The 124,032-nt window shown below is 39.7% G+C and overlaps 2 protein-coding genes across 2 annotated transcripts in view; both read right to left on the minus strand.

Moving 5' to 3' along the window:
- Window positions 1–10,595, minus strand: part of EPB42 (erythrocyte membrane protein band 4.2) — a 28,472-nt gene extending 17,877 nt beyond the window's left edge. The window contains exons 1-3 of the mRNA XM_001364569.3: window positions 10,386–10,595; window positions 1,957–2,142; window positions 933–1,166 (exon numbers count right to left, since the gene is read on the minus strand). Coding sequence (XP_001364606.1) covers window positions 933–1,166; window positions 1,957–2,142; window positions 10,386–10,395 — 430 coding nt within the window. The 5' untranslated portion in view covers window positions 10,396–10,595. The remainder of the gene's footprint in view (window positions 1–932; window positions 1,167–1,956; window positions 2,143–10,385) is intronic.
- Window positions 10,596–30,879: 20,284 nt separating this feature from the next.
- TGM5 (transglutaminase 5) lies at window positions 30,880–118,795 on the minus strand. Its single transcript, XM_007472435.2, has 13 exons — window positions 118,654–118,795; window positions 98,106–98,285; window positions 97,749–97,994; window positions 92,402–92,520; window positions 89,399–89,527; window positions 86,831–87,008; window positions 50,016–50,154; window positions 48,506–48,609; window positions 45,214–45,453; window positions 38,978–39,331; window positions 36,278–36,438; window positions 34,007–34,140; window positions 30,880–33,484 (listed from the first exon to the last, which is right to left on the minus strand). Exons 1-13 carry the CDS (start codon window positions 118,661–118,663, stop codon window positions 33,331–33,333), a joined length of 2,148 nt encoding a protein of 715 aa, XP_007472497.1. The 5' UTR covers window positions 118,664–118,795; the 3' UTR covers window positions 30,880–33,330.
- Window positions 118,796–124,032: the final 5,237 nt, after the last annotated feature.

Below are 124,032 nucleotides of genomic sequence, written 5' to 3' on the forward strand. Positions count from 1 at the left end.
GCAGAAGGGTGGTAAGGGCTGGGCAATGGGGGTTAAGTGACTTGCCCAGGGTCACACAGCTGGGACGTGTCTGAGGCCAGATTTTAACCCAGAACTTTCCATCTCTAGGCCTGGCTCTCAATCCACTGAGCTACCCAGCTGCCCCCTTATTCTGCTTATTTTGTATATATTTGTTTACCTCTCTTTAACAGAATATACATTTTTGGGGGGCAGGGATTAGGAAGGAAGGAAAGAAGTTTTTATTAAATGTGCCAGGCACTAGGCACATAGTTTACAAATATTATCTCATTTTTATTGTTGCAAGAACCCTGAGAAGTAAATGTTATGATTATCTCCATTTTACCATTGAGAAACTAAGGTAGATAGAGGGTAAGTGACTTGCCCAAGTTCACAAAGGTAATAAATATCAAAGACTAGGTCAGAACTCGGGCCTTCCTGACTCCAAGTCCCGCGCTGTGCCATCGATTTCATTTTTTCTTTTTACAACCCTAGTGCTCTATACAACTTCTGGAGCATCATAGGTACTAAATAAATTCTTGTTAATTGATTGATTGAATAAGGAATCATTAAAGGCCTGCACAAATTCACTGTCAATCATACCTAGGTTTGCACTTTTCAGTTCTTGCACAGTTTTGCAAATTGCCAACCTTTCCATCCTTTATCACAAGCCAAAGTTGTATTTCCCTTGCATTTTCCTGGGGAGGAAAATGCTTCTATTCTCTGAATGGTTTTGTCCCTGGTTGATTGATTGATTGATTGATTGAATGAGTGGTTACTAAAGCCAAAGTAGCATTTCCCCAAATTTTCCAGGTCTTCCTGAATCCAGGTCCAAAGCTCTATCTATTGGGTCATCTAGTTGCCTATACACTAGACCCAGGTCCTCTGGGTCCATATTCTTCTCCAGCGAGCTGGTGCCCTAGGATAGAACTTACCTTGTGCCCAGGGATTAAAAAGTAGCGTGAAGTGGCCCAGGAGGTACTGAGTCCTTCGAGAGACCCGAAGCAGGAGGGAGTAGTGGCCAATGATGGCGTCAGCAGGTGTGGTCACCGAGATGGTCCACGTTTGGAAATCTCTCTCTTCTATTGCTGCACTCCACCATTTAGGGTTCCCTAGGCTGGTGATGGGGAATTTGAGCTTGGTCCTGTTTGTCTTGGAAGGCTCTTCCCCTGAAGCGACACAAAGGAATCACTCGGGCACTTGGTACCTTTGCTGATAACAAGTTGCTGGTGTGAGTGCAAATTAGTGGGGATGTGAGGTATAGAGAGATGTGTGTAAGTACCTGAGGCTGGATTTGAACTCAAGTTCTCCTACTACCTAGTTTAGGAATCTTTCTTCATCCCCTTTTCCTCACCCCCCAAACCCTTATCCCCAACCTTAATCCATTCCTTGGTTTGCTTTTTCCTTTAATCCAGGAAAATTGAATTTAGTATTTAATAAGTATAGTCAGGGTTCAGAGAATCTCACAGGGTACTAGTGGGACTAGCCATGAAAGCAGAGGAAAAAAGGGATGTGGGATGGAACTTCCAAATTCCCTTAATCTGAATTGTCCTTCCCTTTGCCCCCAACTGAAAGCTGGGTTCCTTGTCTCTATAAATTATATCCCTTGGACATCTCCCCCCCATAGTGGTCTGGCATCGATGATTTGGACCAATCTGCTCGTTGGAGGACGTCTAATCCTGGATGCAATTGTGACTTTACCTTTTAGTGCTCTGCCACATAGGGAAGGAAAGGGAAAGGAACAAGTACTCATTAAGTACCCACTACGAGCTAAGAACATTACGTGACTTATTCTGGTTCACACAGCTAGTATCTAAGGCTAGATTTGAACTCAGATCTTCCTCAATACAGACCCAGTGCTCCATCCACCGTGCCAACAGGTGACTCTAAAGAGACAAAAAAGGGCAATATTTCCCACCCACCTGGGAAGTGTGTCCATCCTCTGCCACAGTTACCCACCTGTTTGAGCCACAAGGGAGACCTTCTTTAAAACCTGGAAGAATCCTCGAACCGGTGGTCGGAAGTGCAGGGTGATGGTGAAGGGCTGTCCTCTGCGGACAATGAGGCGCCTGGAACTGATGCCCGTGGTGTGATGTTCTTCATGGTTTCTGGCTATCTGCAAGTCGCAGCTCTGGATATATAGGGCTATTGGAGGGAAATGAAATTGTGAGGTTTGAGCCAGTGTCTTAGATCAAGAAGTGGACTCGTTCTAGGTGTTGCCAATCTTTTCTGACCACGGTCCTAAAACCTACAATCTGCAGACTCTGGGATCCTCGAACCAGGGATCTGCAGCCTCTCTCATCACTAAAATTAATTCTTCCTTCCTTCCTTCCTTCCTTCCTTCCTTCCTTCCTTCCTTCCTTCCTTCCTTCCTTCCTTCCTTCCTTCCTTCCTTCCTTCCTTCCTTCCTTCCTTCCTTCCTTCCTTCCTTCCTTCCTTCCTTCCTTCCTTCCTTCCTTCCTTCCTTCCTTCCTTCCTCCCTCCCTCCCTTCCTTCCTTCCTTCCTTCCTTCCTTCCTTCCTTCCTTCCTTCCTTCCTTCCTTCCTTCCTTCCTTCCTTCCTTCCTTCCTTCCTTCCTTCCTTCCTTCCTTCCTTCCTTCCTTCCTTCCTTCCTTCCTTCCTTCCTTCCTTCCTTCCATCTTGGAGTCAACAAGGCAGAAGAGTGGTAAGGGCTAGGCAATGGGGGTCAAGCGACTTGTCCAGGGTCACACAGCAAGGAGTGTCTGAGGTCAAATTTGAACCTAGGACCTCCCGTCTCTAGACCTGGCTCTCAATCCACTGAGCTACCCAGCTGCCCCCCCAAATTTTTATTTCTATTGACCCAGAACCTCAGAGTTTTGTAGACCATAAGAGAGCCTTAGAGATCCCTTTCTGGAGGAAGAAACCAAAGGGTGAACAAGTGATTTAATTCAAGGGAGGGAAGGGACAAGAATTTGTTAAGCATCTACTATGTCATTGTGTTGAGAACTTCACAAAACTTTTCTCATTTGATCCTAATGACAGGCAGATATTGTTATCCCCATTTTGCTACTGGGGAAACCAAGGCAAATGGAAATTAAGTGATTATACAATTAGTAAATGTCTAAAGCTATATTTGAACTTAAGTCTTTCCAATTCTGGGCTTAGAGTTCTAGCCACTGTGCCATCTTTGTGCCTTTTTCTTAAATGCACAAAGAGGGGAAGCTGGATGGCTCAGTGGATTGAGAGGCAGACCCAGAGATGGGAAGTCCTGGGTTCAAATCTTGCCTCAAACACTTCCTAGTTGTGTGACCCTGGGCAAGTCACTTAACTCCAATTGCCTAGCCTTTACCATTCTTCTACCTCGGAACTGGTACTTAATATAGATTCTAAGACAGAAATTAAGGGTTTAAAAAAAAAAGATTTCATTTTTCTCATCTGTAAAATGATATATCTGGACAATATGTCCTCTAAGGTCTATTCTATTTCTAAATCCTTTAATTCTATGGATGAGATCACCAGGGGAGAAGATTCGGAGATAGAAAAGAGAAAAACTCAGCAAATCCACAAAGAGAGTAATGGGAGATTAGCTGATGTTAGAAAGTTTGTTGTTGTTTCCTTCAGGGAATAGTTGTTTTAAATATCTGAAATAATCAGCTTTTTGATGAGAAAGCAGGTGGTATTTGCTTATTCATCTTTTGCATTTATCTAATTGATCCTGCCATAGCTAGGGTCTGGCTAATGGCCTGGATAGTGGATCTTTTTTAAAAAATTAACCTTCTGTCTTAGAATCAATACGGTGTATTGGTCCCAAGGCAGAAGAGTGGTAAGGACTAGGCAATGAGGGTTAAGTGACTTGCCCAGGGTCACACAGATAGGAAGTTTCTGAGGTGTCATTTGATTTGAACCCAGGACCTCCTGGCTCTAGAGCTGGCTCTCAGTCCACTGAGTCACCCAGCTGCCCCCTGGATAGTGGATTTTACCAGGCCACTTTAGATTTACTTGATGGCAAATCTTTGGGCCACACAGAGACTCTTATGCTACATGTAGGGGAATGGCCTATCCAATAGATACAAGGTGAGTTGTTTTTTTTTTTAATAGAACTATGGAGGTGGGAAGAGAAAATAAGTACTTGCTAATGGGAAAAAAAATTAAATTAAAAAAATCAAGAGCTCTCTTAATTTAAACTGGCATCTTTCTCAATTCCCAGAGTGGCAAGTAGGGGTGAAAAAGGTAGAGATTAAGAAAGGGAAGAGGAATCATTTTATTTTTTCTATCATTTTCTTTCCTTTTCTTCTCTCTCCTTTTCTTATTGATGGTATAGCTGATGAAAGAAGAGGCCCATAAATTTAATGGTGACATCAAATTTAGGAGAGTGGCTAATATCTTCGAGAACTAGCTTCAAGTTCAAATATGACCTTGCCAAGTTGGAGAGTTCAAGATGAAAGTGGAGTGCCAGTGCCAGATAATTCACTTAAGTAGAAAAAACAAATTATACAAATGCAAGATTGGGCAGGAGTGACTTTGTGGGAGTCTTGCCTGAGAGAGAACCAGAGGTCTGAAAATCTTGGCAGCTGTATTGATTCAGCAATGGCTTAAAATTAGGGATTTTTATCACTATTACCTAATAAGATAATATTTATAAAATGCTTTACAGAGTTTCTGGCACATAGTAGGTGCTTAATAAATATTTATTCCTTCCCTCCCCTTCTACTCCCAGAATAATGAGAGGAGGTGGGGAACTGGCTTCTCTTAGGTAAGTAATTAGGATCCTCTACCTAAGGTAGACATTGTAATGAACATACTCATGGCATCTGAGAAGTCCAGAGGCCACAGATCACGGGGTAATTGAGGTCATTAATCCATCAAAGAATATTTAGTAATCGCCCACAATATGCCAGGTACTGTACTAGGGTCTGGTTATACAAAGTACACAAATTAAACAGAATCTTCCTTTAAAGAGCTTTCAATTTACCAAAAGGAAACAGCTAGCAGATTCCATTATGTCCCTGTCCCCAGCTTGTCTACACTAGAAACTTTGATGGACTTCCAACCACAAGGAAACAACAAGGTCATATATAAATAGATGCAAAATCTATGCAAACTGCAGATAAGGCAGGAGGAAGGTACAAATAACCTTCTATTTAGGAGGCACCTTTTAAGCTGAGCTTAGAAAGAAGCGAGGGATTAATATTTTTTATGGATTTTTATTGGTATCTTTTATTTTTACTTTGTCTAGACAATCCCCTGTATACCTCTGCCATCCTTCATGACAAATTTACTTTTAAAAAGGAAAAAGGGAAAACAAATTCAGCAAAATTGATCAATGCACCAAAAAATTCTGAAATTAAATACAGTGTTCCCCACCAAGGACAGTGACTTTTGCATAGAAGGGGGAAACACCTTCCTGTGTCTCTTCTTTGGGGCCAAATTTGTTCTTTATTCTTTCACATGTAGTGGTCATTCTTTCCATTTATATTGTTGTCATTTTATATTTAATTTTCTTTGCTCTGCCAATGTCACTTTGCATCAGGTCATGTAAGGTTTTCCATTCTTTTCTAATGTTTTTATGTTCATCAATTCTTCCATCTTATTCATGTGCCAAAATTTTGTTTGACCATTTCCCAAACCAATGGACATCTATTTGTTTCTAAGGGCTTGAGTACCACAAAAAATACTACTAGGAATTTTTTGTGCTATTATAAATATTTTGTTGTACATGGAGACTGCTTTTTGTTAATGATTTCCTAAGAATATAAGTCTAGTAGTGAAGTTTCTGGGTCAATGGATGTAGATATTTTCATGGCTTTATTTGCATAATTCTAAATTGTTTTCTAGAATTGTGGCTAAAAACTTTTTTTTTATCAATCCACCATTCCACCAACAATGTATGTCTCCACACAGCCCATGTAATAATATCTACTATACCCATTTTTTGTTATCTACCAATTTGCTGGATATGAATTCAAACCTCAGGGTTGTTTTGAGGTACATTCTTCTGATTAGTGTTTTTAAAGCATTCTCGTTAATAGTTTGCATTTCTTTTGAGAACTGTTTATATTCTTCCACCACTCTACTGGGGAAAAACTTTTGGTTTTACATATTTCTGTTTGTTTGGTTTTTTAAAATATAACTTAGCTATCAGATCTTAGTTAGAGATATTTAATTCTAAGAATTCCCTTCCCCCCAGCATAAAAGGAAGTTAGAGATTCCAACAGGCATAAATGAGGAGGAAGTATATACAGGAGATGTAAAGCACTTTTGCAAACCTTAACGTGCTATATAAATACTAATTATTATTATTAGGTTCTGGTCACCAGGTCTTAAGTTTAGTGATGACCGTACTGCTGATTTCAAGTAATGCTTATAGAGCAATATAAAGGATTGCTGGAAGTGTTTAATAATCTGCTTTCCAGAAATTAAAAAAAAGTAGGCATTTATATTTTTAAGTCTATTCTGCATTATTCAACCTTTCTTAAGTCTAGACAATCAACAAAATAATAAACAAGCCATAATTTGTATTGATTGCTGATTTCTGAGTTGCAAATGCTCACACTGAATAATTTAATAATCAGCTGATTAGAAATTATTTCAGTATACCCCTGAGGACATTCTAGGAATGGAGGCTAGCCTATGCAAAAGTATGGAGGTAACAATGAAATAGCATATGTAACACACATCAAGAAGGCCAATTTGGAAAAATCATTGAGTTAACAAAAGAAGGGGAAAAGTTTGACCTGCAACTCTCAAGTAAGTACTTGGCTTCTCTTTTGAGAACATTAAGAGCTAGAAAGAAAGAAAGAAAGAAAGAAAGAAAGAAAGAAAGAAAGAAAGAAAGAAAGAAAGAAAGAAAGAAAGAAAGAAAGAAAGAAAGAAAGAGAGGAAGAAAGGGGGAGATACAGAGAGACAGAGAGAGAGAGAGAGAGAGAGAGAGAGAGAGAGAGAGAGAGAGAGAGAGAGAGAGAGAGAGTACTGGCAATCCTTTCAAAGCTAGTGTTCCCAACTCTCTAGAATTGTCTTCCCCCAAGTTTTGGATCACATTCTCTTCTCTTTCCCTTGGAAATTTTATTCACTGCTACTGTTTCAACTAGTATTCCTTCAGAGATGACTCTCAGATCGTCTCCAACTCTACCTCTCTTTTGAACTCCATGAAACTGAACAGATGAAGAATGTCGATTGTTGCCACACTGTTCTGACACCCATTGATCTGGGATATCTTAGAAAGATATTGCAAATAGATCATGGGTTAGGTGTAGAACTGAGCAGAAGGAAGCAAATAGACCATGGATATCTTTTGGAAAATTATACACATTCACTGGTCCCAGGGTTCCCTGTTCTAAATCCAGGATTCTTTCCTCTATACCATATTGTCTGAGGACCAGACTTGCTCAGTTGGGATGGCTCATCTTAAGAGTAGCCACTACCAAGAAATGATGATGATGATGATGATTTTGATTTTGGTTATGGCAGCTCACAAAGTCATATTCTTTATGAGAGTGGAGAGACTGTGATCTTTATCTATGTAGGGATTACCCACACCAACAAAATCACTAATTCTTGAAGAATTTATGAAAGAATTAGCTGGTGGGATGGGACTAATAATAATCTAAAAGACTATTATGTTAGATCAAAATTTCAGACAGTCAATAAACATTTACTAAGTGCCAATTATATGCCAGGGTAACTTTGTAGCTCAGTGAATAGAATGCTGAGCCTGGAGTCAGGAAGACTGGAGTTCAAAATTTGGTCTTACAGGTGTAACCCTGGGTAGGTTGCTTAGCCCTATTTGCCTCAGTTTCCTCATCTATAAAATGAGCTAGAAAAGGAAATGGAGAACCACTCTAGTATCTTTGCCAAGAAAACCCGCTAAAACCCTAAAAGGGGTCAAAAAGAGTTAGACATGACTGAAATGACTATACAATAACTATATGCCAAATTCTGTGTTAAGCTTTAGGGCTGCAAAAAAGAGGCAAAAGACAGTTCATGTCCCTCAGGAGTTCATAATCTACTGAGAGAAACAACAAACAAACAAATATATACTGACAAATGGTATACAGACTAAAAAGGAAATAATTTAAAAAGGAAAGGCATTAGAATCAAGAGGTTTGTCATCTGTGAGAGGGGGTAAAGAAGGGAGGGAGGGAGACCATTTATATCTCACAATTTTGGAAAATGTATATTGAAAATTGCTATTACATGTAATCGGGGAAATAAAATGTCTTTGAATAAAACAAAAGAATCAAGAGGTGAGAAGATGGGAAAAGAAGTCAGGGAAGCCAGTGGGTAGAGAGAAGGCAGAGCTCTCGAGTCTTAGAAAGTGCCCAGAGCCAAGAGATGGAATATTTTGTTTATGGAGCAGCCAGGAGTCCAGAGATTGAAGAGGACATTTTGGGGGGAAGGTGAGGGAAACTTGAAGGGTGGGGGACCAGATTGCATAAGGGTTTTGTATGAAGGTTTTCACTATGGAATTCATCTGTTGGCATTTGTGCTTGTTGGCAAAATTTAAAGATTGGACAACCTGGCATTTGCAAATTACACATTTTGGAGAAGCAGCCTTAAGTGGTGGATAGAGAGATTGGCTTTGGAGGAAAGACAGCTTAGTTCTGCTATATGTGACTAGCTAAATCCCTAAATCTTTCTTCATTCCTAGTAATTTTCTTCCTTGCTTGCTTACTTGCTTCCTTCCTTCCTTTCTTTCTTTAACCCTCACCCTCTGTTTTCGAATCAATGCTAAGTATCAATTCCAAGGCAGAAGAGCAGTAAGGGCTGGGTAATTGGGGTTAAGTGATTTACCCAGGGTCATATAGCTAAGAAGTATCTGACTCCAGTTTTGAACCCAGGACCTCCTATCTCCAGGCCTGGCTCTCTAGCCAGTGAGTCACCTAACTGCTCCTACTCCTAGGAATTTTCTGAAACTACAAGTTATAGACTGGTTATGCAGATATACAGGTGGAGTGCTTTTCCACATTAGGACTTCCTTACATCAATGATATAGCTTCAGATCCTCCAACTCCCCCCTCAAAGTCTCAAATAAAATACAAATATATATGTTTAGAAAAAGGTCATTTAAAAACATATCCCTTGGAGCAGTTAGGCAATACAGTGGATAGAGGACCAGGCCTGGGGTCAGGAGGACCTGGGTTCAAATTTGGTCTCAGACACTGCCTGGCTGTGGAACCCTGGGTAAGTCACTTAGCCCCTATGGTATAGCCCTTGCCTCTCTTCTGTCTTTGAATTGATACTAAGACAGAAGTTGAGTTAAAAAAAAAAAAGAAAAGCATCCCACATTGCCCCCCCCTGCTAGGTTTCTACTTTGCTCTTCTATTCAAAATGAGATGAATATGAGAGCCAGGCCTAGAGATGGGAAGTCTTAGGTTCAAATCTGGCCTCAGACACTTCCTAGCTGTGTGACCCTGGGCAAGTCACTTGACCCCCATTGCCTAGCCCTTATCACTCTTCTGCCTTGGAACCAATACACAATATTGATTCTAAGACAGAAGGTATGGTTAAAAAAATATGAGATGAATAAATAGTAATAAGGAAGGATAAAACAAAGAAAGAGCATTATGAATATCAATTTAAAACTTTTAAATAAAATCCTAGCAAAAAGATTATAGCAGTATCACCAAAAAAGTATTCACTATGATCAAGTTAGATTTATGCCAGAAAAACAAATATAGTTCAAAATCAGGAAAATGATGAATACAACTAATCATATCCAATTATCATATTAAATATAATTAATCATATTAAATTAATCACACAATTAATGCAATTAATCATATTAAAATTAATAGAACTAATCATATTAAAAAACAGAAATAGCATGATGAATCAAGATAATTTTGAATTTATGCAATGTCATTTAAAAAATCCTTACCTTCTGTTTTAGAATCAACAGTAAGTATTTTTTCTAAGGAAGAAGAGCAGAAAGGGCTAGGTGTTCAAGATTTAGTGACTTGCCCAGGGTCACACAGCTAGGATGTATCTCATATCAGATTTGAACCCAGGTCCTCCTAATTGCAGGCCTGGCTCTCTATCCGCTGAGCCACCTAGTTGCCCATTTGTTAGTTAGTTTTGTTTTGTTTTTCCCTTTTAGGCATTAATCTCATGGTGAAATGCCTTCCAACAAAAAGTCCAGGTAAATACCTATAATGTCAGAGCACTCTCTGGACAGAGTTTCCATGGCAGGAGATCATTACTATATATTTATTTACTCCTTATCCCTCTAACCTCCAGAAGGATAAAGATACCTGGTTTATTTATTCATAGACCCATAGGTTCATATTTAATTACTTAAGTGGTTTTGACTCTTGACAAATGAGGTTGAGAAATTCACTTCCTAATTCCATCACTAACATCAATGCCTTTAATTCTAATGATAACTTCCCATGTACAGAAAGACAGGATAGACTGCATATCCAGCTTACCTTGTCCCATGTCTTGATGTTCCTATTCTCTACTCAACTGTATGAGGAAGCTCTCTGGTTCTCAGACTATTGTTTCTGGACTGACACTTTGAATCTGTTTCCCAAGTTGATGGTTGAAAGGATGGGCTTTAAGAACCTGTGAATAGCAATGGCTCATTTCCACTTTCCCTCTTGGGGCCCCACACAGGCTCCATCTCTTCTGCTCCCTCCCCTTTGGTTATCTTACTGACCTGTCCTCTGAAGATGACCCATTTTTCTCTTATCTTTGGACTCCATACTGTTTGGGTTGGGTGTGTTCTTAATAGGCTAGGGAAGAGAGCTATAAACTTTCTTGGCCTTGGACAAATATCACTCAACCTTTCTAGGCAGCTGCCCCTACAGTTGTCACATTGCTTTAGGTACAATGGGAATAAAAAGCCTGGAGAAAGAGAAATCTCAAGGCATTTCCATTTACAAGGATCAGGAAAAACTCTGAACATGAGCACAAAGTTTTTCAATGTCTGTCCTTCTACTTTTTGGCTAAGTCTGTCTGAAAAAGATATTGCTTAGTCATTTTGGTTGTGTCTGACTCTTAGTCACCCCTTCTTGGGAGTTCTCTTGACAAAGATACTGGAGTAGTTGGCCATTTCCTTCTCCAGCCCATTTGGCAGATAAGGAAACTGAGGCAAACTGGGTTAAGTGACTTGCCTAGAATCATACAGCTAGTAAGTATCTGAGGGTGGATTTGAACTCAGGGGGATGAGACTTCCTGATTCCAAGTCCAGTGTTCTATCCATTCTGCCACCTAGCCGCCCTAGTTTAAGATTAATTGAAAGACCAAAGGTGATAAGATTCATTTTGAAAATAAATATATCAGGAACTTCATTTCCCTTCCTTCTTCTGCTTTCTTTGGGTATAGATTAATTCCTAGAGAAGTCTTGGTTCTACTATTCTTCCACAGGCAGGTCAGGGGATTTTAAATCCTCCTCCAGTACATAGATAAAAAGTGCCACGGTCTCCTGTATTTGAGAGATGAGTGTGAAGGAACTGGAATACTTTCTCAATGGAAAGTACCAAAGTGTATGGGAAACACACTGCATGGGAGCTGAAGAAAGAACTACCTTACAGTGTGAAGTTGTTTTGTCCCAACCCAGTGTGGGTGATGGAGACTGGCTAGAAGGTGAGAAGGATAAAGTATGCTTCTAAATCCTTGGTACATTTTTGCATGAGCAAAGGAGGAACACCAGGGAGGAACTACAAAATGGAGAGGGTACCCTATTTCACTTGAACTGTGATATTGCAGTGAGAACAAAAACTGAAATACTACTGTCTGCCATATTGAACTGGAACTTTCTCTAGGACAAGGGCTATGTTACTACCTGCTGGGAAGAGTCCAAAACTGCAGGCAGGAGGATGGAGTTCCTGATAGTTTCGGGGATTATTGGCCATCCAAATTGTGCAAAGATCTGCATAGGTTTTACATTGAGAAATTCCCAGAAGCTGTGGTTGGTATGGGCACCACCTACAACATGATCATAAATGACTGAGGCTTGTCTAGATCACCAGGAAAGTTTTACTCATTAGTAGATGCCCATGTTTTTCATGAGCTCTGATAAGAGATCTATTTGTTTTCTTTGACCTGTGAATAAACTTTCCCTCCTTGGGTTTTATGAGGCTGGTGCTGCCAAGAAGTGTTGGTGGCAACACCTGAGTGTTGTTACAGGGTGAAGTTCTCAGATTTTCCAGGTCAGGTATATGATTCAAGGAAGTGAGAAGTGTCAGGCAGGGCACTCTGACATCAAGTTTCCAACTCAGTGAGTTCAAAGATGCTTAGCTTTGAATCTTCTGCCTTAGAAGACTCTACTGTTCTGAGAGTTATGCACATTCTTTAGTGTGTCTTTTTGCTTAATTATCTAAAGAAAAAGCGAGGTTGAGGGTGGGGAGGGGGAGGATCCTTCACCTTTCAAATGGACAAAGAAAAAAGCCATAAGCAATTTTTTTCTTATATTTCATTGATGTTCAGTCATGTCTGTCTTCATGACCCTGAGGACTATAGTACATCAATACTGTCCAGGAGATTTTCTTGGTAAAGATATTAGAATGGTTTGCCATTTCCTTCTCTAGTGAATGGAGGTAAACAAGGTTAAGTGACTTGCCAGGATCATCACTAGTAAGCTTCTGAGATCAGGATTTGAACTCAGGTCTTCCTGACTCTAAGTCTAGCTGAATCACTTAGCTGCTTCCATAATTTGCCTTGTTGTTGGTCATGTTGTACCCCTAGAAACTCAGGCAAACTATTATCAGGGAAATTCCTTTGCTCTCTTATACCCTCTGATTCCCAACCCAAAACATCTGACCCTGAGAGGATTATCCTCCTTTGGTTGTCCCATTGATTTGAGATGGACAAAGAGACACACCTCATCCATCTGTCCTCCAAATCATGAGAAGCACCCCCATATCTTCAGACAAATCTCCTCCCCAATCCTTGCCCCAGTCATGTCCTCACTGCTGTAAAAGAATATAAAAATCCCAGAATTGAGGCATTCTGGGAGCAACCCTACAGGTTGCTCCACTCATGCTATCTTGCTGTCCTGAGGAGCAGCAGCTCTTCCACCCATGCTGTTCCACCTAGGAGGCAGGCTTCCACCTATGCTGCCTCCTGGTCAGATTCAATATTACTTTCCAAATTAATAAATTTCTCTTTATTTTTAAGACAAGTTTCAGAGTCTTGTATTCTTGCAAAAGGTATCCTACCTGAACCCCAGGGGTTCACCTCTGAACCCCACAACAATGTCATTCAGTCACTTATGACTCTATATAACCTCTTAGACTTTTGTTAATGGGGTTTTCTTGGCAAAGACACTAGATTTGTTTGCTATTTCCTTCTTCAATGTGTCCCTATTTTACAGCTATGGAGGGCAGCTGGGTGGCTCAGTGGATTGAGAACAGACCTAGACACAGGAGGTCCTGGGTTCAAATTGTGAATCTTGAAATTTCTCAGACTTGTGAATGTTAAAAGATTCTCAGACTGTACCTTAGAACATTTGGTTAAGACCATTCCCCATTTTAAACAATGAAGCTACTTGGATCTAAAATGTGAGAACTCTACTTAAGATCAGAAATGGGAAGACCTCGACTCCACCCCTACTTAAGACTGCTTGAGGGGAGAAAACTCCTTGCTGAACAATGGAAAGTACTTAAATCCATACTTAAGCCATGCCTATTTTTAGAAAGGGGTGCTAAGTACCTATAAAGGTCAGGCAACTTGTGAACTTACAAGGAGCAAAGAGGTGAAAACTTACTCAGAGCTTTCCTGATGTGAATTACTCAGAAGTCTTAGTCTACCCAGAAAAGGTGAGAGCAAGATGTGAATTAAGAAGGTGATAACAAAATGGGAATTAAGAATGCCAGACCTTTGGAAAACATCTACTGTGATTGGTAGATGTAAGGACTTAGGGGAGGTGACATAGGAGAAATTGCCCGTTAAAAGGAGATGAAAAACTCTCTCTGGATACAGTCAGCCAGGAAAGGCTGCCTTGAAGGATCTCTCTCGAGACAGTCTGAAACATTCAGATTGAGGATTGAGCTGGTGAAAGCAGCTGAGATGGAGCTGGCCCGGTGTCACTAGATTCCTTGCTTGGACAGATCTTGGGGTGAGTGAGAAAGACTGACTGATCTCTCTCTTAAGACTCAGGTCTAGGCCATATTGGCTTAAGGCCCTTCAACTTTATTCCTTTCTTACTCTTTCTCTCTTTAATTCTTCATTGTATTATTAATTAAAACTCTCTATAAACCCAGTTGACTTGGGTATATTCATAATTGGGAATATTTCCATGGCGACCACCTTATATTTGATTTAAAAACAAAACACTGTAGTGAAAACATATTTCCTGCGGTCACAAATTTACTCATCCACTCTTATATCTACTACAATTTATATCTTCCACTATTTTAACTCACTACAGTTTATGATCTCAACCATTTTAACTATTACAGTTTATGGCATTAACTCTTTTAAATGCCACAAAATCTGGCCTCAGATACTTTGTAGCTGGGTGACCTTGGGCAAGTCACTTAACCCCCATTGCCTAGCCCTTACCATTCTTCTGCCTTAGAACCACACACAGTATTGATCCTAAGAGGGAAGGTAAGGATTAAAAACAAAAACCAAAGAGTCTATTTTGCACATATGGAGCTGAGAAATACGGGTTAAGTAATTTGCCTAGGGTCACACTGCTAATAAATGTCTAAGACTGAATTTGAACTCAGATCTTCTTCAAATAGTCTGGGTGCTCTATCCACCCAGCTACTCCTATACTTTGTTTTACCTTTTCCCTAGGAGTAGATCTGACCATATCACTCCCTACTCAATCAAATCCTGGAGCCCATTTCCTCTAGGCAAAAAAGATAAACTCCTCTGTTTAGCTTTAAAGTCATTACACAATTTTGCCCCAACCTATCCATTTAGCTTCATTGGACATCATTCACCCTCCTGCACATGCTGATCCACAAGAATCCTTTTTCTTGCTGCTCCTCACACTGCATTTCCCATCTTTGACTTTGACCTGTGGTCTCAAATACCTAGAATTCATTCTCCCTTTAAGAGCTTCTGCCTCTTTGTTTCCTCTGCACTTAGCACAGTGTCTGGCACATAGTAGGTGCTTAAATGTTTATTGACTGACTATTTAATAGCTTCCCTCTTTTTAAGGTGAAGCTCAAGCACTGTCTTCTGCAATAAGCCTTTCCTGATTTCCCCAACTCCTGATATCTTCTAGTTCCAAATTTCCTGTTATTTAATTGCCCTGTATAGCTAGATGGCACAGTGTATAGAGTGTTAGACCTGGAGTCAGGAAAGTATAAATTTAAATCTGGCCCCAGACATTAACTGTGTTACCCTGGGAAAGTCACTTTACTCTGTTTGCCTCAGTTTCCTCATCTGGAAAATGACCTGGAGAAGGAAATGGCAAACCACTTTAGTATTTTTGCCAAAAGAACCCCAAATTGGGTCATGAAGATGACGAGTTGTTTTATGAAAACTTCAGCTTTGTCCTAGGCTGAACAATCAATGTTCAAGTACCCAATGATCTTAGCCTAGATAGTAGTACCCTTTTGTCTTAGAATGTTCTCACATTGTATCGGGGCCTCTTCCAGGTGGTCCAGCTCCTGGCTGACATCTTACTTCCCTTATAAGCCGATCAGTTGTCCTTCCTTTCCCTTATTCCCACAGTGTAGATAAGACCAAGTCCCTCAATTCTTTGGAAATTGCCAAGATAGAGATATGCCCAATCCTTCATTTTCCAGGAGACAATGTTCCCAGAATCCCAGAGCTTGGCTCTGTGTGGTGTTGTGTATGTGTATGACTCTGTGTCTCCCTTGTTCTGAGTAAAGACTCGTTCTTTGTTACTACTTTAGTGGTTCTAAGCTCTTCAAGGTTGACAAAGAGTAGGATACAAGTGACTCAGCCATCTTGGGTATATGTACTTGTCTTTTCCATGAAAATATTATTCTCTTGTACCTCCAATCTCTAGGGTATAGTGCCAAGCCCACAGTAGCTGTATAATAAATGTTTATTGATAGATTCCCATAATTTTTTTTGTACTTCAAGTCTTTTCCTTCCTCTTTATTTTCACTGCCACTATAATAAAACCAGATTTTATTACCACCCACTTAGAATATTGAAATAACTTTTTTTTTTTTGGTGGGGAATAAGGAACGAGAGAAAGAGGAGGCAGAGAGAGAGGAGGGCAGAGAAAGGGGAAGAGGAAGGAGAAAGGGAAGGGCAAGGGACTGAAAGGACTTCCTAACAGTTTTCTTTTTCCCACTATCTGTCCTTCTCCTTTGCCAGAATCATCTTTCTTATGGATTTGATCTTTTCATTCTTCTGCCAAGAAATTTTAAATAACTCCCCATTTGTTCTTAAGGAAAGTTCAGAACCCACTACTTGACATTCGAAGTCCTCCACAACCTGCCACCACCTAGCTTTCTAGACTTATCACATATTTTTTCCCTTTCAGATACCCTATGTTCTAGCCATATTGGACACTCTTCACCCTGTGCCTATGAACTCCCCCCCTCTGTAACCAAATGAATCAGGAACTTCCTGGTGACTGTACTTGTCTTTTCCCTTTATAGTCTTCACTTGCTATGTTCCTGCCTAATTTTTTTTAAACCCTTATAGTCTGCCTTAGAATCAATACTTAATATCAGTTCCAAGGCAGAAGAACAGTAAGGGCTAGGCAACTGAGATTAAATGACTTGTCCAGGATCACACAGCTAGGAAGTATCTGAGACCAGATATGAACCCAGGACTTAGAGTTTCTAGGCTTGACTCTCAATCCACTAAGCCACCTAGCTACCCTGTGCCTGCCTATTTTCAAAAGTGCAGTTCAAGTGTCACATACTCCATGAAGCCTTCCCTGATCTCCCTGGTAGTAATCATCCACATTAGACCTCCGAAAGCACTTGGTTTTACAACTCATTAATAAACTTAACATGTAATATTGCATGCTATATTTAAAGGATGCTGGAACCAGCTCAAACTAACTAGTGAAAGTCAATTGTTAAATTTTCAATGTAAATATTTACACCTTGGAAATCAGCAAATAGTGCTAGACTTATTGTTGTGATGATTGTCTAGTCTTAGGAAAGTGGTGGAGAAAAAGTTAATGATTCATATTAAACTTAAAAGTGTTTGGGGGATATATTGGCTTTTTTTTTTTCAAGAGCAGCCATTAGACATTAACTAGTCCAACCTTAGTTATAGTTTGCCTTGTTGTCATCTTCCACTTTTACTAGATTGTGAACTAGTTGAGGGCAGAGAACTATGTTGTATTCTGAAGCTGCTAACTTTTTTGAGATTAACAGTAAAGTCAACAGGGCAGCTCAGCAGCTAGAAAGCCAAGTCTAGAGATGGGAAGTCTTGAGTTCAAATATGACCTCAGACATTTCCTAACAGTGTGACCCTGGGCAAGTCTTACCTCTCTTCTGCCTTGGAACTGATACTTTGTATTGATTCTAAGACAGAAGGTAAGGGTTTAAAAAAACAACAATAACCAATAAAGACAACCATGGTCACAAGTAACATATATTTTCCATTCTTATGTAACATCAGTGGAGATGGAGCTGTCATGGTGGTCATTTAGGAAAATGTATGTAGATTCTAAGTTTCACTTCACACCTATCAAATTGATAAAGATGACAAAGAAGGAAAATGGCAATTGTTGGCAGAGCTGTGGAATGGCAGGCACATTAATATACCATTGGCAAAGCTATAGAATAGTATAATCATACCAGAAATAATTTTGGAACTTTGCTGCAAAATTCTCTAAATTGTACATACCCTTTGAATCAATGATGCCACTCCTAGGCATATACCCCAAAGAAGTCAAGGACAAAGGGAAAGGACCCATATGCACAACAACATATATAGCAGCATTTTTTATGTTAGAAAAGAATTGGAAACAAAGAGGGTGACCATCAGTGCAGCAGTGACTGGACAAATCACTGATTTGTCCAGTTAATGAGATATTATTGCACCATAAGAAATGATTAATATACTGGGTTCAGAAAAACCTTGGAAGATATGCATGAACTACGCAATGTGAAGAGGGAAGAGCCAGGAGAAAAATGTATATGGTTGGAGCACAATAGTGTAAAGAAAACAAATTGGAAAGACTTAACTGCTTATCAAAGTGATGATCAGTCATGGCTCCAGAAAATCAATAAGAAGATACATTTACTTCCTCTTAATAGAAGGGTAATGGACAACAAGTGCAGAATAGAATATACATTTTCAGACATGTCCAAAGTATTGATATTTTACCTGACAAAACTCCAAAGTTCTGATTAAGACAGTGACTAATCATGATTTGAAAGGACTTATGAATACTGCCCATTTCTTTGCAGAAAGGTGCAGTAATAGATATGCTGAAAGAACAGTATATGTATTTTACAGATATAATGATATATTTGTTTACTTGTTAATCTATTCATTCATCAATTGACTATATTTATTGGGAAGGGACTCAGGAAGGAAGGAATGAAGGAAGAATGTATTCAAGGTTTGTGTATTAGGGTCTAGGGAGTGCCACTCTCCTATTTCCACTCTACCCTATTCAATGATATATACCAACTTAAAAAAAACAGAAGAATTGGTACAAGGACACTTTTAGGGTCTCTCTAAAAAACTTTGATATTGATTGTGAGACATGGCAGACACTGGCACAGGACCACCCAGCATGGCTTGCCTCATCAAGGAACACATTGTGTGCTCCATCAGCAAAGCAGAATTAATCACAGTAGCACACATTTAGAGATATCTCCATTCTAAATGTTCCCCTGGACTATTTGTGCCCAACCTGTGGTAGAGCCTTTTGAATTTGTATTGTATTGATCAGTAACATCATGTTATGGGCCTCTTTGAGTATGAAGGATGAACAATAACATATTTATTTGTCCCTTTTTTTGTTAAAAGGCAGGGTTTCTATTTGGGCATGAGAAGCAAGTTAAAGGGCAATGAGACTAATGCAAAAAAAAAAGGAAAAAAGAGCATCAACAGAACATTTAAAAATATGCAAAAGAGAGTAGAAGAAAGTTTAGAAAGGGAAACAAACAGGGTAGTTTTGTTAATATTTAGTATGCACTTAAAAAAAACAAAGTTCATGATTTCATCTTCAGCCTTCATTGTTGTTCTTCATTTATTGAAATGGTCACATTGGGTGATTTTTTTTCAGTTCATAATAAAAAAGAAAAAATGTAAAATAAATGTGTATAATAGGTTGATCAGAAATGAACTTGATCTTTCAATAGGTAAGTCTTTGGGCAGGACTTTAACCTCATCAACAAAGAATTACTTGGCTGGGATCATCTTGGATCTTTGGGGACAAATTAGTTGGCTTGCATTATTTGTTGAAGACACTCTTTCGTGCTAGGACAATTAAAAAAAAGGGTCAGGAGTAGAGTCAGTCTTTCTTTTCTTCTATTCCCCTGCTTTTCCCCTTATCAGAGAAATCCAGAGTTTAGTACAGCTAAGAACCCTAGAGACTAGAGAGTGGATTATAATCCCTTGGAATCAACTGAACAGAAGTGCAATTGCCCTCAGGGGACCTACTAATTATCCCTTCTACTCATCTTGTTGTTGTTGATCATCTTTCATTTTTGAAGAGGACCAATGACATCATGATGAGTGAAGTCTTGGCTTACTCACAAATTGAATTTCAGTGAGATAGAGTTGCACAAAGTCATCAGCCTTATTCTCTTCCATTCATCGAAATCCAGTGGCAAGACAAAAGTCAGGATGATTGGCGATGCCCTGGGATATAGCAGATAAATATGGCTTCTTCCATGTCTGACCAAGCTTTTTAAGGGATCCATAATGTCTGCTTTAGCTGTTTTCATAGCTATTGGAACAAATTGTTCTCATCCATCCTCTACCCATATACCCTTAGACATGATGATCTTTATTGGCCCAAGAGATGGCATCAGTCAAATCAGTGATGGAGAATCTAGAGTTCTTAGACTTGAAATTATGGTCTCTGAATTCCTGCACCCAGCCAACCAGCCAACCAGCCAGAAAGACGAAAGACAACGACAGAGAGAGGAGACAGAGAGAGGAGACAGAGAGAGAGAGAGAGAGAGAGAGAGAGAGAGAGAGAGAGAGAGAGAGAGAGAGAGAGAGAGAGAGAGAGAGAGACAAAAGGAGAGAACTAGAGAAGAAGAGAAGGAGAAAGACAGAGAGAGGTGGGCAGTGCCAACTCCTTGGAGGGAAGCAGCTTGCACACCTGGTTCCCAGAGCTGGAATAGCATCAAGGGAAAAGAGTAAGAGACGTCGACTTTGGCTTTCACTCTAACTGTGAATTTTTGAACAGTGAAGTTCTGATGGGAAAGAAGTTGTTTCTCTAGAAACACCAACTTTGTTTTCCTTTTACAGAGTACAAATCTTCAGATAATGCCAATCGATTAATCAGCCAAACCATCAAGAAACATTTATTAAACACTTACTTTATGCCAGGTACTCTGCCAAGCCTTAGACATACAGAGAAAAGTAAAAGACAGATCCTGCTCTCATAGAGTATACATAATGGGGGAAACAACATGTAAATAAGTAGGCACATAGGCACATAGGTTGGACCTGTGGTTTTATTCTTGCCTAAAGTTCCCAGTGAGGAACTTCTACCAATGTAAAGTGATAATCTTCTCCAAAATTTAACAGCTTAGAAGATAATTGTCTGGAGCAGTGTTTTTCAAACTTTTTTTTTTTTTAATTTTAGACCCTCTTTACATTCTTCAGAATTGAGGACCCCACTTTTCCAAGAGACTTTATGTGAATTTTTGTTGTTTGGTCATTTCAGTCATGTATGACTTTAACCTCATTTGGGGTTTTCTTGGCAAGGACACTGAAATGGTTTGCCATTTTCTTCTCCAGCACATTTTATAGATGAGGAAAGTGAGGCAAAGAGAGTTAAGTGACACCCCAGGGTCAAACAACTAGTGTCTGAGGAGAGATTTGAACTTAGGACTTCCTAACTCCAAGCCCAGTTTTCTACCCTATGTGCCACCTAGCTTCTCTATGGGAACTATATCATCAGTATTTACTGTATTAGAAATTAAAATGCTTTGGAATTGTTATGAAAAATGATTTTACCTTAAGGACCTCTGAGTCTTGGGGACCCTCGTCTAGTTTGGGAATCACTAGGCTAGACTTAGGGCTGTAGACTCTAGAGTATCAGAAGTTTAAAGAATTTATTCAGTCATACTGTAAGGGGATGTCAGAGACTATACTTGAACCCAGGTGGTTATGGTTCTAAAGACTGCTCTCTATTTATGTTGCCTTTTTAATGGGTCCATGCAAGATAAATACAGAGAAATGGAAGGTCACTTTTGAGGAGAATGCCATGAAACTGGAGGACTATATGAATTCCTGGAAGGATTCACTGAAATGACTCACTGAAATGTCATATGGGATTGTCTCTCTTGTTGTTGTGTTTCACTGTTTGTGACCCCTTTTGGGGTTTTCTAGGCAGAGATACTAAAGTGGTTGTCCATTTTCTTCTCTAATGAATTAAGGCAAATAGATGTTAAGTGGCTTGCCCAGGATCTTACAGTTAAGTGTCTAAGACTGGATTTTGAACTCAGGTCTTCCTGACCCTGTACCTACCATTCTATCCACTGAGCCACTGAGCTGTCTAGCAACTCCAAATTCATATCTCTTCCAAAGGAAGTATAAAACATAGGTTGGAACTAGGGAACTCCAGAGAATCTTGGGGGAAAGGTGAGGCTCACCAGAGAGCAAGAGAATTGTATCAATGATTTATGGACTATTCTACATTTTTCTGTGAGGTGAAATAAAAGCTATTTTGTGCCCCATATGCATTGTTGTCAAATGCTTCTAAAAGAGTTGGAGACAGGAACAGCTGACCTGAATTGAAATTCAGGTCTAGAAATGAGAGGTCCTGGGTTCGAATGTGAATTCAGACACTTCCTAGTTGTGTGTCTCTGGGCAAGTCACTTAACCCCCATTGCCTAGCCCTTATCATTCTTCTGCCTTGGAACCAACACACAATATTGATTCCAAGACCGAAGGTAAGGATTAAAAAAAGTCTATGAACTGACCTCTTAGCTTTCAAGTAATTGTGTAAGGGAGATAAGATGAGAGTAAGGTGAAAGCAGTTTAGAAAGATAGATTGAGAGGATAGATTATGCAAGGCTTTGAATGTCAAGCAGAATTTGTAACTTATCCTAGTAGCAATAAGGAGCCTCTGAAGACCATATTAAAAGATGTTTAAATTAAAGAAAGGCAAATAAATAAGAAAAGATAATGTTGGAAGGGTTGTGGAAAAGCAGGGAGTCCTAATACATTGTTGGTGGAACTGTAGATTGGTACAAACATTTCAGAAACTTTTCAATTCTAGATCCTATGAAATCATAACTTACCCTTCAAAACCTACTTCTTTGTCTTATTTCCCTATTCTATCACCACTCTTCCAGTCAACAAATCTTAAAACCTCAGTTTTCCTTCTTCATTCATTTATGTCCAATCATTTGCTTAATTTTCATCTAAAAAGTGTCTCTTTCTATTCATCCCCTCCAGCTTTGCTCTTACTGCCTGATTAGTTAGCCTCTCATTATCTTTTTGTGTACCGTGTAACCTCAAGTTGGCCCCCAGTTTCCTATGATAGCCCCTCTCCAGGACACACCCAAATCTGCCAGACATGAATCATCTCTCCCATAAATCAAATTTTACTTGGAGAACAGTGTGTCCTTTAGAAAGATATTTTCTTTCTTTTTTTAAACCCTTATCTTCTGTCTTAGAATTGATACTAAGGGAGCAGCTGGGGTAGCTAGCTCAGTGGATTGATAGCCAGACCTAGAGACAAGACAGTATTAATTGTAAGACAGAAAGTAAGGGTTAAAAAAAGAATCAATACTAAGTATTAGTTCTAAGGCAGAAGAAAGGTATGGGCTAGACAATGGGGGTTAAGTTACTTGTCCAGGATCACATAGCTAGGAAGTGTCTGAGGCTAGATTTGAAGGGAAGATATTACTTTCTAAGACCACAAGTGCATTTAGTATGCAAAGATGCATTAATATGTTAATAGATTAATACATTTATCTTTATATGCATTTTAATAGAGGCTTCTGGCAGACTTACTACCTTAAATCCAAAGAATGACTTTAAGGAAACCTTGAAAACTTCTAGAATTTTTAGCAATTTTAGAAGAGTTACATTTAGTCAGAACTTAACTGTGTTTCTGAAAACAAACTATGTAGGTAGGCATCTACATAGCTTATCCATAGTGTTGACTTTGAGGCTAAATTTTTTAAAAAATGGAAAGATCTAAATGAAATTATGAAGAGCAAAGCAAGCAGAACCAAAAGAACAATACATGCCAGAGAAATGTTTCAAGACCAACTGTGAATGTCCATCTCCAGAAAAAGAACTGATAAATAGAAAGACATGATATAGTTTCATATATAACTATATCAACCTAAAACTATATCGTACAGGCTTCTATTTCCATTCTGTACTTTAAAATGTATACATATATATAATTTTTTTGGTCAAATCATGCCTTCTCTCAAGCAAGGAGGGGAAGGAGGGAGATACATGAGAAATTTAATGTAGCAAACAAACAAATAAATTTAAATGGAAATTTAAAAAAAAATAAAATTAACTCTGTAGACAAGACAATAAGTCCTAATAGGTTTGGGACACACACTGGATTTAGAATTAGTCAAGGAGTCCTAGGGAGTGGCACTTGCCATAAAGGGTAACTTTCAAACCAATTGTCTGTCTAAAGTGTGCCTAATCACAGGGTTTTCTTAAACCATTTTCCATGACTAATGTCACACAGTAATTGAAGAACAGAGTAATTGTAAGGTGCTCCCAGCTCCCCCCAACTCCTAGATGAGGGATATTGCCTTTCATAATTCAGCATTAGTGTCACTCCCACCACACCCTCTTCATTCACCAACCTCTTTGCAATCAACCCTTTGTTTTATGATGATGAAAATGCTTAACAGGTGTGTTTATTTAATATATATCTTCAATGTCTTTGTCACCAATGATGTTGTCAGCTCCTGGAGGGCAGGGCCTGGGCCTATTTATGAATAGTGCCAGGCACAGCACCCTTGTGGTGCTTAGCATGTTGCCTGGCACATAGTAGGTTCTAAATAATTGCTTATTCCTTTCCTTTATGGTGGAAAAAATACTATGAGATCTTTGCTTTAGTACTTACTAGTTGCTTTTCTTGGGCAAATAATAAGATCACAAATTTAGAGTTGTAAAGGACCTCAGAGGTCATCTAATCCAACCTATTCTTTTTTTTTTTTGCAATAAACAAACAACTATTTTCTCTCTTCCTGTCCCTTCTTCTCTGGCCCATTGGGAAAAAGAATGAAAGAAAAAGAAAACCCTTGTAACACATTTGCATTGTCAAGCAAGACAAATTCCTACTTTGGTCAAGTCCAAGAATGTCTGTTTCATTCAGTATTTTGAGTCCATCACTTCCTGGGTAGTAGCCCTGATCACTGGTCCTCTGGAATCACGGTTGGTAACTGCATTGATCAGAGTTCTTAGGTCTTTTCAAGTTGCTCATCTTTACAATTTTGTTGCTGTATATATTATTTTCCTGGTTCAACTTATTTCACTCTGCATTAGTTGCTATATCTTTTTCTATCTGAAACTATCACATCATTTCTTATGGATCAGCAGTATTTCATTACATTCATGTATTGGGGAATATGAAGGGTGCAAGGAGGACTAACAGCTCTGTGGTGAGGGCTTGCTGAGCCCTTTTCAGGGTTGTTCATCTGACTCTGGTGCTCACTTTTCACTTAGTTCTCATCTGTGGCTCCAAGAAGCTGTAGCATGGGCAGGGTGGAAAACATCTTGGCAGACAGGCTAGACCAGATTGGAGCTAATTGACAGGCTTCCAACCTGTCAGTGATTTAGGGGATTGTCTGCTGCAAGAATGTGCAGATTTCCCCTGGCACAATGGGCAGATGAGAACAGTTTGTTCCAGTGGCCATGAAGGAGGCTGAGTACTTTGGAGCTTGGTCAGAATCAAAGACACCAGGGTCATCCATTGCATCCAGGGCCACCACCAGTCATCTTCACTTTTGTCTCACTACTGGAGTTGGACTTCTCTGGAAGAAAGAGTAAGACTGATGGCTTTGCAAAACTCTGCCTCATTTAAATCCAAATTACACACGAGTGAAAAGACATGACCCCGGGTTGTCATTGATCCTCTTCGAAAACAGAGGGTGAACAAAACATTCACATGTCATAATTTTCTCAGTTATTCCCTAGTTGATGGACATTCCTTTCATTTCTCTCTCCTTGCCACTACAAGAAGACTGCTAAAATATTTTAATCTGTATGGGTCCTTTTCTTCTTTCTTTGATCTTTTTGGGATAAAGGCTCTCTAGACCTAGTAGTATTGTTGGGGCAGAAGGTTTGCACAGTTTAGTGACTTTTGGGATCTGAATGACTGGAACAATCCATAACTCCACCAACAGAGCACTGATGTGCCTATTTTACCAGAGCCCTTCCAGCATTCATTGTTTTTGGTTTTTTAAATAACTTTGCCACTCTGATGGTCATGAGGTAGAACCTCAGTCTTTTAAATATGTCTCTAATAGTTATTTGCAACTTTTTTCTTCATATTAATGAATCCCTTATTATTATTATTATTATTTTAAACCCTTACCTTAAACCTTAGAATCAGAGAAGAGTGGTAAAGGCTAGGCAAAGGTGGTTAAGTGACTTGCCCAGGGTCACACAGCTAGGAAGTATCTCAGGCCAGATTTAAACTTAGGGCCTTCTATCTCTGGGCCTGGCTTTCAGTTCACTGAGCCACCTAGTTGCCCCTAATGCATTCTTTTTTAGAGATGATGAAAATAAGAATCATAGAGGCGATGTGACTTATTTGATGTTGTTTAGGTGGTAGCTGATAGGGGCAACATTTGACCTTGGTTTTTTTGGGACAAAACCCAGACTCTTTCCACTGACACTCTGCCTCTAAATTATTTAACCTTTCTTGGCCTTACGTTCCTCATTTGTAATATGAGACTAGATGACCTCTAATGTCTCTGGCAACTCTAACAGTTCATGATTTTAATTAGACACTAAATGCTTTTAATGGATTTCTCCATTAGTGGCAATGCAATGACCCTGAACAGCTTGGAGGAACCTACGAGAAAAACCACTATCCACACCAAGAGGAAACACTGCGGGAGTAAAAACACTGAAGAAAAACAACTGCTTGACTACATGGGTCGAAGGGATGTGGTCAGGGATGTAGATTCTAAATTAACATCCTAGTGTGAACAACAGCATGGAAACAGGTTCTGATCAAGGACACAAGTAATACCCAATGAAATTGGAAAGAGAGGGTGGAGGGGAGGGAGGGAAATAATGTGATTATTGTAACCAAGGAATAATGTTCTAAATTGACTAAATAAATGTATTCAAATGGGAAAAAATGCTTTTAATGATTTGGCATAATGATTGCAGTTGCTATATATCCCACACTGTGAATAGAACTTGAACTAGCTGTTGATCAGATCCAATAGAAAAATCTGAGAATATTTCAGTCTGTAACAAAATTTGGATCAAACTTTAATATTTAGTTGGTTGATCACCCTGACTCAGAAGTTCCATGCCCTGGAGAGCACAATGTAGGTAGCAATTTTGGAAATTTAAGTGAAGGGATAATGTTAGGACTATCTCCTTTCCTACCACTCTCTTATCCATCCAGTGCTTTATGCTAAGAATAAATATAAAGATATTTTAGTGTATAAGACCCTAACTAGCAAGAATGTATCTGATGAGTTGCCTTAAAACACCTTTAGGGTCAAGATTATGATTTACAGCAGCGGTTCTCAACCTGTGGGTCACGACCCCGGTGGGGGTCGAATGACCAAAACAGTGGTCGCCTAAAGCCATCGGAAAATACATATTTCTGATGGCTTTAGCCGCTGAGAAATCATGCTACTTTACAGCAAGATCTCAGAAAGAACGGGGACCCTGCTGCCCACACATTGTACTAATATCAGTTACCTATTAGCAGCCCTCCCCCTATGAGGGGCGATGGATTTACCCTGTTGCCTGGAGACCTGACTCAAACAGAGACCAAGAGAGAGCACCCTTGCACTAGCTCTGGAGGGGTTAAGAAAGTCCTGGAGTGGATAATGGAGCCGAGTAACCCCAGCAAAGTGAAGCCTCAGCTAGAGCTGGAGGGAGATGACAGGAAGTAGAAGGCAGCGTCTATGGATCCCCTCTCCAGGCAGGACTTACCTCCCGTCCCAGAGCTCAGACTGCCTCCTGCTGGATTAATATTTTTCAACATATAATTAAATATTGTTTTTGTGATTAATCACTTTAAATTCCAAATCATAACTGTAGCAAAATTACAGTTTTGAAGTAGCCACCAAAATAATTTTTTGGTTTGGGGTCACCGCAACATGAGGAACTGTATTGCGGGGTCATGGCATTAGAAAGGTTGAGAACCACTGATTTACAGCAATCTTCTTCACTGGTTTCAAATTAAATCTTTATTTGAAATTTTTACCTAAATTCCATTTGGCCCATTACTTCTCAATCTGCTCCAAATTCTGCCACACTACTTTCATCACCTCTACCTTCCACCCACTGGTAACCTGGACTCTAATCTCTAAGTCCCTCTGCTATGGGGATTTTAGCAGTTATCTTTCTAGGTTCCAAGTCTTCATGTCCTGCTCTCTCAATGTTATGCCTCTGAAATTCCGTCTCTACTTTTACTGCTCAGCACCCCACCAGGTTCCCAATTCCAGGCCTGGCACTCTATCCATTGAGCTCCCCACCTAATTGCCCTGTCCTTTTTATATATTCTCTGCCCACAGGAGTATGTAAGGTCTTTGAGCTTATGGTACAGTACAGCTAGATGGTAGAATAGTGGTAAGAGTATGGTAGTCAGGAAACCTTGAATTCAAATATTGCCTCAGATATTTATTAGCTCTTTGACCCTGGGCAAGTCACTTAAATTTCCTCAGCCTCAGTTTCCTCATCTGTAAAAGAGCACTTATAGCACTTATCTCCTAGGATTGTTGTAAGGATCAAGTGAGATAATAAAGATATATTAAGGTGTTTCAAATTTTGCTTTAGTATTTCTTAAAGTTCTACATAAATGCTAGCTATTATCAGTTTTGGGAGCAGAGATTTTTTTTCTTAATTTCTTATTTGTTTATATATGTTTCCTTACACTTAGTAGTTTGCTTGTCACATAGTAGATACTTAAGGAATGTTTTTTTTCTCTTTCTCTGTTTCTCTCCTATCTATCTGTCCATTCATCTATCTGTCTATCTGTGCATTATCGATAGATATTATGTCAAGGAAGTTTATCCCCTCGCCATCCTGAGGAGCTTTACCTGTCTATCAAACATTCCTGACATACCACAGTTGCACCAGGTTTTGCATCAGTCAATGTTCTGTACACCAATAAAAGTCAAGGTATGGGGAGAATTGAGAGAGAATTGGGGGAGAACCGAGAAAAGAACAGAGGAGGCAGGTGAGGGGGGAAGGAGAGAAGAGACATGTAGGCTAGGGGCCACATGGTCAGGTTACTTAGGAATGATTGTCTACACTTCCAATAAACTTTATAAAATATATATCTGGGTAGAAATATTATTTTTAATTCTTACAATATCTATGGCATACAACTCCTAGCAATTGATCTAAAGACAATTGAATCATGCCTGTGCACCCCCTGACTATTGCCTTTGCCAGTGGCAGCACCTTAACAAAGGGGAACAGATCTAAAAGTGAGCTCAATGTGCAGAAAAACAGCCTAGGCTGGATTTCAATCCACAGAACCATCATCACTTGCTTACTTTCTTTTGTCAGGTGATACTGACAAACATTCGGGGGTCCCCGAAGGGGTGAGGAGAATGACACATGTCAGGAGAGCCAATGAAGCTGGTAGCAAGCAGAGGCAAGGTTTATTGATTACAGCTGGTATTTTATAGAGAAAGTGACATAGGCTAAGCTATTAGGTAAGCCTTTTGCAGGGACATGGTTAGTAATGATTTACAATCTTAGTACAATGACTTAGTTTACTTCACCGAAGCTTAGACAGAGTTTTCTATAGGATAATAATTCAATATGTCAGTGTGTGACCATCTAACCACATTTCTCACAGAATTCCGGCATCAGTAATTTCTTGGAAGAATATACAGCATTTGGGGAGAGAGGGGTTGAGTTCTCATGCAGAGGAGCAAGCTTATGTGTCTGACTGTTTCTAAGCTCTGGCTTCCCAGAGACCTTGCAAACCGGGGTTCACTCTCACTACTGGGGGCTACAACCTTCTATCTTAGAATCAATACCATGTAATGATTCTAAGGCAGAAGAGCAATGAGGGCTAGACAATGGGGGTTAAGTGACTTGTCCAGGGTCACCCAGCTAGGAAGTGTCTGAGGCCAGATTTGAACCCAAGATCTCCTATCTCTAGGCCTATCAATCCACTGAGCTACCTAGCTGCTAACTATCCCCCCCATCCCTTGCTTACTATCTTGATGCAATCATCCAGCAAAAAATTTCACTTTGCATCTGCTGCCTTGCCCAATTTTCAATAATACTCCCCAGTGTCTTCTCCCCCAACCCACTCTCCCTCTCTACATTTGTATGCTGTCTTCCCTTTAAGATTGCATGGTCTTCAAGGGCAGGGGATGGCTCCCCCCCCCCCCTTAAACCCTTACCTTCTGTCTTAGAATCAATACTGTGTATTGGTTCCAAGGCATAAGAGCATAAGGGCTAGGCAATAGGGGTTAAATGACTTGCCCAGGGTCACACCATTAGAAATGTCCGAGATCATATTTGAACCTAGGACCTCCGATCTCTAGGCCTGGCTCTCCATCCACTGGACTACCCAGCTGCGGGTTGGCCTTCTTTTTAACTGTATCCCTTAGAACAGTGCCTGGGACACAGGAAATACTTAGTAAATATTTATTGTATTCTTGATTAACAATGTATTCATTAAGGGACCACTATGTGCCAGAAGTCCTGGGGAAACAGATAAAAGTGAAACAATGGCCATGCTCCAGGAGCTTGCATGCAGTTCTTGGGCTCAGTAGCAACCCAAGATGACTTCTCCCTTCTCCTTTGCTCCATCCCCCAACCACCACAATGCTGACAGGAGAACCAGGAGAACCAGTACTGCAGGCACCACTCTCACACTGCATTGCAGTTTCCAGCAGCCTCCTCTAAACATACATACCTTGGATATCCCACACAGCATCAAGTGTGGTTTGACTTTCCGACAAACTCGAGTCTATCCCACTGGGAGGACAGAGATTCTTATTTTGGTTTAGTGGCATGATTTTAATTCTCCATCAAGTTTACCTTGGGCTCAGGGGGCTCAGATGAGAAGATAAGCCCTTGTGGCCAAGCAGCTTGTAAGAGACACTGACAGTGAGACTAAGTTGTTGGGTCAAAGGATAAGTTGTTACTTCAGTCCGGTCTGATTCTTCATGACCGCTTTGTTGGGGTTTTTTGGCAAAGATACTGGAATGATTTGCCATTTCTTTCTCCAGCTCATTTTAGAGATGAGGAAACTGAGGCAAACAGGGTGATCATTTGCCCAGTGACTTGTCACATACCTAGTAAGTGTCTGAGGCTGGATTTGAACTCATGAAGATGAGTCTTCCTGATTCCAAGTCCAGTATTTTATCTACTGTGCTACCTCAGAAGATAAAGACCATAACGCCTAGTCCTCTGCAATCACCAAACTGTCTGAACAATGGTGGCCTTTTTAATCTCTGGAATCTTTAAATATCCTGGAAGAACTAATACTCTTCAGTTTTTCTGGGTTGTTCCTACGGGGTTTCATAGAACAAGGCTGTAGAGGTCTGATTAAAGGAACTGGAGGAGAGAAAACTTCGATCATAAAAAAATAATCATATATATATATATATGTATATATATATATATATATATATATATATATATATATATATATAAAACACATTTGTTTAGACCTTATGATGTGCTGAGTATCTTATAACTTGTGTACCAGAGCAGCTAGGCAGCACAGTTGATAGAGAGAGCCAGGATCTGACCTCAGACACTTCCTAGCTGGGTAAGTCACTTAACTCCCACTGCCTAGTCCTTACTGCTCTTCTGCCTTTGAACCGATACTTCTTGATTCTAAAGCAGAAGGCAAAGGTTTTCTTTTAATTAATAAATGAACATTATACCATTTTATCCTTGTGATAACCCTAGAAGGTAGTTTCCATTATTACTTCCATTTTAGTGCTAAGGAAACTGAGGCAGACAGAAGTGAAGTGACTTGCTTAGTGTCACACAGATAGTGAGGCTGACTTTGAACTCAAGTCTGTCCTGACTTGAGGTCTAGAGCTCCACTTACTGAGCCACCTATCTGCTTCATCTGATCCTTGTAGCTGATCCTTTATAAATTTAGAGCTGGGAGGAACTTTGAGGTCATGCAGTCTAGCCCTCTCATTTTCCAGAGTTGGAAACTAAGACCCAAAGAGATGAAATGATTTGCCCAAACTATATCATACAGACAGGAAGTAGTAAAGCTAGCATTCAAACTCAAAAGTTCTCTTAGTTCCAGGACTCTTTCCACTGAACCACATCTACATCAAACACCTGAATGGTTGTCATGGGGAAAAGGAAATCTGTTTATTCTGCTTGGGTCCTAGAGAGAGGGTTCTTTACCTTATTTGTGTCATGTACTCTTTTGGCAGTCTGGTGAAGTCCTTCCTAGATTAATGTTTTTAAATGAATAAAATAAAATAAGATTACAATGGAAATTGATTAAATTGAAATTTATCAAGATATATTTTTAAAAACTAAGTTCATGGTTATGAAGAAATCCTGCTGTAGCAAATATAAGTTGGAAATTATATAGGGAGGCTGGCTTTGGCTTGGTATGAGACCAAATTTCCCAACAATCAGGATTATCTAAAAGGTAGCCTTGGGAACAGGAGGCATCCTGTCCCTGAATGACTCTTAGCAGGAGACTGAGTAACCATCACCATTGGTTGGATACTGTAGAGGGGATGGATTTGATTCTTTGTTTCTATTACACTCCTTCCCTTGGACTACGGGGAGGAAGAAGTGAGTGATAGAGAGAAACTTCTTTAGGTATAGTACTGTCAATGTTGGGACGTTGTCCATTGAGATGATAGGCAATCTTTAAGATGAATTATAGGCAGCTTGAGGGTCCAGTGGATGGGGTGCTGGGCCTCGAGTCAGGAAGTCTCTGAGTTCAAATCAGGCTTCAGACACTTACTAGATGTGTGACCCTGGGCAAGTCCTTTGCCCTGTTTTCCTCAGTTTTCTCATCTGTAAAATGAGCTAGAGAAGGAAATTACTAACAATTCCAATATCTAGGGGGCAGCTAGGTGGCTCAGTAGATGGAGTACCAGGCCTGGTGTTGGGAGAACCTGGGTTCAAATCTGACCTCAGATATTTCCTGGCTCTGTAACCCTGAGCAAGTTACTTACCCGTGTTTGCCTAGGCCCTGCCCCTTTGCCTTACTTAGAGTCATTACTAAATGAGAGATCATAAGAATGCCATTATGGGGGAATACCCAAGACTCTGGGGAAAGGATGGGCTGCTCCTAAAACCATCTTTCCTAGGATCTTGATTTTCCATCACAGCCTCTACTATTTTCCTTTCTTCCCCTAGTCAGGATTTCCTTCTAACTAACACCAGTTAGTGCCAGGGTTATAAACAGAGCAGCCCAGGGTAGTTTGCCACTCTGCTCCTCTGATGAGTGTCCCATTGGGTCTACTTAAGAACCTAAGTGAGTGGCAGGGCCAATTTATGACTAAGATTTTAATTTCAATTTAGTGGCATTCTGCTAATTTTCTATCACCTGTACCTTGGGTTTAGAGAGCTGAAACAAGAAGGTGGTCCTGGAAACAAAGCAACATATGATGGGGAGCTGCAAAAGTTTTAATGTGGTTTTCAGTTCTTAGTGTATCAACACTTTGGGGACACCGTGTTTAAGAGGTGCCATCTGAAAGGCGACTAGTCACAAAGGACAGAGGAGATGAATTGGGAGTGGCTAGGGTAGAGAACACAGGAATAATACAATAATAATGAAGTGTATTGTTCAGGGAGACAAGTGCAAATGGCAAAGCTGCTCAGGTCCTCTTATTTCCCAGTTGGCCACCAGGCAGCCAAATCCCAATGAAGTCCCAGCTGGCCTTTCTTCTCAGACCTGGGTGCAGAACACTCTTGGAAGAGTTGTGACACAAGCAGGAAGAGCCTTCAGACAGACAGATGTACAAATGGCAAAGTGAGAAGCCCAGAGTCTGTATTCCCCTCTGGCTGCTCATCCAAGTGCCAACAGAAGAGCCCCTGGTGTTTGTTGGGAATGGTGATGGTCAATTGTTGAATGTAACTTCTGTGACACCGAAGAGATATACATCAGAGATACACAGCTCCTCCACAGAGGGCTTATAATCCAGGGGAGACATTTACGTTCCTGTATCCTTTGATATCCTTAAATCTGTCACTCTTCAAATTGGCTTGGATCTGCCGCTGGCCACTCTTGAAGGGGACAGTTTTAATAGTGACGCTGGCCTTACTTTGAGGTTTGAGGATTCCGATACTAAGGCAAAGAGTGGAAAAAATTAGTAAAAGCCTCTTCAGTCTGATTCCCTCTTTTCCTTTTTGATGTTTTACTGGTGCTACTTTAAAAAATAATAATGCCACTGTTGTGTCTTAAGGATTCCCTTTCCCTCCCCACACAAATAAATACAGTCTAGCAAAGCAAAGGAACTTCTTGGCCATGGCTAGATAAACCGAGTTAAGTGACTTGCCAGGTCTGGTGTTCTGTCCACTATGCTACCCAGCTGCCCTCAATCTCATCTTTCTTTATGCACTCAGAGTCCCCACCCTGAGAACCACATTCTCTAGAACAGAGGATAGTAGGATTTGACTGATAACATGTATAACCCAGTGAAATTGCTTGTCAACTCCAGGAGGGGGGCGCGAAGAGGGGAGGGAGACAAGAATCTTGTAACCGTGGAAAAAAATTTAAAAAAGAAAACAGAGGATAGAACTGAGCTTTGGTGTTGGTACTGGAAATACCTGCCTCTAGCCCAGGGGACTGGGGACTCCCTTCACTTACATGATCTTGTACTGTTTCTTGAACAGGCCACTGCCTTCCACAGTCAGCACACAATCTCCTACCTCCTCCCAGAGAGGATTTTGAAATATCACTTGCATGGTAAGTAGCTGCCCCACAATGGCTTCTCCCAGAACCTGAACAAAGAAACCAAAATGGTAATTTCAGGAGAGGTTGGGGGAAAAAGGAAGACATCTGAAGGTCTCACTATCCAGTTTGTTTCCTGCAGAGATGGGATTCACAGACAAAAAAGTTCAGAGTACAGGAAATGGTTCCTGAAATCAGAGGATTTCACTTGGATCTTTCTACCACCACATAAGGGCATATCCAGGTGGGAAATGATCAGAAGGGCCACAAAGACATTAGCATTTAATTTGAACAGCTGTCAATTTTCAAGTTAAATTCCGGCTTTGCTTTTTGTTGGACTGTGAGGTTTAGTAAAGAGAACTTTCTGTCCTAATAAAGATCAGGGGAGTCTCTGTCATTATCCAGTGTGGTCACTGGAGTGTCTCATGGGGTACCAAGAAGTGCAATGACTTCCCATGGTCACATGGCTAAAATATGGCAGAAATAAAAGCTAAAACGAGGCCTTCCTAATTCCAAAGCTAATCTGATGGAGGTGGGCAGTGGGCAGTTAGGGGCAGTAATAGAAACAAGACACTCATGTTCTGAGATCTTGTAGTTCTCACTAATTAGCATTAGTTAAACATAAACTGGAAAATCTGTAGTTTAAGCATGAGTCAAGCAGAAATTGCAGAATTCGTATTATTAATCAGGGAGCCATTTTATATTGTTAATCATTTGTATTGGATCTGTAAATGTTCTGTACTGGCTATCAGCCTTGGGCTGTTTGGTATTATTAATTGCTCATATTGTTCTGTATTTACCTTAGTTCTGAACTACTAGGCATTATTAAGTAGCAAGAGTGGCCATCTGTACTGTATACCCATCCCATGTCCTCTTTGGGGAGGGAATTTCAGAAGGGTATCAAGGTGCAAATCCTGATCCACAGAAGTAGAGCTGCTACTCCACTCCTGGAGAGCTCCTATTCCACCAGCTCTGGGACTACTCCAGTAGCTGCAGGGCTATTCCATCAGCCCTTAGGCTACTCTATTAGTCCCAAGACTATCCAGTTAGCCCCCAGACTATTCAGTCAGTTATTAGACTATTATCCTATTTAAAAACCTCTTCTTTGAATAAAATTGTTTCTTACTCCTGGATTGAGTGGAATTTGAGCCTCCTATTCTTGGGGTGAAACCCTGCTATGAACTATGTGCTTTCCCACAATTTCTCTATCTACCACAGCAGAATGATTCTGTAGCAAGCACCTTTTCTTGGTTCCTTGGATTCGCTTTCCTTCCTCCCTTCCTTCCTTCCTTCCTTCCTTCCTTCCTTCCTTCCTTCCTTCCTTCCTTCCTTCCTTCCTTCCTTCCTTCCTTCCTTCCTTCCTTCCTTCCTTCCTTCCTTCCTTCCTTCCTTCCTTCCTTCCTTCCTCCCTCCCTTCCTTCCTTCCTTCCTTCCTTCCTTCCTTCCTTCCTTCCTTCCTTCCTTCCTTCCTTCCTTCCTTCCTTCCTTCCTTCCTTCCTTCCTTCCTTCCTTCTTTCCTTTTCTTTATCTCTTTTTCTATTTCCAGTTCATACTTAAATTGTTGTTTGTCCATGTCCAAGTCATTGTGACCCAATTTGAGATTTTCTTAGCAAAGATACTAGAGTCTCCTGCTCATTTGACAGATGACGGAACTAAGACAAACTAAGATAAAAAGTGACTTGCTCAGGGTCACAGAGCTACTAAGCTACTGAGACCAGATTTAAACTTAGGAAGATGTGTCTTTCTGATTCCATGGCACTCTATCCACTGTGCCACTTAGTTGTCCATCATTTCCTTAAGTCTAAATAATCTACAAATTATCTACTGATGCGTAGCATTTGTTGACTTCTGAGGTGTAAATACTTTGAAAATTTAACAATCAGCTCTTAAGAATTAAAGCTGGCCTAGTCACCCTTGCTTATATATGTGTATATATATACATATATGTTGTTTTTCTTGCCAGAAAGTAAACCCTTTGAGAGAAAAGACAAATTTGTTTTTGTCCTTGTATCCCCAGCCTATCTCCAGGGTAGGTGCTTAATCACTGGACTGATTATAACTAAGGCGAGTAGGATATGGATAGGCTCTCCTCCCAAGCAGGGAAATGTCTGCTCTCCCTTGGGTAGGCTCTCCCCTCTCTACCTCTCTGTCCCAAAATGTGTGCAGTTTTGTCAGGCCTTTCCCTACATTAATCACGATGCTTGGGAGTTCCAAGGTGATGATCTTGTCAATGAGGAATCTCTCTGAGCTGTTCTTCTCTTCTCCCAGGGCACTGATCCGGATCTGCTTGTCTGGTGACAGAAACTCGCTGTACTGGGAATAGGGAATTATGCAGGGTAACGTCTTTGCTGAGGAGAAAGAAGACAAGAGTATTGTGAGAGCATCCTAGAGCCTGTATAGGGCCAGGGATGAATTTCCTCAGAGGACAGAGAAGTATTTTCCAGTGGGCCTCTTTTTCTGGAAATGTGAATTCTATATTCAGGGAATCCTTTCTAGAATGGGCAAGAGTAGCAGCATCTCTGGGGATAGGGGACTCCCCTGGTTAGGTCCTTTTATTTAAAAAACCCTTTCCTCCAAAATCAATACTAAATATTGGTTCCAAGGTAGAAGAACGGTAAGGGCTAGGCAATTGGGGTCACACAGCTAGGAAGTGTCTGAGGCCACATTTGAACCCAGGAATGCTCATTTCTAGATCTTGCTCTCTATCCACTGAGCTACCCAGCTGCCCCTACAGTTAAATTCTGTGAGCCTGACAATGTACCATCTCACAGACACTTGCAGAAATCATCCAGGTCTGGAAATCTGTGGGGATAACCTTTTCTATTTTCCAGAGGGTGTGAACCAAATAGTATAAGCTGCCAAATGCCCTGGCATAACTAAAATTTTCTCAGTTGGGTTTGGATAATAAGCTTAGAGCTAAAAGGGACCTTAGGGGGTCATCTAGTCTTAACCTCTTTACTTTTTTCTACATATTATATAAATTATAATAATTCTATTCTGTTGTGGTACTTTTTGTTAAGTTATATTATTCTCAATACCTTGATAAGTTACCTTTTGTTATGTTGTTAAATGACATGTTATTAAGTTATATTATAACCTAATATAATAAGATATGATTTAACATATGGTAGGACCTCATTTTACACAAACTCACTACATGCTAATTCAGGTACATGAAACTGACAATTAAAAAAAAGGCAGAAAAATACATAAGATAAACATTTTAAATGACTAAATTCATCCCATTTTTCCAAGAAGCATAAAGTCTTGTAGCAGTTCTCCCAATCGTGCGCATTATCACTCGGAGAAGCATTCATGTGAGTCATTATATTGTTTTGCACCCCAAACTGTATTAGTTTGTCAAGAAAATTTTCACTTATAACAAATAATGTCTACATCAGAGCGGTGCTTCCCTTTGTTCCATTAATGCTATTTCATTATTAATAATGGCCTCAAAGTACAAGATTGGTGATGCTGGTAGCTCTGACAAGCCTAAGAAAAGTTATAAAGTGCCTCGGTATGTTTATATGAGAAATACTTACTAAATAATGGGGGTTGCTACTATGTATGATTTTTGATTTATGCAAAGGGTCTTGGAACATATTGATCATGTAAAATGAGGTCATGCTGTAATATCACATAATATTAAAATGAGCACTTTTTTGAAACTGGGTCTCCCCATCTCACCCAGGCTAGAAGTACAGTGGTCGCTCAAGGACCCAATCCCACCACTACTTGGCCTTTGCCATTTCCAGTTCTGGTTGGGTTACCAGGTGCTTCCTTTTTGGGGGAAGCTCATTATCTTGGCATTGGGCTTAGTATGGTCACCTGATTGGCCTAGCAAGAGGTATTTGGGTAAACATTTGACAAAAAAGGGATTTTAAAATGGCAGCATTCTTCTGTCTCAGAATTAATTTTTTTTATTTTTATTATTATTTTTTTAAACCCTTACCTTCCATCTTGGAGTCAATATGGGGGTTAAGTGACTTGCCCAGGGTCACACAGCTGGGAAGTGGGAATCCAGATTCGAACCTAGGACCTCCTGTCTCTAGGTTTCTCAATCCACTGAGCCACCCAGCTGCCCCAGAATTAATTTTTTAAAAAACCCTTACCTTCCATTTGAATCCAGGACCTCCCATCTCTAGGCTTGGCTCTCCATCCACTGAACCACCCAGCGGTCCCCTGTCTTAGATTTGATGTTAAGTCAGGAGGTAAGGGTTTAAAAAAGGGGTGGGTGGGTAACTAAATAGCAGAGTGGATAGAGCACCAGGCCTGGAGCTGGGGAGATCTGGGTTTCACTCTGGCCTCAGACATTTTCTCCCTATGCTACCCTGGGCAAGTCACTTAACTCTGACAACCTAACCCTTGCAGCAATTATGTCTTAGAACTGAAACTACGACAGAAGATACAGGTTTAAAAAAATGTGTAGAGGATACTTCTAAGTTTAATCTTCACTAGGAGCATTTCCCCATCACTTTCTTAGATCTCGACAATCAACAAGACAAGAAATCAAGACCTGATATGTAGTGCTTGCCAATTTCTAAGGTATAAACGCTGAAGATTTAATAATCAGCTTAATCAGCTCTTGAGGTAGCAGACCTGACTGAACTTCCTTAGTTTAATCTGTCTACCAGGCTCAGCCTCCAGGGGAGCTGGGATGGCCAATTTGTGCCACCATGCCCCACCTCCCTTCTCATTTTACTGATGAGGGAAACTGAGGCCCGGAGACATAAGGGACTCAGCCCAGTCTGAGCCGAGCTTCTGATGCTCCAAATCCTACAATCTCTCCCCTCGAAATGCTTAGCAGCCACCCAGCACGATGCCTTTGGTGTTTGATAAACGCTTGTTGAGTAGAATTGAACTGAATTTGGCCTTGCACACACATACCTTCGCTGGGCATTAGAGTGATGAATGCCGTGTCTTGCCAGAAAACATTCAGGGGGCTGCCGTCATGGAGCATGGACTGAGCGCTCAGGTTCACCTTAAGGGCTTTGAACTGAGGAGCCAAGTTGAACGTCTGTAGAACAAAGTTTATGTCCAGACCCAGGTAGGCAGGCTGGGTCAGCTTGAGTTTCAGGCTCACAGCCTGTGGAGGGGTAGGAGAATTGTGGCCTAGGGGTCCGCCTCCCCTTGTTGACAGGGGCCCTGCAGGCTGGGAACTGGCTCTGGGATGCTCTGGGTATCCTCTTGGCTGCAGTTTCTGAAGAGCTTTCATATATCTCTCTCGCTCCATGGGTGAGCCTAGATCAGAAAAGAACAAGGACCAGAGATGTAGACTGGGGAAATAATCTGATATTAATGGGGGGGGGGGTGAGGCTGCTCCCACCCCCAGTACCAGAAACATCTCTTCTGAGGTTATTAAAGTACAGGATGACTTTAAAAGAACCGAGCACTCTGCAAAAACTAGTGCTCATTAACTAGACTATGTCTGAATATGTAATAGGCTCCAAACCGTAGAGTTACCCATAACCTTTCTTTATTCTCTAGTTCTTTCACAAATTGGCTTTGACTACACGTTAATTTGGCAGCTTGGTGGTGTAGGGGAGAGAACAATGGGCCGAGAGCCAGAAAGACTCTTCTTCCTGAGTTCAAATCTGGCTGCAGACACTTATTAACTAGTGTGACCCTGAGCAAATCACTTATCCCTGTTTGTCTCAGTTTCCTCATCTGTCAAGTGAACTGGAGAAGGAAATGGCAAGCCACTCCAGTATCTTTGCCAAGAAAACACCAATTAAGGTCATGAAAAATAGCTAATCAACAATGACAAAACAACTCATTTATCATGAAATAGCCTAGTTACTAAAATATGAAAAATTACATTTTTGAAAGTGTTTCTTTTTAAATCATCATTTTGTACATTATAATATCATAGATACAGAATTAGAAGGTACCGCAGAGGTAGGGGTACTAGTAAATATTTAACAAGCAGCTTTCCAGAAAAAAAAAGATATATGACATACTTTGACGTTTCATCTGCAATATTCACATTTTCTCCATTATTCTCAAATCTAGATAGTTAATAAAATAATAAACCAAGAGTCTTGGCTTAAGACATTTTTTAATTTCTGAGGTATAAATAAATGTTCACACTGAATATTTAACAATCTAACAGGCTCTCAGGAGTCTGGTAGGAGTTGGCTCCAGCACAACCCTGCTCAGAAGTCATTGAGTCCAACCCCTTCATTTTTCGGATGAGGACACATAGCATAGAATGGTAGATTTAGGCTGGGCCTCACAACTGGAAGGGATTTTAGAGGCAATTCAGTCCATTCCTCTCATTTAATAGAAGCAGAAATGGGGGCCCGGAGAAGGCAAGTAAGTTGGCCAAGATTACACAGATCAGAATAAAAATCAAAAATGGGATCTGAATCATCCAAGTCCCATCAGCTCTAGAACCAAGACTTATCCTACCATATATCACATTGCTTTCTTTCCAACTTACTAGCTATCTCACTGATGTTAATTGTTGACCCTTTTACAAGCAGCTGAGTTAGCCAAAGGATCTAATGACCCCAGAAATCAATTATTTTAAAAGTATAAAATAACCATTGAAAATTCAGGAGAAACTTAGTCTCTGAGGCTTCAAAAGGCTCAGGCATGATGACAGACTGTTCAGATTTACATTAGGGCTGGCAGAGAACAATCTCAACACTCCTTTGTTGGAATTTTTACTAGAATCCCCACCTCCACCCCTATATCCTCTCCCATATTTTGTGGAGTAAAAATGGGATAAGAACACATAGGAGAAACATGTGTACAGACAAACATTATCCTTAGTTTCCTAATCCTGGAGTAGTTCAGAATCACAGAATTTCAGAGCTGGAAAATGATACTGGTCTCCTTGCTGCTCTTTATACAAAAGATAATCCATCTCTACTCTGGGTAATTTTTCTCTCTTTTTAAAATTCGTACTTTTTGTCTTAGAAGCAAGTATTTAAGTATTGGTTCCAAGGCAGAAGAGGAGTAAGGGCTAGGCAATTGGAGTTAAGTGACTTGTTCAGGGTCACTCAGCTAGGAAATATCTGAGTCCAGATTTGAAACTCAGGGCATTTTCACTGGTTCTCCTCCATGCCTTGAATGTTCTTTTTCCTCATCTCTAACCTTCAGGCTTCTCTGGCTTCCTTCAAGTCCCAGCTAAAGTCCCACCTTTTACAAGAAGCCTTTCCCAGTCTCCTTTATTCTCAAATCTCCTCTCTGTGATCATTTGATCATCTCCAATTTATTCTATACGCATCTTGTTCCTATATAGTTGTTTGTGTGTTGCCATTCGACTGTGAGCAACTTGAAGACAGGGACTGTTTTTTGCTTTTTTGCCTTTCTTTGTAAATTCAGCTCTTAGTACTGTGTCTGGTGTGTAGTAGATGCTGGATATATGCTTAATGACTTGATTTCCATGGCTAACTAGTCCTAGATTTTAATTTAGTGACTTGTCCAAGGAGGAAATCATCAGATGAAGGGTTTGAAGAATTTCAGACCAGTGTCTTTTGTACCATGCCGCCTAATCCATACCAGAGGAAGACCCCCCCCTCCCCCCGTAGCATTCCCATAAAATGAACCTTTGCTAGAAGACCTCTAGTGAAGGAGGACTCCCTCCTCAACCTCCTGAGAGAAACCATTCCTCTTTTCTTAGTTGTTCATTTGTTTCAGTTGTCTGACTCATTGCGATCCCATTTGGGGTTTTCTTGGCAAGTTACTGGAGTGGTTTGCCATTTCCTTCTCCAGCTCATTTGATAGCTGAGGAAACTGAAGCCAACAAGGTTAAGTGATTTGCCCAAGGTTACACAGTTAGGAAGGGTCATAGACAGGATTTGAACTTAGGTCTTACTGACTCCAGGCCCTCTGTCCACTGCCCTACCTATCTGCTCCATACCACTTTTGGATAACTAATTGCCAGGAAGTTCTTCCTTCTATAAAGGTAAAATTGACTTCTTTGCATCCCTTACCCATTGCTTTAAACTCTACCCTCTGAGGTCAAACAGAATAAGTCTAATCCCTTATTAAAGAACATCCTTCTTACTGAAAATAGCTCTTAATCTCTTTTGTGAGACTTTTCTTTCCCAGGCTAACCATCCTTCCTTCTTCCAGCTGGTCCTCATTCAATGTGATATTCTCTACATCATCTTTCTCTTACCAAAGTCCTTGCCCAACTGCAGTGCCCAGAACTGTACATTATGGCACATCATATTCCAGATATTGTCTACTCAAGTCTGCAGGGCTATCTTCTCCTTATTTTTGGAAGCTACGCCTCTCCATTCAGCCTAAAATCTCATTAGTTTATTTTTCTGCCACAGGAGATACACTACTGGCTCCTATTGAGATTAAAGCCCACTAAAACTCCCAAATCTTTTTCAGACAAAGTATTGCCTAAGCATGTCTTCTTTTTAAATTTTATTTATTATTATTATTTTATTTTTAAAAATATTTTTCTATGTTTACATGATTCATTTTTCCCCCTCCCCTTTTCCCTCTCCTCCTCCCAGAGTCAATAAGCAATTCCACTGGGTTGTACAAATGTTATCACTTGATACCTCTTTCCACATTATTCATTTTTACCATAGATCTGAAACCCCAAGTCATATATCCGTATATATAAACATATGTAAACGAGTGATAAGTCATTAATTTTTCTTTTGCATTTTATAACAATCCGGCCAGCAATTGTTATATAATTTTCCTTTGTGGGTTATAGCTTGAGAAGGAGAAGGGAGCCTGAGAAAAATGGGTGATAAATGAAGACTCAAAGACAAGTTAATTGATATGGGGAGCAGCACTAGATTCTTATAATATTTTCCTTTGAAAATTAATTAAAGGAAAATATGAGAAATAAGAGAACACGTGGAAGTAAGAATTCCGAGATAGATAGCATGTGGACAAGGAAAGATAAAGAGAGATAGAAGGAAGAACTCCAAGGTTGCAGGAATCAAGAGAGAGAGTAGCGCCCCTCACCCCAGCATTTATTGTGGATTGAGAGGTGATCAATGAATATGTAACATAGCAAGTAGGTCGTAACATTGGTTGAATAGACAATGACAAGATCAGAGGAGGTGGAGATTCACCTGACATGCGCTTTTCAAAGGAATGTGTTTTGACAAGGTGAGGACTAAGCCTTTGTGGCTTAGGCTCAGGAATTCTCCTGCCCTTAAAACTGTCTATACATTGATCATTAACTGATCTGATCAAGTATCTAATACATCAACCATACTTCCCAGATGCCAACATGCCTGGTATGCTACACATTTCTACTCCCATAGTTCTTTCTCTCAATGTGGACAGGATTCTTTCTCCTAAGTCCTTCAGGAAAAGTTCTGGATCATTGCATTCTACTAGTCCATTACATTGGATAGTTCCACAATGTTTCACTTTCAGTGTATAATGTTCTCTTGGTTCTGATCATTTCACTCTGCATCAGTTCTTGGAGGTCTTACCAGTTCATATAGAAATCCTCCAGTTCATCACTCCTTACAGCCTAAGCATGTCTTCTTGTCTTGTACTAGTAAAGTTGGCCTTTGGAATCCAAGTATGAGAGTGTATCTTTATCCCTATTGATTCTGTCCCTGACTCCATCATTCAATGTATTAGCTTTTCTATGTTATCTGAAAAGCCAATACACCTGCTGCCTATTCCTTTGTCCTATTCCTGAGCCCAGGCTATCAGACCAAACCATATGAAGACTCAGAGGGATTTACTACAGTCTGAAGCAGCCCAGGAGTTGAGGTCCAAATCCAAGTCCTCTGAGGTTTAGAAGGTTTCCAGAGTTGTTGAGGCTTACACTAAAGGGGTAGAAGATAGTGGGTACTTTAGGTTTTTGCTAGACTAGGTTTGGGGTGGTCCTAGGGGACATAGACTAAACAGAACTCGGAGGCCCACCCTGCAATATACCAACCTCTCAGTTTAGCACTATAGTCCTTAAAATTTTGTTGGAAGTCAAGAAGAGAAATGACCTTGATCTTAATGGCTCCTATTGGTGGCTCCTTCCTGTCTGAATTGAGCAGTTTATCTGAATGGGTTTTGGCCATTTAGAAGAGCAGTGGTCAATTTGGGAGGCTACCTGTCTGATCTGACCTTCCAGATACTTTCAAGGTTTCCAATGACATGAGGGAATCAAAATAGTAAATCATTTAGTTACTTGGCATCTCCTATGCAAGCTTAATTTTTAGCTGAGAGGAAGAAGTAAGAGATTTGTATATTCTTGGCTAAATGCCTTGGAATATAAATTGGCTTCAACTCCATTTCAAAATGCTATATTGGGGAGGGGATGGGTGGATAGAGAAGGAGCCAATGTGAAACAATAGAAAAATCAGAGGACCTCGGTTCAAATTCCACTGTTGATGCTTACTATGACCTTGGACAAGACACTTAACCCCCCTTGCACCTCAGTTTCCCCCTTTGGAAAATGAGAGAATTGAACTAAATGACTTCTAAGGTCCCTTCCATGTTTAAGTCTTTGATTCCATGAACTTCATAAGATAGAAACATTCTTCAGTTCTTTTTTTTTAAGTAAAAACAACAACAACAACAACAAAACACCTTCTGTCTTAAAATCAATACTAAGTATCAATTCTAAGGCAGTAAAGAGGTAATGGCTAGGCAATTAGGGTTAAGTAACTTGTGCAAGGTCATACAGGTACTAAGTGTCTGAGGCTGGATTTGAATTCAAGAAGATGAGGTTTTTTATTTCTAAAAGTGCTCTATCCACTGTGCCACCTCGCTCCCCTCAACTTTGAAATATTGTGATATAAATACTCCTCACATATATTGACAAAGGGAAAGAGAGTCCCAGCACCAATACCAGATATTACAATTACACTGCCTCTCATCCCCAGTCTCTCCCCTGCACTAAGTCCATTCACTCCCATATATTTTTGTACATCTCCACAAATGGACATGTTGGAGCCAAGACATTCAATCACCTTCTCATTACCTTGTATGTACCTTCTCATTATGAGTGTAGTCAACAATCACCAACTGACACTCTTTTCAGCTGTTTCCCAAAGTCATCACTAATTCATGGCACCAGGTACTTACTGCCTATACGTACTCCTTTCCATTTCCGTGAGAAACAACATCTTGTTCTCTGACCTTCTAACCCAAGTACTTTAAGTGATTGTGAGTTTGGGTGGTACCTTCTTGATACTTGTAGTTCTCAGTAATGTCATCTCTGTCATCGCTCTGGATGCTCTTAGTACTGATAAAATTGCCAACCGAATTGGTGTAACGGTGAAGTTTCTGCTCCTTTCCACCATAGACAAGCCAGGACACACAGTCAGCATTCACCATAGAAAAGGCAAAAGCTGTGTCATATTTCAGCTCCACCTCTCCTTCTTTAATGGCTCTGACTGAGGCAGGCCCACAGCAGTAGACACCTAGAGACGGGCAGAAGGCAAACTATTATAAGGAGTCATTTCTGATGAGTGGAAGAAACAAGATTGAGAACACACACATGGTGACCTCAAGAATATCAGCAAAGGCAACTCCAAAAAAATAACAAAATTCCAGTTAAGTGCAATGATGATCATTGGTGACAAATGATGCTAAAATATACTAACTTCTTGGAATCAAGATAGTGGAACACAAGTTTGTTGTTCAGTAATTTTCAGTTGTGCCCAACTCTTCATGATCCCATTTGGGGTTGTCTTGGCAAAGACACTGGAGTAGTTTTCCATTTCCTTCTCTGGATCATTTTACAGATAAGGAAACTGAGGCCTATAGGGCAAAGTGACTTGTCCAGGGTCACACATGTGGTAAGTATTTGAGGCCATATTGAAACTCACTCCAGGTCTAGCACTTTGTCCTTTGTAAGGAATGCTAAATACTTCATTAATCACAGTTGTTGTACTGATTAGTTTTGCATAACTTTTTTTTTTCTATTAAAAGGAACACAGCAATACTGCATTTGAGTCTGTATGCCAAAGAGATCAAAGATAGAAGAAGGTATTCGTACAAAAATATTTTTAATAGTTTTTTCTGTAATGGCAAAGAATTGGAAACTGAAAGGGATGTCCATCAATTGGGGAATGATGAATAAGTTGTGGGATGTGGTTGTAATGGAAAACTGTTGTACCTCTAAAAGAGAGAAGGAGAGAAAGGGTTGAGAGAATGAGAGGGGAGAAGAGATTGATTTTCCCCTCTCTTTCCCTTGGTGAAGACAACCTGAGTTTGTCTCCCCAAGGGACAGAATATGTCTCCTCAGAGAATGGGGTTGGGAGGTGGAGGTTAAGGACTGGAGGAGAGGGCTTTAGGGAAATGATCCAATGCCTCCCTTCTTGATCTTAGCTATTGTTGAGAGGCAGGATAGATTTTCCTGCCTCTGGATCCTCCCATCACCCCAACCACCACTTTTCCCTTTAAGATCTGAGTTCACTCCTCAGCCCTGGTCTTGAGCTAGTCCTCCCCTTTGGGGAGAAGTATGGTTCTCCCCAAATCTTCAGTCCCCTTCTTTGGTGTCAGAAAATAGTCAGACTTGATCTAATTAATAACACTTTTCTTTTTTTAAACCCTTACCTTCCATCTTGGAATCAATACTATGTATTGGTTCCAAGGCAGAAGAGTGGTAAGGGCTAGGCAATGGGAGTTAAGTGACTTGCCCAAGGGTCACACAGCTGGGAAGTGTCTGAGGTCAGATTTGAACCCAGGACCTCCTGTTTCTAGGGCTGACTCTCAATCCACTGAGCCACTCAGCTGCCCCCCTAACTAATAGCACTTTAATAGAGAACCACACAGGGAAGGGAAATTGAAAGTGGGTAGTAGGAGTCCCTAGGGACTGGCAGACTTACCCCCCCCCCCAATCTCAAGGGTCCAGGCCCTCAGCCTTGACCCCTCTTCTGGTCAGCTGCTGGTTGTCCCCACTCTTGAGCTAATTTGATTAAACTGCTGGAGTTCAGGACAAATTGGGGATAGAGAGGTGGAGAAAATCCTTGGAGAGGATTTTCTCAGTAGATGGCTTCTTTCAAAGTCCAATCTACAATGTTTGAGATGAGTAAAAGACTTTCAGGGATCACTAGGGTAGCAGTTGGTGTCCAGAGAGAGATCTCCAGCCTCCGAGATCCTCTTGTCAGGCTCTCAGCTGAAGGAGTGAGAATTGAAATGGCAGTTTCTGAGTTCCCCTCAGTCTCTGTTCTTTTCCTGGAATCCTGGGTCTCTTCCTTTCTGCCCCTCCCCTGTGTAGGCTGCTTCTTGCTTTATTGGATCAGATTTCCTTCTTTTGCATCTTCCTTTCTTTTGCAAATTCTTCTCTTACAACTTATAAGAAATGATGAACAGCATGAGTTCAGAAAAACCTTTAGAGACTTATAGGAACTGATGCAAAGTGAAGTGTGTAGAGTCAGGAGAAAAGGAGTCAAGCCTATTTCAGCAGACAAGATCTTGGCTTGGTCATAGCGAATATACTGATTTCTACAAAAATATTCTTTAAGGGTCTTCAAAGAACTCATTTTTTCTTTTTCTTCTTTTTAAAAAAAAATAACTAAATACCATTATATTGCTTTGTTTACTCTTCTCTTCCTTATGAGGTGATCTCTCCAGAGTAGTAGGTTGGAAAGGAGGATCTTTTTTATTCAGCTCAAATTGTAAGTGCTCCTCAGCTTTAATTATGTTCATTATTTTTTTGGGGGGGTCACAAATACAGTAACAAATATTTTACAACAACCAACTGTGAAGGACTAAACTATTATCAGCAAAATGAGGTTCCAAGATAACCATGAGGGACTCATGATAAACACACACACACACACACACACACACACACACACACACACACACACACACACAAATCCACTGTCAAAGAAGGAACTATTGTAATCTGCTTGAAGATCAAAGTATGGCATCCTTTGCTTTATTTCCTTCATGATTTTTAAATTGTATTTGTGATATGAATCTTCATTTATAACATGGGGAATACAAAATATGTATTGCATGAAAGCACTGCTATAACCTATATCAGACTGTTTATCACCTGGAGAGGGAAGAAGAGAGGGAGAGAATCTGAATTGCAAAATGTCAGAAAACAATTGTCAAAAATTGTTTCTACATATAATTGAAAAAAATTAATTAAAAAAAGGATGGGAAATATGTGATTGGCAAGTGTGTTGTAAAAACCAAAATGGATTAAAATATTAAAAATAAAAGACTCTTCCCTTCCATCTTAGAATCAATACTGTATATCGGTCCAAGGCAGAAGAATGGTAAGGGCTAGGCAATGGGGGTTAAGTGACTTGCCCAGGGTCACACAGCTAGGAAGTGTCTGAGACCAGATTTAAACCTAGGACCTGTCTCTAGGTCTGGCTTTCAATCCACTGAGCTACCCAGCTGACCCTAGATTAAATATTTTTTTAAAAAGAAAAGTAAACAAATCTGGGAAGAGAATATTGGCAGCATTTATCTGTCTGCTTGTAATAGCTTTCTTCTGGAAAACATTACCATTGCTTGTCTCTTGAGGAGTGGCATCTAGCAACTGCCAACCTCCATATCCTGGGGGGAGATCTTTGCGACTCATCCAGCATTCATTCCACACATGGAAATTCCTAAGAGAGAAGCCAGTAAAGTCATTGTTAGACTAAGGCAAAAAAAGGTTAAGTTCCTCAGAGGTCCCCCAAACCCTTTGAAGCAATAGGTCCACATGCACAGGGAACTGGGCCTGGAATCAGAAAAACTGGCTTCAGGTTCCATCCCAGAGACATCTTAGCTGTATGACCCTGGGCCAGACACTATGCCACTGTTTCTTTATCTGGAAAAATGGAGATTTTGTCTCCTGTTCATAGCACTTACGTCCCAAGGTTGTTGTGAGGATAAAAAGGAGATATTTGTAAAGTGCTTTACAAACCTTAAAGTGGACAAAAATGTTAACTATTGGAGGCAGCTAGATGGCTCAGTGGATGGAGAGCCAGATTTAGAGATAGGAGGTCCTCCTTTCAAATCTGGGAATCCAACATTCCCTAGCTGTGTGACCCTGGGCAAGTCACTTAACCTCCACTGCTTAGCCCTTAACCACTCTTCTGCTTTAGAACTGCACAGTAATGATTCTAAGACAGAAAGTAAGGATTAAATTTTTAAAAAACATTCTAACTATTATTATTATTATCCTCCTATAATCTCCAACATTGGTTTTAGTAGTGGTGAAATCATTTCCTTAGTGAAAACCATCATTTGCCAACCAGAAAGTTTTAATAGTAACTAGAAACACGGGGTTTTCGTCTTTCCAAAGGGCTCCTTTTTTCCCCACGTTCAGAAGTTTCTCTTAGAAAGACTTCTGCCCAGTGTTATTGATGAGAAGAAGTAGGACTTTCGGCCCTGAAGATGCTGTGGCCACTGCCCTAGTCTCAATGTTTTGATGGAGAGATTTGGGAGGATGCAACATCTGACCTCGTGGCAAGGAGCTTTCCCCCCCCTTTTTTACACCCTTACCTCCCGCCTTAGAATCAATGCTATGTATTGGTTCCAAGGCAGAAGAGTGCTAGTAAGGGCTAGGCAATGGGGGTCAAGTGATTTGAGAAGTAAGGCGCTTTTAAAGAGTGAAGTATCTAAGTTCCTTATTGCTTCTGCAACTATTAGGGATGGGACCTAAGTGTGTGTATGTGTGCGTGTGGGGGAGTCAAGAGGGGAGGATCAAAAACTGTTGTTTTCTTCAGTCGTGTTCAACTCTTCATGATCTCATTAGGGGTTTTCTGGGCAAAGATACTGGAGTGGCTTGCCATTTCCTTCTCCAGCTCATTTCACAGATGAGGAAATTGAGGTGAACAGGGTTAAGTGACTTGCCCAGGGTCACATGGTTAATAAGTATCTGAGGTCAGATTTGAACTCCAGAAGATGAGTTTTCCTGACTTTGGGCCCAACACTCTCTCCATTACATCACCTAGCTGCCCTGATCATAAATACAGTCCTACAACAAACTGAGGAAAGGTCTTCTATAGAGTTTAAGTGAAACTCTCACCATACAGTGTCCTTCTTCTTATTCTCCAAGATCCTGCCAGTGTTGTCAAAATACTCATCAATAATCAAATTTCCGTCTGTGTCATGCCCTGAATCAAAGTTGGTGATGACACGAGTGGGGATCCCCAGGCACCTCATCACTGTAGAAGGGATAGTAAAATTCAACAGACAAGTTCAATAAACATTTATTAAGTGATTACTGTGTATAAAGCATAATGCTAGAGCTTGGGAAAGATACAAAGTTTGGATGTCACACAGTATTTGCCCTGATGGAACTTATAGTCTTCCAGGGAGTCAAGACACTAACATGGATAAGTATAATATACAGTATTGCAGAATAAGTGCATCAGAGAGCTACATTAGAGAGCTTTCAAGCTTTAAAGTAAAGTGTTAGGAGAAGAGAAATCAGGGAAAGCTTTACTTTAGTAAAGGCAGCTAGATAGCACAGTAGATAGAGCACTGGCTTCTCAGAAAGACCCGAGTTCCAATCTAGCTTCAAACACTAACTAGCTGTATTGTTGTGGGAGAAACGCATCCAAGTTTGTGTCGGGGTCTTGCCCCAAGAATGGGAGACTCAAACTCCATTCAGTCCAGAAGTAAGAAAAGAATTTTATTTGAAGAAGAAGAGGTTTAAGGTGGTATAATAGCCTAATAGCTGGTAGAATAGTTTAGGGAAGTGAGGGTAAACCTGTGGCCTGGGTGCCAAAGATGACATGCAGAGCACTCTCTGTGGGCATGTGGCCACCCCTCACCCCTCCACCCCCACCCCCAAAGTTCATTAATAGAAAGGCAGAGGGACTCGGGGGAGCTGCTCCCCTCCCCTTCTCCATCATGTCTGATGACATTTTTTCACACACCCCACCCCTCTGCACAGCAGCCAATGGGAGAGCACAGGGGTTAAGGTGGGTGACTCACAGGCAGGAGAGCTAAGGGGGAGCAGAGTGCTCCAGCTACTCCCCTCCCCCTCTCTACACTCCCTGAGGACATTCCTCACTTCACCCACCCCTCTGCCCAGCAGCCCAATAGGAATGCCTCCTCCTTCCCCTATGTGGAGTAAGCTCCCCCCTTCCCCCCATGGGGGGCAGGCACGGCACTCAGTCTGGGGGGGTGGGGTGAGGGTGGGATCTAGCACTCTGTCTCTAAAAGGTTCACCATCACTAGTCTTAGGGCTAATGGATAAACCCAGGAGCTAGTAGAGTAGCCTCTCTGGAGCTGATAGAATTGCAGCTCTCCAGATGTGGAGAGAAGAGCATGAAAGAGCAGCTCCACCCTCTTTGTTATCCGGGTTGGCAAATTTATTAGAGTTTGGGGACTCATCATCTCCTGAAAACCCTGGAGAACGAGATGATCAAATTCAGATGGAGGTGTGTGTGGGGGTTTGACATGTATGTCCTAGGGAATAAGGAGCATACACAGGTTTGGGGGATTCTTCTGGAATGCCAGAGTCCCCAGTGAGCAGGTCCCATGTTCCTCCATTGTCCACCTTGTCATCATTTGTCATTGTGGGAGAGGTCCCGCTGCCCTTCTGGAATGAGAAGATGGGGCAGGGGATGTGGTACATTGCAGGACCACTATAGGTAATTGTATCTTACAGTTCTGAGCCAAAATATATATAGAACAATATAACTAATTAATAAAACAGATGAGGCACAATGCTGATGGCCCACTATAGTATACTACTGAACCAGTACTAATGATTAATGCTTGCAGTTTATGTTTGACTAATGCTGCAGTTTATGTTTGACTAGTGAGAAAATGCAAGATTTCAGAGTATGGGGGTCTTGTTCCTATTACTGTCCATTGACTGTCTCTATCGGTATGATCCTGGGCAAGTCACTTAACTGTTGTTTGCCTCGGTTTCCCCAAAAGTAAAATTTGGATAATAACAGCACTTATCTCACCCCTGGATTGTGAAGACCAAATGAAATCATATTTGTAAAGTGCTTAATGCAGTATCTGGCATATCTGAGGCACTATATTAATGCTTATCCCTTTCTCTCTCCAGTAAGACCCTGGAATTATAGGAAACTCACAGCTCAGGACCAGAGCCCTGAAAGAATCTTACTTTATGGTCTATTCTTACACTCCTTTCTCTAGGACACACATGTCAAAGTGCTTAGCACAGTGCGTGGCATATAGTAGGTGCTTTTTAAATGCTTATTCTGCCCCCCCCTCCCCCATTGTAAGCAGTTATGCAAACAAGGTTGCTGACTAGTCAGCTAGAAAAGATAAAACTATTGCTCTCTTAGAAGAAAGGAGAACTGGGCCAGTCTGACATGTAACCTAGATTTTGGGAGAATAGATTTCAAGGGGTACAGTGGAAAGCATCAAGAGGATCCAATGGACTGAAATCATTTAGGGGAAGTCAGTGCAGAGGAATGAGAAACTCTCAAGAATTAATTTCTGAAGACACAAAGGGAAACAATTCTCATTAGGAGGAAGAAAGGAAGAGACTAATTTCACTGCCAAAAGGATTTCTCCAACCAATTTAGATTTCAAACAGATTTCAAATTAGATTTCATATTCACAAGATGGAAACAGGGTATGACCTTGTAAGAAGAGTGTTTGGAGGACAAAAGCTCAGAATGACCTGAACCTTAGAACCATATAAAGCCTTTTTGGTTTATTTTATAAGGTAGAGGAAATTCTTCCTCTCACCTTCCCTTTCTTCCTCCCTCCCTCCCTCCCTCCCTCCCTCCCTCCCTCCCTCCCTCCCTCCCTCCCTCCCTTCCTTCCTTCCTTCCTTCCTTCCTTCCTTCCTTCCTTCCTTCCTTCCTTCCTTCCTTCCTTCCTTCCTTCCTTCCTTCCTTCCTTCCTTCCTTCCTTCCTTCCTTCCTTCCTTCCTTCCTTCCTCCCCCCCCCCCAAGAGCAAGTGGCTACTAGACTGCCTAAGGAGGAAAAAGCAAAGGGAAGAGAAATGAAGGTGATCAGTGGATTGTTTGTGAATGGCTCCTGAACTTTTAGGATAGGCAAGATTAGGATACTTAAGACTCAAAAAACAAACCAAGACAAAATATCATTGTGCTTCAATTTTATAATTTTACAAATGAGGAAACCGAGGCCCAGAGAGATGAAAGATTTTGCCCAAGGTTACACAGATATTCAAGTGACAGAGCCAGGACCTGAACCCAGACCCTCTGATTCCATATCTAAATTTTTTCACTTTTGATTGTTGCTATTGTTGTTGAGTCCTGTCTGACACTTCCTAACCCTATTTGGCATTTTCTTGGGAAAGATACTAAAGTGGTTTGCCATTTCCTTCCCCATCTCATTTTTACATAGTGAAGTGACTTGCCCAGGGTCACATAGTTAATAAGTATTTGAGGTTTCAGATTTGAACTCATAAAGATGAGTCTTCCTCTGATTCTAAGCTTAGCTCTCTAGCTATTGTGCCACCTAGTTGCCTGTTTCTTCTTATACTGTTTTATAAAAGTTGCCACCAAGCTAGCTCCTGATGGAGGAAGGGAGCAGGACACAGACAGCCTGAGGTGGTAATCAAATTATCCAGTTTTAATAGTCAGGTCCTCCTCCCTTGGACTTGACTCTGAGTGAGAGGAAAGATGGGAACAAAGGAGTAGCAATCAGTGTGGCAGGTCTGGGCAGAACCAAAGACTTGAGGTGGCTGGGGCAGAGTCTAAGCTGCCAGGTGAGTGAAGGGGGAGGGGGGAGAAGATGCAGGTGGAGCCAAGGAGAAGATGCTGCCAGTACATGAGGCCCTGAGCCTGGAGATCCTTGCCAGGCAAGAGAAGGGCGGATTCCCAGCCTGCCATCAGTGAATATTTGGAAAGGGCAAAGTCAGAGGGATGCGTGAGACACTCATAACCTAGAAAATCAATCTGTCAACAACACAGATCTCTCTAATATTCCTGTTGCTTCAGGCATATTTTTGGGAAAAGGGAAAGGAGGACCTCCTGAGAATTCTTCCCTGATTTTATGGATGGCTGCTTGAAGTTCCAGTGATGGTATCAGCATTCATTTAATGCTCTTAGTGGATATCATCTCTAGAGGTCAGGGAGGCTTCCTGTTGTAAGCCGGTAAAGAGGCATCATGGAAAGATGGTTGGTTTGGGAGTCAGAGGTTATAATAAACTAGTGTTTATGACATTTAAAGATTTACAAAGTGTTTTACAAATAAGATCTCATTGAATCCTTTGAATAACCCTAAGAGGTAATAGGTGCTAACACCACCCCCCTTTTACAGATGAAATTGAGATAAATTAAATGACTTGCCCAGGGCCACAAAGATATTAATGTCTGAGGAAGAATTTGAACTCAGATCTTCCTGACTCTAGTCTCAGCAGCACTCCATCTACTGTACCACCTAGATTTCTCCTTATCCTGTACAAAATACTTGAAAAAACAAGAACAAAAAAAACCTGTCTGTCTTAGTAACAACTCTAAGACAAAAGGGCAAGAGCTAGGTAAATAGGCTTAAGTGACTTGCCCTGAGCCTCAGTTTTCTTCATCTGTTTAGTGGAGATAATAGTAATTCTGCTATATCATAAGGCTTTGGGGAGGATAAAGGTCAGGGCATGTTTACATTTGTGAATGTTTCTGGTCTTACCCCTAACATAGGGTCCAAGTATTTAGAGCTGGGAGGGACTTTAGAGATGACCTAAATTAACTCATTCAGATTACAATAAGGAAACTGAGGCAGAAAAGGTGAATAACCTGCCTCACTTCACATAGGTAGTAAGTAACGGAGTAGAATTTGAACCCAGGTTTTCTGACAAAATATTGTGCTTTTATTGCTGGATCTCTTCCATCATGTCATTTCTCTGATTAGGAATCTGTTATGGTGGCACAGTGGATGGTGTACAGGGCCTGGAGGAAGACCTGAGTTCAAATTTAGCCTTAAACACATACTGACTCTGACCCTGTTTCTCCAGTTTCCTCATCTAGAAAATGAACTGGAGAAGGAAATGGCAAACCACTCCAATATCTCTGAAAAGAAAACCCCAAATGGGATCACAAAGAATCAGACATGATTGAAATGACTGAACAATAACAACAAATACAAGTCATCAGGCATACATAAATTACATCCCACATATAAAGAGATGAAAAACAGGTGGAATTTAAAACTACTGAGGGAGCTAGGAGATACAGTAGATAGAGTGTTGAGCCTGTAGTGAGGGGAGAAAGATCTGAGTTCAAATCCAGTGTCAGTCATTTACTAGCTCTGTGTCTCTGGGCAAGTCACTTAACTTTTGTTTGCCTCAATCCACTGGAGAAGGAAATGGAAAACTACTCAAAAATTTTTGCCAGGAAAATCCTATGAACAATATTGGTGTACCATATGGTACCTGGAGTCATGAAGAGTTGGATGTGATTAAATGTCACAGTGGAAAGATAATTGGACTTAGATTCTAAGCCTGGCTTTGCATGACACTGGGCATGTCAAATGAGAGAGGTGGATATAATAACCGCTGACATCCCTTATAAACCTATGGTCCTATCATGGCCCTGAACCTCAGTTTCCTTATCAGTAAAATGGGGATAGAGTTGTGGGAATCAAGTGAAATGATATTTGTAAAATTCTTAATTAAACCCTTTAAGGTTTACAAATGTAAGTTATTATTATAATTATCAACCTTTTATAGGAAAAGATTGGCTTTAACAGAGTTCTTTAACAGAGGTCTACATTTATAGACAAATATAATTGCCTGGCAAGCAGGCTTTATAGCCTGGTATAATGGAAAGAATGCTGCCCTTTGAAGCCTGGTTCTAGCACTAGTTTTGTGACCTTGGAGAATTCACATGACTTACCCAAGTCTCAGTTTCATTATCTGTAAAATGAGGTGATGATGATACTTGCAATATGGAGTTGTATGAAGAGGGAACTTTGTAAACCTTAAAGCACTATTTAAATATACCTAGAGATTGCATAACTGCTGGACTTGTGCATCACAAATTGAGGGGCATCAAATCCTTCTGGTATCAGTGATTAGAATTCTAGGTATTGGAGCAGCCAAGTAGCCCAGTGGATAGCGTACCAGACCTGGAGCCAAGAGGACCTGGGTTTAAATTTGGCCTCAGATACTTACTGGCTGCGTGACCCCGAGCAAGCCACTTAAGCCTGATTGCTTAGCCCTTGCTGCTCTTCTGTCTTGGAATTGATACTAAGACAGAAGGTAAGGGTTGTAAAAACAAAAGAATTCTAAGTATAGTCCCTGGAAAGGAATAATCAATCTGTAGCGGGCTTACTTAGAAAATTGTAAACCTTAAAATTTCTTAGACTTATAAATGTTGGAAATTTCACCATTGGGAAATTTCATACTTGAAAAATTTCCTATTGATAGTGGGTCTTGGCTATTGGAATGTGAACCCCATTGGCATGGGAGGTTCCTCCTCCTCCCTTCTTAAGATTACTTTAGGACAGAAACCTTTTGCTAAACAATGGAAAGGTCTTTGATCTATGCTTAAGCATAGAACAGGAATTTCTTTGAGTCATGATTGATTTTAGAATTGATACAATGGAGATACTTGGAATGACAGAACCAAGTCTTGGAAATTGCAATCTCCACCCTACTCAGTCCTAACAGGATTTAGGAAGGGCTGCAGCATAGATCAAAATTTAATTATTCCAATCTCTACCCTACTCAGGGTAACAGGATTTAGGAAGGGCTGTAGCAAAAGATCAAGATTTAATTATTTGAGAATATGACCTCCAACAGACATGTGCAAAGCCACAGACCTCTGGGCGGTCCTGGGTTAAGCTAGAGCCACCATTGGCACAGGGAAAATGATGGTCAGTGATTGGTAGATGTGAGAACTGAGGGGAGGGAACTTGGATGGTTTCCTTAAAGATAGAGGGGTCTGAGGACTGAGGTGTGGTTGGAGAGTTTTGGCTCTGAGTGGTTGGAGAGGTGCTCTGAGAAGCTTGCTCTGAAGGAAGCTGAAGGTGGGGGCCTCTGAGACTGTTTCTCCATTTTGGTCACGTGAGTAATAGGGACTGATCTCTTTTCTTTGCCCCCACTATCTAAGGGCTTGGGCCTTTTGGCCCAGCCTAAACAGAAGGGGTATTTAAGCCCTATTCCCTTCTCTCCCCTTTCTCTCTCCCTCTCTCTCTCACTCTCTCTAATTCCTTTCTTCCTCCTGTTTGTAATTAAACTCTATAAAAGGTTGACGGCTGACTTGAGTTTTCATTTAGGAATTACATAGCTGAATTCCTTGGCGACCTTAAATTAATATATATCAGTCTTTTAAAGTGATTTCCTTGTCACAAAATCCAATCTTAAATATGAGAGTTCTCTAGGAGGAGATGGAGGAGATATACTGAAAAATATGGATAATGTAAAAATGAAAGATACCGTTTGAAAAAAGAGATGGCATGTGCTGTGAGAAATGATGACTGCAATGAATGGAGGGAATCATAGGAAGACTTATATGTACTGATGCAAAGTGAAGTAGAGTCAAGAAAGCAATATACACAATGACCACAAAAACGTAAGTGAAAAGAATCAACCCTACAAAACAAGGGAAAGGGAATTAAAAAAATATATATATATAGAATAAACTTGGTCCTGAAGAAAAAATGTAGGAAGATGCCTCTCCTCTTCCTCTCTGTAGAAGTATTAGTGGGGAAGAGGGCTCCACAGGTGTGGAACATTGCATCATACTGTCACATTTTTTCAATGTGACTAGTTTTGCTTATATTTTCCCTATTTTCTCTTTTCTTTCTTTCTTAAAAAAAAAACTACTCTTATTTCTGTCTTAGAAGCAATACTATGTATTAGTACTAAGGCAGAAGAGTGTTAAAGATTAGGCAATAGGGGATTAAATAACTTGCCCAGGGTCACACAGCCACAAAGTATATGAGTTCACATTTGAACCCAGGTCCTCCTGTCTCCAGGCATGGGTCTCTATCCACTGAGCCACCTAACTGCCCCTTCCTTCCTTCCTTCCTTCCTTCCTTCCTTCCTTCCTTCCTTCCTTCCTTCCTTCCTTCCTTCCTTCCTTCCTTCCTTCCTTCCTTCCTTCCTTCCTTCCTTCCTTCCTTCCTTCCTTCCTTCCTCCCTCCTTTCCTCCCTCCCTTCCTTCCTTCCTCCCTCCTTTCCTCCCTCCCTTCCTTCCTTCCTTCCTCCCTCCCTCCCTCCCTCCCTCCCTCCCTCCCTCCCTTCCTTCCTTCCTTCCTTCCTTCCTTCCTCCCTCCCTCCCTCCCTTCCTTCCTTCCTTCCTTCCTTCCTTCCTTCCTTCCTTCCTTCCTTCCTTCCTTCCTTCCTTCCTTCCTTCCTTCCTTCCTTCCTTCCTTCCTTCCTTCCTTCCTTCCTTCCTTCCTTCCTTCCTCCCTCCCTCCCTGCCTTCCTTCCTTCCTTCCTTCCTTCCTTCCTTCCTTCCTTCCTTCCTTCCTTCCTTCCTTCCTCCCTTCCTCCCTGTTGAAATATCTCTTTAAAGATAACTTTCAGGAGCAGCTAGGTAGCTTAGTGAATGGAAAAACAAGGCTGGAAATGGGAGGGTAGGTCCTGGGTTAAAATATGGCCTCAGACACTTCCTAGATGAGTGACCCTGGGCAAGTCACTTAACCCCCATTGCCTAGTCCTTACCATTCTTCTGCCTTAGAACCAACACTAAGTATTGATTCTAAGATAGAAGGTAAGGGCTATTTAGAAAAAGATGACTTTCAAAAACATTACCCAGGCGATACCATAAGCAAATTAGGGGAGCATGGAATACTTTACCTAACACATTTATGGATAAGGAGTGAATTTAGGACAAACTAGGGAAAGAGAGCATTATAAATTGTAAAATGGATAATTTTGATTATATTAAAGAGGTTTTGTACAAGCAAAACAAATGCAACCATTAAAAGGAAAGCAGAAAGCTGGGAATTTTTTTCTACAGCAAGTATTTCTGACAGAGGGCCAATTTCTTAAATATACAGAATATGAAGTCAAATTTATAAAAATAAAAGTCATTCTTCAATTGACAAATGGTCAAAGGGTGTGAACGAGCAGTTTTTAAATGAGGAAATCAAAGCCATCTATAGTCATATAAAAATGTTCTAAATCACTCTAAAAACAAACAAGTCCTTAGAACTGAAACTAAGTGTTGATTCGAAGGCAGAAGAGTGGTAATGGTTAGGCAAACAGGGTGAAGTGAGTTGCCCAGGATCACACACAGCTAGGAAGTGTCTAAAGTCAAATTTGAATCCAGATAGCTCCTGACTCCAGACCTGGTGTGCTATCCACTGAGCCACCCAGCTGCTCCTCTCCTAAATTTCTAAATGATATTTTCTGGACACATTCAGATTTTTCTATAGCTCATCTATTATTATACTCTCTATTTTGCTTTAAGGATATCCTTCTGACTTGATATATAGAATCTTAAAGACCAAATTACAAGGAAGCAAATCATTAAAACTGGAAGACTCAAATTCATAGAAATTTCAGACTGGAATAGTTTATGTGTTAGATGGCAGCCTATCGTGTCCTGACAGCCTGATTTTCTTATCCAATGTACACTCAGATGCCTCAGGGAAGTGTAAACAAAGGTCTGTAGCTCCAAACCTGGGATCAGGTGACTCCAGTGTTAGAGAAGTCCCTAAGTTTATGGGTGTGTGGAGGATAGGTGAAATCAAACAAATAAACAACAACCCACACTTCTATAGAATTCTTGGGTTTGCTTTCCTCATCCAATGAAACTGAGCTTCAGAGAGGTGTCTTGTCAGGGCTCCACAGCTAGTAATTGAGTATTAAAATGGAGCTCCCTTCATTCCAAACCCAAATTACTACAGGTTAGGCCATTCTGCCCAAGGGTAAATTGGGAAAGAGAAAAGTTGTTTTCAGTGGGTCTGCTCTTCATGACCCTGTTTGGTGCTCTCTTGGCAGAAGTATTGGACTGGCTTGCCATTTCTACTCCAGCTCATTTGATAGATGAGGAAATTGAGGCAAACCAGGTTAAATGACTTGGTCACATAGCTAGGAGGTCTGTCACATTTGCATTCAGAAAGATGAATCTTCCTGGCTTTGAACCTGGCACTCTCTCCACTGCTCCACCTTGGTGGAGCTGCTAAAATGAAAGGATAAAAAGTAAAGATTCCAGAACCAACAAAATATTATAATCTTGAATACAATATAAAGTAGGAATAGCCAGGCTGGTTTATTCTGCGACTCAGATTATGTTATAATAAGATTTGCCATTCACTGTCTAGCCCTAATTTTCCTTCCTTCCTTCCTTCCTTCCTTCCTTCCTTCCTTCCTTCCCTCTTTCCTTCCTTCCTTCCTTCCTTCTTCCCTTCCTCCCTCCCTTCCTCCCTCCCTCCCTCCCTCCCTCCTTCCTTCCTTCCTTCCTTCCTTCCTTCCTTCCTTCCTTCCTTCCTTCCTTCCTTCCTTCCTTCCTTCCTTCCTTCCTTCCTTCCTTCCTTCCTTCCTTCCTTCCTTCCTTCCTTCCTTCCTGTCTTTCTTTTTTTAATTTAAACTTTTATCTTCCATTTTAGAATCAATACTGTGTATTGGTTCCAAGGCAGAAAAAAGTAAGGGCTAGCCAGTGGGGGTTAAGTGTTTGCCCAAGATCACACAGCTAGGAAATATCTGAGGTCAAATTTGAACCCATGACCTCTCCTCTTCATGCCTGGTTCTCAATCTACTGAGCTACCTAGTTGCCCCCCACCCCCATCCATAAATTTTCAACCAAGTAAACTTTTGTTTCTCTTAACAATGAGACTTCAAATTTATTAGAGAAGTCACTGAGGGGACTTCTGGGTAAACATGGCTGCAATCTTGATGCAAATCACTTCCTCTCCCTGGCACCAAACAAAATAGACTACCTCAAAAGAGCATAAAAATTATCTTTGGAAGAATGGAGGGACTCTCCAGTACTCCACAGAAATGAAGGTACGTGGGGTTTGAACATTGCCACACTATAAGAAGGAGGAAAATCTTGCACAAAAACATGAACTGAGCTGGCCTTCCCCCTCCTCCCCCATGGAACCAGAGTAGGGGATCAGAGCACTCACTGGGACAGCGAGTGAGTGAAGAACGTCTCTGTCTGGGGGGGGGCACACTAGGGTCCTTGGGATCTAAAGACTGCTAGGGAATGACCTTTTAGGGTGGTTTCATGGGAGAACCCTGCGCACTGCAGAGCACGCAGATCACGGGGCCCCTGAAAACTGAACAGTGTGGAGTTTCAAGAATCTATAAAAACTGCCTAAGGCCAAAGAGCTGGCCCTCAATGTAGTGAGGGGGTTGGGGCATGCCAGGCTCCCTGGAAACTGACAGGGACTATAAGAGATCCACCCCTCAAAGCGGTTTTACAGGAGATTCCTGTACACCGGTGAGAAGAGACCACAGAGCACAGGGGTGGGCACGCTAACAAACCGTGAAGGCTGGGAAGAACTAGTCTGAGGCAACCTAAATCCACAGAAAACCCACCCATATCACCCAGACCTCGGACCAAAAAAGGAAAGGGGAAAAAAACACCGAAGGGATGGCTCACACGGCCCAAAATCAAGCCTCCAAGAAGAAAGGGAAAAAAGTGACTATTGAAAACTTTTATGGTGGGAATACCCAAGGAAAAGAAGAGAAAGAGGATGAAATTCAAACAAAATCAAAACATGCCCCCCCAAAATGGAAACTATCCACAAGCTCTGGAAGAACTCAAATTGGAGCTTATCCAAAACATGGAAACCTACTGGCAAGAAAAATGGGGAAAAATTCAGAAAGAGGTCAGCAGCCTGACAGACAAGACCTCACAATTGGAGAAAGAGCTGGAAGCCTCTAACAGAAGGGTAGACCAAGCTGAAAAGCAAAACTAGTCCCTAAAGACCAGAATTAAGCAACTGGAAGACAGTGATCTTGCAAAACAGCAAGAATTAATAAAGCAAAGCCAAAAAATTAATGAATTAGAAAAAAAAAACATAAAATATCTCCCTGACAAGGTGACAGACCAGGAAAACAGAGGAAGGAGAGACAACTTGATAATCTTTGGTCTGCCCCCAAAACCAGAGATAAACAAAAACCTCGATGTCATACTACAGGAAATTATAGAAGAGAATTGCCCCAATGTTCTCGAGCAAGGGGGCAAAATAGAAATAGAAAGGGTTCATAGAACACCCTCTATACTAAATCCCCAAAAGACAACCCCCAGGAATGTAATCTCCAAATTCAAGAGCTTCCAAGCTAAGGAGAAAATCTTATAAGAAGCCAAGAAGAGGAGCTTCAGATATAGAGGAACCCCCATAAGGATCACACATGACTTAGCAGCAACACGCTAAGAGACCGCAAAGCATGGAACATGATATTTAGAAAGGCAAGAGAGCTGTGTCTCCAACCAAGAATCAACTACCCATCAAAACTGACTATATACTTCCAGGGGAAAGTATGGGCATTCAACAAAATAGAAGATTTCCAAGTATTTGCTAAGAAAAGACCAGAACTTAGTGGAAAATTTGACATCCAATCGCAGAGAGCAATAGAAACATGAAAAGGTAAATATGAAAGAAAGGAAAAAGGAGAAAAATCTTATCTTTTTCTTTAAGTCAAACTCTATTCTATAAGGACTACATTTATATCAAATTATATATATTAATATGTGGGGAAAATATAATGTGTAACTATCAAAACTTGTATGCATCATAAGAGTAGTTAGAAGAATCATGCATAGGGAAAGATTGGGGCATCAAGACAATTTGGTGAAAGGGGGGAAAGAAAGAAAAAGGGTGTGGGGGATCATTGATGATACTAAGATTTACTTCAAAAAATAGAGGGGGAAAAACTAAATAGAATAATTTTTCCCACACAAAGATACACATGGGAAGGGGAGGGGAAGAATTCTCATATGAGAAGGAGAGGAAGAGAGCACGAGGTGGTATTACTTAAACCTTACTCTCAGTGAAATCAACTCTGAGAGAGGGAAGAACATCTAGATACATTGGAATCCTGAATTCTATCTTATCCAACAGGGTAAGAGAGAAGGGAAAATTAAGAAGAGGATGGGGGGAAGAAGTATAAAATGGGAGGAAAGAAGAAGGGGGAGGTGAAGGGAACAAAAAAGGGAGGGGCCAGAAAGGGAAGCATATCAAGGGAGGGGACTAGGGGGACTGATATAAACTAAATCACTGGTTTAAAAGGTTATAGCTAAAGAAGAAAGGTAAGAATTAGGAGAGGATATCAAAATGCCAGGGAATCCACAAGTGACAATCATAACTTTGAATGTGAATGGGATGAAATCACCCATAAAACATAGACAAATAGCAGATTGGATTAGAACCCCAAACCTTACCATGTGTTGTCTTCAAGAAATACATATGAGGCGGGTTGATACTCACAAGGTTAGAATTAAAGGATGAAGTAAGACCTTTTGGGCCTCAACTGATAGAAAGAAGGCAGGAATTGTAATCATGATATCTGACATAGCCAAAGAAAAAATAAACCTGGTTAAAAGGGATAGGGAAGGTAAATATATTCTGTTAAAAGGGACTTTAGACAATGAGGAATTATCACTAATCAACATGTATGCACCAAATGGTATAGCACCCAAATTTCTAATGGAGAAACTAGGATAATTGAAGGAAGAAATAGACAGTAAAACCATATTAGTGGGAGACTTGAACCAACCACTATCAATTTCAAATAAATCAAACCAAAAAATAAATAAGAAAGAGGTAAAAGAGGTAAATGAAATCTTAGAAAAATTAGAGTTAATAGACATATGGAGAAAAATAAATAGGGACAAAAAGGAATACACCTTCTTCGCAGCACCACATGGCACATTCACAAAGATAGATCATACACTAGGTCACAGAAACATGGCATACAAATGCAGAAAAGCAGAAATAATAAATGCAACCTTTTCAGATTATAAGGCAATAAAAATAATGATCAGTAAGGGTACATAGAGCCAAATCAAAAATTAATTGGAAATTAAATAATATGATACTCCAAAATCAGTTAGTTAGAGAATAAATCATAGAAACAATTAATAATTTCATTGAGGAAAATGACAATGGTGAGACATCCTTTCAAACCTTAAGGGATGCAGCCAAAGCAGTACTCAGAGGAAAATTCATATCCCTGAGTGCATATATTAACAAATTAGGTAAGGCAGAGATCAATGAATTGGAAATGCAAATCAAAAAACTTGAAAGCTAACAAATTAAAAACTCCCAGAAGAAAACCAAACTAGAGATCCTAAAAATTAAGGGAGAAATTAATAAAATCAAAAATGATAGAACTATTAAACTAATAAATAAGACTAGAAGCTGGTACTTTGAAAAAACAAACAAAATAGACAAATTACTGGTCAATCTAATTTAAAAAAGGAAAGAAGAAAAGCAAATTAAAAGCATCAAAGATGAAAAGGGGGACATCACCTCCGATGAAGAGGAAATTAAGGCAATCATTAAAAGCTACTTTGCCCAACTATATGGCAATAAATATACCAACCTAGGTGATATGGATGAATATTTACAAAAATATAAATTGCCTAGACTAACAGAAGAAGAAATAGAATTCTTAAATAATCCCACATCAGAAAAAGAAATCCAACAAGCCATCAAAGAACTTCCTAAGAAAAAAATCCCCAGGGCCTGATGGATTCACCAGTGAATTCTATTAAACATTCAAAAAACAGCTAATCCCAATACTATACAAACTATTTGACATAATAAGCAAAGAGGGAGTTCTACCAAATTCCTTTAATGACACAAACATGGTACTGATTCCAAAACCAGGCAGGTCAAAAACAGAGAAAGATAATTATAGACCAATCTCCCTAATGAATATAGATGCAAAAATCTTAAATAGGATACTAGCAAAAAGACTCCAGCAAGTGATCAGGAGGGTCATCCACTATGATCAAGTAGGATTTATACCAGGGATGTAGGGCTAGTTCAATATTAGGAAAACTATCCACATAATTGACCATATCAACAAACAAACAGACAAAAATCACATGATTATCTCAATAGATGCAGAAAAAGCCTTTTTTTATTTGATAAAATTAAATTATTTTGATAAAATACAGCACCCATTCCTACTAAAAACACTAGAAAGCATAGGAAGAGAAGGGTCATTCCTAAAAATAATAAACAGTATATATTTAAAACCATCAACCAACATCATCTGCAATGGGGATAAACTAGATGCATTCCCAATAAGATCAGGAGTGAAACAAGGATGCCCATTATCACCTCTATTATTTAACATTGTACTAGAAACACTAGCAGTAGCAATTAGAGAAGCAAAAGAAATTGAAGGCATTAAAATAGGCAAGGAGGAGACCAAGTTATTGCTCTTTGTGGATGATATGATGGTGTACTTAAAGAATCCTAGAGAATCAACACCAAAAAGCTAGCCAAAATAATTAACAACTTTAGCAAAGTTGCAGGTTACAAAATAAACCCACATAAGTCAGCAGCATTTCTATATATTTCCAACACAGCTCAGCGGCAAGAATTAGAAAGAGAAATCCCATTCAAAATCACCTTAGACAAAATAAAATACTTAGGAATTGTGAATCTTAAAATTTTTCAGACTTGTGAATGTTAAAAATTCTCAGACTCTACCTTTGAACATTTGGTTAAGACCATTCCCCAATTTAAACAATGAAAGTACTTGATCAGGAATGTGAGAACTTTACATTACTTCACCCATAGTTAGGCATACTTTAGGGGAAGATAAAGTTGTGAACTCCTTACTGAACAATGAAAAGTACTTAACTCATACTTATAGTGAGGCATAAGCCCTTAAGCTAAGTCTATTTTTAGATCTAATACAAAAAGGTGCTAAGTACCTATAAAGGTCAGGCAACTTGCAAACTTGCAAGGGGCAAAGAGGTGTGAACTTACTCAGAAGTTTTAGTCTACCCAGAGAAGTTGAGAACTAAAGAAGGTGTGAATTAAGAATGGTCAGTACTGTGAAAATGTCAACTGTGATTGGTAGATGTGAGAACTTAGGTGAGGTGACATAGGAGAAAATTCTCTTTAAAAGGAGGTCAGAAAAGGCCTCTGGGTAAGTCAGCTTACCAAAGCTGAATTGGAGGGCTTGGTGGCTGAACTTAGTTGAGCTGAGGAGCTGAACTGGTGGGTCTCTCTGAACACTAAAATCTTGCTTGGGACAAATCTTGTGGTGAGTGGATTAAAGACTGACTGATCTCTCTCTTAAGGCTTAAGCCTAAGATGGCCTAGGCTGGCCTAGCCCTTTTCTCATTATTTCCTCTTACTCTCTCTCCCCCTTTCAGTAATTCCTTAATTTGTATTAATTAAATTCTCCATAAAACCCAGCTGACTTGAGTATTTCATATTTGGGAATTTTTCCCATGGCAACCACTTTTAATATAAAATCAAGACACTGTCTTGAAACCATATTTTTGCAGTCACAGTTTAAGGCAACCACTCTTTTAACTGTTACAGAATCTATCTCCTGAGACAAACATAGGAACTATATGAACACAACTACAAAACACTCTCCACACAACTAAAACTAGACTTGAGCAATTGGAAAAATATTAACTGCTCATGGGTAGGATGAGCCAATATAATAAAAATGACCATCCTACCCAAGCTTATTTATCTATTTAGTGCTATACCCATTGAACTTCCAAAATTTTTTTACTGACTTAGAAAAAAACATAACAAAGTTCATTTGGAAGAACAAAGGGTCAAGGATATCCAGGGAAATAATGAAAAAAAATACAAAGGAAGGTGGCCTTGCAGTCCCAGATCTCAAACTCTATTATAAAGCAGTGATCATCAAAACAATCTGGTACTGGCTAAGAGACAGAAAGGAGGATCAGTGGAATAGACTTGGGGTAAGTGACCCCAGTAAGACAGTATTTGACAAACCCAAAGAGCCCAGCTTCTGGGACAAAAACCCATTATTTCACAAAAGCTGCTGGGAAAACTGGAAAACAGTATGGGAGAGATTATGTTTGGTTTAACACCACACACCCTACACCAAGATAAACTCAGAATGGGTGAACAACTTGAATATAAAGAAGGAAACTATAAGTTTTTAGGTGAGCATAGAATAGTATACATGTCAGACCTGTGGGAAGGGAAAGACTTTAAAACCAAGCAAGACATAGAAAGTGTCACAAAATGTAAAATAAACAATTTTGATTACATCAAATTTAAAAGTTTTTGTACAAACAAAACCAATGTAACCAAATTGAGAAGGGAAGCAACAAATTGGGAAACAATTTTCATAACAAAATCCTCTGACAAAGGTTTAATTACTCAAATTTATAAAGAGCTAAATCAATTGTATAAAAAAATCAAGCCATTCTCCAACTGATAAATGGGCAAGGGACATGAACAGGCAGTTTTCAGCCAAAGAAATCAAAACTATTAATAAGCACATGAAAAAGTGCTCTAAATCTCTTATAATCAGAGAGATGCAAATCAAAATAACTCTGAGGTATCACCTCACACCTAGCAGACTGGCTAATATGACAGCAAAGGAAAGTAATGAATGCTGGAGGGGATGTGGCAAAATCAGGACATTAATTCATTGCTGGTGGAGTTGTGAATTGATCCAACCATTCTGGAGGGCAATTTGGAACTATGCCCAAAGGGCGATAAAAGACTGTGTGCCCTTTGATCCAGCCATAGCACTGCTGGGCTTGTACTCCAAAGAGATAATAAGGGAAAAGACATGTACAAGAATATTCATAGCTGTGCTCTTTGTGGTGGCCAAAAATTGGAAAATGAGGGGATGCCCTTCAATTGGAGAATGGCTGAACAAATTGTGGTATATCTTGGTGATGGAATACTATTGTGTTCAAAGGAATAATAAAGTGGAGGAATTCCATGGAGATTGGAACAACCTCCAGGAAGTGATGCAGAGTGAAAGGAGCAGAACCAGGAAAACATTGTATACAGAGACTGAAACACTGTGGTACAAGAGAACGTAATGGACTTCTCCATTAGTGTCAGTACAATGTCCCTGAACTTTCTGCAGGGACCTAGGAGAAAAAACACCATCCATAAGCAAAGGACAAATTGTGGGAGTAAAAACACCGAAGAAAAGCAACTATTTGACTACAGGGATTGAAGGGACATGAATGAGGAGAGACTCTAAATGAACACCCTAATACAAATACCAACAACACGGAAATGGGTTTGAATCAAGGACACATGTGATACCCTGTGGAATCGTGCATTGGCTAGGGGAGGGGTGGTGAAAGGGGAGGAGGAAAAGAAAAGGATCTTTGTTTCCAAGGAATATTGTTTGAAAATGACCAAATAAAATAATGTTTAAATTGGGGGGGAAAAAGAGAAGTCACTGAGGAAATAGGATTTGATTTACAAGGGTTTTTTAGACAATTTTGCTGGATTAACAGCCAACAAATATATGTATATGTATATATATATATGCATATATATATGCATAAAACACTTGCTAGAATGATAATGGGGTAGTTTGGTGGCACAGTCATGAAGACTCATTGTCCTGAGCTCAAATATAACCTCAGACACTTCCTAGCTGTGTGACCCTGGGCAAGTCACTTTACCCTGTTTGCATCAGTTTCCTCATCTGTCAAATGAATGGAAAAGGAAATAGCAAACCATTCCAGTATCATTGCCAAGAAAACTCCAAAAGGAGTCACAAAGTCATACACAACTGAAAAATACTGAACAACAACAGCAACAAATGATAATAGCAAACCTTTATATAAGGTTTTCAAAGCCCTTTACATATAAGATCTTTCATTTGATCCCCCTGGCCTTCACAGACTACCTGTGAGGTAGGTGCTATTATTTTCTTCACTTCAGTAATGAGGAATTGGGACATCACTTGCCCAGAGTTCTATAGTGTTATATTTAAAATAGTTGTCTGCCATAAACTGTGGCAGTTAAAAGAGTTAAGGGTATAAACTGTAGTGAGTAAAACAGTGGAAGATAGATATAAGAGTGGGTGAGTAAATTTGACCACAGAAAATATGTTTCACTACAGTGTCTTGGTTTTAAATCAAATATAAGGTGGTCACCAGGGAAATATTTCCAATTATGAATATACCCAAGTCAACTGGGTTTTATAGAGAATTTAATTAATAATACAATGAGGAATTAAAGAAAAAAGAGAAAGAGAGAAAAAGGAAATAAGTATGAAGGAGCCAATATGGCCTAGACCTGAGTCTTAAGAGAGAGAGATCAGTAAGTCAGTCTTTTATCACTCACCACAAGGTCTGTCTAAGCAAGGATTCTAGTGACAGTCTCCTCAGAGAGAGTTCCAGCCAGAGTCCTCCTCAAAGAGCCTTCCAACCAGAGACTGTTTCAAAGGGCCTCTCTCAAGAGCCTCCAGAGGGACAGAGTCCCCTCAGAGGAGCTCCAGCGAGACCTCCTTAGAGATTGTCCTCCAAGAGCTTCCCTTCTTCAGAGCCTCTCTCAAGAGATCCTCCAAAAGGATTCTTCAAGCGATCCTCATAAGAGCTTCTGCTTTTTCTTATATAGGGGATTTTCTCCTATGTTACCTCCCCTAAGTCCTTACATCTACCAATCACAGTAGATGTTTTCCAAAGGACAACCCATTCTAAAAAACACTGCTGGGTCGACTAATCCCTTTAGTAAGTTTGTACCAGAAAAAACTTCTGAATAAGTTTTCACCTCTTTGCTCCTGGCAAGTTTACAAGTTGCCTGACCTTTAATAGGTACTTAGCACCCCATTGTATTAATTCTAAAAATAGGCATGGCTTAAAGAACTTTTTGCCTCATTATAAGTATAGGTTTAAGTACTTTCATTGTTCGGCAAGGAGTTTTCTCCCCTAAAGCAGTCTTAAGTATGGGTGGAGTAGTGGTCCTCCCATTTCTGATCCAAGTAGAGTTCTCACTGTCAAAATGGGGAATGTTCCCAGTAGGGAATTGTTCCAATGGAGAATTCCCCAATGTGGACATTTTTAACATTCACAAGTCTGAGAAATTTCAAGATTTACAATAGATAGTATTTGTCTGAGACAGAATTCAAACTCAAGACTCTCTAACCCCAAAGATAACCTCCTAAATGATTAGATACATCCACCTCACCACCTAGCTGTTCTCAAAGTGATTAATTGATAGCAGCTATTAGAGTTAGAACAATTGGTCACTTTAGAGACAATAAGGGCAGCTAGGATAGCTAAGGACAGTGGATAGAGAGCCACAATATGATATCATCGAGGGATTAGATTTATTCTGTACAGTTCCATAGAATAGAAGTAGAACCAGGGTAGAAATGTAATGAGGATGGTAAGCCAAAGAAATACCATCGATGAGATCCGTTTTTATTATTTTTAAATTTTTAAACCCTTACTTTATGTCTTAGTAAAAACTCTAAGACAGAAGGGTAAAGGCTAGGCAAATGGGGTTAAGTGACTTGCCTAGGATCACACAGCTAGGAAATGTCTGACGCCAGACTGGAAATGAGGTCTTCTTGACTTCATGCTTGGGGCTCTATCCATTGTGATACCCAGCTATATTTGTACCTGGCATTTGACAAAGTCTTTCCTAATATTGATAGCATTTCATAATCTTGTAGGTAAGATTGGGCTGTGACCTGAATAATAGTATAGATAGATAGGATCAGAACTAGTCAAATACTCAGACACGCAAAGTAGTGACTAATGAATGGACCAGATCTAAAGACAGGTGATTAATGTGGAAGGAAGTATCTGGTAGAGTGTCAGGAGTTCTATCCTCATCCCTAGTCTGTCCAACATATCACTTACTTTTATTAAGGCATAGATAACCTGCTGGTTAAATTTTTAAATGACAGGAAGCTAGGAGAGAAAGATATGATATTTAATGACAGAAGCAGGATCCAACAATATCTTAACAACCTGGATCCAATAAGAGCTAATTTAATAGCTCCTGAACTTGGCAGCAGAAAATTAGTTGTCAAGATGTAGGTAATATATGTCAAGCACATGATATGGTTGATAAGCTGCTGCAACCATAACTTTTCTCCATCTTTCCTATTTTGGTTCTGAAAATTGAAATCAAATCACTACTACTAAAATGTTCCTCCTTGGTCGCCACCTCCCATCTGTGTTGTCTTCCCCTGATAAGAATGTAAACTACTTTGAAGGTGGGGATTGTCTCACTTGTTTGTATATATATATATATCCCTTGCATTTAACACAATGCCTGGCAAAAGTAAGTGCTTATTAATTTGTTGTTGTTGTTTCATTCATTGACAAAACCCCAAAACTCCTAAAACTAAAATTAAAATCCTAATACCAAAGCTTAAATTTATCATAAAATGTGGAACAATGAAGTGAATAAAATACTCTAGAAATGTGTCACATTTTAGTTATCAGAGGCAATGACAAGTGCCTAATGGGATGACCAGGATGGCAATAAACATACAAACTATGTGATAGGAGAATAGCTTGAAAAATGAGAGAGCTGGAGCTTGGGAAAGGGGAATCTACATTTGTACAGCATCTACTACATATCAAGCACTGTGCCAAGTATTGCATTTATTATATCATTTGATCCTCATAGCAATCATGCAAGGTAGGTTATATTATTATTGCCATTTGACAGTTGAAGAAACTGAGCAAAATGGGGAGCTAATAAGTGTCCAATATTTGATCTGAAATCAGGTCTTCCTGGCTCCAAGCCCAGCTCTCGATAAATGATTTCCTTGCTATTTATGGAAGGCTCAATGGGGATGTGACAGTAATCTTCAGATTTTTTAAGCAATCCCTTGTGGAATAAGGGGCAGGTAGGGGGTTTAATGGATAGAGAACTGGGCCCGGAGACAGGAAGACTCATCTTCCTGAATTCAAATAGGTTCTCAGATACTTACTAGCTAAGTGACCCTGGGCAAGTCATTTAACCCTCTTTGCCTGAGTTTCCTCATCTGGAAAATGAGCTGGAGAAGTAAATGGCAAACTACTCTAGTATCTTTCCCAAGAAAACTCCAAATAGGGTCACAGTCAGATGCGATTCAAAAGAATAATTGAAACTTATGGAAGAGGTGTTAGATTAGTTATTTGGTCCTGAAGGACAGAACTCATATTTAATTATAGAAGTTATTAGAAGAGTAATTTTAGTTAAATTTGAGGGAAAATGTCCATCAATCAGCAAAAACAATATGGGCTGTTTTAGGGGGATCCCGAGTTCCGTATCCTTGGACAGTTTGTAACACAAATAACATGACCACTTGTAAGAATTGTTGTAGAAGGGATGCATGCTTCTGGTTGGGGTTAAACTCTAAGGTCTCTCTCAATTCTATGACTATAGAATAATTTACCCTGTTGCCTCAGTTTCCTCATCTGTAAAAGGAGCTAGAGAAAGAAATAGCAAAACACTACAATATCTTTTGCCAAGAAAACCCCAAATGGGGTCATGAAGAGTAAGATACAACTGAAAAATGACTGACCAAAAACATAAAAGTGATTCTGGGATCAACTAGGTGGCTCAATGGATAGAGAACCAGGACTAGAAATGGGAGGTCCTAAATTCAAATTTATACTCAGATAATTCCTTGCTGTGTAACTCTGGGCAAGTCACTTAACCCCAATTGCTTATCCCTTATTGCTTTTCTGCCTTTGAACTGATACTCAGTATCAATTTTAAAATAGAAGGTAAGGGTTTTTTTTAAGTAATTCTTGAAGTTATAATGAGACAGAATTTATTTCACTATATGAAAGAACTTCCACTCAAATAGAAATGTCTATAAATTGGATGGGGTATCTCATAAGGTAATGATATGCTGTCACTGAAAATGTTCAAGCAGAAACTAGATAGCTATTTAGGAATGTTGAGAAATCATCTAATATAACCTTCTCATTTTCTAGACAAGGAAACAAGTCTAAAGGAGGAAAGTCATTTACCCAATGTAACAAAGAGAGTATATATTAGAGGAGATTCCTGCTATGGGTGGAAAGCTGAACTAGTTGATCTAATGGGAGACGGTATGATATAGTAGAAAGAATGCTGGGTTTGGATTCCTAAGATCTACGAATGATACGTGACTTGCTCTTTCTGGGCTTTAGTGTATTTGTAAAATGAGAAAAATTGACTAGCTGATCTTTAGGACTAGAATTCTAAGATTCAAGGGTTTCTAAAGACCCCTTTAAACTTGTAGGGTCATATAAGAAGTCTCTGGTACATTAGGGAATGAAAGAATCAGGAGACATCTAAGCCCCCTAAATGACCCATGACAATAAATGACAGCAAGCACTTTGGCTAGGGGTTTGCTCTGAAGGAAAGATTGGGCAGGATGCTTTGGAGGCCAGAAAAAGCAAATGCTAATAAAAGCCCTGCCTTTAGCTGGTATACCGTCCTGGCAAGTCAACTGCACAGTAGTTTTGAAATGTGGGAAATTAGTGAGACTTCAAGTGCCGGAGGCCATCATACCCTTACTTGCTGACAAGGTCATGGTCTGAGGAAATGAGGTCTGCAAAGCAGACCCTAGAATGAGGGCCCCTGCTGATCCCCCTTTGTGTCTTCTCTTCCCATATTTTCCCCACTAATGGACTTGTTATGATTATTATTCTCTCCCCAATACAGAAGAAATAATATGTGAGCAAATACTTATAGGATCAATAAATATATGCCCTACTTTAAGTCTCCTAGGTTATTATCCAGAAAAAATTGCAATTATAGAATCAAAGCCCAAAGATTACTGCTCATGACCTCTCCTTTCTCAAGCACAAGACATGACGCTCCAAGGACTTCCTTCCAGCTGTTTGCTCTGTTGCCTTCCTCAAATCATCTTCCATTTATTTCTCAGTATATAAACACTGGCCAAAAGCTTGAGTACTATAATGAATCTTTTCCTACAGTTATCACACTCCAATGAATTTGTTCAAACAGAAGCCAAGCAGCATTGCTAGGCACTTCAAAGTAACACAAGAAAAACAGAACTTGTAAATTGAGGAAAATCCCCAAACCGGTCTGCTTTAGATACGAAGAGGTTTTGTTGTTGATCTCCCAAACAATTGTGATTGATAGTGAAAGCTGACCAGAAGCACAATGATCCTCTCAGCAGGTCAAGGGGCACTAACCTACAAATGGCTTTTTTCACATTAATCATATAGATCACAGAGTGTTGTAGAAACCTAGTAAATGATCACAGAATTCTTTGTTGTAGTAACATCACAAGAGTGTTGTTTGGGTGATTTGATAATATCCAATCAAATTGTAGAATGTCACATATGTAGAAGATTGATTGTGTGTCAAAGAAACATGTATCTAAAAACCTATCTAGTAAATGAACCATGGTATTATGGCAGAGCACCGTGTGTGATGCCTGCATACGTGGGTTGAATGCAGTGTGTTTCACCTCCTTATTCCAACTGTAAAGTCACATCTGGGCAGAGAGACCTGGGATCTTCAGAGAGGCCACTGGATGGACCTCTATATTCAAGTAATACTAAACTCAAGAAATTTGAGAACAAAATAACTTGAGTGAATTTTATGCAAGGTCAAATTCTTTCTCCACAAAGCAATTTGATAAATTATGATAACATGTGGCTATCAGGAAGAGTTTTCAGAAGCATAAGAGATCATTGATACCCCCTTCTCTTTATTCCCAAAGAACAAAAAAGTCCTAGTGAGTTCACAAAACAGAGAGAAATGTAGACTTGTCCCCTGGGCTCATCTGACCCTCTCATGTAGCAAAGGTTCAAATGAGATATTTATAAAGTGCTTAGCACAATGCCTGGCACAGAGTAAATGCTTAATAAATTCTTGTTCCCTTCCCCTTTAACTCCCATTCCCCTGTTTGGAGATGAACTTGGTGGGTCTAGATGATGGTATCTTAATCTAGTGGAAAAGACACAAGAATTGGAGTCGGAGGACTTAGATTCAAATCTCAACTACCTGTGTGACCTTGGACAAGTCACTTCAACTCACTGGATGGTTACCACATCTGTAAAATAAGAGGATTGAATACTAAAATCACAATCTAAAATCTAAAACCCTAATACCTAAAATCTCTTCCAGCTCTGTCTATGATCTTACAAAATGTCCAGGTAAAATCAAGTGTGGCCAGAAATAGAGAGAGCTTCTAGTTAGATGGGGACCAGACTAGACACTTAGTCTGATGGGTGGCATGTGGGATTTTATTTTTCCTTCCTTATCTCTGTTTTTTAGAATTCTTAGCTTTCCTCAAGGATCATCTCAAGGTCTACTACATTCTGTGGGAACCTTTCCCTGATCTTCCTTCCAGCTGTCAGCTCTGTTGCCTTTCTCAAATCATCTTCCATTTATTTCTCTGTGTATAGATTGTGGCACCCAGGGCAGAATGAACATTCTCCAAGGGCATTTTTGGTTTTATATCATTGGTGTTTTACACTGGTAGAATGTCCTCATTCAAAACTGCACATTGTACCATCTCACCCCCCTATTCAATTAACTCCAATGGCTCCCAATCATATCTAGGATCAAACATAAACTTCTATCAAACATAAACATATTCTTTCTTGGCTTCAGTGTATTTGTAAAATGAAGAAAATTGACTAGTTGATTTTCAGGACTAAAATTCTAATTAGTGGTCCCTAACTATTTTCCAGTCACCTCAGTTGCTCTTTTTCAAATATTGTTCAATCCAGTGACATTGGCCACTTCCTGTTCCTTGTACACAATGTTCCATCCATGGTTGTCCTCTATACCTGGAATTATCTTGATATTCATCTCCTTAAATGGCTTCCTTCCTGTCCCAGCTACTGTTGTTGGTCCTTTTTTTTTTTTAAGAGGACCAATTACATCATGAGGGTGATTCTTGACTTGCCTATGAATTGGATTGAAGTGAGGCGGAATTTTACGAAGGCAAGTCTCACTCTCTCTTCCAAAGTCATCCAAGTCCAGTGGCAAAACAAAAATCGAGATGACTGGTGATGACCTAGATTACTGTGGATGACCTTGGCTTCTTTGATGTCTGACCAAGCTCTGTGGGCTCCACAGAACCTTCTTGGTTAGCCTTTATGGCTACTTGCATGCTTGAGGTAGATAACCCTCCAAATCACTGTTAGTTACCCTTTGTTACCTAGTTTCTGAATCCCCCTTAATGCTAATGCTTTCCCTCTACTGATGATGTTCAATTGATCTTGAATGCACATACTTTGTATGTTGTCTCCTTCATTAGACTGTGAGCTTCTTCTGAACAGGCACTAGGTTTTTTGGTCTTCTTTTGCATCCTCATTGCTTAGTACAGTGATTGCCAAATAGTAGACACAAGAAATGCTTATTGATTGACAGATTAAAATTTTCAATGCCAATGGAATTACATTTCTAGTTAAAAAAAGGGGTGGGGGAGCTAGACTAGGTCACCTTTAAAGGTTCCTCCCAACTCTAAATCTGATCTTACTCAACTTGGTAGGAGGGGCAAGGGTCTCTTCTGTTTCTAGGAGTAAAACTGAGCTTCCCTCATCACTTTCACCTTTTCTAAGCCTCTGTGAGGAAAAAAGTATTATATATTTGTTTTTTTTTCTTACCTTCGGTTAGAATTGGTACTAAATATTGGTTCTAAAGAATAGTAAGGGCTAAGCAATTGGGGTGAAGTGACTTGCCCAGAGTCACACATCAAGGACATGTCTGAATCCAGATTTGAACCCAGGATCTCTCATCTCTAGATATAGCTATCTATCCACTGAGTTATCTAGCTGCCTCAAGAAAAAAGTGTCTATATATACATATATGTATTTGCATATAGACACATAAATTTTTAATTAGACCTCTGATTTCATCTATGTAGAAAGCTAAAAAATGAGGATTTCCATGGCCTATTCAGATCAGGACCTTCTCTGGAACTTAAGAGTCTTAGAGAACTGTGCAGGGCACTGGGAGGTTGTGACTTGCCAGTATGTGTCAGAGACATATTTGATTTGGGGCATGGACTTTCCTACCTCTGAGGCAAGCTCTCTATTTCTTACATCATACCGTTGAACTCTCTCTCCCTGTCAGTCTGTCTCTGCATGTATATATTAAATATATCTATAACAGATAAAATCCATTAACACATATATGTGACTATGTACACAGTCGCTTCAAGAACACTGTATTTAGACTGAAGAGTAGGCAGAGTCAGGCCACGTGGGATTAAAAAAAAAACACCAAAAAATTCTTTTGCCTCTGAGGTTTATCCTCATAAACATTTTAACTGGGCTATAAAATTTGCATGTTTTCCCTTCACTGACACCACCCACTTCTCATCACTCAGGCTCAGGCACCCATTTTCCTTCTAAATCCACACCCAGCCTAGCCAGGTTCCCTCTCTAGTCTTCCCCTGGATGTGAGGTTACCTGCATTCTTCCTGATCAGGTTAGCCCTGTCAACTTACCAGTCAGCCAGTCTCCTGGGTGATTCATACCATCTAGTTCATCAAATCCTCATCTCAGTGATTTAGGAAATTAATCAGGCCATTTTTCCCATCTCCCCATTCTCAGGGTTCCCTCTCTTTATGTTTTCCAAGTCCAAGATACTAAGATGAGGTGAGAGACTGTTTTTTCTTCTCCTAAGCAGTAGACTTGAGATTTCCCCATCACTAATCCCTGGCAAAGCCAGTCCCCATGGGTGAAGTCAGTACTACCCTTCTCTTGTGGATCTGGACTCTTTTCTGGATCTGGAGGCTCAGAGAGAGTTCATACTTTTTTAGTGGCAGTGGGAGAGTGAGCAGCTGACTCTGCAAAGGACAGAAGAATGAATGTAGTTTTGTTCAGTAGTTTTTCAGTCATGTCTTAATCTTCATGGGTTTTTTGTTTTTGTTCTTGTTTTTGTTTTTTTTTGGCAAAGATACTGGAATGGTTTGCCATTTCCTTCTCCATAATATTTTGCAGCTGAGAAAACTGAGGCAAATGAGGTTAAATGACTTGCTCAGGATCACACAGCTAGTAAGAATCTGAGGCTAGATTTGAATGCATGAAGATAAGTCTTCCCAAATCTAGACCTGGCATCTTATCTCCCCCATCACCTAGCTGTCCCTAAACATAATTAAATCACAGGAAAAAAGGAATGAAGAAGAGCGTTGCCCAAGGGAGCCCCATACTTTGGACTACCTGGAAAGAATGATGCTGTTGTGGGACAAGCAGAGGACCAGGAAAAAGAAAGACTGGAAGTAGACTCCTAGATCTATCACTTTCTACCCATGGGACTTATATAGCCTATCTGAACCTCAGTTTCTCCATGTATAAAATGAGGATAATCATATTTGACCTATTTATGTTATAGGGTTGTTGTGGGGAAAATGAAAAGATCATTGAACTTGGAGTTCATTCAGACATTGAGTTTGAATCACAATTTTGATATTTATTGCCCATGTGGGATCCTTAAACAACTTACTTACCCCTTTCTAGGCCTTAGTTTCCCACTTGTAAAATGAAATTTTGATTGGATCAGTTATGTCAAATTAAAATAGAAATGGAGAAAGTGAATTCATGTGTAAAGATCCCCACCAGCTGAATACTGACTTAGTTTTGAAATATAATTTTATCTATGTTTTATTGTATTTTTATTATTTTGTTAAACAGTTTCCAATTACATTTTAATCTGCTTAACTGCTGCACATGGGTGTATTTGACATTTCTGGACTAGATGACCTCTAAGTTCCTTCCCAAGTGTTTTGCTATTTTTGTAGTCCAAATTTGGATGGGGAAGATTCGCCACCTCAAAAATATATTAATTTGTGTGCTGACCTGGCTAAGTCAAGTATTGATAGGAGAGAGCCCAGGATTCATGATATAGTTCTGTTTGTTCCTTTGTCAGACAGCCAGAGAGATAACTTTCTGGCTGAACCCAAGATCAGAGACACTGATCAATGGGCAGAGAGTCTATGTTGCTATTGACTACTAAGGGTATTTAGTGCAATAGAAAGGCAGTAGAAGGAGACAGATAACTGTTGATAATATAATGGAGGAAATTTTTCAGACTCAGGAAGAAAGATCTCCAGTGTATGGCTTCATTCGCCCAATATTCTTGCTCAAGCTTCTGTCCTACCTTCATCTCTCTAGCACTGTGTCACTGAAAGAAGGTTGAACTTAGGAGTCAATACATGTCGGTTTTTTCAGTCTGAGTTTTGAAATTTACTAGCTGTATGACTGTGAAGTCAATCTCTGAGCCTCAGTTTTCTCATTTGCTGAATGGAGATGATACTTGAACTGATATCTCACAAAGTTGTTATAAGGAAATTACTTTGTGAACCATGTGATGTTCTCTATAGATGTTCATTTGTGTATGATTCTTAACTCATGATTCCATTTGGGGTCTTCTTGACAAGGATCCTGGAATGGTTTATCAATTCCTTCTCTGATGGATCCTTTTGTCAGGCAATCAGAAATGTGGTGAAGGAGAGAAAATGGGGATAAAGAAGGCTAAAGCAAAGGCTGGAAAAGCAAAGACTCCAGAACTGTCAATCAAGATGAACATTCTATTTGGAATGAGGACTGAGGTAAGACAGTTAAGAAGAGGAGGCAAACTGAAAAATTTGGGTCTCGACCTGAGGCAGAGTCAAGATGGTGGAGTAGAAGCAGCAAAAGTTCAGACCTCTGAACACCCTTCCTTACAAATTATAAACTAAATGCTCCTGGGGGACTGAAAATCAAACTTAACAACAAGACAGTGCCAAGGAACCCTCCTGCTGGACTTAATTCAAAAGGTACACCCCTCCCAAAATCCAGAATTCAAGAACACTTGGGTTTAAGAGGAAGGCAGAAGGAAGGTCCCAGGACCCCTCCCCCCCCCACACACACTTAGAGTGCTAAGCCTCCAGTGGCAGCGGGAACCTCTAGGCAGGCAAAGGTGCTGGTCTGGAGGGTACACCTTGCAGGCAGGGCTGTGCCAGGCTCAGAGCATTGAACACAGGCAATGGGGGAGGAGCTAGAGAGGGAGCGCAGAGCGGGCAGCCTGGTCACAGTGGAGGAGACCCTCCATATTGCTCCAGCCTTCCAGGAGGTTTTGACCTCAGAGCACATGCAGCCCAACCCAGCTGAACTTAATCCCATCAAAAGTCTTCAGAGGTCAGAGAAGCTCAAGCTCCAACACCCCTCCCTCACAGACTGTTGGACTTTAATCCAATCAAAAGCCTCCAGAGGACAGGGAAGCTCAAACTCCAAAACCCCTCCCCCACAGACTGCACAGAGAGGTTTCCTGACAAAGCTCCAAGAAGGGAGACTGTCAGAAAACTCCAAAACCAAAAAAAGTGAGAGGACCAAGAGCATAGACAAATACGGGGAGTAAAGAAGGAGTAAATATGAGCAAACAACAGAAAAAGAAAAAAGAAATTACAATTGACAGCTTCTATACAGGCAACAAACAAAGAGCAAACAGAACAGAGGAGGAGGGATCATCAAACAATAAATCAGGAATCCCAGCAAATTGGATACAGACTTTGGAAGAACTCAAAATGAAATTCAAAACACAATTAAGAGAGGCTGAACACAATTGGAAAAAGAACTTAAAAACTAAGATGTCATCTAGAAACAGAAAATAGTGTCTTAAAAGCCAAAATCAACCAGTTTGAAAATGAGGCAAAGGAGATGAAAGATGAGGCAAAGGAGATGATAGATGAGGTAAAGAGAATGAAAGATGGCCTCCAAAGAAAATCAGACCAGAAGGAGAAGGATGACCAAAAAGCCAGGGATGAAATCCAGTTTTTAAGATCCAGAATACAAGAATTGGAATTAAGTGACCTCACAAGGCAGCAGGACACCATAAAAAAAAACCAAAAGAATGAAAAAATTGAGGAAAATATAAAGCATCTCATTTACAAAACAGAAGATTTAGAAAATCATTCGAGGAGAGACAATTTAAGAATCATTGGTCTACCAGAAGAACATGACAAAAGAAAAAGCCTGGACATAATGCTACAGGAAATTATCCAAGAATACTGTCCTGATATTCTAGAACAAGAGGGGAAAGTAGAGATTGAAAGAATCCACAGATCACCTCCTGTACTTAATCCCCAACTGACAACACCCAGGAATGTTATAGCCAAATTCAAGAACTATCAGATCAAAGAAAAAAATATTACAAGCTGCCAAGAAGAAGTTATTCAGATACCATGGAACCACAGTGAGGATAAAACAGGATCTGGCTGCATCTACACTGAAGGACTGAAAGGCATGGAATATGATATTCCAGAAAGCAAGGGAACTAGGTCTACAACCAAGAAGCAACTACCCAGCAAAACTGACTATATTTTTACAGGGGAAAGTATGATCATTCAACAAAATAGAAGAATTCCAATAATTTGTAAAGAAAAGACCAGACCTGAACAGAAAATTTGATGCCCAAGCACAGAACTCAAGAGAATCATCAAAAGGTAATTAAAAAAGAGGGAAAAAAGAAAAACAAAACAAAACACCTTTTTTAAAGAGACTCAATAAGTTAAAATATGTATCCCTATAAGAAAAGAGGTCATTGGTAACTCTTAAAAATTGTTATAATCACCTGGGCAGCTAGAAGAATTATAGTTAGAGGGAACAGTGACAAACTATATAGGATCAAATGACAAGACATAAATAGGTATATAGATATATGTATGCATAAATACATATACATGTGTGTATATATGTATATATGTATATATATACAACTAGAGCTAAAAAAGAGGTTAATACTAAAAGAAATGGGAAAAGAAAAAAAGGGGGTAAATTTATAAAGAAGCTCATGGTGGGAGATGGGAGAACATCAATACAATGGAAGGGTAAAGAGGTTGGAGATAGGAAATACTCAACTCTTACATACATTGAAATTGACCCAAAGAGGGAAGAAAAATCCAATCCATTGGGGCAGAGAATAGATTTGTGCCCTATAGGGGAGTAGAAGGGTAACAAATGGACTGGTGGGGAGGGAAGCAGTGCAAGGGAGGGAGAGGGTGGGGGGGTAGTTTAAAAAAGACTGCAAAGAAAATAAGGGGGGATAAAATGGAGGGGGGTAGAAAGTAAAGTAAAATAAGGGTGGGAACTAGGGAGACTGACTAAAAACAAACATTGGTGTAGAAGGAAATAGTGAAAGAAGAAAAGGCAGGAACAGGAGTAGAAATCAAAATTCTGGGAAATACACAGCTGGTAATCATAATTCTGAATGTGAATGGAATGAACTCACCCATAAAATGCAAGCGAATAGCAGCATAGCAGCATGGATTAGAATCCAAAACCCTACCATGTTCTGTCTACAAGAAACACACATGAGGAAGGTAGATATGCATAGGGTGAAAATAAGAGGATGGAGCCAAATCTATTGGGCATCAACTGATAAAAAAGAAGGCAGGGGTCTTAATCATGAAATCTAAGCAAGCCAAAGTAAAAATAGATCTACTTAAAAGATAAAAGATAGGGAAGGTAATTACATCCTGATAAAAGGCAGTATAGACAATGAGGAAATATCAGTACTCAACATGTATGCAACAAATGGCATAGCATCCAAATTTCTAAAGGAGAAACTAGTGGAGCTCAAGTATGAAATAGATAGAAAAACTATACTAGCGGGAGACCTGAACCTTCCTCTATCCGAACTAGATAAATCAAACCAAAAAATAAATAAGAAAGAGGTAAGAGAAGTGAATGAAATCTTAGAAAAATTAGAGTTAGTAGATATGTGGAGAAAAATAAATAGGGACAAAAAGGAATATACCTTCTTTTCAGCAGCACATGGTACATTCACAAAAATTGACCATGTATTAGGGCATAAAAACATTGCAAATAAATGTAAAAGAGCAGAAATAATACAACCTTCTTAGATCACAAAGCAATGAAAATAATAATTAGTAAGGGTACATGGAGAGGTAAATAAAAAATTAATTGGAAATTAAACAATACAATTCTCAAAAAATGGTTAAAGAACAAATCATAGAAACAATTAATAATTTCATTGAAGAAAATGACAATGATGAGACATCCTTTCAAAACCTATGCGATGCAGCCAGAGCAGTACTCAGGGGGAAATTTATATGCTTGAGTTCATGTATTAACAAATTGGGGAGGGCAGAGGTCAATGAATTGGACATGCAAATAAAAAACTAGAAAGTGAACAAATTAAAAATCCTCAGATGAAAACTAAATTAGAGATCCTAAAAATCAAAAGAGAAATTAATAAAATTGAAAGTCAAAGAACTATTGACTTAATAAATAAGATTAGAAGCTGCTACTTTGAAAAAAACAAATAAAATAGACAAAGTACTGGTCAGTCTAATTAAAAAAGGAAAGAAGAAAACCAAATTGACAGTATCCAAGATGAAAAGGGAGACCTCACCTCTAATGAAGAGGAAATTAAGACAACCATTAAAAACTATTATGCCCAATTATAAGGCAACAAATATGGCAATCTAGGTGATATGGATGAATACTTACAAAAATCTAAATTGCCTAGACTAACAGAGGAAGAAACAGATTACCTAAACAACCCCATATCAGAAAAAGAAATTGAACAAGCCATCAAAGAACTCCCAAGAAAAAATCCCAGGTCCAGATGGATTCGCAAATGAATTCTATCAAACTTTCAAAGAACAACTAATCCCAATATTATACAAACTATTTGACAGAATAAGCAAAGAAGGAGTTCTACCAAATTCATTTTACGACACAAACATGTTACTGATCCCAAAGCCAGGCAGGTCAAAAACAGAGACAGAAAACTATAGACCAATCTCCTTAATAGATATAGATGCAAAAATCTTAAATAGGATACTAGCAAAAAGACTCCAGCAAGCCATCACAAGGTTTATTCACTATGACCAGGTAGGATTCATACCAGAAATGCAAGGATGGTTCAATATTAGGAAAACCATCCACATAATTGACCATATTAAAAAGTAGACCGACAAAAATCACATGATTATCTCAATAGATACAGAAAAAGCCTTTGATAAAATACAACACCCATTCTTATTAAAAACACTAGAAAGTATAGGAATAGAAGGGTCTTTCCTAAAAATAATAAACAGTATATATCTAAAACCATCAGCAAACATCATCTGCAACGGGGATAAACTAGAAGCCTTCCCAATAAGATCAGGAGTGAAACAAGGATGCCCATTATCACCTCCATTATTTAATATTGTACTAGAAACACTAGCAGTAGCAATTAGAGAAGAAAAAGAAATTGAAGGTATTAAAATAGGCAATGAGGAGACTAAGCTATCACTCTTTGCAGATGATATTATGGTCTACTTAAAGAATCCTAGAGAATCAACCAAAAAACTAGTTGAAATAATCAACAACTTTAGCAAAGTTGCAGGATACAAAATAAACCCGCATAAGTCATCAGCATTTCTATATGTCTCCAATCCATTTCAGCAGCAAGAATTAGAAAGAGGAATTCCATTTAAAATCACCTTAGACAAAATAAAATACTTAGGAATCTATCTGCTGAGACAAACACAGGAACTATATGAACATAACTACAAAACACTCTCCACATAATTAAAACTAGATTTAAACAATTGGAAAAACACTGATTGCTCATGGGTAGGATGAGCTAACATAATAAAAATGACAATCCTGACCAAATTAATTTACTTATTTAGTGCCATACCCATGGAACTACCAAAAACTTTTTTACTGAATTAGAAAAACCATAACAAAGTTCATTTGGGAAGAACAAAGGATCAAGGATATCCAGGGAAATCATGAAAAAAATGCAAAGGAAGGAGGCCTTGCAGTCCCAGATCTCAAATTATACTATAAACAGTGGTTATCAAAACAATTTGGTACTGGCTAAGAGACAGAAAGGAGGATCAGTGGAATAGACTTGGAGTAAATGACCTCAGCAAGACAGTCTATGATAAGCCCAAAGATCCCAGCTTTGGGGACCAAAACCCACTATTTGATAAAAACTGCTGGGAAAATTGGAAGACAGTATGGGAGAGATTAGGTTTGGATAAACATCTCACACCCTACACCAAGATAAACTCAGAATGGGTGAATGACTTGAACATAAAGAAGGAAACTATAAGCAAATTAGGTGAACTCAGAATAGTATACATGTCAGATCTTGGGGAAAGGAAAAACTTTAAAACCAAGCAAGAGCTAGAAAAAAATCACAAAATGTAAAATCAATAATTTTGATTACATCAAATTAAAAAGGTTTTGTCCAAACAAAACTAATGCATCCAAAACTGGAAGGGAAGCAGCAAATTGGGAAACAATCTTCATTACAAAAACCTCTGACAAAGGTCAAATTACTCAAATTTATAAAGAGCTAAATCAATTGTCCAAAAAATCAAGCCATTCTCCAATTGATAAATGGACAAGGGACATGAATAGGTAATTTTCAGTTAAAGAAATCAAAACTATTAATAAGCACATCAAAAAGTGTTCTAAATCTCTTATAATCAGGTAAATGCAAATCAAAACAACTCTGAGGTATCACCTTACACCTAGTAGATTGGCTAACATGACAGCAAAGGAAAGTATTAAATGTTGGAGGGGATGTGGCAAAGTCAGGACATTAATGCTCCACATTGCTGGTGGAGTTGTGAATTGGTCCAACCATTCTGGAGGGCAATCTGGAATTATGCCCAAAGGGCGCTGAAAGACTGTCTGCCCTTTGATCCAGCCACAGCACTGCTAGGTTTGTATCCCAAAGAGATAATAAGGAAAAAGTCATGTACAAAAATATTCATAGCTGCGCTCTTTGTGGTGGAAAAATATTGGAAAATGAGGGGATGCCCTTCATTTGGGGAATTACTGAACAAATTGTGGTATATGTTGGTGATGGAATACTATTGTGCTCAAAGGAACAATAAAGTGGAGGAATTCCATGGAGACTGGAACAACCTCCAGGAAGTGATGCAGAGTGAGAGGAGCAGAACCAGGAAAACATTGTACACAAAGACTGAAACACTGTGGTACAATCGACTTCTCCATTAGTGTCAATGCAGTAATCTTGAACAACTTGGAGGAATCCATGAGAAAAACCACTATCCACATTCAGAGGAAACACTGTGGGAGTAAAAACACCAAGGAAAAACAACTGCTTGAATACATGGGTCAAAGGGATATGGTTGGGGATGTAGACTCTAAATGAACATTCTAGTATAAACAACAACATGGAAATAGGTTCTGATCAAGGAAGGATACAAGTAATGCCCAATGAAATTGCACATTGGCTGCCAGAAGGGTGGGTGGAGAGGAGGGAGGGAAATAATGTGATTATTATAACCAAGAAATAATGTTCTAAGTTGACTAAATAAACTAATTCAAATGGAAAAATAAATAAATAAATAAACACCACCACCACCACCACAACAAATTTGGGTCTCTTTGCCTTAAAAGTCCAGCTCTCTGATTCTCTCTGCTGTACTACAGTGACTGAATTTCAAAGACCTGTTAACCAATTTCCCCAAATCTGAACTATATTCCACCATCCTCCCACCTAGGAATTATTCTAGTATTAGGGAACCCCCCCTCCATCTTCTTATCTTTCCTTTTCTCCCAAATATACCCCTTACTTAATCTTAGAGAAGAGAATAGAGTATTTTATTTGAGACACCATAATAGTCACTCTGAGTTGATTTAGAGGGACCAACAGAAGAATCAACTGAAAGGGGAGGGAGGAAGGGAGGAGGGACAAGGAGGGAGGTAACCAGGGAGGGTGAAGGGAAGAAGAAGGGAGGAAGGGAGGAGATTGGCAGATCTGATCTTGAATTACCATTTCTACTTAAATAATCCCCTATTACAGAAGTTAAGTGATTTGCCCAGGGTCACATAGCTAGGAAGTGTCTAGGGTCAAATTCAAACTCAGATCTATTTTACTCCTGGCTCAGCACTCTATCCAATAAGCCACTTAGCTTAGGTCCCTACTAGCTCTAAGTACTAACATCTTATGAATGAAGCTGAGATAGAAAGTTTGGAAGTATTTTTTTATATAGTCATATTGTTAATATTTTCCATATAACTTTTGAAGCAGGGTGACATGATGACGCAGGTCTCCTCTACCTCCTAACTTGCTTACCTGTGCACATCACAGCTGCAAAGACCCAACACTGTCCATATTTCACAGGCTGGCCCCCTGTGGCATACCACTTCTTCAAGATGGCCACACTACCATTCCATTCAGAGGGGCTAGTTCCATCATCGAAGCCCTCACTCCATTTCCCATTGAGTACACCATTATCATCATTACTGTTGATCTAAAAGAAAAGCAAGTTTTGAAGCATCAATTTTCTTTTTTAAAAAGCTTTTAGTGATGTTTCTCTTTTTTTAAAAAATCATTCTCATTTACCAATAATCTCTTCGCCCACATAACCCTAATTCACTCATGCCAAAGAAACACAATTAAGTAAAAACAATCATAGAATCAGAGAGTTTGGAAGGATCTCAGCTACCATCAAGTCCAAAACACACACGAAGGAATCCTCACTCCAACATATCCAGAAAAGTAACATTCAGTCTTTGCTTGAAGACCTCCAAGGAATGAGAACTTACAACCTCTCAAAATTGGCCATTCCACCTTTGGGCAGCTAAATTTTTTTCAGACATTCATCTATTTGCCTCTTTGCAATTTCCTCCTGGTTCTGCCCTCAGAAGCCAAACAGTGTTTGTCCAATGCCTCCTCTACATGACAAGCTTTCAAATATTTGAACACAGCCACGTGCCCCCCTACCCTTTTACATACTAAGAATGTCCTGTTCCTTTGAAAGATCCTCATGTCAAGAATTTGAGGCCCTATAAAACTGATCATACCCTTTGATTCTGTCATTCCCCTACTGGGTCTATATCCTAAGTAGATCATACAAAGGGGGAAAGAAACAACTTGTACAAAAAATATTTAAAGTTGCTCTTTTTGTGATGGCAAAGAATTGGAAATCGAAGAAATGTCCATCAACTAGGGAGTGGCTGAACAAATTGTGGCATATGATGGTGACAGAATACTATTGTGCTTTAAGAAATGATGAACAGGATGACTTCAGAAAGAACTGGAAAGATCTATATAAACTGATGTAGAGCAAAATAAGCAGAACCAGGAGAATATTGTACATCATACCAACTGTCAAAGATTTGGCTACACTCAGCAATACAATGATCTGGGACAGTTCTGAAGGACTTATGATGGGGAATGCTACTACCTCCAGAGGAAGAGCTGTTGGAGGCATATGTGGATCAAAGCTTTCACATCATCTTTCACATGATCTTTCACATCAGTCTATTTATGGTTTTATTTTGGAGTTTTGGTTTTGTATGAGTGTGTTCTTACAGCAATGACCAATATGGAAGGGTTCTTCATGACAACAATGTATAACCCAGATCAAATTGTTTACCATCTAAGTGGCAAGAGGGAAGGTAGATGGTTTGGATTTTATAATTTTGGAAAATGTATGTTGAAATTATTCCATGTAATTGGGAAAATAAAATATCTTTGAATTAAAGAAATATAATTCAAGACCCTTTACCATCCTGATCGTCCTTTTCTAGAAACTCTTCAGCTGAAGGTCTTAAACATAGTGCCCAGAATGGAACACAATATTCCAAATGACATTTGACAAGGGTAAGAATATGGTGGGATTGTTATGTCCCTATTGCTGGAAGCTATATACTGCTCTTAATGCAATCCAAGATTGCACTAGCTTTTTGGGCTGCCATATCACATTGATGATTCGTATTGGACTTGTGGTCCACTAAAATCCTGAGATTCTTCTCAGAACAGTTGTTTTCTATGTATGCCTTCCCAAACTGACATGCTAACTATATCTGATAATGTGTACTTCATTTTGTCCCTGTACTCTACCAGCTTTCTATGGAGGGTGAAGGAGAAATATGCTTTGTTACCAGTCCTCTAGAAGAAATATTAATTCCTTTCTTAATTGGTGCATTTTGTTAAACTGGTCATTACAATCATTCAACCTTCTAAGAAGCATTGCTTGCCAAGGAGATGGGGCTTGTGACCTGAGTAGAAAGCCTAAAGTGTTTGATTTAGTCTCATCCAGAAGACTTTGCTATTATGCCAAGTGTTCTTTTGCTAATTAATTAGTCTTATTTCCTATTTTTCTGCCATCTCTTAGCATGTTTGACATTGATATTTTGATGCTTCAGTACAAAAGAAATTTAGAAACTAAAAAGGCAATCTCCCAAACCTCTCTCAAAGAATAAAATTCAGAACTAATGGGAATGAGGGTCTAACACCTAGAGGTTCTGTTCCTGGAATTCTTCAATTGAGAAGACCTCTTACCTAGGCTCCCCTCTTGATCTCAACTAATTGGGCTCCTGTTAGGAGTATGGAGTCTCCCCACCTCCTCTCCCCCAAGAAATTTATAAAATTGAATATGATCAGCACTTGCTGGCTGTAGCATTAGAACCTTCTCTTGGGGGCAGCTGGGTGGCTCCATGGATTGAGAGCCAGGCCTGGAGATGGGAGGTCCTGGGTTCAAATTTGACCTCAGACACTTCCCAGCTGTGTAACCCTGGGCAAGTCACTCGACTCCCATTGCCTAGCCATTACCACTTTTCTGCCTTGGAACTAATACACAGTACTGATTCTAAGATGGAAGGTAAGGGTTTAAAAAAAAGAAGAACCTTCTCTCACCATAGCACTGACAACTCTGCTGATATACACAGAGCTTCCCCGAAGTGCACAGTCCATAGCTGGGTCAACTTGAGAATTCAGGCTCTTGTCTAATAGCTTCAGGCAAATGTTTATGATATTTTCTTCAAACTGTAATGGGAAGGACTTCAAGATTAGTTTGGGAAGCCACGGGAAAGGTGTGTCTGTGGCACGTGTGTAGATGTATGAATGTATCCCTATGTATTCTTCCCTTCCCTCAACCTTTGTTGGCACCCTCTTCTCCCAATTTCTTTGTTACTAGTATATATTTTGTATATTTTCTTGATCTAATTGGTTGATTACAAGGAGGTAAATATTTTTATCTCAAGCCACCTTCCCCCAAATACTATTTTGTCCTTCCCCCTGCCCCAAGTTGAGAGGCATCCAGTGAATACAAACCAATTTTAATATTTGACTATCTGGCTAATTTAGTTGTATCCCTTGTTAGAGAAAAATATATACACATATACATATAGATGTGCATAATACATCAAAACCATAATATATTTAATTTAATAAATTTAATAAAACATTTAATCTATACAGACATGTTTATAAGATTTCCTGTTTGTCATCTTTGTTTCCATTAAGATAGATAATGGAGAGTTGTATATATTGTGGAACAGTTCAATGAAAAGCATTTATTAAACCCTTACTATGTGCAAGACAGGGGTAATTAGGTGACACAAGGTTCAAATCCAACCTTAGACTCTAGCTAGACAAGTTACTTAATTCTGTTTGCCTCAGTTTCCTAATTTCTAAATAAAATGAGTTAGAGAAGGAAATGGCAAACTGCTCTAGTATCTTTGCCAAGGAAACTCCAAATGGGGTCACAGAGAATTGAACACTGCTGAACAACAACAATAATAAGCATATAAGACAGTGGTCCTGGGCAACACAAAGATGAATTTAGCAGAATTTCTGCCATTTGGGTAGTTAACAGACTAATTGAGGAGATAGTACAGATAGGTCAGTAACTATTAAATGTTTTTGAGTAAGTTCTTAGGAGAAAATCTAAATAAAATATAGGAAAGCCAAGGAGAGAAATTATTTCTGGCTGGGGATGGAGGTGGGTGACGATTAGGGTGGGCTTTGGGAAGAGGTAGCATCTGTAATGGTTATCATTGGGTGGAAAGGATTTCAATGAGTAGAGATGGGAGGTGGAAAGTAGGAATAATATTCCAGGCAAAGCATAGTCAAAGGCATGAAAGCTGGGAAAGAGAGGGAAGAGTCTTAGAAGAATAAATAGATCAGTTTGGCTTGGTTGGAGGGTAAGAATATGTGAAAGTGAGTAGTATGAGATAAGGCTGGCATCGGATTATGAAGGCCTCAAATGACTTGGTTTTCATTGTGTAGTCAATGTTCTTTCTAGCTCATTCGATTGTAGAAAAAATAATTCTGAGGCTTGGCTTTCACTTCCCATTTTTTCATTCACTTCTCCCCATCTCCTTATCCTGAGGGATCTTGGGTTGGGTAGTCAGAGGTGGTTGCTCTGCCATTACATCTTGAGTTGTGGGCTCAGGGAAGGACATACAGCACAACACCACACAATGAAGGCTTGTGTGCTTGGCCTAGGATAGAATTTACTTTTCCACATACTCAAGACCATTTCTTGGGATATCTCTACATCAGTCAATACTCATTCCTTAACCAATGATGAAAAATGCTATCCACCACCTGAGAAAGAACCGATGGACTCTGAAGGCAGTTGGAAACATACTATTTTTCACTTTATTTTCTTCAAGAGGTTTTTTTTTTGTTTAGTGATATGTGTCTTCTTCCACAACATCACAATATAGAAATATGAATTTCCTGAGACCAAATGTATAACCTATGTCGAATTGCTTACTGCCTCAGGGAGTGGGGGGAGAAGGGAGGGAAAGAATTTGGAACTTAAAATGGGAGAAAATGGATGTCAAAAATTGCTTCTACATGTAATTGGGGGGAAAGTAAAATATTACTACAAAAAAGAAAAATAGATATATACAGATATAAATAAATATATACAATATGCCATTTCCTTCTCCAGCTCATTTTCTAGATAAGGAAACTGAGGCAAACAGGTTTAAATAACTTGTTCAGGGTTACACAGATAGTAAGTGTCTGAGGTCAGATTTGCACTCAAGATGAATCTTTGTGACTATAGGCCTGGCACTTTATCCACTGTGCCACCCAGCTGCCCAAATCTAGCTACTAGTTGTGTGACCATAGGCAATTTCCCTGAGCCTAAGTTTGCTTATCTGTTAAATAAATCTGTTAAAAATAACATTTTTACCACCTATTTTATAGAATTGTAATAAGAAATGTGCTTTGTTGGGGCAGCAAGGTGGCTCAGTGAATAGACCACTCAATCTCCAGTAAGAGAGACCTGGGTTTAAATCTGGCCTCAAACACTTCCTAGCTGTGTGGACTCTGAGCAAATCACTTAACCCGAATTTCCTAACCCTTATTGCTCTTCTGTCTTAGAATCGATATTTAGTATTGATTGCCCAGGATCATATTTAATATACATTCTAAGATAGAATTCTGGTAAGGTCATAAAAAAGAAAACAGAAAACAGAAAAAGGGGGCAACACAGACCTCTGGCTCCAAATATGACTCTTTCCACTATATCAGTATCTTGGAGGCATTTAGCAAAGCACAGAACTCAGAAAGTCTTCCATGTCAGTGCATTCACTCCACAGATACCTCCTCTCTTTGTAGAAGTGTCTAGTATTCATGGGCTGAACTGGTCTGGGAAAGGTTATACCCAGTCCCTTTCCATCATACTTAGCCTTTCTCAGGCTACCATCTATGTTCCACCTTCCATTCACCCAAGACTAAAGCCAATCTGGAAGAAAAGACTGAAAGGTCCAGGTGGAGTAGACAGAGGTGATTATGTGGTTGCTGAGTAATAACAGTCTTGGACAGAGAACCCAGAGAAGGAAGCAATGACCACAGTCCCACATGGTGGGGGTTAAATAATTGGCCTAGAATGGGACTTACCTGTCCATAGTTCCATGGACATGGACGGATCCAGTTCTTGTTACCCTGATAGATGAAGCCATGATCATTCATGACATATTCCTGTCTCTGAGGCTCACTTTCTAAGTAGACTTCATCAGCTTTAGAAATTAGAGCAGGAGATATGATAAAGAGATTAATAATAATAATTGACATTTATACTAGATTTTTGCAAAGCATAATTTCTCACAACAACTATGCAAAGTAGTCAGTGTAAGTAGTATTCTCATTTTTCAGTTGAAAAAAACAGATTCAGAGAGCTTGTGACTTTTCTAAGATCATACCGCTGAGTGATGGAGATGGGACATAAAAAATTCAGGGCTTTTCCTTTGACAAAATACAACACTCATTCCTATTGAAAACACTAGAAAGTATAGGAATAGAAGGGCCTTTCCTAAAAATAATAACCTGTATATATATTTAAAGCCATCGGCAAGCATCATTTGCAATAGGGATAAACTAGAAGCCTTCCCAATAAGATCAGGAGTGAAACAAGGATGCCCATTATCAGCTCTATTACTTAACATTGTACTAGAAACACTAGCAGTAGCAATCAGAGAAGAAAAAGAAATTGAAGGTATCAAAATTAGCAATGAGGAGTCTAAACTATCACTCTTTTGCAGATGATATGATGATTTACTTAAAGAATCCTAGAGAATGAACTAAAAAGCTAGTGGAAATAATCAACAACTTTAGCAAAGTTTCAGGATACAAAATAAACCCACATAAGTCATCAGCATTTCTTTGTATTTCCAATACATCTCAGCAGCAAGAATTAGAAAGAGAAATTCCATTTAAAATCACCTTAGACAAAATAAAATACTTCAGAATCTATCTGCTGAGACAAACACAGGAACTATATGGACACACGTACAAAACACTTTCCACACAATTAAAACTAGATCTAAACAATTGGAAAAATATTAATTTCTCATGGGTAGGATGAGCTAACATAATAAAAATGACAACCCTACCCAAATTAATCTACTTATTTAGTGCCATACCTATTGAACTACCAAAAACCTTTTTTTACTGAATTAGAAAAAACCATTACAAAGTTCATTTGGAAGAACAAAAGATCAAGGATATCCAGGGATATCATGGAAAAAAATGCAAAGGAAGGAGGACTTGCAGTCACAGATCTCAAACTCTATTATAAAGCAGTAGTCATCAAAACAATTTGGTACTGGCTAAGAGACAGAAAGGAAGATCAGTGGAATAGACTTGGCGTAAATGACCTCAGCAAGACAGTCTATGATAAGCCCAAAGATCCCAGCTTTGGGGATCAAAACCCACTATTTGATAAAAACTGCTGGGAAAATTGGAAGACAGTATGGGAGAGATTAGTTTTGTATCAACATCTCACACCCTACACCAAGATAAACTCAGATTGGGTGAATGACCTGAATATAAAGAAGGAAACTATAAGTAAATTAGGTGAACACAGAATGGTATACATATCAGATCTTTGGGAAAAGAAAGATTTTAAAACCAAGAAAGAGCTAGAAAAAAATCACAATATGTAAAAATAAATAATTTTGATGACATTAAATTAAAAAGGTTTTGTACAAACAAAACCAATGCAATCAAAATTCTGGAGCAATAAATTGGAAAAAAAAATCTTCATTACAAAAACATCTAACAAAGGTCTAAGTATTCAAATTTATAAAGAGCTAAATCAATTGTACCAAAAAAATCAAGCCATTCTCCTATTGATAAATGGGTAAGGGACATGAATAGGCAATTTTCAGATAAAGAAATCAAGACTATTAATAAACACATGAAAAAGTGCTCTAAATCTCTTATAATTAGAGAGATGCAAATCAAAACAACTCTGAGGTATCACCTCACACCTAGCAGATTGGCTAACATGACAGTAAAGGAAAGTAATAAATGTTGGAGGGGATGTGGCAAAGTTGGAACATTAATGCACTGCTGGTGGAGTTGTGAATTGATCCAAACATTCTGGAGGGCAATTAGAAACTATGCCAAAAAGACTTTAAGATTGTCTGCCTTTTGATCCAGCCATAGCACTGCTGGATTTATACCCCAAAGAGTTCACATAAGGAAAAAAGACTTGTACAAAAATATTTATAGCATGTGTCTTTATGGTGGCAAAAAATTGGAAAGTGAGGGGATGCCCTTAGATTGGGGAATGGCTGAACAAATTGTGGTATCTATTGGTGATGGAATACTATTGTGTTCAAAGGAATAATAAACTGGAGGAATTCCATGTGAACTGGAATGACCTCCAGGAATTGATGCAGAGTGAGAGGAGCAGAACCAGGAGAACAATGTACACAGAGACTGATACACTATGGTACAATCGAATGTAATGGACTTCTCCATTAGTGGCAATGCAGTGATCCTGAACAACCCAGAGGGATCTATGAGAAAGAATACTATCCACATGCAGAGGAAAAACTGTGGGAGCAGAAACACAGAAGAAAAACAACTGCTTGATTATATGGATTGAGGGGGATATGATTCGGGATGTAGACTCTAAATGATCATCCTAGTGCAAATATCAACAACATGGAAATAGGTTCTGATCAAGGACACATGTAATACCCAGTGGGGTTGTGTGTCAGCTACAGGAAGGGGATGGGGGAAAGGGAGGGAGGGAAAGAAATATGATACTTGTAACCAAAGAATAATGTTCTAAATTGACTAAATAAAATTTTCTAAATAAATAAATAAAAATTCAGGGCTTTTGATTCCAGACCTGGTGCTATTCCTTCTTTCCTTCTTTCCTTCTTTCCTTCTTTCCTTCTTTCCTTCTTTCCTTCTTTCCTTCTTTCCTTCTTTCCTTCTTTCCTTCCTTCCTTCCTTCCTTCCTTCCTTCCTTCCTTCCTTCCTTCTTTCCTTCTTTCCTTCTTTCCTTCTTTCCTTCTTTCCTTCCTTCCTTCCTTCCTTCCTTCCTTCCTTCCTTCCTTCCTTCCTTCCTTCCTTCCTTCCTTCCTTCCTTCCTTCCTTCCTTCCTTCTTTCCTTCTTTCCTTCCTTCCTTCCTTCCTTCCTTCCTTCCTTCCTTCCTTCCTTCCTTCCTTCCTTCCTTCCTTCCTTCCTTCCTTCCTTCTTTCCTTCTTTCCTTCTTTCCTTCTTTCCTTCCTTCCTTCCTTCCTTCCTTCCTTCCTTCCTTCCTTCCTTCCTTCCTTCCTTCCTTCCTTCCTTCCTTCCTTCCTTCCTTCCTTCCTTCCTTCCTTCCTTCCTTCCTTCCTTCCTTCCTTCTTTCCTTCCTTCCTTCCTTCCTTCCTTCCTTCCTTCCTTCCTTCCTTCCTTCCTTCCTTCCTTCCTTCCTTCCTTCCTTTCTTCCTTCCTTCCTTCCTTCCTTCCTCCCTCCCTCCCTCCCTTCCTCCCTCCCTTCCTTCCTTCCTTCCTTCCTTCCTTCCTTCCTTCCTTCCTTCCTTCCTTCCTTCCTTCCTTCCTTCCTTCCTTCCTTCCTTCCTTCCGCTCTTTCTCTCTCTCTCTTTCTTTCTTTCTCTTCTCTGTCTCTGTCTCTCTCTTTTCAAAAGAATTGACATTTTATTTCAAAAGATCACTCAAACCCCAACCTTGGGTCTGCCTCATATTGTAAGATCCACTGAAACAATCAACGAGCTTCTTGATTTTTATTAGACATGTTGGAAAACTGGGAAAGTGCCTGCAAAGATGTTCATGCTTTGGGAAGGACTGTCTGTTTCATGAACTAATGTAGGTAGAAAGGAAAGAATACTAACTTGGAATCAGAACACCTTAGTGAAAATTCTGCTCCTTATGTTTACTTATTACCTTTGTGACCATGGGTAAGTCATTAAACTTTCCTGTGCCTCAGTTTCCTGATATGTAAAATAAAACAATGAACAAAAAATAAGGAGGTTGACCTGGACAGCTTCTGACAGGTTCTTCTCTCTTCTAATATAGAATGCTTATACTATATAATCCATTGTACTATCAACCCTAAAACAACTCTAGCCAGGGCTGTATTGAGGGTGTGGCCAAGGTGGACATTGCCACATCCAAAAAAAAGAGAGTTTTATACAAGGATTTGCTCATAGTCTTCAGTTTTTGTCATTGGTGGCTTATTCAAATGAAACCAACTTTTTAAAAGTTTATAGTGCTGCTAGTTGCTCAGTCATTTCATTTCAGTCATGTGTAAAAAATAGACTTGAATACAGGACTACAATCCCCACAAGCCTTTGCTCCACTTCCCCAAAATGCTTTGTAATCTCACGGGAATTCTGAGGTGGGCAGAGATTGAGGAAGGATTTAAGCTGGTGGCAAAGGTTTTTGGGGCTCTTTTGGACTTCCGTTTTGGAGCAGAGGCGTCTCTTCCATGATGTGAGGTTATTTTGTCTAGGCCTCTGGCCTAGCCACATGTTTCTTACTTGTATATTCTTTAATCCTTAATCCTTAATAAACCTCTAAAAAATATAATACTCCTTGCAGAGAGAAACTAATCTGCCTCAGTCTCCCCATATTCCTAAATTTTAACTGTTACACATGTGCCCAATTCTCTGTGACCCTATTTGGGGTTTTCTTGGTCAAAATACTGGAGTCTTTTGCTATTTTTTTTCCAGATCATTTTCCAGATGACAAACTGAAGCAGACAGGGTTAAGTGACTTGCACAGGGTCACACAACTAGTAAATGTATGGGGTCAGATTTGAACTCAGGAAGATGAATCTTCCTAATTCCAAGTTCAGCACTCTATCCGCGGTGCCACCTAGCTGCCCCTCTAGCTATCTTAACAGTCCCTGGGTTGCAGATGTCATTTTAAAAAAATAAATAAAAAGTACTGCATGTAAACCAGTAAAGCAGCTAAATTACCAGAAGCAATAGAGATAAAAAAGGAAACCATGTATCTCTGGATGCATCCTCAAATGGATAAATGCCATGTGTTCAAATAATGTGTATGCATATGCTTTTATGCATTTATGTAACAAGGGAGGCATTGCTGCATAATGAGAGCCCTGGCTCTCCAAGTGTTCCGATCTTTGTAGGATGCTAATAATCTGGAAGCTCACTTTCCAGGCATGTATCCTGCAAGTATGCAGCCCATTTGTGCATAGGTCTTTTTTTTTTTAACCCATTACCTTCCATTTTAGAATCAATACTGTGTGTTGGTTCCAAGTCAGAAGAGCTGTAACAGCCAGGCAATGGAGGGTAAGTGACTTGCCCAAGGTCACATAGCCAGGAAGTGTCTGAGGCCAGTGTGCATGTGTCTTACCTGAAATTGGGGCCTTGAGAATGGGGATGAAGTGTTGGGGATGAGGCTAAGAATTAAGGGACAGTCCATCATGATCACAGAAAGGCAAGAAGGGGGTGGCAGGGTTAGATGACTCATCCCTACCTGGACACCAAGGATTAAAGAGAAGGATGAACTCCCCAAGTTGATATGCCAAGACTGGTCCTTGGAAAGATTCAATGTGAACTTTCAGGACATAATGGCCAATTGCTGCCATGGGTGGGGCACACAGGCTGACTTCCAGAAAGTTGGCCCCATTGGACTTGATCAGAGCAATCCACGGGCTCTTGAGGTTTGATCCTGCTATGGAGAATATGGCTCGGGTGCCCATGGAGAGGTCAGGCTTTGGACCTACGGACCAACACGAGCATTTGTTAGAATACCAAAGTAGCATCTGGTCTCCCCCAGTTTCTCTCCTCAATTCCCCCCACTTTTTAGTTCCCTCCTTGGGGGATGACTCACCAGTCTCTGTGATGAAGATGATCTTGTCCATGTCCAACATGAATCCCCTGTTCTTAAAGTACAATATAATGGAGAAGTTCTGACCCCTTCGCACAATGAGCCGCTGGAAACTGATCTCCTCTGTGTGGTGCTGTACATTGTTCTGATAGCACTGGAAATCAGAGACAATCATCTCCAGCCCTGTGAATAGGCAGAAAACAAGGGTCATCCATCTTTATTTAGTCTAACGCAAATTCTCCAGAGGGGCACAGCATTTTGGCTAGGAAACCAAAGCTTCAGAGTGCTTAGGGTCCAGCCTCCTTTCTTCCTATTGAAGTAAAAAAGAAGGAAGACTTGGAGACAAAAGGACCTGGATTCCCCTGGTTAGTAACCTGGTTAAGGAAAGAATCCCCCACAAGGAAAATGTAGAGTCTCAACTCCATACCCTCAGTACCTTTTTTTTTAAACCCTTAATTTCTTTCTTAAAACTGGTGCTGGATTGAGAGCCAGGCCTAGAGATGGGAGGTCCTGGGTTCCAATCTGACCTCAGATACTACTAGTGTTTCTAGTGCAATGTCAAATAATAGAGGTGATAATGGGCATCCTTCTTTCGCTCCTGATCTTATTGGGAATGCATCTAGTTTATTCCCATTGCAGATGATATTAGCTGGTGGATTTAGATATATACTGTTTATTATTTTTAGGAATGACCCTTCTATTCCTATGCTTTCTGGTGTTTTTAATAGGAATGGGTGTTGTATTTTATCGAAGGCTTTTTCTGCATCTATTGAGATAATCATGTGGTTCTTGCTGGTTTGCTTGTTGATGTGGTCAATTATGTGGATGGTTTTCCTAATATTGAACTAGCCCTGCATTCCTGGTATAAATCCTACTTGATCACAGTGAATGACCCTTCTGATCATTTGCTGGAGTCTTTTTGCTAGTACTTAAGTTTTTTGCATCTATATTCATTAGTGAGCTTGGTCTATAATTTTATTTCTCTGTTTTTGACCTGCCTGGTTTTGGAATCAGTACCATGTTTGTGTCATAAAAGGAATTTGGTAGAACTCCCTCTTTGCTTATTATGTCAAATAGTTGTATAGTATTGGTGAATCCATCAGGCCCTGGGGATTTTTTCTTAGGGAGTTCTTTGATGTCCTGTTGGATTTCATTTTCTGATATGGGATTATTTAAGAATGCTATTTCTTCTTCTGTTAGTCTAGGCAGTTTATATTTTTGTATATATTTGTCCATATCACCTAGATTGGTATATTTATTGCCATATAATTGGGCAAAGTAATTTTTAATGATTGCCTTAAATTTCCTCTTCATTGGAGGTGAGATCCCCCTTTTCATCTTTAATTTGTTCACTTTCAAGTTTTTTTATTTGCATTTCCAATTCATTGATCTCTGCCCTCCCTAGTTTGTTAAAATATGCACTCAGGGATATGAATTTTCCTCTGACTACTGCTTTGGCTGCATCCCATAAAGTTTGAAAGGATGTCTCACCATTGTCATTTTCCTCAATGAAATTATTAATTGTTTTTATGATTTATTCTCTAACAAACTGATTTTGGAGTATCATATTATTTAATTTCCAATTAATTTTTGATTTGGCTCTCCATGTACCCTTACTGATCATTATTTTTATTGCCTTATGATCTGAAAAGGTTGCATTTATTATTCCTGCTTTTCTGCATTTGTATGCCATGTTTCTGTGACCTAGTGTATGGTCAATCTTTGTGAATGTGCCATGTGGTGCTGAGAAGAAGGTGTATTCCTTTTTATCCCTATTTATTTTTCTCCATATGTCTATTAACTCTATTTTTTCTAAGATTTAATTGACTTCTTTTATCTCTTTCTTATTTATTTTTTGATTTGATTTATCTAAATTTGATAGTGGTTGGTTCAAATCTCCCACTAATATGTCTATTTCCTCCTTCAATTCTCCTAGTTTCTCCATTAGAAATTTGGATGCTATACTATTTGGTGCATACATGTTGATTAGTGATATTTCCTCATTATCTAAAGTCCCTTTTAACAAAATATATTTACCTTCCCTATCCCTTTTAATCAGGTCTATTTTTGCTTTGGCTTTGTCAGATATCATGATTGCAACTCCTGCCTTCTTTCTATCAGTTGAGGCCCAGAAGGTCTTACTCCATCCTTTAATTCTGACCTTGTGAGTGTCTACCCGCCTCATGTGTGTTTCTTGAAGACAACATATGGTAGGGTTTTGGATTCTAATCCATTTTGCTATTCGTCTATGTTTTATGGGTGAGTTCATCCCATTCACGTTCAAAGTTATGATTGTCATTTGTGGACTCCCTGGCATTTTGATATCCTCCCCTAATTCTTCCTTCTTTACCTATAACCTTTTAAGCCAGTGATTTACTTTAAATCAGTCCCCCTAGTCCCCTCCCTTGATATGTTTCCCTTTCTAGCCCCTCCCTTTTTGTTCCCTTCCCCTCTCCCCTCCTTCTCTCCCTTTTTTTGTTCCCTCCCCTCCTACTCCCCCCCTTGGTTTTCCCTTCTCCCCTACCCCAATGGATAAGATAAAAATCAAGATCCCAATGGATCTGGATGCTCTTCCATCTCAGAGTTGATTTCTCTGAGAGTAAGGTTTAAGTAAAAACTCTCTTCCTCTCCTTATAGGAGAATTTTTCCCCTCCCCTTCCCATGTGTATCTTTGTGTGAGAAGGATTATTCTATTTAGTTCCCCCCCACCATTTCTTGGAGTATATCTTAGTACCACCAATGATGACTCCCTCGCTTTTTCTTTCTATCCCCCCCCTTTCTCCATATCTTCTTGATGCCCCAAACTTTCCCTATGCGTAATTCTTCTAACTACTCTAATGATGCATACAATTTTTGAGGGTTACACATTACATTTTTTTCCACATATTAATATATATAAATTGAATAAATGTAGTCCTTATAGAAGAGAGTTTGAATAAAAGAAAAAGATAACATTTTTCTCCTTTTCCCTTTCCTTCATATTTACCTTTTCATGTTTCTCTTGCTCTTTGTTTTTGGATATCAAACTTTCCACAGAGCTCTGGTCTTTTCTTTACAAACATTTGGAAATCTTGTATTTTGCTGAATGCCTATACTTTCCCCTGGAAGTATATAGTCAGTTTTGATGGATAGCTGATTCTTGGTTGAAGACCCAGCTCTCTTGATTTTCTGAATATCATGTTCCGTGCCTTATGGTCATTCAGAGTAGAAATTGCTAGGTCCTTTGTGATCCTGATTTGATGTTCCTTTATATTTAAATTGTCCTTTTCTGGCTTCTTATAAGATTTTTTCTTTTGCTCGGAAGCTTTGGAATTTGGCAATTACATTCCTGGGAGTTGTCTTTTGGGGATTTAGTGTAGAGGGTGTTCTGTGAACTCTTCCAATGCATATTTTGTCCCCTTTTTCTAGAATCTCTGGGCAGTTTTCTTTGATGATATCATGTATTATGATACCAAGATTGCCGTTTATCTCTGTTTTTTTGGGCAGACCAATGATTCTCAAGTTGTCTCTCCTTCCCCTATTTTCCAGGTCTGTCACCTTGTCAGTGAGATATTTTATGTTGTCTTCTAATTCTTTAGTCTTTTGACTTTGCTTAATTAATTCTTGCTCTTTTGCAAGATCATTGTCTTCCAGTTGCCTGATTCTGACCTTTAAGGACTGGTTTTCCTTTTCAGTTTGGTCTGACCTGTTTTTTGAGGCTTCGAGCTATTTCTGCATTTGCATATTTTGGTCTCTCATATTGCTGAGTTCCTTTTGCATTGTTTCCCATTTTTCCTGCCAGAAGGCTTCCATCTTTTTGATAATTTCCAATTTAAATTCTTCAAGAGTTTGTGGAGAATTTCCATTTCCTTTGTAAGGTTTTGGAGCATTTGTTTGTGTTTCCTCTTCTATCTCCTCTGTAGTTTGTATTTTTGCTCCATAAAATGTGTCCAAAGTCACCCCCTTCTTCTTGCTTTTCTTGGTGTTTGGAGGCTTTTGCACTTCTGTACTATTTGCCATCTCTATCTGAGTGAGGAGGACAGGCTCTTAGTGTATCTGTCTAATGGTCCGAGGCTTTAGCCCCAGACAAATTGTCCAATCTCCGCAGCTGCGCTGGTCTGCCCTCCCCGGCTTGCCAGTGTTTCAGGTGTTACTGCTCTCAGTTCCCTCCAGTTGCTTCTCCTCTGCCTTACTTCCACTCTCTGAGCCTGGCACAGCACTGTTCACAAGGTACCTCAGTGCCTTTACCAGCTCTGAGGTTTTTGTCCTTTCAGAAGACCCTGCACTCTAAGGGGGGAGGGGTCCTGGCCTCCCTGAGCTCTGAGGGCTCCTGATGGGATTAGGTTCAGCTGGGTTGGACTGGATGTGTCCCGAAGCAAAGACCTCTTGTGAGGCTCAGATGGAACCCCCCCCCCCATCTCTCTCTGTTTCCCTGCTGTCTGTGTTGGACGCCCCTGAAACTGGCTCAGGTTGCTTTCAAGGTGCGCCCTTCAGAACAGCCGGCCCTGAGATCCTTTTGCCAGCCCTGATGTTCCCGCTGCTGCCGCAGGCTCAGCGCTCTGGGTTCGGGGGAGGGGTCCTGGGACCTTTCTTCTGCCTTCCCCTTAGACCCGAGTGATCTAGGATTCTGGCTTTTGGGGGGCATACCTTTTGATCCGAGTCCAGGAGGGGGGTTCCCTGGCTCTATCCTGTTGTTAAGTTTGAATTTCAGTCCCCTAGGAGCATTCAGTTTGTGATTGGTAAGGAAGGGTTTTCAGAGGTCTGAACTTTTGCTGCCTCTAAGCCACCATCTTGATCGGAAGTCCTTAGTGCCTATTCTTATAAATTCTTGCATTGAGTATAAATCTAGGGCCTGTTGGGATGATTGCCCACAAACATGGCTACATCATGGTGTCTACACTGGTCCCTGAAATTGGGAATACCTTTGGTTTCTATTCTGATTCCCATAACCAATTTGTCTCCACTTACCATTTGAATATCTATCATTCCTGCCATTTTGAGTAGACATTTGGGACCTGAAGTGACAGTTTCTAAGAAAATATCCTGGCTTGTTACACAAGAAGCCCCTAGGTGTATTTGATCTTTGTGGTCTTGGTGTATACTCTGACCTAGGCCTGTATGTTCTTAAAGTTGCCATTGTCTTAACCTCATTGATTTCTTTCTCTTTTAATTTCCTATTTGCTTCTTTAAGTTGGTTTCTAAGCTCCTCTACTAAATCACTCCTATCTGCTTTCTTTTCTTGGTCTGCATCAAAAACAAAAGATGCAGTTCTTCATAGCTCTTCCAAACCCATGCTTTCCCAAGTTGGGCACTGCAGTCTAAAGTAATTCCTCACCAGAACACAACTATTCTTAACAAATTGTCACCTTATGTGGACAAAATTTCATTCTGACAAGGAGTCCATGCCCAGAAGGTGCTCTCCACCTTCCACAAGTCTATAAAGGAAAGTAAATGGATTTTCCCCTGCTTCCCGCCTGATCTTTTTAAACTTTGGCCATGTATTTGGTCTTTTTGCATGGATCTTCATTGCCTCAATTAGAGATTGCCTAGCCCACCTCAAAAATAAAAAAATTCTCCACTGAATTCAATTTGATCTGTTCTGTGTTAGAGGGCCACAAGGTCAGGTGAGGGTTTCTAACAGTCTCCTCAATAAACTAGGCCTTTTCTCTTTCAGTGAATAATTCCTCCATTAAAATGTCGGTGTCTTTAAAGTCTAGATCATATAGTTTTACTGCCCTTTTAAATTCTCTTATTGTCCTATGGGGTTCATCAAAAAATTTAGGCATTCTCGTTTTTATGGATTCTAAATTTCCAGCATAAATAACTCATGAGCTCTTACATGGACAATCCCTGTGTCTGGCTGCAAGTAAATCAAGACTCTTAATGGAAACAGGGATGTAGCAGCCCTGCTTGGCTCCTTATTTTCTTGTTCAGTTGGTGCTATTGTCTGGGTTTCAGTATTATTTTGCTTTTCTGAGTTTCCCATTTTTGCTGTTTCAAAGTTTTTTGCATCTCTATAGCACCCTTTAGAGTCAGAACATGAGTCTCAAGTTCATTTTCTTTCTGTGCTAGTCTGACATTCTTTGTTAACCTTAACAGAGAATTACTAAACATACAATAGGTCTGGTATAATGTGCAACCTAAAAACAGAAGCACTGGCACATACGACATCATCTTAGCAAACATCAGCATAATTAACTTCATATTGCTATTCAAATTGAACAAAAAATAAAAATTTTCTGATATTTCTACAAAAAACATATTGTAAAATAGGACTAGGCACTGGTATAACAATGACAGGACTTCCATAGCTGTTATTATTATAGTTGTTCTTTATTGTGTTTATTTCTTAAGTTGGAGAGAAAAAAAATTCTTATTTACTGATCCTTTAAATTTTTCATACCTCAGGGTACTCAGCTCAGTGATTGACAGGTGCCTGTTGCTGCACAGATATCAATGAGTTGAGAAAAAAAAATTTTTTTTCCAAAATGTCCACCAGCTACTGTCTCTCAGACTTTTGTAGGCCCAAATGCCACAAGACCCAGAAAAATTTTGTTTTTCCCAGATTCTTTTCCTTTTTGGCTCACCAACTGAAATAAGTAAGTTTGGGAACTGTAGAAGTCAATAAGTTTGGTTTAGAGGTTTGGAACAGTGTTGAACCCAATGGTAGTTGGTCACAGGCTATAGGCCCAGATGTTAGGCCTCCCAGCACTCTGACAGGTTAATACAATCTTACTGCTCTCTTGATGTTATAAAAGTTACTTGATTTATTTCTCAAATAGGATGGGCCAGTGGACCAGGGTGCAGGAGTCCCTAGCATCTAACAATATCTATCTCCACCCAATCAGTCTGACCCACAAAGGTCTCTTCAATTCCCAACAAAGTTGGGGCTACACTAACTACTCTCTCTCTCTCTCTCTCTCTCTCTCTCTCTCTCTCTCTCTCTCTCTCTCTCTCTCTCTCTCTCTCTCTCTCTGCCTAAACCCCTCTAGCTACCTAAATCTGACTAGCTGATCCACTTAATGAATAGAAACAGCATACAGTTTTTCAGGTAAAGATGGCTAGAGGCCAGAGGCCTGAGCCAAGATGCTTGGGTTCTTCTTTAGGATAGAGTTGTTGGGTCTTCACTGATCACACACAGAGAGAATGTCAGGATGGGAAAAGATGTCACAGCTCCCAGAAACACAGAAGTTTCTTTTCTCACAGGAATCTCCAAGAATTGATCAGGAAACCTCAGTTACCTTCTTCAGCCATATACAAAATGGCCACAGGAAGTAACCCTCTTCGGGTTCATTAACGGACCTCCTAGATCTCTGTGCGTTGCATTTTTAGCAGTCCCCCTCATTCCAGAATGGGGTCCACAGAGTTCTGTGCATGTTCCAAGCTTTGCAAAGTCACACACAGACCCTTGCAAATCTCCCATCTGCTTCTTTCTATTCTTCAACCTCCAAAGAAAGAACTGTTGAAATCAGAATGCAGATGGAAGCAAATGATTTATCACTTGTTTATTTAAGTATATGATTTGGGGTTTTGAGTTTTATAAAATTATTCAGTTATAAAAATGAATAATATGGAAATGTGTTTTGCATGATAATACCCGTGTATCCCAGATTCAATTGCTTGTCAACTCCAGGAGGGGAGAGAGAAGACAGGGAGACAATGTGAATCATATAATTTCAGAAAACATGTGGAAATTTGATATTAAAATGAAATAAAGGTAAAACATAAAAAAACAATTAAAACTGTTTTGTTTGTTTTTTAACACCCTTAACTTCCATCTTAGAATTAATAGTATGTAATGGTTCCAAGGTAGAAGAATGCTAAGAGTTAGAAGAGTGATAAGAGTTAGGTGATGAGGATTAAGTGATTTGTCTAGGGTCACACAGCTAGAATGTATCTGAGGCCAGATTTGAACCTAGGACCTCTTGCCTCTAGACCTGACTCTACCCACTAAGCCATCTTGCTGCCCCACTCTTCAATGCTTGAATGCTCAGAATAGCAGGATTGTTGTGCATCATTGGGAGACAGATGCTGATGAAAAAATGAATTTGGTTCAGCCAGGGCTCCTCATTCTTCCTAGTCAGTCATAAAATGAAATAAATGATGAAACCTAGAGAAGACTTGACAGAGGGATTTAATATCTATCTTCATATATCAGGTTTTGCAGACTCTCAGAACTAGAAGGTATATAATTGAAAATCTGTTACCCTAAAAAAACCCTACCTTTCCCAGGAATCCACTGACTTCCTGTTGTTATGTACTTCCTATAAACAGAGGATATTAGTGAATGGATGGTCCTCTTGGACCTCTTACTTGGGCTTGCAGCCATTATGGTGGTGGTGGTAAGCTAAGCTTGGGGATTTAAAATGGGCTAATCAGCTATGGGCACGTGGTCTTTATTTTGTATCCTCCTTATTCCTTGATTTCTAATAATAATTAATAAATCCCTTAAAATATAACATTTTTATTATAGACATTAATTTTAATTTTTTTTATGATAGCCTAGATAAATTTTAAGCCACATTTCTCTTGCCAAGGCTTTTCCCCACCCCACCCACTCACCCTCTCTTTGGAGTTGCTGCCTTTTTCTTTCCTTACTTTTTGCCCAGTTGCCCTCTCTACTTGGTCAGGCTATTTTTAGCTGGGGGACTCTTGGCGAAGAAGAGATAAACTACTTCTCTTGCCCATCTGCTTGAGCCCATGTTCCTCAGTTCTTTGCTGCTGCCTCTGGCATTGCTATTGCTGATACTGCCTGCTCCTACTCCTGAATCCTCTTCCTGATCTCTGGCCCTAGCCCAACCCCAGCCCCAGTCCTGTGGGGTTGCTGGTCTATATTTCATCCAGTATTTATTTTTTCTCTTTTATTTGGATTTTTTTTTGATGTTTTTTATTTCTTTTGCCAATTGATTCATATACCTCATAATTCAGCCATCCATCCCTAAGTGATCCCTGTGTTTTTCAACATCCTCTTCGGTGGGGAATGTATTATTATTCTAAAATGCAAAGTTTAAATTCTTTTGAGAGTAATTTTAGGTTATGAAACATGATACCTCTTTGAATCCAGAAAGTGAACTGTTTGGAGACGGCACTATGAAGATGCCTCTACAGACCACACACTGCACCAGAAGATCTAGAATGAACTTTGGGATGTGGTGATTTGAACTGTGTGGGGTTGAATGCATTTGTTTTGTATGTATACTCTTATGCCAAAGGGGACTCCCCCTAACTGGCTTTTTGTCAATGTGCCTAGCAACCATAGGTTTGTTCTTCTTTCTTTCTTTCTTTCTTTCTTTCTTTCTTTCTTTCTTTCTTTCTTTCTTTCTTTCTTTCTTTCTTTCTTTCTTTCTTTCTTTCTTTCTTTCTTTCTTTCTTTCTTTCTTTCTTTCTTTCTTTCTTTCTTTCTTTCTTTCTTTCTTTCTTTCTTTCTTTCTTTCTTTCTTTCTTTCTTTCTTTCTTTCTTTCTTTCTTTCTTTCTTTCTTTCTTTCTTTCTTTTTAACTCTTACCTACTGTCTTGGAGTCAATACTGTGTACTGGCTCCAAGGCAGATGAGTGGTAAGGACTAGGCAATGGGGGTCAAGTGACTTGTCCAGGGTCACACAGCTGGAAAGTGTCTGAGGCCAAATTTGAACTGTTCTTATTTCTTTTATCGCCAAATTATTGTAATTTAAAATTTGGTTATGTTTACAAGATCCATTGGAGAAACTAGTCTTCCAAGGATCTCAGGGGGAGGTGTATAATTGAAAATCTATTACCCTAAAACGAACTACATTTCCTGGAAGCCCACTGACTTCCTGTCATTACATACTTCCTGTAGATAGAGGATATTAGTGAGTGGGCAATCCTCTTAGGTCTCTTTCGTGGGCTTGCAGCCAGCATGGTGGTGGTGGTAAGCTAAGTGTGGGGATTTTAAATGGGCTAATCAGTCATGGGCATGTGGTCTTTATTTTGTATCCTCTATATTCCTTGATTTCTAATGATCATTAATAAATCCCTTAAAATATAATATTTTTATTATTGACATTAATTTTAATTTTAGGAGAGACCTCAGAAACCACCCAACCTGTGCCTGAACAAGAATTCCTTCTATAGCCTACCTACATACCTATCTAGTATTCAGTGATGATCTCCAGTGAGAGGGCTAGCACATCTTGACTTAAGGTAACCCATTCCTCTTTGGGACATCTGCGATTGTCAGGAAGCTTTTCTTTATATCAAACCTAACTTTTACCTGGCAACTTCTCCCAACTACTCCCAGTTCTATATGCTGGGGCCAAGCAGAATCTGGCTAACCTTCTTCTAGATGGTAGCAGTTTGAATACTTGAAGACTATTGCTATGTTCCACTCATCTCTTCTCCCACTCACTCCACCATCAAATATTCCCTTCTTATGGCAGCTAGGTGATACAGTGGATAAATAAAATATTAGACCTGGAGCCAGGAAAACCCAAGATCAAATCCAACCTCAGTGACTTTCTAGCTATATGACCCCAGTTGTCATTGTTGTTTGCTTGTTTTCAGTCATGTCTGACTCTTCATTATTTCATTTGGGGTTTTCTTGGCAAAGATCCTGGAGTGGTTTGCCATTTCTTTCTCTAGCTCATTTTGTAGATGAGGAAACTGAGGCAAACAGGGTTAAATGACTTGCCCAGGCTAACATGGCTAGTAAATGTCTTGAAGATGGTTTTGAACTCAGGTTGTCCTGACTCTGAGTGTGACACTATCTATTGTGCTCTACAAAAATCTAGATGATGGTTTATTCACAGCTGTCCTCTCTGTCACAAATTCTAATGTAAAAGGGTCATTTCCTCACATGGTTCTTATCCTTTCCACCCCATCCTCAACCTATCTTTTCCTCTTCTGCATTTTATCATCCAGACAAATTGACTTTCTCTTCAATGGACTCTCCATCTCCCATCCCTGTGCTCAGGCACTGGTTATCATTTCACATACCTGAAATAGACTCCCTGCCTCCTCCCTTGCTTCTTTCTCATGATCCTATCCCTTTAATATGTAGCTCAAGCACCATCTTATGCATGAGAAGCCTTTTCTGATTTCCCAATCTGCTAGTCTCTTCCCTCCCAGACTATCTTATATTTCACTCAGTTGTTCTTCAGTTGTTTTAGTAATGTCTGAATCTTTGTGATCCCATTTTGGGGTTATCTTGGCAAAAATGATGGAATGCTTTCCCATTTCTTTCTCCAGCTCATTTTATAGATGAAGAAACTAAGGTAACCATGATTAAGTGACTTGTCCAGGATCACACAGCTAGGATATGTCTGAAGCCAGATTTGAATTCAGGAAGATACACCAACTAGCTGCCCCTGTATTTAACCACATTTTATTTATTCATGTTATGTTCATGCTGCATCTGTTCTCCTCCATTATAATATGAGCTCCTTGCAAGTTAGAATTGCTTCATTCTTTGTACTTGTAACAGAGTGCCCAGCACAGCTCTTAGTACATAGAAGTCATAATAAATACTTGCCAGTTGATACCTCCCTGTTGATGAGAATCAGTTCCAAAATGGAAATTCTTCTCCTTGGTTTCTCACCTCCATTATTTTTCTTCTATTACTACTGACAGAACCACCCTGATCTGAGTTGTCATCACCTCCCACTTGGATTTTTGTGACAATCATACAATAATTAAAAAAAAAAGAAACCTTTACCTCCTGTCTTAGTACCAATTTTAAAACAGAATCATGTCAAGGGCTGGCATTTGGGGTTAAGTGACTTGACCAAGGTCATATAACCAGAAAGAGTCCGAGGTCAAATTTGAACCTGAGTCCTCTTGACTCCAGGCTTGGTGCTCAATCTACTGTGCTAACTAGCTAGCTGACACATCTTATAATTAATAGATTCTAAACCTATTTTATATCATGAACCCCTTTGGCACTCCATTGAAGCCTATGAACCACTTTATAGATTAATGTTTATAAAAGTATAAAATAAAATACATAGGACTACAAAGAAAAATTGAGGCTAATGAAAATTCAAATGTAATTTTTTCCCACACAAGTTCATAGATCTTCTGTAATCTTTCCAAGACACCAAGTTAAGAACCCTTGTCCCAACTGATCTTTACACCTCTTGCCTCTCCTTTGCTTCTAGTCTATCCTACATTTTGATGTCTGCTGAATCTGCCCTGAATACAGCTTTGTTTCAGTCATTCCATAGCTTAAAAACTTTCAATAATTTCCCATTGCTTATGGAATAAAGTCTACATTCCTTAATCTGTTATTTAAGACCTTGTATGATCTGGCCTTGTCTTCTCTCCAGCCTCATCTAACATTACTCTTTTTTTTTAAAGCCTTTTAAAGCCTTACCTTTTGTCTTATAATTGATATTATGTATTGGTTCCAAGGTAGAAAAACAGTAAGGGTTAGGCAATGGAGGTTAATTGAATCTTAAAACTGCTCAAACTCTACCTTAAAACATTTGGTTAAGGCTATTCCCATTTAAACAATGAAGGTACTTGATCAGGAATGTGAGAACTCTAACATTACTCCACCCATACTTAGGCATACTTTAGGGGAAGATAAAGTTGTAAAACTCCTTAGTGAACAATGAAGGTACTTAACTCATACTTATAGTGAGGCAAAAGCCCTTAAGCTAGGTCCATTTTTAGATCTAATACAAAAGGGTGCTAAATACCTATGAAGGTCAAATTAATCACTAAAAGGTCAGGCAACTTGCAAGGGGCAAAGAGGTATGAACTTACTCAGAAGATATAATCTACCCAAAGAAGGTGAGAACTAAAAACTAAGAATGGTCAGTCCTTTGGAAAACGTCTACTGTGATTAGTAGATGTGAAAATTTAGGGGAGGTGACATAGGAGAAAATTCTCTTTAAAAGGAGGTCAGAAGCCTCTGGACTGAGTTCAGCTTAGGAAGCTGAATTAGAGTCTCTCAGTGGCTGAACTTAGTTGAGCTCAGGAGCTGAACTGGAGGGTCTCTCTGAACACTAGAGTTTTGCTTGGAAGGATCTTGTGGTGAGTGATTAAAGACTGACTTAGTTTTCTCTTTTAAGGAGAAAGGCCTAGTAGGCCCTATTTCCTCTTACTCTCTCTTTCTCCTTTTCCTTAATTCCTTAATTTGTATTAATTAAAATCTCCATAAAACTCAGCTGACTTGGGTATTTCATATCTGGGAATTTTTCCCATGGCGACCACTTTATTTTTAATATAAAATCAAGACACTAAAAATTTATCTTTGCAGTTTTGTCAATTTAAAATCTTAAACCCATATTTTCGCGGTCACAGTTTATGGCAACCACTCTTTTGTCTGTAACAAAGTGACTTACCCAGGGTGATGCAACTAGGAAGTGTCTGAGGCCATATTTGAATCCAGGTTCTCCCATCTTTAGCCCTGGATCCCAATCCACGGAGTCACCTAGCTATCCCTTGATTTCTAATTAATCTGCCCCAAATATGGCTTTGTTCTTGTTTTCGTGCATTTTAAAAACTTTCAATAGCTTCTCATTTCCCATAAAATAAAGTCTACATTCCTTAGTTGGACATTTAAGACCTTGCATGATCTGGTCTCATCTGTCTCTCCAACCTCATCTGACATTACTTCTTAATGTGAACCCTCTGTTTCATCCAAACTTAACTCTTTGCAGTGTTCTGACCTTAGCTTGGGCTTCATAGTTGTTAATTAAGTGGGCCCCCCTTCTCCAATACATCCTTCCCCAGGCTCCACATTTCCTAGCATGTTCTTTTCTGTCTTCTCCATACTACTTCTCCTTAAGGGGCCATCTTAGGTCTCGCTTCCTCCATGAAGCCATCCCAGATACACTTAACTCATCATCTTCTAAAGGTCTATAGTATTTGTAGCCACAGAATTGTAGAATTGAAAGGGATCTCATAGCTATTTATTGCAACCTCCACCTGATGAAGAATTCCCTCTTTAACAGAGGTGTCTGGGTGGCAAAGTATGAATACAATGCTGACCTTAGAATCAGGAAGACCAGGATTCAGATATTATTAGCCATGTGAGCTTGGGCAAGTCATTTAATCTCTGTCTCAGTTTCTTTAACTATTAAATCGGGATAATAATAGTAACTATTTCCCAGGATCAAATGAGATATTTGCAAAGTGCAACAAATGGCACCTTTTGTTGTTTAATCTTTTAGCTGTGACCAAATCATAAATGACCCCATAGCAGTGATGATGAACCTTTTAGAGACTGTGGTGCCATGCTCTGCCCCCCCCCCAGGCCTTGTGCTATGCCCCTCCCCACCACTGAGTGCTAGGTGTACCTTGCTCTGCCTTACCCCACACATAGGAGGGAAGAAGCACTTCCATTGAGCCACTGAGTAGAGGGGTGGGTGAAGTGAGGAATGATCTCAGGAGCATAGAGAGGGGAAGGGGAGTGGCCCAAGCACTCTGCTCCCCTTCAGTTCCGACGCCTATGAGCTATCCATCTTACCCACTGTGAGCTTCCATTGGGCTGCTGGGTGGGGGATATGAAAAAATGTCATCAGACATGGTGGAGAGGGAGAGGGGAGAAACTCTACCCAAGTCCCTCTGCCTTTTTAGTTAAGATCTCGGGGGGGGGGGGGGAGGGGGAGGGCAGCCATGTGCCCACAAAGAGCACTTTGTGTGCCATCTTTGGCATCTATGGTATAGGTTCACCATCACTGATGCCCTATGGACTTTGCCCATGAAATTTTTCTTGACAAAAGACACTGGTGTCTTTTGCTTTGTGAATTTCAAAACTATTCCACCCTAATCATACCATTCTTTAGAAGATCTGATTTAGTTATTTCCTGATCAATAACAATAGAGATACTTGGAATAACAGAATCAGATCTTGGAAACCCACATTCTCCACCCTACTCAGTGTAACATGATTAGGAAGGGCTGCATCAAAATCAAGATTTAATTATTTGAGAAAATTACCTTCAACAGACATGTGCAAAAAAAGGACAGACCTCTAGGCTGTCCTAAGTCAAGCTTGAGCCACCATTGGCACATGTGAGATGCAGGAAGTGAGGTAGAGAACAGCCTCTGGAGTTCTCGGGACTTCCTTGAGGAGGACTAGAGTTCAGTTCGATCCTGGAGCTTGAGTTTGGAGGAGTCCCACAGACAGCTTTCCTTCAGACTGGTCACGTGAGTGATAAGAACTAACCCCTTTCCCTGCCTTGGCTCTCCAAGGCCTTAACACCCACTCTGGCTCAGCATGAGCCAGAGTGGTTCTGAGTTAAACTCCTTTCCTTCTCTCCCTCTTTCCTTCTCTCCCTCTCTCTCTCTCTCTCTCCCTCTGCTATTTTCTTCTTCCTGTTGTAAATAAATCACCATAAAAATTTGGCAGCTGACTTGGGTATTATATTATTTGGGATTTCCCTAGGCGGCCATTTAAATTTAGATTTTTTTCAGTCTCAACTATAATTTTAACTGTTATAGCTTCTCTAGTTGTATTATATTCTTTCATCAAATGCAAAAAGCAAAGCTAAACAATTAGAAATCAAGGAAACAATGTCCAAATAATGTCTTGCATATTTGGGGAGACTTGCTGTCAGCTTGTGCCGGAAGTGCTTGGTGGAGCCTTGCTGTAGGCAGCCCTCCCCTCTCACCCCAATGAACCATACCCTCTTTCAAGTTGTTTTCTGCTGGAAAGTTGCTTCAGTGGTCCCTTGTTGGTTCTTGCACTCTAGTACTCATTTTGAAGCATTATGCTAAAAGGTTCATTGGAGATGATTTCTCAGGGTGGTTCAAGCTTTCCTTGCTTCTACTCCACCAAGCATTTAGTGTCCACTGTGTGCCCCATTAAGTGTCTCCTGTTTTCTGCTCCTTTTCCCTCATCTGTAATGCTCCAAGCATTTCTTGTCTACTATATGTCAGATACCTAGCTAGATACAAGAGATAAAAAGGCAAAAATGAAATGGGTTCTGCCTTCAAGGAGCTTACATCTAATCAGGGAAGGAGAACACCCCAGGCATATATAAATTTACACAAAGTGTAGCTAGTGCTTCTCTCCCAAAATGGCAAGCCATTTTGGGAGAGAAGCACTAGCTATTAGGAGCATCAGGAAAGACCTCAAGTAGGAAGCCACATTTATACTGAGCTTTGAAGGGAACTAGAGGGTTTATGAGGAGCAGGTGAAGATGTGGTATGATCTAATATATTATAGAGTTATAGAACCTCGGAGTTGGAAAGAATATTAGAAGTCACCTAATTCAACCTCTAATTGAAGGAAATCTCTCTATTTACAATAGCCCAACTAGTTCTCACTTTAAGACTCCAAAGATGGGAAGCTCATTACCTATCAAGGAAAGCATTCAATTTTTGTATGGCCTTCATTGTTAGAAACTCTTCCCTTATTTAGATGTCAGATTTATCTCTCTTTCTCTTCTACTCACTGATACAAGTTCTTCCCTCTGGGACGAAGCAAAATATGTATAATCTTTTTAGTCAGGAAGACTCATCTTCCTGAGTTCAAATCTAGCCTCATACACTTACTAGCTATATGACCCTGGGCAAGTCACTTAACCCTGTTTGGCTCAGTTTTTTCATCTGTCAAATGAGCTGGAAAAGGAAATGGCAAATCACTACAATATCTCTGTCAAGAAAACCCCAAATGGGGTCACAAGGTATGGGATACAGGTAAAAAACAACTGAACAACAACAATCTCTCTCTCTCTCTCTCTCTCTCTCTCTCTCTCTCTCTCTCTCTCTCTCTCTCTCTCTCTCATAAACCCTTACTTTCCATCTTAGAATCAATACTCTGTATCAGTTCTAAGGCAGAAGAGCAATAAGGGCTAGGCAATGGGAGTTAAGTGACTTGCCCAGGGTCACAAAACTAGGAAGTGTCTGAGGCCAGATTTGAACCTAGGACCTCCTGTCGCTGGGTCTGGATCTCAATCCACTGAGCCACCCAGCTGCCCCCAACAATTTCTCTCTCACATGCCATCCCTGGATAGGTTTTCTCTCCTCCCAACCTTCCAGTCTTGATTCTCTATTCTGGCCAAGAAACTCTGCTTTCCATTCCCACATGTGAGATTTATTCACTCCCACCCCTGAATCTGCTTCCATCTGTGACAGGTCTCCCCTACGCCATTTTTCTCCTTCAGACCAACACTCCATTCACCTCCTCTGGGAAATATTTTCTGGCTGAGATCAGCATTTGTACAGCTAATCTCCCCACTTCCTCAGGCTTCTGCAAGTACCTGTATTGTCCTGCATTCATCTATATTATTCTGTATAAATTGCGTATTCTTATTTCACATATATTTGTCCAAGATCTCCCATTAAATTATAAGTTCCCTGAGAACAGGGACTATCAGTATCTCTTCAAAACATTTAGTCTTTTTATGTTAAAAAAAATTATACTACTGACAGTTTCAGTAGGAAACATATTTTGACTCATTTTGGTAGACTTTGGACAAGTCAATAAATCCTGTTTGCCTCAGTTTCCCCATCTGAAAATGAGTTGGAAAAGGAAATGGCAAACCATTCCAGTATCCTTGCCAAGAAAACCCCAAATGTGGTCACAAAGAGGCAGACATAACTGAAATAACTGAACAACAATAATAAAAATCCAATTTAGAGGAGGAAGAGACCTTAAAGGACATCCAGTATAGCCACTCCATTTGAAAAAAGCTTATTGATATATTTTGCTTAATCCTAGATCTAATTTTCTCTCTGCTATCTCCCATTTCGTCTCTCATCTTCTAGATATTCACTCTCACCCACTCTTCTCCAGGACCAATTACGTGTATATACAAAGGAATAGATAGGAACATCCAACAAATATTGTTCATTCAGAACATTTTGAGAAATTTTGAGAAAAAAAGAGAAATTGTTCACAGTAGAATAACTTATACAATATTATGAAAACATTGAAAGTTTTAAGAACTCTCCTCAGTTTTGAAAACTTTAAGAACTATAACACAGGGTGACTAGATAGTGCAGTGGATAGTACACCAGGCATGGAGTCAGAAAGATTTATCTCAATAAGGAAAAATACACGTACAAAAATATTCATAGCTGTGCTCTTTATGGTGGCAAAATATTGGAAAATGAGGGGATGCCCTTTGATTGGGGAATGGCTGAACAAATTGTAGTATATGTTGGTGATGGAATACTGTTGTACTCAAAAGAATAATAAACTGGAGGAATTCCATGGAGACTGGAACAACCTCCAGGAAGTGATGCAGAGTGAAAGGAGCAGAACCAGGAAAACATTGTATACAGAGACTGAAACACTGTGGTACAACCAAATGTAATGGACTTCTCCATTAGAGGCAATGCTGTGATCTGAACAACTTTGAGCAATCTACGAGAAAAAGAACTATCCACATCCAGAGGAAACACTGTGGGAGTAAAAACACTAAAGAAAAACAATTGCTTGATTACATGGGTTGAGGGGATATGATTGGGGATATAGACTCTAAATGAACATCCTAGTGTAAACATCAACAACATAGAAATAGGTCCTGATCAAGGACACATGAAATACCCAGCAGAATTGCGCATCAGCTATGGGAAGGCTGGGGGTAGGGAAGGGAGGAATAGAATATAATTCTTGTAACCAAGGAATAATGTTCTAAATTGACTAAATAAAATTTAAAAAATAATATGGAAATGGGTCTTGATCAATGACACATGTAAAACCCATTGGAATTGTTTGTTGGCTACAGGAGGGGGGATTGGAGGAGGGGAGAGAAAGAACATGAATCATGTAACCATGGAAAAATATTCTTAATTAATTAAATATAATTTTTTCAATTAAAAAAAGAAAGGTTTATCTCCTTGAGTTCAAATCTACCTCAGGCACTTAGCTGTGTGACCCTGGGCAAGTCACTTCACCCTGTCTGCCTCAGTTTCCTTATCAGTAAAATAATATGGAGAAAGAAATGGGAAATCACTCCAGGATCTTTGCCAAGAAATCCCCAAATGGGGTCATGAAGAATCAAAATCCTCTGTATCAAAATATAAATCATCAACAAAACCATCAAATCATCAATCATCAAAAACAGAACCCTCTGCATGGATCCAAAGCCCTTCATAACTTGTCCCACCTTCTACCTTAAATAAAAAAGTTGACCAGACACAATTCCAGAGGATTCCTAACAGAAATGATGGACTCATACCAGAGAATTTGTTTTGCTTTTCTACGAATATTTGTTACAAAAGCTTTGGTTTTTTTTTCATTTGATAGGGAGAAGGGTGGCAGGGGAAGAAGAGGTATATTGGTCAATTAAGAATATTAACTTGAATAAAAAAAATATTTTGCATGGATTGCAGAACTATTTTGTTCAAGACAGCAGAAAGACAATGGCTACTGATTACAGGAAAAATTAAGACGTATCTCTTATAGCAGAGATTTAACCACTGGATCCCTCTCATCGTAACCCTCCCAAAACAGACTACTTCTAATTGTTATCTGCTCTTTGACACATCACTGGAACAAGGCTGTATTTTATGTTTTTGTTTCCTAAAGCTTCTAGGTTCATATTTGACATTGGTTGGACAGGGTATGTGCTAAGCCCAAAGAGAGGTTTTGTAAAGGTTGGGTGAGATGAGTAAGGATTTTACAAAGGAAGGAGGATTTACAGAATCACTGAAAACAAATTAAGAATAGAGGATTGTGATGTAGGGTGAGGTAGAAGAGAAGCAAGACACAGACTAGAGATCCCTGAGGTCAAGAAAAAATGGAAGAAGTTCCAGATCTCTCATTTTAGGTAGGGCTTTATGGATTTCAAATCACTTTCCTCACAATAATTTTGTGAGGCAGGTAGGGCAAGCTTCATCATTCCTACCTGAGGAAGGGAGGAGGAAACTCGAGAGGTTACTTGCCCCAGACAAGACAGAAGTTTAATGACCAAACCAGGACTAGATCTCAGGTCCATGGAGAGGCAGCACAGAGTACTGAAAAGTGCCCTGAAGTTCCAAGACTAACTATCACTTATTAACTGTGTGAACTTGGGCAAATCACTTCTCTGGAACTCAATTTCCCCATCTATAAAATGAAGAGATTAGACTACATTAGGGCAGCTAAGTAGTGCTGTGGATAGAGCACTGGGCTTGGAATTGAGAAGACTTTTATCTTCATGAGTTCAAATCCAGTCTCAGACACTTATTAACTAGATGACCCTGAACATATCACTTATCCCCATTTGCTTCAGTTTCCTCATCTGTAAAATGAGTTTGAGAAGGAAATGGCAAACTACTCTAGAATCTCTGTCAAGAAAACTCCAATAATAAAAAAGGACCAAATAACAAAATAGACCAAATCAACTCTAAAGCTCCTTCTAGCTCTAAATCTAAATTCAATATTATTTCATTTCTAGCTGTTTTGCCAGAGGTTGTGCTGACCTCCTGAATTTTGACCCTGGATTTTACTTTCTACATCTGGATTCCAGTTGTTTGATGCTCCCACCATCCCCCAAACTCCAGCTTCTTTGGTGTACTCAGTAGAGCCAAGTTCTTCTCAGAATTCTGTACCTGCTCTTTCAGCCTGGATCATTTTCCTAAGTTCACATCTCTTCTCCCTCTACATTCCCATTTTTTCTCTTCCTTCTCTGCTCTCTCAGCTATTGTTGGTATGTGTATACAGGTATTTCCTACCTTGCTCCATGGCTGATGCCTCTCTCTGGTCTTTGCCTGCACAGCAGCTGGATGGACTGGAACTTCAGGGAACCTGTGCCTATAACTTTGACCTCCCCTTTCATTCAATCAGTTCCAGGAGGTTTTGAAGGTGGAGCTGGCAAGGAGGCTTCCTCCTGCTTACAGAGCAGATCCCAACTGGTTTTCTTGGTTCACTTTAGGTTTATCTTGGCAGGGTTGCTTGGCTTACCAAGAGGTGTAAAGCCCAATGGGCTGTCAGTACCAAGTGCCACGTGGGCCTTTGATAATTATTAAACAATACTATTATTTCTCAGAAGGTGTATTCAACATTGGAAAGTGCCAGATAGAAGGGCGTCGTTAGCAGTGGAAAGGTAACAGAGAAGATCGCAGAACCAAAGTTTGAAGCCTCAGTGAACATATTAAATTTGACCAAGAATCCTCTCAATGACATTCTCTACAAGTGTCATCCAATGGCTACTTAAAGACCCCCCAGCAAGACGCAACCTACTTCCTCCCAAGGCAGCCCATTCCATTTTGATGGAGCTCTTAGGGTTTTTTTTCCACTTACTTGTATTGCAATCTACATTACTTCCATTGCTGTTATAGTCGAGTTCTGTCCAATGGGGTTGTATATTGTTGTTTTCAGTCGTTTTCAATCATATCCAACTCTTTGTGACCTCATTTGGGATTTTCTTGGCAAAGATACTGAAGTGGTTTGCCATTTCCTTCTCCAGCTATAATAATACTGAGGGAATCAAAAGAATTAGGAGAGCAAATGGCAAATTGTGAGAATTGAGTGAACCACACTGACTCCGTCTGGTGAATCAGTTCTGGAGCTGGCTTGGTCCCCTTTCTATTCAATTATGGGTCTAGTCCAAATTTTATCTTATGAGAAAAGTTTATACAATTATAGGAATTGAGAGAAAATCTTATTGCATTGTTTGAACCTACCCATGTGTGTCTGGGGAAAGGAACTATCTCTATCTGCTGTGTAGAGATTCTTTTTTAAAAATTTCATTTAATTGATTAATTTAGAGCATTTTTACAAGATTACAAAATCATGTTCTTTGTGTAGAGATTCTTAACCAAGAACCTAGTCTTAGGTAATGATGACCAAGAAATACAGTCAGACTCCAAGACTGTAATAAAGAGTTTTCTTAGAATTGTACAGCTCTAGCAACCCATGCATCTTATCTGAAAACTGGTCCCTACTGTTATGTTTATAACAGTTGAGGGGGGAGGAGAAGGGAATAAAGAGATTGGAGAGACAGAGACAGAGAGAAGAGAAGAGAGGAAGACAGAGAGAAGATAGATTGAAGAGACAGAGAAGAGAGGAGAGACAAGAGAGACAGAGGGACAGACAGAGAGAGAGAGAGAGAGAGAGAGAGAGAGAGAGAGAGAGAGAGAGAGAGAGAGAGAGAGAGAGTGAGAGAGAGAAAGGTGGTGGGGTAGTGGTAGAGAGGATGAATGATGAGTTAAACTCAGTTTAGGTCTCCTCCCTCTCACTAAAGGACTCAAGAGGGGTATCCCTGTGATGATGCTTGAGCATTATTGTTTCCATGTTCCATGTTCCTTTGATTATTTGCAGATACTTGGGGAGGAGTGGGACACTTCTTTTCCTGAATTCAGGGAACTGTCCCCATTTATTTTCCCCTTCCCACTTTAAAAGTCTCTAATCTTTCTTCCAATGTGAAATCAAATTACCTAATGTTGTATACATAATGATAAAAAGAGAGTGTGGATTTGACTGTAATTAATCATAGCAGGATCTTTACGTCTATGAAAGATTGAAACAGGAGGTACATTAGTCATACATTACCTGTGGCCCAGATCCCCATTCCCCAGACTTTGGGTTTACATGGATTAGGTCTGTTATCTCTTGTTGTTGTTGTTCAGTTGTGTCTGACTCTCCTTCACCCCATCTGGGGTTTTCTTGTCAAAGGTACTAGGGGGGGGGGAAATGAGACCAGGAGACAGACATTAAGTGCCTTGCCCAGAATCACATAGCTAATAAGTATCTGAGGCAATATTTAAACGCAGTTCTTCCTGAATCCAAGTCCAGCAGTCTATCCACTACCCAACCTAGCTATCCTTTATTGAAGAATTATCAAGTTCTGGCTTCTGCCCTTTTAATAAAATGGTTAGATCTTTACACTTGATAGGAAGGGGATTTTCAAATACCCCCCCCCCCCCACACACACACACACAAACCCACACAAATTCATACTGTACTGTACTTTTTTTTTTTTAACCCTTACCTTATGTCTTAGAAATAATACTCAGAATTAATTCCCAGGGAGAAAAGCAGTAAGGGCTAGGCAATGGAGGTTAAATGACTTGTCCAAGGTCACATAGCTAGGAAGTGTCTGAGGTCAAATTTGAACCCGGGACCTCCCATCTCCACACCTGGCTTTCTATCCACTGAAGCCATGAAGCTTCCCCTGCCCTGCGCTTTCATAAAGATGATCTGGCCGAGAGAATCAGGATACAGAAAGAATACTGGTTCTGGAGTCAGATAATCTGGGTTTAAGTCTCATCCCTGATGTTTACTGACTGTAATAACTTAACCATCCTGGGCCCAAGGTCCCTTCCCACTCTAAATCTATGAACTTCTGATCCTCCCTGAATCTTGGGGTCACGCTTCATACAGCTCCTTGGATCAGTCCTTGAATTGTTGTCTCCCCATTAGATTGTTGGTCCTATAAGAGTATGGACTGTCTATTGCCTTTTTGGCATCTAGATGGTACAATGGATGGAGCAGCTTGAGTTTAGCTTCTTCAGGCCTTGAGCTCAGAAAGATTTGAGTTCAAATCCAAACTCAGATATGTGATCCTGGGCAACTTCTTCATTAGTAAATTGGGGGCAATAATGGCATTTACCTTTTAGGGATGTTGTGATGATCAAATGAGATAATTATAAAAAAGCACATAGTAAACACTCAATAAACATTAGTTATTATTATTATTATCATTATTATTTTTAATATCCCTAGCCATAGCGTCTGGCACTTAGTAAGAGCTTAATAAATGCTTGTTGATTAATTGATCAGTTCCTTACATATGGACCTATATATGGATTGGCAGATTCATTGAGTGACTCAGCCACATCCCAGAGGTCCATAGTTGACAAGTTTAAAGGCCATGACTATTCTTCCTATTGAGACAACTTGATGTCTGTCAGCATAATGATCCATCTGATTTCCTTTTAAAGACAAAAGAGATGGGGGCAGCTGGGTGTCTCAGTGGATGGATAGCCAGGCCTAGAAATGGAAGATCCTGGGTTCAAATCTGACCTCAGACTCTTCCTAGCTATGTGACCCTGGGAAAGTCACTTAATCCCCATTGCCTAGTAAAAAAAATTAAAAAGTAAATAAAAATAAAAACAGAGGAGCTGAGGTCACTTCATCTATCTTTAGTTGTTGGTCTTAGAAAACAGAGTATGATATGACTCTGCAGGCTGTAATTTAAACAGGGTAACTAGAAGGGAACAAGGGGGCTGCCACACCTAGTCCAGGAAAAGAATAAACCAAAAGGAATTCCTTTAGGCTGTGTATGTTTGAGTTTCATAAGAAGCAGAGAATCCAATTTGGCATAAAAGATGGAAACCACAAATGCACGTAAAACATATTTACCCAGCCAAGAAAATAAGTACAGTTTGTGTGTATCAGGGATTAATGAGAAGTGGGCAATGGGCCTAATGAGCCATTTTAATTAATTCTGCCTTTCATTTGCCTTATTTTTGGTTAGTGTCCCATGAAAGCAATTGATTTGGGGAATGGAGGGTGCCTTTTATGGTAGCTTAGTATATGCTAGCCCAGTGAGTAGAAAATAGTGACTTGGGTGATGTGTTCTAGGGACCATAGCACATTGCTTGAGGGACAATAAATCTTCTAAGACCCATAGTGAGAGAGCACTTGATCCATCCTAGCATCTTTCCCTTTCTTAGTATTTTGAGTTTTTAATATACATTTTTATAAATATCTGTGGTTTTTACCTTATTAAGATTTCCACACATACCCCATCCTTGCTTCTTCTCAGAAAATTATCCCTTGTGACAAACAAATAAGGGCAGAGCCAAGATGATGGAGTAAAGGCAGGGATTCACCTGAGTTCTTCTAAATTCCCCTCAGAAAAAGCTCTCCTAAATTCCCCTCATTAGAATAATGCCTGAAAATCAATTCAGAATTGGCAGTATCAAAAAAGAAAGGGGTAAAACAATTTCCCAACCTGAGACAACACAGGTCAGTAGGGAAGGTCTATCTCATGGCGATGAGAGTAGAGTACAGTCTAGTACAGGTCATGTCTTGGCAAAGTAGTAGCAGGCCTTCATGGTGACTGAAATGGCTGCAATGACTTTCAGAGCTCTCAAACCACAAACAGGAAGGAAGTCAGACAACTGGTCAGAAGGAGATTACAGGGCTCTCTCTGTTGGCATGGGAAGCTGGTCTCTGTTGCATTGAACATATGAAATTCTGGATTGTAGTCTCAGGACAAGGAGCACTAGCAGGGGCAGGGACTGTGATCATAGTTTTAGAGTGGAAAAGAGTACTACTGGTCACTCCTACTATACTAGAGCATAGGTCAGGAGAACAGAGAGCACACCTCACCTTAGATCCTGCCCCTTCAGAAGAACTGAAAACGTACAGATCTCTAGAACTAGCTCTGAAAACAATAGTACAAACACCTCAGGAGTAGAGTTCAACTTTAAAATGAAATTAAAAGTCAAGACATAAAATGGAAAAATAAGCAAACAACAATAAAAAGCACCTTATTATGAAAAGTTACTATAATGACAGGGAAGATCAAAACAAACTCAGAAGATAACAATGTCCAATAGCTATATACAAAACCTCCAAAAAAAAATACAAATTAGTCTCAGGCTCAAAAAAGCTTTTCTGGGAGAGCTAAGAAAATTTTTTAAAAATCAAATCACTGAAATTGAGGAAAAATTGGGAAAAGGAGTGACAGTGATTCAAGAAAATCATTTTAAAAAGAGTTGACATCTGTAAAGGAGGCACAAAAATGCTGAAGAAAATAATTCCTTAAAAATTAGAATTGGACAAGTAGGAGCTAATAACTCCATAAGACATCAGAAAACCATAAAAACAAAAAATAAAATAAAATCCATAAAAACAATTTTTTAAAAAAATGAAAAAATAGAAGAAAATGTTAAATATCTCATTGGGAAAAAAAGAATTTTCCTGAAAAACAGAATGTGGACAGATAATTTAGGATAATTATTGGACTGCCAGAAAACCATGATTCAAAACAAGACCTAGACATCATTTTTCAAGAAATTATTAAAGTAAACTGTCTCAATATGCTAGAAGCAGAGGATTAAATAGAAACTAAGAGAATTCACTAATTACCTTCTGAAAAA

The sequence above is a fragment of the Monodelphis domestica genome, chromosome 1, assembly GCF_027887165.1.
Source record: "Monodelphis domestica isolate mMonDom1 chromosome 1, mMonDom1.pri, whole genome shotgun sequence".
In the NCBI taxonomy this organism is placed as follows: Eukaryota; Metazoa; Chordata; class Mammalia; order Didelphimorphia; family Didelphidae; genus Monodelphis; species Monodelphis domestica.

What these genes read in the sequence shown, in the direction of transcription:
- TGM5 (XM_007472435.2), bottom strand. An exon ending in GCAGAGTTGTCAGTGCTATG is followed by an intron (nt 87,009 to 89,398) that starts GTGAGAGAAGGT and finishes CTTTTCTTTTAG; the next exon opens with ATCAACAGTAATGATGATAA. An exon ending in AAGAAACAGTACAAGATCAT is followed by an intron (nt 33,485 to 34,006) that starts GTAAGTGAAGGG and finishes TCTTTGCCTTAG; the next exon opens with TATCGGAATCCTCAAACCTC.